Consider the following 144,179-nt stretch of genomic DNA (forward strand, 5'->3'; position numbering starts at 1 on the left):
AGTAGGAGGAGGAGGAGGAGGAGAAGATACAGTCAAAGAACAAGAGAACAGAGGACCACTGTAGGAGAGCTAATGGCCCACGAAGACACAATCCCAGTGAGACAAAACTCCATAGAACAGAACTCACTTAGGCCGAAGACAGGAACGGCAATAAAAATATAGGAAAGGAGGAGAGGAGATGAAGATCAGGTCAAGTCACGAGTGTTCTGAAGTGTGGAACATTTGACAGTGTAATGACAAAGCCAGAACTAAGATTCATATTAGGAATGCTTCAACAAGACGGTGACTGTGGTGACTAGAAGGGTAGACAGTTTTAGCATGACAGAAAAGAGCATTATTGGTTTCTACAAGGTTAACACTTCTTTCGTGTTCTTCAAGTCTGTCAGGAAGAGAGCTGCCAGTTTCTCCAAAGTATTGGAGAGGACAAGAGAAGCAGGAAATGGAGTAGATTCCAGAAGCATCAATAGCAGGAGGAGAGGTACGAGCTAGATTACTGCGAAGTGTGTTAGTTTGGCGAAAAATAAGTTTGATATCTAAGGAACGGAGAGAATTGTTAAGATTTAGGAGACTGGAAATATAGGGAAGGTAAAGAACAGGAGATTTCACAATAGCAGAGTTCGGGAGAGAAGTATGTTTAGTAGGTGAGTAGGCAGAGTTTATGAAATTAGAATTACGAAGAGTGGAAATTTCCTAGTCAAGAAATTAAGGTCACAGATGCAAAGGGCACAGAGAGAGAGAGAGAAACAAGAACACTCTTCTTGAAAGAGGAAACTTGGTAAGAAAAGTAGTGAATGTACACACCATTGGCTTGCAATAAACTGAAAAGGAAAAAAAGCCTTTCGCCGAGCGATGGACATGAACATCAAAGAAATGAAACGAAGAGTTAAAATCCCATTCAGCTTTGAACTTGATAAAAGGAGCAAAATTGTTCAGTCCATCAAGAAAAGTCTGGAAGAAACTAGAGTCACGTGGCCAACGAGCAAAGACTTCTTTTGTATAGTAGAGCCAGAGGAAAGGGCGCGCACACCAACAGAAGGAAGAAGAAGAATTTCAAAATAGTACTCCATTTAAAGGTTAGCAAGAACGGGGGATAGAGAGCCCATAACGACACCAAAGGGTTGGAAATAAACTTTACCTTGAAAGGAAAGAGTTGGAATTCACACTTGCTTTCACTCTAAGAAAATTGAGGACGTCATCAAGAGAGACATTAATGAAGAGGGACTTAGCATCTTACAGGTCGGATGTGGCCGGACACGTTCGAGTGAAGCCTTGAGAGTGAGGGAGGTGAGCAGAAGAAATAATTCCAAGAACAGGAGTGTAAGTTTTGGCCAGCCAAGAGTCAAGAAAATAAGAGACAAAAGCCCTCTGGAGAGATTGATGAGCCGTAGAGATTCTTATTCTTATATTGTTTAATAATAATAATATCATCATTATTATTAGCATACGCTAAACATGTATGCCGTAAGTCATAAGTTGGCCTGTGATACTCCAATACTGAAATTATGTACTGTGCCAAAACAAAAGCATTCACATTGCTAAACTCACAAACTAGTATTTAGTCACTTAGCCATAATACCAACTTACCTCATAATTTGTAATATTTTAAATTTAAGAATTAATCTAAGTCTGCCCGAAATGCCTAGCCATGCTAGGTGTTCTAGTGGTACACTCTGTAATAGTATTTTACTACATGTAAAGCACACAATAACCAAATTCTGTAAACTCAGCATTGTAATCCTTATAGAAAATAAACTTTGAATTGAATTGAATTGAATTGAATACATAGTCCGTAGAAATACGGTAAGTTTTATTCAGAATTACTGCAAAGGTTTTAGAAATATAATTCTGAGCACACACAGAAGTTGTATATAACTGGTATATTACGGAGGATAAACTAACAAAGTCAAGAAGTGTGACTAAACTCCAGAGATCCTTCATTTAGTATATATGTTAAATATATTATACATAAGTCAAGTAATTGCATTAAGTGGGATGCTACACACGACTATAAAGCAGACACAGGAAATTGTTTTTGAATTAAAAAAAGAGACGCATTCTTTGATAAGGACCTCCAGCGGAAGTACGAGGCGGCGGCAGTGACCTAGTTTCCACGAGGCTTCGTGGTCAACCTGTAAGTTAAGTACAGGAAAGACTCTTTAGTGAATATCATACATAAGTGGTTGCATATCATGATAAATACCAGGATAAAGAGATGTTATATAGCTGGTCATTGAAGTATTTTGAGCAGGTGATGCCGGAGGTCCTGGCGCTTGTCCAGCAACTTCTTTGTTACATCCTCCACCCCAGGGTCTCTCAATATTATTTTCCCGAGGATGAACAGAGAACGCTACGCACTGCACAGTCTCCTATGATAATATACCGTTCTGTCTACATTTAGCAGTGTGTGTGTGTGTGTGTGTGTGTGTGTGTGTGTGTGTGTGTGTGTGTGTGTGTGTGTGTGTGTGTGTATGTGTGTGTGTGTGTGTGTGTGTATGAGTGTATGTGTGTATGTGTATATGTGTGTGTGTGTATGTGTGTGTGTGTGTGTGTGTGTGTGTGTGTGTGTTTGTGTGTGTGTGTGTATGTATGTGTGTATGTGTATATGTGTGTATGTGTGTGTGTATGTGTGTGTGTGTGTGTGTGTGTGTGTGTGTGTGTGTGTGTGTGTGTGTGTGTGTGTGTGTGTGTGTGTACTCACCTATTTGTACTCACCTATTTGTGGTTGCAGGGGTCGAGTCACAGCTCCTGGCCCCGCCTCTTCGCTGATTGCTACTAGGTCCTCTCTCTCCCTGCCCCATGAGCTTTATCATACCTCGCCTTAAAACTATGTATGGTTCCCGCCTCCACTACGTCACTTTCTAGGCTATTCCACGGCCTGACTACTCTATGACTAAAGAAATACTTCCTAACATCCCTTTGATTCATCTGAGTCTTCAACTTCCAATTGTGATCTCTTGTGTCTGTGTCCATTCTCTGGAACATCCCGTCTTTGTCCACCTTGTCTATTCCGCGCAGTATTTTATATGTCGTTATCATGTCTCCCCTGACCCTCCTGTCCTCCAGTGTCGTCAGGCCGATTTCCCTCAACCTTTCTTCGTAGGACAATCCCCGTAGCTCTGTGTGTATGTGTGTATGTGTGTGTGTGCTTGTATGTATGTGTGTATGTATGTGTTTATATATATATATATATATATATATATATATATATATATATATATATATATGTCGTGCCGAATAGGCAGAACTTGCGATCTTGGCTTAAATAGCAACGCTCATCTTGCCATATAGGACAAGTGAAAATTTGTGTATGCAGTAATTTCGCCAAAATCATTCTGAACCTAACGAAAAAAATATATTTCACTGTGTTTGTTTAGTATTAAATTATTGTAAACAAATCTAAAATATATATAGTTGGGTTAGGCTAAAATAAATTGTTCTTGTTATAATAAGGTTAGGTAAGTTTTCTAAGATTCTTTTGGTGCAAAATTAAAATTTTTTACAGTAACATCAATGAAAAAAATATATCTTTAAACGTATAAGAGAAAATTTTAAAAAGGACTTAATTTTAAATGAGTTCTTGCTAATTGACCAGTTTTACATATTCGGCACGACATATATATATATATATATATATATATATATATATATATATATATATATATATATATATATATATATATATATATATATAATATATATATATATATATATATATATATATATATATATATTATTATTATTATTATTATTAAAAAATCGTAGATCTGGATGGGTCATGACAGAGCAAAGGTCAGCTAAGGCATTTTTCATAACTACTGGAATGTCGTTGTTCATAGTGGGAAAAGCAGAGTTTGTTCTTCGTTGAGTGGTGCTGCTGGTCCCATGGGAACCGTGGTGGTGGGAAGCCCCGCGGGGTTCCTGCTCTTAGTGTGTGGGTGTGGTAGCCAGGTGGTGGGAGGGACCTGGCTGGTACAGGTGCTGGTTTGTGATGATGCTACACTCCTCTCCCACCCACCCCTCACTACTGTATTAATAATAATATACTTATTATTATTATTTCTTATATTTAGGGAATCACTGAACCCGTAAGTCATATCCAGAGCCTGGATCAAGAACCCCTCACCAGCCTGAAAAAAACCTCACTTCCAGAACCCTATTGTCTTCTTTTGGGGATTTCAACCTGTTTCTTGCTTTATTTCATGCAGTAGTCAGTTTACGAGTGCGTGTTTTTTGTGCCGGTGGTGTCCTGGGTGAATTATACTTACTGTGGAAACCTATAAAAGCTTCCCTGACGTGAGGTGGTTATTGGCCTCACAGACTGAGGTGATAATGTACAAGTATTCTCTTATGGATACAAACAAACACGACCATCGTCACACATGAACAACCAGGAACAAACTTAAGTACCTCCTTAGCTTTTGTTTACTTATATTCAGCAGAGATCGGATATATCAGCAATGATATGTTACTCATTCTATAAAATAGATACACAGTAACAAGATAGGGCTCATACAAGCTTTTGAAATCTGTCATCCAGAGCTGGGAGACTTCTGCAGGGCAGCGCTTATGTCGTCAGGTACTCCAGAGATGGTACAGCTACGGGACCATCAAACGTTTCCTTCCAGCTTAATAATAATAATAATAATAATAATAATAATAATAATAATAATAATAATAATAATAATAATATCTTTGTTACTACATGTACAAGGTACATTATTATAATCATGGGGGGCGCTAAACCCGTAGAATTATACAGCGCATGTGGGGGGGATGGAAGGTATTCAAGCTCAGTTCAGGGAACTGGAGCACAGATCCAGTTCCCTAGATCAAGAACCTTTAACCAGGGTCAAGGAACTTCCCTTGAGGGGAGGTACAAGGTACAGGTCTAGTTGATGTCAATGACATACTCCTGTACCTGAAGTTTACCTGCAGAGGGTTTCGGAGGTCAACGCTCCCGGGTCCCGGTCTATAACCAGGCCTCGCGGTGGATTAGGGACTGATCACCTAGGCTGTTACTGCTGGCCGCACGCAAACCAATGTACGAACTACAGCCCGGCTGGTCAGGTAGTGATTTTAGGTGTCCAGGGCCTTCTTGAAGACAGCCAGGGGTCTATTGGTAATCCCCCTTATGTATGCTGGGAGGTAGTTGAAGAGTCTTGGGCCCCTGACACTGTTGTCTCTTAGCGTACTCGTGGCGCCCCTGCTTTTCATTGGGAGGATGTTGCATATCCTGCCGAGTCTTCTGCCTTCGTTGGGAGTGATTTTCGTGTGCAAATTTGAGACTAGTCCCTCTAGGATTTTCCATATGTATATTATCATGTATCTTTCTCGCCTGCATTCCAGGGAATACAAATCAAGGGACTTCAACTGTTCCCAGTAATTTTGGTGCTTTATCGTACGTGTCGTGAAAGTTCTCTATACATTCTCCAGGTCTGCAATCTCGCCTGACTTGAAAGGGGCTGTTAGTGTACAGCAATATTCCAGCCTAGAGAGAACAAGCAATTTGAAGAGAATCATCATGGGCTTGGCATCCCTAGTTTTGAAGGTTCTCATTATCCCTCCTATCATTTTCCAAGCAGATGGTAGATACATTGTTGTGATCTTTGAAAGTGAGATCATCTGACATTATCACTCCCAGGTCATTCACATTACTTTTTCGCTCTATTGTGTGATTGAAATTTGCTTAATACTCCGATACAGTTTTAATTTCCTCGAGTTTTCCGTATGAGAGTAACTGAAATTTCTCTTCTCTGAACTTCATATTGTTTTCTGCGGCTCATTTAAAGATTTTTCTGATGTCCGCTTGGAGACTTGCAATGTCTTCGATAGATAACACTGTCATGCGTATTCAAGTGTCATCCACAAGGGAAGACACGGTGCAGTCTCTATGTCGGATATGAGGATGAGGAACAGGATGGGTGAGAGTACTGTGCCTTATAGAACACAGCTTTTCACTGTAGCTGCATAAGATTTTATTCTGTTTACTGTTACTCTTTGTGTTCTATTTGTTTGGAAGTTATAGATCCATTTATCAACTTTACCTGTTGTTCCTTTATCATACATTTGGTGCGCTATTACACCATGGTCGCAATGTCTGTGTATACTATATTTGCATTTTGTTTGTCCTCCAGTGCATCCAAGACCATGTCATAGTGGTCCAGTAGTTGTGAGAGGCAGGAGTGACCATCCAAGACCATGTCATAGTGGTCCAGTAGTTGTGAGAGGTAGGAGTGACCATCCAAGACCATGTCATAGTGGTCCAGTAGTTGTGAGAGGTAGGAGTGACCATCCAAGACCATGTCATAGTGGTCCAGTAGTTGTGAGAGGCAGGAGTGACCATCCAAGACCATGTCATAGTGGTCCAGTAGTTGTGAGAGGTAGGAGTGACCATCCAAGACCATGACATAGTGGTCCAGTAGTTGTGAGAGGTAGGAGTGACCATCCAAGACCATGTCATAGTGGTCCAGTAGTTGTGAGAGGTAGGAGTGACCATCCAAGACCATGTCATAGTGGTCCAGTAGTTGTGAGAGGTAGGAGTGGCCATCCAAGACCATGTCATAATGGTCCAGTAGTTGTGAGGTAGGAGTGACCATCCAAGACCATGTCATAGTGGTCCAGTAGTTGTGAGAGGTAGGAGTGACCATCCAAGACCATGTCATAGTGGTCCAGTAGTTGTGAGAGGTAGGAGTGACCATCCAAGACCATGTCATAGTGGTCCAGTAGTTGTGAGAGGTAGGAGTGACCATCCAAGACCATGTCATAGTGGTCCAGTAGTTGTGAGAGGCAGGAGTGACCATCCAAGACCATGTCATAGTGGTCCAGTAGTTGTGAGAGGTAGGAGTGACCATCCAAGACCATGTCATAGTGGTCCAGTAGTTGTGAGAGGTAAGAGTGACCATCCAAGACCATGTCATAATGGTCCAGTAGTTGTGAGAGGTAGGAGTGACCATCCAAGACCATGTCATAGTGGTCCAGTAGTTGTGAGAGGCAGGAGTGACCATCCAAGACCATGTCATAGTGGTCCAGTAGTTGTGAGAGGTAGGAGTGACCATCCAAGACCATGACATAGTGGTCCAGTAGTTGTGAGAGGTAGGAGTGACCATCCAAGACCATGTCATAGTGGTCCAGTAGTTGTGAGAGGTAGGAGTGACCATCCAAGACCATGTCATAGTGGTCCAGTAGTTGTGAGAGGTAGGAGTGGCCATCCAAGACCATGTCATAATGGTCCAGTAGTTGTGAGGTAGGAGTGACCATCCAAGACCATGTCATAGTGGTCCAGTAGTTGTGAGAGGTAGGAGTGACCATCCAAGACCATGTCATAGTGGTCCAGTAGTTGTGAGAGGTAGGAGTGACCATCCAAGACCATGTCATAGTGGTCCAGTAGTTGTGAGAGGTAGGAGTGACCATCCAAGACCATGTCATAGTGGTCCAGTAGTTGTGAGAGGTAGGAGTGACCATCCAAGACCATGTCATAGTGGTCCAGTAGTTGTGAGAGGTAGGAGTGACCATCCAAGACCATGTCATAGTGGTCCAGTAGTTGTGAGAGGTAAGAGTGACCATCCAAGATAGAGGTATGGGTGTGTGTGGGAAACAAGCAGGTTGCAACACTAGGGTTGGAAACAGTAAATGTATAAAAGGCATTCAGCATGAAGTTATAAATAAAGACAATAGAACAGGTCAGAAAACAAAGGGGGACAGCAGAGGGCAGCAAGGGACTAGCTCCCTTAAGGTTTACTATACTAATAGCAGGAGTGTTAGAAATAAGATAGATGAGCTAAGATTAATTGCAAGTGCAGGAAACATAGATATTATTGCTATAACAGAGACCTGGCTCAATCTGAAAGATAGAGAGATGCCATCTGAATGTCACATACAAGGCTATAAATTATTCCACACTGACAGGGTCAACAGGAAAGGTGGTGGAGTAGCGATGTATGTCAGAGACAATTTAAATTGTTGTGTTAGACAAGATATTAAATTAGAAGCGTCAGCCACTGAATCTGTTTGGTTACAGCTTCTCGAGGGCCGAGAAAAACTAATTTTGGGTGTGATTTACAGGGCCCCAAATCTTGATAGGGAGTGCAGTAAACTTCTATGGGACGAAATTCGTAAGGCATCTACATACGAAAATGTTGTGCTAATGGGAGACTTCAACTATAGACAGATTGACTGGAGCAATTTGACAGGAAATTTAGAGTCGGGTGACTTTCTTGATACGATCCAGGATTGTTTTTTAAAACAGTTTGTGACAGAGCCAACTAGGGGAAATAACCTCCTTGACTTGGTTCTTGCCAGTAGGGAAACACTAATTAATAATCTTGAGGTTAATGATGAGCTTGGGGAGAGTGATCACAAATCACTCAGTTTTAACATATCATGGAATTCCCCTAATAATGGCAATCAAGTCTCCGTCCCTGACTTTCGCTTGGCTGATTTCATAGGACTGAAAAATTACTTAGGTGGGCTGAACTGGAATGACCTGACTAGGGGTCAGGTAGGTGGTGATGGTTGCCGATATGATGCTTTCCAGGGCATAGTTCTAGCTGCTCAGTCAAATTATGTTCCAAATAGGGAAATCAGATCAAACAAAAATGATCCTAAATGGATGAACAATAGATTAAAATATCTGATTGGTCAAAAGAGAGGCATATATAGGCAAATCAAAAGAGGAGAGGGGCAATTAAGAAATCGATATATTCAGTTAAAGAGAGAAATAAAAAAGGGAATTAGAAAAGCAAAAAGAGATTATGAGGTTAAAGTTGCAAGAGAATCGAAGACTAACCCAAAAGGATTCTTTCAGGTATACAGAAGTAAGATCAGGGACAAGATAGGCCCACTCAAAAGTTCCTCGGGTCAGCTCACTGACAGTGATAAGGAAATGTGTAGAATTTTTAACACATACTTCCTCTCAGTTTTTACACAGGAGGATACCAGTGATATTCCAGTAATGATAAATTATGTAGAACAGGACGATAATAAACTGTGCACTATTAGGGTCACAAGTGACATGGTCCTTAGGCAAATAGATAAATTAAAACCTAACAAATCCCCAGGCCCTGATGAACTGTATGCAAGGGTTCTAAAGGAATGTAAAGAGGAGCTTAGCACACCTTTGGCTAATCTTTTCAACATATCACTACAAACTGGCATGGTGCCAGATAAGTGGAAAATGGCAAATGTGATACCTATTTTCAAAACAGGTGACAGGTCCTTAGCTTCGAACTATAGACCAATAAGCCTAACCTCCATAGTGGGAAAATTTATGGAATCAATAATTGCCGAGGCAGTTCGTAGCCACCTTGAAAAGCATAAATTAATCAACGAATCTCAGCATGGTTTTACAAAGGGACGTTCCTGCCTTACGAATTTATTAACTTTTTTCACTAAGGTATTTGAGGAGGTAGATCATGGTAACGAATATGATATTGTGTATATGGACTTCAGTAAGGCTTTTGACAGGGTCCCACATCAGAGACTATTGAGGAAAATTAAAGCACATGGAATAGGAGGAGAAATTTTTTCCTGGATAGAGGCATGGTTGACAAATAGGCAGCAGAGAGTTTGCATAAATGGGGAGAAATCAGAGTGGGGAAGCGTCACGAGCGGTGTTCCACAGGGGTCAGTGTTGGGCCCCCTGCTGTTCACAATCTACATAAACGACATAGATGAGGGCATAAAGAGCGACATCGGCAAGTTTGCCGATGACACCAAAATAGGCCGTCGAATTCATTCTGACGAGGACATTCGAGCACTCCAGGAAGATTTGAATAGACTGATGCAGTGGTCGGAGAAGTGGCAGATGCAGTTTAATATAGACAAATGCAAAGTTCTAAATGTTGGACAGGACAATAACCATGCCACATATAAACTAAATAATGTAGATCTTAATATTACGGATTGCGAAAAAGATTTAGGAGTTCTGGTTAGCAGTAATCTGAAACCAAGACAACAGTGCATAAGTGTTCGCAATAAAGCTAATAGAATCCTTGGCTTCATATCAAGAAGCATAAATAATAGGAGTCCTCAGGTTGTTCTTCAACTCTATACATCCTTGGTTAGGCCTCATTTAGATTATGCTGCACAGTTTTGGTCACCGTATTACAGAATGGATATAAATTCTCTGGAAAATGTACAAAGGAGGATGACAAAGATGATCCCATGTATCAGAAACCTTCCCTATGAGGATAGACTAAGGGCCCTGAAACTGCACTCTCTAGAAAGACGTAGAATTAGGGGGGATATGATTGAGGTTTATAAGTGGAAGACAGGAATAAATAAAGGGGATGTAAATAGTGTGCTGAAAATATCTAGCCTAGACAGGACTCGCAGCAATGGTTTTAAGTTGGAAAAATTCAGATTCAGGAGGGATATAGGAAAGTACTGGTTTGGTAATAGAGTTGTGGATGAGTGGAACAAACTCCCAAGTACCGTTATAGAGGCCAGAACGTTGTGTAGCTTTAAAAATAGGTTGGATAAATACATGAGTAGATGTGGGTGGGTGTGAGTTAGACCTGATAGCTTGTGCTAACAGGTCGGTTGCCGTGTTCCTCCCTTAAGTCAGTGTGACCTGACCTGACTAGGTTGGGTGCATTGGCTTAAGCCGGTAGGGACTTGGACCTGCCTCGCATGGGCCAGTAGGCCTTCTGCAGTGTTCCTTCGTTCTTATGTTCTTATGTTCTTATGTCATAATGGTCCAGTAGTTGTGAGAGGTAGGAGTGACCATCCAAGACCATGTCATAGTGGTCCAGTAGTTGTGAGAGGTAGGAGTGACCATCCAAGACCATGTCATAGTGGTCCAGTAGTTGTGAGAGGTAGGAGTGACCATCCAAGACCATGTCATAGTGGTCCAGTAGTTGTGAGAGGTAGGAGTGACCATACAAGACCATGTCATAGTGGTCCAGTAGTTGTGAGAGGTAGGAGTGACCATCCAAGACCATGTCATAGTGGTCCAGTAGTTGTGAGAGGTAGGAGTGACCATCCAAGACCATGTCATAGTGGTCCAGTAGTTGTGAGAGGTAGGAGTGACCATCCAAGACCATGTCATAGTGGTCCAATAGTTGTGAGAGGTAGGAGTGACCATCCAAGACCATGTCATAGTGGTCCAGTAGTTGTGAGAGGTAGGAGTGACCATCCAAGACCATGTCATAGTGGTCCAGTAGTTGTGAGAGGTAGGAGTGACCATCCAAGACCATGTCATAATGGTCCAGTAGTTGTGAGAGGTAGGAGTGACCATCCAAGACCATGTCATAGTGGTCCAGTAGTTGTGAGAGGCAGGAGCGACCATCCAAGACCGTGTCATAGTGGTCCAGTAGTTGTGAGAGGCAGGAGCGACCATCCAAGACCGTGTCATAGTGGTCCAGTAGTTGTGAGAGGCAGGAGCGACCATCCAAGACCGTGTCATAGTGGTCCAGTACATGTAGTTGTGAGAGGCAGGAGTGACCATCCAAGACCGTGTCATAGTAGTCCAGTAGTTGTGAGAGGCAGGAGTGACCATCCAAGACCATGTCATAGTGGTCCAGTAGTTGTGAGAGGTAGGAGTGACCATCCAAGACCATGTCATAGTGGTCCAGTAGTTGTGAGAGGTAGGAGTGACCATCCAAGACCATGTCATAGTGGTCCAGTAGTTGTGAGAGGTAGGAGTGACCAAGACCGTGTCATAGTGGTCCAGTAGTTGTGAGAGGTAGGAGTGACCATCCAAGACCGTGTCATAGTGGTCCAGTAGTTGTGAGAGGTAGGAGTGACCATCCAAGACCGTGTCATAGTGGTCCATTAGTTGTGAGAGGCAGGAGTGACCATCCAAGACCGTGTCATAGTGGTCCAGTAGTTGTGAGAGGTAGGAGTGACCATCCAAGACCGTGTCATAGTGGTCCAGTAGTTGTGAGAGGCAGGAGTGACCATCCAAGACCGTGTCATAGTGGTCCAGTAGTTGTGAGAGGCAGGAGTGACCATCCAAGACCGTGTCATAGTGGTCCAGTAGTTGTGAGAGGTAGGAGTGACCATCCAAGACCATGAGTGGTCAGTGGTCAGTCGTCAGTGGTCAGTGGTCAGTCGTCACGTGAGGTCACAGACCCTGAGCTGCTTTGGGGATTAGCGTGGACGGTTACAAAGCATGGCTTGCTTCTGCAGTGTTTTAAAAACTGAGTTTGGAGAGTTGAAGGAGGAGGTCTTGCTTCTCCAGGAGGAGATTAGGAGGCTGAAGGTCCACCTCAATGGGCCTGGGAGAGAGTGTGAGGTGGTTGGAGATGTGGGGAATGAGGCTTCTAGCAGTGAGGTGCAGTCTGTCTCTCACTGTGAGGAGGCTGTAGGTGGGGAGGTAGCAACGGGTACCAGCAGTGAGGTGCAGCCCAGCACCTGCTACAAGTGGCGAGTTGTTCACAGTAATGGGAGGCGCATCAGAGTAAGGAAAGTTAAGAGTGAAGATCTGAAGGTAGGAAATCGCTTCTCTGTTCTCCAGGATGAATGTACTTCAGTGGCCAGTGAAGGTAAGGGTACTACTGCCCCTGCTAATGAAGGTAAGCGCATTCTTGTGGTTGGTGACTCTCAGGTAAGATATGTTGACCGTGCTTTTTGTAATAGGAATAAGAAGATGAGAGATAGAGTGTGCTTCCCTGGAGCTGGTGTTGGGGACATTGTCAACAGACTGGATAATATCATGTCAGGTAATGGGAACAAGCCCATTATCTGTCTCAGTGCTGGTGGAAATGATATTGGGAAGGGTAGGAGAGAAGAGCTGCTAGATAAGTACAGGTCAGCTATAGATTTCATTAAGTCTAAGGGAGGGATCCCAATCATATGTAGCATCTTGCCTAGAAGGGGAGTAGGAAATGAATGGTTGTCTAGGGCAATTGGTGTAAATTGCTGGCTAGACAGATACTGCAAGGAACTTGCAATCCCATTCATTGACAACTGGAACAACTTTTATGGCAAACATGATATGTATGCAAGGGATGGGGTTCATCTCTCTGGGGCAGGGGTGGTAGCACTTGCAGACTCGATTGAGAAGGCCATTGGTGAAATGCCTATGATTTTAAACTGATGGAAGATAGAGGTATGGGTGTGTGTGGGAAACAAGCAGGTTGCAACACTAGGGTTGGAAACAGTAAATGTATAAAAGGCATTCAGCATGAAGTTATAAATAAAGACAATAGAACAGGTCAGAAAACAAAGGGGGACAGCAGAGGGCAGCAAGGGACTAGCTCCCTTAAGGTTTACTATACTAATAGCAGGAGTGTTAGAAATAAGATAGATGAGCTAAGATTAATTGCAAGTGCAGGAAACATAGATATTATTGCTATAACAGAGACCTGGCTCAATCTGAAAGATAGAGAGATGCCATCTGAATGTCACATACAAGGCTATAAATTATTCCACACTGACAGGGTCAACAGGAAAGGTGGTGGAGTAGCGATGTATGTCAGAGACAATTTAAATTGTTGTGTTAGACAAGATATTAAATTAGAAGCGTCAGCCACTGAATCTGTTTGGTTACAGCTTCTCGAGGGCCGAGAAAAACTAATACTGGGTGTGATTTACAGGGCCCCAAATCTTGATAGGGAGTGCAGTAAACTTCTATGGGACGAAATTCGTAAGGCATCTACATACGAAAATGTTGTGCTAATGGGAGATTTCAACTATAGACAGATTGACTGGAGCAATTTGACAGGAAATTTAGAGTCGGGTGACTTTCTTGATACGATCCAGGATTGTTTTTTAAAACAGTTTGTGACAGAGCCAACTAGGGGAAATAACCTCCTTGACTTGGTTCTTGCCAGTAGGGAAACACTAATTAATAATCTTGAGGTTAATGATGAGCTTGGGGAGAGTGATCACAAATCACTCAGTTTTAACATATCATGGAATTCCCCTAATAATGGCAATCAAGTCTCCGTCCCTGACTTTCGCTTGGCTGATTTCATAGGACTGAAAAATTACTTAGGTGGGCTGAACTGGAATGACCTGACTAGGGGTCAGGTAGGTGGTGATGGTTGCCGATATGATGCTTTCCAGGGCATAGTTCTAGCTGCTCAGTCAAATTATGTTCCAAATAGGGAAATCAGATCAAACAAAAATGATCCTAAATGGATGAACAATAGATTAAAATATCTGATTGGACAAAAGAGAGGCATATATAGGCAAATCAAAAGAGGAGAGGGGCAATTAAGAAATCGATATATTCAGTTAAAGAGAGAAATAAAAAAGGGAATTAGAAAAGCAAAAAGAGATTATGAGGTTAAAGTTGCAAGAGAATCGAAGACTAACCCAAAAGGATTCTTTCAGGTATACAGAAGTAAGATCAGGGACAAGATAGGCCCACTCAAAAGTTCCTCGGGTCAGCTCACTGACAGTGATAAGGAAATGTGTAGAATTTTTAACACATACTTCCTCTCAGTTTTTACACAGGAGGATACCAGTGATATTCCAGTAATGATAAATTATGTAGAACAGGACGATAATAAACTGTGCACTATTAGGGTCACAAGTGACATGGTCCTTAGGCAAATAGATAAATTAAAACCTAACAAATCCCCAGGCCCTGATGAACTGTATGCAAGGGTTCTAAAGGAATGTAAAGAGGAGCTTAGCACACCTTTGGCTAATCTTTTCAACATATCACTACAAACTGGCATGGTGCCAGATAAGTGGAAAATGGCAAATGTGATACCTATTTTCAAAACAGGTGACAGGTCCTTAGCTTCGAACTATAGACCAATAAGCCTAACCTCCATAGTGGGAAAATTTATGGAATCAATAATTGCCGAGGCAGTTCGTAGCCACCTTGAAAAGCATAAATTAATCAACGAATCTCAGCATGGTTTTACAAAGGGACGTTCCTGCCTTACGAATTTATTAACTTTTTTCACTAAGGTATTTGAGGAGGTAGATCATGGTAACGAATATGATATTGTGTATATGGACTTCAGTAAGGCTTTTGACAGGGTCCCACATCAGAGACTATTGAGGAAAATTAAAGCACATGGAATAGGAGGAGAAATTTTTTCCTGGATAGAGGCATGGTTGACAAATAGGCAGCAGAGAGTTTGCATAAATGGGGAGAAATCAGAGTGGGGAAGCGTCACGAGCGGTGTTCCACAGGGGTCAGTGTTGGGCCCCCTGCTGTTCACAATCTACATAAACGACATAGATGAGGGCATAAAGAGCGACATCGGCAAGTTTGCCGATGACACCAAAATAGGCCGTCGAATTCATTCTGACGAGGACATTCGAGCACTCCAGGAAGATTTGAATAGACTGATGCAGTGGTCGGAGAAGTGGCAGATGCAGTTTAATATAGACAAATGCAAAGTTCTAAATGTTGGACAGGACAATAACCATGCCACATATAAACTAAATAATGTAGATCTTAATATTACGGATTGCGAAAAAGATTTAGGAGTTCTGGTTAGCAGTAATCTGAAACCAAGACAACAGTGCATAAGTGTTCGCAATAAAGCTAATAGAATCCTTGGCTTCATATCAAGAAGCATAAATAATAGGAGTCCTCAGGTTGTTCTTCAACTCTATACATCCTTGGTTAGGCCTCATTTAGATTATGCTGCACAGTTTTGGTCACCGTATTACAGAATGGATATAAATTCTCTGGAAAATGTACAAAGGAGGATGACAAAGATGATCCCATGTATCAGAAACCTTCCCTATGAGGATAGACTAAGGGCCCTGAAACTGCACTCTCTAGAAAGACGTAGAATTAGGGGGGATATGATTGAGGTTTATAAGTGGAAGACAGGAATAAATAAAGGGGATGTAAATAGTGTGCTGATAATATCTAGCCTAGACAGGACTCGCAGCAATGGTTTTAAGTTGGAAAAATTCAGATTCAGGAGGGATATAGGAAAGTACTGGTTTGGTAATAGAGTTGTGGATGAGTGGAACAAACTCCCAAGTACCGTTATAGAGGCCAGAACGTTGTGTAGCTTTAAAAATAGGTTGGATAAATACATGAGTAGATGTGGGTGGGTGTGAGTTGGACCTGATAGCTTGTGCTAACGGGTCGGTTGCCGTGTTCCTCCCTTGAGTCAATGTGACCTGACCTGACTAGGTTGGGTGCATTGGCTTAAGCCGGTAGGGACTTGGACCTGCCTCGCATGGGCCAGTAGGCCTTCTGCAGTGTTCCTTCGTTCTTATGTTCTTATGTTCTTATGTCATAGTGGTCCAGTAGTTGTGAGAGGCAGGAGTGACCATCCAAGACCGTGTCATAGTGGTCCAGTAGTTGTGAGAGGCAGGAGTGACCTGCCTTTCACAACTACTGGACTGGCAATCTTGCTTCTTAGAACCCTTTCAAAGATTTTAGTATGTTAGTATACTTTTATTTATTTATTTATTTATTTATTTAGTAATTTAGCATTTGTAGATGAATGGTTCAGTAATTTAGCATACATACAGAGGTACAAAAAATACAGATAAGAGCAGCATGCCAAAGCCACTTATACTATGCACAGCATTACGGGCTGGCTTAAAATTAACTTAAGATTAACTAAGCAATGATGAAATCAGTGATAAAACATTATTGTAAACAGATAACTATAAAGCACAAGTGAGTATTACAAAGACAGGTCATATGGTTGCATGCATTGTTGTACATTCAGTCGTATGGAGTATTCTGTTAGGTAGTGTATTTAAAAAAATAACAAAGTTAGATTGGGTCCTAGGTTTAACATTTGTGTGATATAATTGTGAGTAACATATAGTATATACATTTTATAAGGTTCAGTTATTCAGTATTTATTTGGTTTTGGGTGAGTAAGTGAACTTTGAGAAGAGACTTGAATTTATAAACAGGTAGTGTTTCTTTTATATTTACAGGTAATGAATTCCAGATTTTAGGGCCTTTTATGTGCATTGAGTTTTTGCATAGTGTGAGATGGACACGAGGAACATCAAAGAGTGATCTGTGCCTTGTGTTATGGTCATGTGTTCTGTTGAGGTTGGCAAGGAGATGTTTGATGGGAGGGTTAATATCAGAGTTAAGTGTTCTATGTATGTAATAAGTGCAGTAATAAGTATGGATGTTTTGTATGGTGAGCAGGTTGAGTGTTTTGAATATTGGTGGAGTGTGCTGCCTGTAGTGAGAATTTGTTATCATTCTAACTGCAGCCTTTCGTTGGGTAATTAGTGGTCTGAGATGGTTAATTGTTGTTGAGCCCCATGCATAAATTCCAAGGTGAGATAGGGGTAAATAAGAGAGTGATATAGGGCCAGGAGGGCTGACTGTGGAACATAGTACCGTATCTTCGATAGTATGCCTACAGTCTTGGAAATTTTCTTAGAAATTTGTTGTATATGTGTATGAAATTTGAGTCTATTATCGAGGTGGATTCCTAAGAATTTTCCCTCTGTTAGCTTTGTGATAGGTGATCTGTTTATCGTAATGTTAAGAGGTACATCTGTAGCTCTGTTACCAAACTGAATGAAGTAGGTTTTGTCAATGTTTAGTGTAAGTTTGTTAGTCCTCATCCAGGTAGATATTTTCTGTAATTCGGTGTTTACAGTATTGCCTAGCGTGACTGGGCTCGGGTGGGAGAAGACGTATGTAGTGTCATCTGCAAAAAGTGTGGGTTTGAGTAATTGCGAAGCATTTGGTAGGTCATTTATGTATAGGAGAAAGAGAAGAGGGCCAAGGACACTTCCCTGTGGGACACCAACTGTAATTGGTTGAGCGGAAGAGCTTGCCCCATTTGCGTACACATATTGGCTTCTGTTGCTGAGGTAAGACTTGAGGTAGTTGAGGGAGCGCCCTCTTATACCATAGTGTGACAATTTTACGTGGAGCAAGTCATGGTCAACTGTATCAAAAGCTTTACGTAAGTCAATGAAGATCCCCAGTGGGACTTCTTTTTTCTCTATTGCAGTGTATATATGTTCTAGCATGTGTATAATAGCATCATTAGTATTTTTATTAGGCCTGAATCCAAATTGGCAGGGGTTGAGAATGTTTTGGGAAATGAGGTAGGAGTAGATTCGTTTATGAATTAATTTTTCGAAGATTTTTGAGAGAGGGTGTAAATTGGATATTGGCCTATAGTTATTCAACTCTGTTTGGTCTTCTCCTTTATGGATCGGGGTGACCCTTGCTATTTTGAGAGCTGTAGGGAAGGTGGAGGATTCAATGGATTTGTTAAAGAGTGTTGCAATGATCGGTGATAGTACTTGTGACACTTTTTTGTATATAAAGGGTGGTAAGGTATTTAAATCTCCTGCCTTGTTTTTTAGTGCGTTGATAATAAGGGAGACTTCGTATGGGTTAGTCGGAGCTAGGAACAGTGTGTTCGGGTAGTTGCCGTTGAGGTAGTCATTTGGTGGGGTATCTGAGCTTGGGATTTTATTGGCAAGGTTTTGTCCTATAGTGGAGAAGAAATCATTGAGTCTGTTTGCTGTTTCTGTTGGTGGGAGTTGGGGTTCATCTGATTTTGCTAATTTTATTTCGCTATTTCGTGATATCTTTTTTGTTCCCAGAATTTCTGATAGGGTCTGTAATTCTTTACAATTGCTTTACTGCCACCTTTGTGGAATGGGGCTATATCTGTTGTTTTTAGTGACCGTGATAATCCCTGTGTTTAGTCTCCCTCTCCACAGTATTAATACTGAAAGCTTGTGAAAGGGATTTCTTGCAGATCTTGATGAACACGAAGTTGATAAATTAGACACATGTGCAACTCTTGGGTATCTTTATTGAGGAAACGCTTCGCCACACAGTGGCTTCATCAGTCCATACGTAGGAGAAACTTGAAGAACAGGAGGAGAATGAGATAATCAGTCCCTCAACCTTGAGTCGATGTGTTCAGTCCATCAATCTTGAATAGAATACGGCATATCAGCGGAGAAGCAGCTTATAAACCGTATGGCAGGAGAGGTGCAGCAGTCATAGGTAGTGTCACATTTGTTCAATGTGGAAGTAGGTCGCGCCCAAGAATTAGGCAAGCGAAGAATTCCTAAGTATTAAGATCCCAAGAAGTTGCAGTGTCTGACAGTTGCACGAGTCTAGGCCTGGGGCAAAGTGGTTGAACATGTCATTTGCTGTTTTTTTTTTTTTCAAAGGCCTGTCGAGTTATATCAGAAATTCTTGAATTAACTAAATTTTGAGTCTCACTCATAAGTCATTGAGATTGTCAACCCTCAGTCTGATTAATGGCTCACTGAATGCTGAGTCATGTAGGGACTTTTAAGAATCTCACTCATTTTAGGTATTAAATTTAATTTCTCTGAGACGAAATTGTCATTACTAATTACGGCCAACCCCATGAGGCTTACAAAGAGGTAAAGAAAACATCAAATTTCTGTACACAAAACCGCTTTTACCCCCTCCCTCCATCCTTTCCTACCCCTCCTCCCCTCCGCTACAGACTTATACACCCTCCAAGTCAACCTATTTTGCCTCATCCTCTCTAAATGACCAAACCACCTCAAGAGCCCCTCTGAATAATATTTTTTGTAACTCTTCACCTACTCCTAATTTCCACATTACGAATTCTCTGCATAACATTTACACCAAACTTTGCCCATAGACACATCTCCACTGCCTCCAGCAGCCTCCTCGCATTTACAACCCAAGCTTCACACTCATATAAGAGTGTTGGTACCACTATACTCTCGTACATTCCCTTCTTTGCTTCCATGGATAACTTTTTTTTTTTGTCTCCACAGATACCTCGATGCACCACTCACCTTTTTTCCTTCATCAATTCTATGGTTAACCTTATCCTTCATAAACCCATCTGCTGACAAATCTACTCCCAATTATCTGATCATATTCACGTCTTCCATACTCCCTCTCTCCAATGTGATATCCAGTTTTTTCTTTTACCTAACTCGTTTGATACCCTCATCACCTTACTCTTATCTATGTTCACTTTCAACTTTTTTTTCACACACTCCCAAACTCGTCCACTAACCTTTGCAACTTCTCTTTAGAATCTACCATAATTATTATTATTATAATCAAAAAAAGAAGCGCTAAGCCACAAGGACTATACAGGAATCTACCATAAGCACAGTATCATCTGCAAAAAGTAAATTTCAACTCCCATTTTGTTTTTGATTCCCATAATTTAATCCCACCCCTCTCCCTAACACTCTAGCATTTACTTCATTTACAACAAGAGAGACTGGGTTAAAGGAGGGTCCAGGCCCTGTAGCCCGGTGGCTAAAGCTCTTGCTTCACACGACGAGGGTCTGGATTCGATTCCCAGCAAGGGTAGAAGCATTGGGCATGTCTCTTTATACCGATTGTTTGTGTTCCCCATCAGAAAATGGGTACCTGGGAGTTAGTAGACTGGTGTGGGTCGCATCCTGGGACAAAACTGACCTAATTTGCCCGAAATGCTCTGCATAACAAGTGGCTTGCTATATAGTAGCTATATATGTCAGCTTGGGCTGTATACCTTGTACATGTACTTTTAGTAAATAATTATATTATTATTATTAAAGTAAGGGCAGTAGAGCGATGACGACGTTGGAGGTAAATTCTGCATGCTCGTTGATGGAGTGGGCAATCCAACAGAATATGGCTAACAGAAACAGGAACCTGATAATTCTCACAGAGTGGAACAGGGCACCTCTCCCCCTCCACAACAGTTTTACCCATTTTAGCATTTAGGTCCCCCACCATAAGGTTCAAAACTCCCCATGCACTCACTCAACCTATCTTAAAAATTTTCTCTCTCCTCTACACTTCTCTCTTCTCCAGGTGCATAAACACTTACTTTAACCCACTTTTCACATCCATCCCTTATTTTACTCAACATAATCCTTGAATTTATACATTTATATTACCTCTTTTCCTGCTATAACTGATGCTTCAACATTATTGCTACACCTTCCTTAGCTCTAACCTTATTAGAAACCCCTGACCCAATCCCATTTATTTCTCCCAACTGAAATGCTCTTACCCCCTGCAGCTTTGTTTCACTTAGAGCCAGGACATCCAGCTTTGTTTCATTCATAAAATCCATAATCATCTCTTTCATAATATCCGCACTACATCCACACATATTCAAACGTCCCAACTTATAGGTTTTTTTCTTTATATTTTTAGTAAGCTGTATGGGAAATGGGGTCATAAGCCCATTGTTCCCAGCATTTTAGTTGAGTTTTACAACACGAATGGCTTGCGGAGGAAAAATTCTTATTCCACTTCCTCGTGGATATAAAAGGAAAATAATAAGAACAAGAACTAAGAAAAACCAAACAAAACTCAGATGAGTGTGTATACATGTGTACATGCAAGTGTAGTGTGACCTAATTGTAAGTAAAAGTAGTAAATTATATCTGTTATATTGTGTGTTGATGAGACAGGAAAAAAGACACCCGCCCTCTTACCATTACGTAAAATAAATACAGGTTTCTGCCATATGTTTGCCTGTGGTTTTATGTTTGATAACATGAATACCAAAGCATTTGCATTTTGAGTGCTTTTTTTTGTGAATTGGAGAACAGTCCCAAGGTAGAATGTCTGATGTGCTGTTATTGGTAATGCTGGCTACAATTTCTTCATAATATTTATTAAAATCGAACTCATCAAATTCTTCAGTTCTTGTTACATCATGACTTTCTTCATCAGACTTAATACTGCTTTGTGCTGCTATCAAATCCAGCTGCACTCTCAAGAGTTCTCAAACTGCTGAATTTTCTCCTGAGTTTCTTTCAATTCATTCTCAATATTGTCAAAGTTTCTTTAACATGATTCTTCCACAGCATTAACACTGAAGAAGTTATTCTTATATTGGGGATTTGGAAATATGCTGAGTATCATGTTATAATCAAAACCAAATGCTAAACCCACTAGGGTTATACAGCCTGCAGGGGAGGGGGTGTTGCTGAATTATACAGTAGCAATGGTGGAGAGGATAACAGAGGTAAATACATAAAGGGCTGTGAGGAGTGCTGAAGAAAATATTATCAGAGTTTGTGTAATAAATTAGTTGCAGTCAGAAAGTCAAAGAGAGAGTCTGAGTCAAAGGTGGGTCCATCAGCAAGGAGGTAAATTTTACATGCTCCTTGAAAGACAGAACAGTTCAGTTGAATAGGGCAAACTGAAATTGGAACCTGACAAATCTCACAGAGTGGGGCAGAGACCTCTCCATGAGATACCCATGAGTAAGATGGGTGTGTCCAATGCAAAGATGGGAGAATGTAGTCTCTCAACCTCAGCATCGATGGTAAGAATGCCAGAAACCTAAACTTGGTTTGATAGAATGTAATTTGTTTGAGTCATATTGGACCAATGTTGTTGCCAACAGTTGCGAAGATTGCTAGAGATTACAGCAAAATAGTCTGAGAATGGAAGACCTCTATATGAAACTGGGAGGTCACATACTATGGACCGTGCAGCAGAGTCTGCCTGCTCATTGCCCTGAACATCAACATGACTAGGGACCCAACAGAAAATAATATCTCTTTTTTTGCTAGAAATGCAGCATAACCAAAGTTGTATATCAAGAACTAGGGGATGAGGTGAATCAAATTTCTGAATAGCTTGCAAAGCACTAAGGGAGTCTGAGACTACTACAAATGCCGAGGTAGGCACAGATACGATACATATAACCGCAATGAGAATTGCGTACAATTCAGCTGTAAAAATGGTAGCCGAGTCTAATAAATGGCCTTGCACTACGCTGTCCGGGAACACTGCTTCAAACCTGACACCGTCAAAGGATTCAGAACCGCCAGTGTACACTGACAGCATGAGAATGAGACCAAAAGTGTTTAAGAAAAAGAGAGCAAAAAGCAACTGTAGGTAATTGGGTTTTCATGCATGACAGTGGGGAAGAACAGACATGAACTGTTGGAATCCCCCAGGGAGGAAGGGAAAAGCTAGATGCTAGATGAACATATAAAGGGGGCAACTTAAGAGAAGGCAAGAGCAAGTGAAGACGAAAAGAGAAGGGATGCTGTAAACAGGGTGGCGAACAAATAATGGACCTCTACTATTGTCCATTACTATCCTGTATGTAGAAGGACTATGAAGGTCATTAGAGAGGACAAAATAGTGAAGGCAATGAGCATTACGGCGATCGTTCAAGGATGGAATATTCACCTCTGCATATAGGCTCTTGAAGAGCACCTAGACATAAATTTAATCCTGGTCACCATACTCACGTTTCGATTAAATTAAGGCTGAATGCAGTCGAAGGAGAGTTTGATGATCCACCCCCCCCCCCCCATGAAAGATGAGCGAGGGTTTTAAGGAGGTTCGGCTGGCTATGGCACGTTGCTTTCACAGAGGTAATGTGAGATTTCCAGGATAACCAATGATCAAACAGAAGACCGAGAAACCTGACTATATTGTTCAGGGATATGTGAGCAATACAGGTAGAATGGAGTATCAGGGACAATAGAACATCTGGTGAAAATAATTTGGTGTGTTTTACCACTTGAAAATTGAAACCCATGAGTAGTGGCCCAATGGGAAACATGGTTGACAGCATTCTGGAGAGAGAGGCTGCTACTAGGTGACAGTGCCTGCACAAGCTATAGCTAAATCATCAACATAGAGTGATGATCAAATATTAAATAGGAAAACAGAGGCAATGAGAAAGAGTGGTGTTAAGGACACATCCCTGAGGGTCACACTCAGCCTGGACAAAGTCCTGGGAATTATTAACACGAACAAAGGTCTCTCGGATAAGACGTTTTTAAGGAAAAAGGGCAGAATGCCTCAGAGGCCTAAGGAGTGAGCTTGGGTCAAGATATTATATCTCCAAGAAGCGTCATATGCTTTCTCAAGATCAAAAAAGATGGTGATAACTGAGTGGCTACTAGCAAAGGTATTGCAAACGTATGTATCTAAGTGGAGTAAGGGGATCAATAGTAGAGTAGCCCTTACAAGAGCCATGTTGACTAGTTGAGAAACTACTGCGTCTCTCTAAATATTCCATCAGACATCTATTTACCAGACATTCCATTGCCTCGCAAACTACACTGGTAAGAGCGATGGGATGATAGTGTGAGATATCATGAAAAGGCAAATGTACTACACGAGCAGGAGACCACCCAGGCACGCACTTCTGAGAATGCTTGCTCGAGGTAAGAGGTATAGAATGTGAAGCCGTGCTTAAAATTGAAGTCAAAAATAGGTGTAACAATTCATCACTAGAGGATGAAGAAGGGCCCACACTAAAAGTAGTTTAACGTGAGTACTGGTCCCAATTTGTTCATTCAAATTACCAATGAATGTGGGCTACGAGGAAGCTGAGAGTATGAATGGAAAGTAAGGAGGGTAGGAAAATAATTGCTGTCATGTAGATCTGGAAGCACAGACCAGGTAAAGTCAAGTGGAGAGATCATTATTATAATCATTATTATAATAATCAAAGAAAGCACTAAACCGACAAGGGTAACACAGAGAGATTAATGCAAGAGAGAGATTGAGTGTGAGGGTCAAAATGGGTGGGAGTACCCATATTTAAAACATGGAGGGGAAAAGAAATGAGAAGAGCCTTTAACTGATTGCCGCGAGTCACTGTGAGACCCCCCAGAGGAAATGATGAGCATTAAAATCACCTAATAACAGAAGAGGTGGCAATAAGGGAGAAACCAGAAATACAACATCTGGGATAGATAATGCTCAAGAAGGAAAGAGATGCAAAGAACAGACCGTATACCACTTTTCAAGTAGATGCGGGCTGAAGGGTGCTGCAGCAAAGTATGAAAAAAGATCTGATAGCATGGTATAGTTGTTCATACAAGGAGTGCACTTTCATTAAAAGTTCCATTGGAAAAAGAATCTGATAAATGCAATAAAACATAGCCCTAGACAGGATGGATAACAGTGGAGCACAATTTAGGTTCTAGTAAATAGACACAAATAGGGGAAAACTGGGAGAGCAACACCTGAAGCTCACCTCAATTACCCGAGGCCTCGAATATTCCACTGTAAACAAGTCATGATTTACGAAGAAAAGTATACTGATAACATGAAGCAATAGGTGTTTATGGACTAGGAGGTTTAAGAAGATGAGTTAGCAGCAAAGGATTGGAACACTGCGAAGAAATAAGTCGTGTAGATGGTTTAGAAAAGTGAGGAAGAAGAGTAATGGGAGGTGGATCAGTGTCCATCAGTGGCTTTGTCTCCTTAACCCTTAAACTGTCCACACGTAGATCTACATTTTTTCAACATTTGAAAGTATGTAAAAAAACAGAGCTTCTTTTTTTTTTTTTACATTTGAAAACGTGTAAAAAAAACTTTGATCTACGTTTTTTTTTGTTACATTTGAAAATATGTAAAAAAAATGTAGATCTACTTTTGGAGCACTACTCATGTTAATGTAGATCTGTTTGGACAGTTTAAGGGTTAATACAGTGGACCCCCGCATAACGATTACCTCCAAATGCGACCAATTATGTAAGTGTATTTATGTAAGTGCGTTTGTACGTGTATGTTTGGGGGTCTGAAAGGAATAATCTACTTCACAATATTCCTTATGGGAATAAATTCAGTCAGTACTGGCACCTGAACATACTTATGGAGTGAAAAAATATCGTTAACCGGGGGTCCACTGTATATTTGGAGACAGCTTCCGGCATTTCAGAGGACAAGGAAGTTGCAGATAGTACAGGAGGAGTAGGAGGGCTAGTAAAGATCAGAGAGACTATGGAAGTTACCAAAGAGGGGGAAGATGAGAGGTTAGGGTTAACTTGGGAGGGGACAGGAGAGGAGGGAACTGTATGAGGGGGAGGATGAACCTCCACCCCGTAACAGAGTCAGTAAGAGGTAAAGTACTAGGCACAGAAACTGGAAAGGTAAAATGTTTGGGAAGGAGAAGTGAAGGAGAGGCTAAAAGAGATTTGAACTGGAGAATATTTGGACTGAAGAAGTAGAAAGGTGAAGGGAAGATGTAGTCATGGGAGGTCTTGTAGACATAGATACATTTAAATGAAAAGACGACTGAAGGACAGTTTGAGGCAACGAGGTGAGGACCTTGGAGGCTAGGGCTGCAAAAAGAGTTAGAAACAGAGGTAACTGGAAGTTATGACCACAGAGGAGAGTGTGGGAGTAGGTACCACCAAGGTTGCATGTCGATTAGTAACTTGAGAACAAGAAAAGTGTAGAAGTTTCCCTTGGAGGCAAAGATAAGAAACTGCCATTGCATAAGTGAAGCCCTCTGCCTCTTTGAGATAACACATTTCTCATTCTTTCAAGTAAACTTGGCAATGATGAGAATATTCTGGGTGAGCCTCATTACAATTAAGGCAAGAGGGAGGTAGGCTGCAGGATGTACTGGTAAGGTCAGCAGCACCACAGATGGAGCATTCTGCCATGAACCTACAATATTTCACTGGATGGCCAAAACACCGGCAATTTCTACACATTTATTTTGTAGGGAACACCTCTTGGATTTGTAAATGGTGTCCTGCAATATAAACTGAGGACGGAAGCTCACGGCAGCCAAAAGTTAAGTGAGCTACATTGCAGGAGAAGCGTCTCTGCCCGTGGGCAGGTAGTACAGAAGTGTCCACTTTGACAATAGGAAGGTCTTGCAGCTCAAGTTGCTCCAGAATGTCATTACATGTCTGGAAATCACCTCAAACAATAGTATTAGGCAGAATGACGGTACCACTACAAGAATTGAGAGAAATGTGTTTTTGGACTGTTACAGGAATAACATCTATGGAGGCAAGAAGAGAAAGATTGTGAGTCTGGCCAGCATTTCATACTGTGACAATGCATGCACCACTCTTAAGAGTATGAAATGAAATGTTTTGACCAACATGGCACGGGAGTGCCTTGCCGATACAATAGTCAAACTATAGTCATTGGGGGGTTGTCGGTTGCAGAGCAAAACGCTTAATCCATTGTGTACTTTGAAATGTAGTGTGCAAGGGGAGCATGTATTGTGCTGGCCTTTTCTGGGAAAAGTGAGAGGTAATCGTAGCAGAGTCATCCGTTAATGACCGTGGTCGTTTTGGTGTGGGACCAGAAGAGGTCTGTCCTGAGATGGATGGGTGATCTGAAAATCGTTGCAGAAGCCTGAAGCACAGTCAAAGACATGTGGAGGCCAGGTGTATTAAAGGAGTCAGGCAGAGCCTCGGCACGAGGAGCGTGCGACACAATGTCACCCACAGAAGGTACCAGGGCATTAGATAGGTCCAAAGAATGGTCCAATAATGAAGCAGGGTCATAAGAGGGTGCTGCAGCAGAGAGAGGCCTGGGAGGAGCAGTTTCATGGAACTGGGACTCCATGGTTATGTCACTTTTTTCTTTTTCCCAAAAAAAGAAAAAAGAAAACAGTAAAAAAATGGGGGGAAGGATGTGGAGGGGTAGTTCCTAGGAGGAAAGAAAGGGCCATAAATCCCCCTCTGTGCCCAAGAACAGATGCAGTATAGAACCCATGCTATACCCTACCATTCATGCGAGTAAACCAACAATCCAAGATAATAACCTTACATCTACCGAGCCACCTTGGTGGACAAAAGGAGGGCGGTCAGATATCCGCCACGAGGCATACCTCCTTCGGCTACCACCTCCCAGAATCTGACAGGTAGCCTCCAGAGATACACCTGTCACCTGAAAGACACCTGAAGCCTCCCTCCAACAGACAGGAGAGGGATTGGGACATCCCCAGATGATCCAGCTTCCATGGCAAACTACACTGCCCCCCAAGGACCTCAACAGAATGGGATGGACCATGGTACCCTTTCCCCTAGCTAGGAACCAGAATGTCTGAGAGGAGGACCCCAAAGGCTGAAAACAGGAAAGGGAGAGGAGAAGGATGGAAAAAGGAGGAAGAATGAGAAAGGAGGGATAGAGAGGAGGGATAGGGAAGGGGGGATTGGGGGGTAATTAGGTTCAGTCTGAGGAAGATCAAAAAGTCCAATTCCTCAGATCAAAAGCCTCTTCAGCACACCAAGGAGCCCCCCTTGAAGAGGTGAAGAGGAGTATCATGTTGTAATCTGTGGTGCAACTCTTGAACCTAGTTAACAGTGACACTATGAGAGCTGATAGTGTGTCAGCTAAACCTGAGAATATTGGCTTACTCACACCATTGTTGGGGAAATGTTTCAAATATTATGCTTGACTCAATATTTCTGAGCACAGATAATTTCTTTCACCAAGACTTATGGCTGTTTTGTGTAATATTTTCAACAAAAACAGATAACTTGGCAATAACATTCTTTTTACTTCCATCAAATGATGGTAGGTGTGTGTTATCTAAGCCATGTTTTGCAGCAGTTTTTTGTCATTCACAGATACGATTAAACATTAAATGCTATTACGTGAGGTAGGTACACTGTGAATGAGCTTGTGCTTTGGTAATTAAGTGTGTTCTTCAAGAGCCTTTGGATTACTGCAAGCTAAAGTGACAGAAATGGCTCACAATGATGTCTTGTATTACTCTCTGCTTATCTGGCAAATCTTAGATCTGCCAGATGAGCACTGGCTGCCAAAGTTATTCAGTTGATGTGTGCCTCCAGTGATATGCCTGGCATTGTGCTCATCCCTAAATCAGTGTCAGTTAAGAAATCAATGAGGGAATGATTTTATTTTAATCTGTCAGTAGTGTTACTATGTACTTGTGTAGTATACTTAGATAATCCCAGCTACTTTATAGATAGGCTTCCTTACTAGCTATGATGTCACGAAACACATCACATGTGAGCCGTAGGCCAGTGTTCCCTCTCAGTTCAATGCTAGGCTTAGACTCGGCAGGCAGGCCTGGGTTTTCTCCTCAAAACTCTCAATTATAAGCCTCCAAGACATCCAAAGTGTGTATTTCTTACTCCAATATCTCCTCTCGAACCTCCACGACAAATCAGTAGGAAGCACTAAACCTGTAGGGGTCCTATAGCACCTGGTGAGCAGGGGGTATTCAGGTTCGATTTATGAAAAAGGACAGGCCCAGTTCCTTCAATCAAGAGCCCCCTCACCAGCATTTATGACAGCAGTCTATCAGCCTTGGCATAACCAGAGTTTTGGTTAAGACCACTTAATGACAGTTTCATTATTGGCCCAAAATATTTTTAATCCTTATCAAAATTCAAATTCTGGTACAACCAAGAAAGACTAGAAGTGGCCTTTTTATTATAACTTTATAATACTTCATAATATCTCTACAGTATATTTTAAACTGAGCTTGACTGTATGTCATTGAATTTAACTAGTCTAAATGGAAAGTATCTGGCATACAAGCAGTATCAATAAGAGACAATCAACAAACCCTGAGACTAGACTTCTTACAACCAGAAACTATTTAGAGTATTTTTCAAATTAAATTTTTGATAAAACACTTATGCTGTACATTATATTCATTGTCTAAAAAAATAAGTAATCTTTTAAAATATAAAATTTTTTTTACACAAAACTGAAACATGGATAGTATATTTGACACGCTGTTTTTTATCTAGATATCACAGTCAGCTAAATTGTCACTTGATCTGTTTATTATATTAAAAATATCTTCACACAACATTCATTCTGAGCACATACAATCTCTCACTCTCTCAAGTCAACAACAGCCTTACCAGAAATCAATCTCAATCCCTAATTATTTTATATAACATACTGATAATTTTTTTTTACATGTTAGCCATTTTCCACCGAGCCTAGGTGACCCGATAACAATTATCATCTATAAACATAAATATCTTGTACATTCATTGATGTATAATTTTAAATAAAATTGTATAGTGTGTTTTCCTTCTAACTCCAAACAATTTTAACTCATATGCTGATAAAGGAAAGTGACATAGTACAAGATATTTACCATCTTGCAAACTAACATGCCAGATGATCATGCATTTCTCCTCATTGCACTGCAAGGTAACCATATAAGCTCATGAGTCACCAAAACCACAGGAAGCTCAGAATAATTTTTTCCAGTGTTACAATATAAAGTTTAGAAGTATGAAATGCTACTGTCTACGGAGGGTTTGATGACCCACTAATAAGAATAACCTGTTGGTATAACCTCTCTAGCAGAAGTACTAGACTATTCAATCATATGTTGCCTAATATGTTATCAATCTGCTTTCTACTATACACCTATGCTTCCTCTTGCTCTATCACAGTGCAGATCTTTAGCTTATATTCTGGGGAAAACAGACTGGTTAAAAACAGCAAGCAAGGGGATTTGGTGGACACCATAATTCAAGAAACCTTCCCACAGAAAGATTTTTTTTTCATATTTCAAAACTCTATAAACTGCATTTAGGTTCCATGTGCCACTACTGCAAATGAAATTCAACCAAAAATCCAAAATCATGGAGGTAGCAGCAGAAGACCTTAAGGAAGAAGCTGAAAGTGCAGAGCAATAAGAGAATAAATTCTCAACATGTGACATTAGGTTACTTATATAAATAAACTGCTAGATAGATACATTCGTGTGGAATGTAGAGGATCTATATAAGTCCTGGGCAAAGAAATGTATGCAAACATAAATAGCAGATATATCACATGCAACTTCTTATAATGTGACTTTTCTCATGTGACAGATATCCAGTATTTGCCAATGAGAACTACCAAAATCAGGATTTATTGATTTACTGAATGATTCTCTTCGTAAGTTATTTCTTATCTTAGCACTAGCATGAGCCATAACATATACATAATTAAAATGCTATGTCAAAGCATTTGTCATGTTTAGCTACTAGTTTATGACTTAGGTCTGGCCAGGTCCAATGCCCATAGGCCACATGTGAAGCTTTGTTTTTCATCCTATGATATTACTAACCCATCAAAGAGTAAATGAATATAATCATCCTTAATAAATGTATGATAATTAAAGTGTGTCAAGAACTCAGACCGTAGTTAACAATAAAGATTCCCTGGTGAAAAACTGGGGTGGTAAATCACCAGAGGATCTAGCAATAAAACATGAGTCTAGTATGTATCTCAGTTGGTCACATATTGATGGCCCAAGAAAATGACATTAGAAAATAGATGGAGTAGTGAACTGGAATGGAGGGAGAAGGCTGATGCACTCATAATATTCATGCACTCCATGATGAGTGCCAGATAAATGCAAGTTACCAACTACCCATATACTTCTCTACTGTCATAGGTATTCAGTTGTAGTGTAAGAAGATCGCATGAACGGGTAGGTTTGGTGAATGTTAATCAATAACTGCTGAAACTTCTGTACTGGAAGTAATATTAGAATTTTGAAGGGGGGCTAATGCATATTTGTCTATAACTACAATCCCATTTAACATTGACCTGAATCACATTGTCCCATGATATGCTGGAACTTGGCATAGGTGACTGCCTCTATTCCAGCTTGTGGCTGGGTAGGTGGCAGCAAGTGAGAACTATTACTAGGCACTGATACTGTCAGACAGCTATCATCCATGAGTTGAAAAGAAGTGAATGACTGAAATAGAAGAATAATGCAAAGCAATGAGGGTATGACTAGCCCTCTACTGAATAACTATGTCAGTTAGCAGCATCTTAAACAATGAAATGTCAGCAGCACTTATGCCAATGCTGGGAGAGTAAGTCCCCAATTAAATTCACTGTAGAATCAGCTAAACACACTGAACAAGTCATCCTATTTGTACAAGATCTATGTGCCAAGCAAGAATAATTCTGATCACTGTCCACCAGGATGGAGAAGCAAGCTAAATGGTGCTAGAGGCCTCTGAGAGTCAAAAAAAAGGGAACATAGGTATGCTGGAGTGTAAACAAATGATTTACAGAATGAAAATTGATCTGAGAGTCTATTACTGGCATTACAGAAGCTATAAGAACAGGTTGTCAGTCCTAATAATGATCCATGGAACTCCCCACACAAAGAAAATGAACCACCACCTTATTGCTGAATAGTCAACTTTGACAACATTTAAACCCTGAACCATTTAATGAAGTATACCTCCAGCTTTCCTTGTTTTAGCATTACCAGTGTTAATTTATCCAGAAAAAATCCTAAAATATATGAAAGGAGTGTAACAGTACTGTAATTTTATAATACAAGGAACACTTGAGCATTTTACATGTACTGTTCAGGCATAAACCAATAAAAATTTCATCAATCACTAGAAATAAATTTAAGATTTGTTCTCCTCTTTGATCCATTCCAGTATGGCCGGTGTAAAATATGAGATGATCACATCCGCTCCTGTGTAAAGAAAAATGTGGCTTAAAAGAGTGGAAATATCTTTAATTCAGTGTCTCTAATCCAATTCAATATGATGCCCCTGTGATTCAGTAAAGCACCATATTGTATTTAGAAGCATATAATGAAACTTCATTAAAGTAACATAAATTCTTGCTTTTATCTGTGTATGATAATCTAAGAAAAAAATTTCAGCTTTATTTATCACAGTAGAATTAAAGAGTCAAAGAATTTGAGAATTAGCTTTTTGAGTGTCAAGACCCTCTGCTTGGAAACTTGCTCATAATGCCATTTAAAAAAAAATCTTATGAAATGATAGAGAATCTTTTTCCTTTTATTCTATCGACTGACTACAAGAAACCGCTCATTTACCTATTTCAACTACCAAATAAAGTGATCTGAAATTACTAAATTGGCCAATTTCACCCAAAATTCCAAAAGTCCTATTTCCAAATAGGGGCCAGAATAAACAAAGAAGACATTCCTGACACTAAAATAGCATTTCTCTGTTCACTAGTCATGTCTCTAAGCTCCTCTTATATTATGCTTGCTTTTCAATTTGAATTTTTATTCACAAAAAAATAGATGATTTACTTTTATTCAAACTACTGCATAACTGTAATAATTGTATAAATAATATCAACACAATGATGAATGCATATTAGATTCACCAGTTGATGTGTACGGGACGTGTGATGTGATTTGTTCGCTCTTGAAAATCCTCAAAAATCTAATTCTTCTGCTATTTTGAGCTAAATTTCAAGCTACTTTTATTAGGCAAACCATTCAAAATCACCTCTATTTCTGTAATATATCTTCCATTCTATCAAATGAGACCAAGAAAACGAGAATACAACCATCAATACAATATGAAAATACAGTGGAACCCCGAGTTTCAGCTGTAATCTGTTCCAGGAGTTAGGCCTAAACTCGAAATGGCTGAAAATCGAAGCACTATTGTAAGCACAATTAATCTGTTCCAGACCCACAAAAATATTAAAAAAAAAAATACATTTTTTAAAGAATAACTATAGTTTAACATACATATAGTACTTAAAACATACATATAGTATTAAATGAATAATACAATACATAAATAAACATTTAAATGAACATTTAAAATCACATTTACATACCTTTATTGAAGACTCTTGTTGGCATTTGGAAGATAAGGAGGAGAGAGGGAGGACTTATTACTACCTCCACCACTGCCTGCACCACTGCCTCAACCACTGCCTTAACCACTGCCTCCACCACTGCCTCAACCACTACCTCCACCACTGCCTGCACCACTGCCTCAACCACTGCCTCACTGCCACTATAAAGTTTCTTTGGGCCCATGGTGGCTTATTTCACAGTCACAATCAATAAACAAGCACTAAACACAATGAATTTATTGTGAAATGTTCAGATGAGCGTGCAGGGTAATGTTCACTGGCTCACGACGCCTGCGTGGGGAGGCACGCAGGTGTGGGCAGGCGAACAGGTCTGGTATGCCGGCTGAAACATGGAGCAATGGCCAAAACTTGGGACAAAATTTAGCCGAAAAAAGCGGTCGAAACCTGAAGCGGCTGTTACACAGGGCAGCCGAAACTTGGGGTTCCACTGTACACTGCAAAGTCACTGTTTTAAATCAAAAACATGGTTGCAGTTTTTTCTAGTATGCACTGCTTGCTACAGGATTTTTTTATACTGTGTGCGCTTGTTCAACCTCTGGACAAAGACCTACTTACACTAGCGAATGGTTCCACTGTGATCCCACCACCTCCTGCTTCGACTCACTTGACTGCAGTATATAAGCCACCTCTCTGGCCCTATGCTGTACTTCCTACAAGAGTGACGGACTGAACACATCGATTTCAGGCTGATGGACTGATTACCTCAAACTCCTCTCCGTTCCTTCCTGCTTTGTACTGGACTGATGAAGCCACTGTGTGGCGAAACGTTTCTTCAATAAAGATTCCAGTATGTTGCATAAGTGTCTCAATTTTTCACACATGCATGTACAAGCATATATATACACACCCCTCTGGGTTTTCTTCAATTTTCTTACTAGTTCTTATTCTTATTTATTTCCTTTTATCTCCATGAGGAAGTGGAGCAGAATTCTTCCTCCATGAGCCGTGCATGTCGTAAGAGGCGATTAACAAGCTGGGAGCAAGGGGATAGTAACCCCTTCTCCTGTATACAGTACTAAAGTTAAAAAGAGAAACTTTTTTCTCTTTAGGCCACCCTGCCTCAGTGGGATATGGTCAGTTTATTGAAAGAGGTTTACTGAGTATACCAGGTAAAGTGTACGGTAGGGTAATTATTGAAAGAATTAGAGGTAAGACAGAGAGCAGAATTGCAGATGAACAAGGAGGCTTTAGAATGGGTAGGGAATGTATAGGTCAAGTATCTACATTGAAGCATATACAGTATATGAACAGTATTTAGATAAAGGAAGGGAAGTTTTCACTGCATTTATGGATTTAGAAAAGGTATACGATAAGGTGGTTAGGGGAGCAATGTGGCAGATGTTGCAAGTATATGGAAGAGGTAATAAGTGTGTATGCACCTGGAGAAGAGAGGAATGCAGAGGAGAGAGAGAGATTTTGGGAGATGTTAAGTGAATGTATAGGAGCCTTTGAACCAAGTGAGAGAGTAATTGTGGTAGGGGACCTGAATGCTAAAGTAGGAGAAACTTTTAGAGAGGGTGTGGTAGGTAAGTTTGGGGTGCCAGGTGTAAATGATAATGGGAGCCCTTTGATTGAACTTTGTATAGAAAGGGGTTTAGTTATAGGTAATACATATTTTAAGAAAAAGAGGATAAATAAGTATACAAGATATGATGTAGGGCGAAATGACAGTAGTTTGTTGGATTATGTATTGGTAGATAAAAGACTGTTGAGTAGACTTCAGGATGTACATGTTTATAGAGGGGCCACAGATATATCAGATCACTTTCTAGTTGTAGCTACACTGAGAGTAAAAGGTAGATGGGATACAAGGAGAATAGAAGCATCAGGGAAGAGAGAGGTGAAGGTTTATAAACTAAAAGAGGAGGCAGTTAGGGTAAGATATAAACAGCTATTGGAGGATAGATGGGCTAATGAGAGCATAGGCAATGGGGTCGAAGAGGTATGGGGTAGGTTTAAAAATGTAGTGTTAGAGTGTTCAGCAGAAGTTTGTGGTTACAGGAAAGTGGGTGCGGGAGGGAAGAGGAGCGATTGGTGGAATGATGATGTAAAGAGAGTAGTAAGGGAGAAAAAGTTAGCATATGAGAAGTTTTTACAAAGTAGAAGTGATGCAAGGAGGGAAGAGTATATGGAGAAAAAGAGAGAGGTTAAAAGAGTGGTGAAGCAATGTAAAAAGAGAGCAAATGAGAGAGTGGGTGAGATGTTATCAACAAATTTTGTTGAAAATAAGAAAAAGTTTTGGAGTGAGATTAACAAGTTAAGAAAGCCTAGAGAACAAATGGATTTGTCAGTTAAAAATAGGAGAGGAGAGTTATTAAATGGAGAGTTAGAGGTATTGGGAAGATGGAGGGAATATTTTGAGGAATTGTTAAATGTTGATGAAGATAGGGAAGCTGTGATTTCGTGTATAGGGCAAGGAGGAATAACATCTTGTAGGAGTGAGGAAGAGCCAGTTGTGAGTGTGGGGGAAGTTCGTGAGGCAGTAGGTAAAATGAAAGAGGGTAAGGCAGCCGGGATTGATGGGATAAAGATAGAAATGTTAAAAGCAGGTGGGGATATAGTTTTGGAGTGGTTGGTGCAATTATTTAATAAATGTATGGAAGAGGGTAAGGTACCTAGGGATTGGCAGAGAGCATGCATAGTTCCTTTGTATAAAGGCAAAGGGGATAAAAGAGAGTGCAAAAATTATAGGGGGATAAGTCTGCTGAGTATACCTGGTAAAGTGTATGGTAGAGTTATTTTTATTTTTTTTATTATCACACTGGCCGATTCCCACCAAGGCAGGGTGGCCCGAAAAAGAAAAACTTTCACCATCATTCACTCCATCACTGTCTTGCCAGAAGGGTGCTTTACACTACAGTTTTTAAACTGCAACATTAACACCCCTCCTTCAGAGTGCAGGCACTGTACTTCCCATCTCCAGGACTCAAGTCCGGCCTGCCGGTTTCCCTGAATCCCTTCATAAATGTTACTTTGCTCACACTCCAACAGCACGTCAAGTATTAAAAACCATTTGTCTCCATTCACTCCTATCAAACACGCTCATGCATGCCTGCTGGAAGTCCAAGCCCCTCGCACACAAAACCTCCTTTACCCCCTCCCTCCAACCTTTCCTAGGCCGACCCCTACCCCGCCTTTCTTCCACTACAGAAAGAATTAAGAGTAAGACGGAGAATAGGATAGCAGATGAACAAGGAGGCTTTAGGAAAGGTAGGGGGTGTGTGGACCAGGTGTTTACAGTGAAACATATAAGTGAACAGTATTTAGATAAGGCTAAAGAGGTCTTTGTGGCATTTATGGATTTGGAAAAGGCGTATGACAGGGTGGATAGGGGGGCAATGTGGCAGATGTTGCAAGTGTATGGTGTAGGAGGTAGGTTACTGAAAGCAGTGAAGAGTTTTTACGAGGATAGTGAGGCTCAAGTTAGAGTATGTAGGAAAGAGGGAAATTATTTCCCAGTAAAAGTAGGCCTTAGACAAGGATGTGTGATGTCACCGTGGTTGTTTAATATATTTATAGATGGGGTTGTAAGAGAAGTAAATGCGAGGGTCTTGACAAGAGGCGTGGAGTTAAAAGATAAAGAATCACACACAAAATGGGAGTTGTCACAGCTGCTCTTTGCTGATGACACTGTGCTCTTGGGAGATTCTGAAGAGAAGTTGCAGAGATTGGTGGATGAATTTGGTAGGGTGTGCAAAAGAAGAAAATTAAAGGTGAATACAGGAAAGAGTAAGGTTATGAGGATAACAAAAAGATTAGGTGATGAAAGATTGAATATCAGATTGGAGGGAGAGAGTATGGAGGAGGTGAATGTATTCAGATATTTGGGAGTGGACGTGTCAGCGGATGGGTCTATGAAAGATGAGGTGAATCATAGAATTGATGAGGGAAAAAGAGTGAGTGGTGCACTTAGGAGTCTGTGGAGACAAAGAACTTTGTCCTTGGAGACAAAGAGGGGAATGTATGAGAGTATAGTTTTACCAACGCTCTTATATGGGTGTGAAGCATGGGTGATGAATGTTGCAGCGAGGAGAAGGCTGGAGGCAGTGGAGATGTCATGTCTGAGGGCAATGTGTGGTGTGAATATAATGCAGAGAATTCGTAGTTTGGAAGTTAGGAGGAGGTGCGGGATTACCAAAACTGTTGTCCAGAGGGCTGAGGAAGGGTTGTTGAGGTGGTTCGAACATGTAGAGAGAATGGAGCGAAACAGAATGACTTCAAGAGTGTATCAGTCTGTAGTGGAAGGAAGGCGGGGTAGGGGTCGGCCTAGGAAAGGTTGGAGAGAGGGGGTAAAGGAGGTTTTGTGTGCGAGGGGCTTGGACTTCCAGCAGGTATGCATGAGCGTGTTTGATAGGAGTGAATGGAGACAAATGGTTTTTAATACTTGACGTGCTGTTGGAGTGTGAGCAAGGTAACATTTATGAAGGGATTCAGGGAAACCGGCAGGCCGGACTTGAGTCCTGGAGATGGGAAGTACAGTGCCTGCACTCTGAAGGAGGGGTGTTAATGTTGCAGTTTAAAAACTGTAGTGTAAAGCACCCTTCTGGCAAGACAGTGATGGAGTGAATGATGGTGAAAGTTTTTCTTTTTCGGGCCACCCTGCCTTGGTGGGAATCGGCCAGTGTGATAATAAAAAATAAAAATAAGTTACTAAATGTTGTCAAGAGATTTTATGAGGATAGTGAGGCTCTGGTTATGATGTGAAGGAGAGAGGAAGATTACTTCCCAGTAAAAGAAGGTCTTAGACAAGTATGTGTAATGTCACCATGGTTTAACAAATTTATAGATTGGGTTGTAAAAGCAGTAAATGCTAGGGTGTTGGGGAGAGGGGTGGGATTAAATTATGGGGAATCAAACACAAAATGGGAGTTGACACAGTTACTTTTTGTTGATGATACTGTGCTTTTGGGAGATTCTAAAGAAAAGTTGCAAAGGTTAGTGGACGAGTTTGGGAGAGTGTGTAAAGGAAGAAAGTTGAAAGTGAATTTAGATAAGAGTAAGGTGATGAGGGTATCAAACAAGATAGGTAAAGAAAAACTGTATATCACAATGAAGGGAGGGAGTATGGAAGAAGTGAATGTGTTCAGATGTTTGGGAGTAGATATGTCAGCAGATGGGTTTATGAAGGATGAGGTTAACCATAGGTGAGTGGTGCACCTAGGTGTCTATGGAGACAAAAAAAAAATTATCCATTGGAGGCAAAGAAGGGAATGTACAAAAGTATAGTGGTACCAACACTCTTACATGGGTGTGAAGCATGGGTTGTGAATGCTGCAGCTAGGAGAAGGCTGAAGGCAGTGAAGATGTTGTGTCTAAGGGTAATGTTTGGTGTAAATGTTGTGCAGAGAATTCGCAGTGTGGAGTTACTAAAAGTATTATTCAGAGGACTGAAGAGGGGTTGTTGAGGCAGTCTGGTCATTAGAAAGGATGGAGCACAATAGAATGACTTGGAGAGTATATAAATCTGTAGTGGAGGGGAGGAGTGATAAAAATAAAGGATAGAGGGAGGGGGGTAAAAGAGGTTTTGTGTGTAAGGTGCTTGGATATGCAGCAGGCATGTGTGTGTGTGTGTTAGATAGGAGTGAATGGAGATGAATGGCTTTTGGGACCTGACGAACTGATGGAGTGTGAGCAGGGTAATATTTTATGAAGGGATTCAGGGAAACCAGTTAACAAGACTTGAGTCCTAAAGGTGAAAAGTACAATGCTGACACTTTAACCCTTTCAGGGTCCGTGCCATAGTTCTATGGTTTTGAGTTGAGGGTCTAAACCGTAGATCTACGCCATGAGCTCAGTCACCCTGACAAGCTAAGTGGTAAATTTGGGCATACATATGAGAAAATACATCTATGTGGTATGTGTGTACCACATAAAACAAATCCTGCAGGACACAGTGAATAATGAGAGAAAAAAAACTGAGACCGTAATTTTCGATTAAAACAGCGACTTTGCAGTGGTTTTTGTATGTTTTTCATAGTTGTATTTGCAATTTCTTGGTCTCATTTGATAGAATGGAAGACATATTACAGAAGTAGAGATGGAAATGGCTTGAAACTGAGCTCAAAGTAGAGGAAATGTTAAATTTTTCCCGATGTTCAAGAGTAAACAAATGACCTCGCACATCTAAGACACGCCAGCTGGTGGGTCTAATATACGTTCACAAATGTTTACCTGGAGAGAGTTCCGGGGGTCAACGCCCCCGCGGCCCGGTCTGTGACCAGGCCTCATGGTGGATCAGGGCCTGATCAACCTGGCTGTTACCCCTGGCTGCACGCAACCCAACATACGAACCACAGCCCAGCTGGTCAGGTGATATTATTTATACAATTACAGTGGACCCTCAACTAGCGCTATTAATCCGTTCCTGAGAGCTCATCGTTAGTCAAAATAATCGTTAGTCAAGTTAATTTTCCCCATAAGAAATAATGGAAATCAAATTAATCCGTGCAAGACACCCAAAAGTATTGAAAAAAAAAATTTTACAACATGAAATATTAATTTTAGTACACACAAACTGAAGAAGACATGCACAGTTACATGACACTTACCTTTATTGAAGATCTGGTGATGATTGATGGGATGGGAAGAGGGGAGTGGGGAATCCCCTTCCATTAGGACTTGAGGTGGCAAGTCCTTTTTCGGGGTTACTTCCCTTCTTCTTTTAATGCCACTAGGACTAGCTTGAGAGTCACTGGACCTCTGTCGCACAACATATCTGCCCATAGAGGCCTGTACCTCCCGTTCCTTTATGACATTCCTAAAGTATTTCACAACATTGTCAGTGTCACCATTAAACACTTGTTCAGATTTCAGTCCTTCACTGTCGATGTACTCCTTGAATTCCTGCACATATTTTTCAGCTGCTTTTTGGTCCAAACTGGCAGCCTCACCATGCCTTATCACACTATGTATGCCACTACGATTCTTAAATCTCTCAAACCAACCTTTGCTGGCCTTAAATTCACTCACATCACCACTAGTTGCTGGCATTTTTCTAATTAAATCGTCATGCAACTTCCTAGCCTTTTCACATATGATTGCTTGAGATCATATGTGCTATCTGTTTTTCGTTTATCCATACCAATAACAGTCTCTCAACATCTTCTATCACTTGCGATCTCAGTTTCGAAAACATAGTTGCACCTTTGGCAAGAACAGCTTCCTTGATTGCCGTTTTCTTGCCCACAATAGTAGCGATGGTTGATTGGGGTTTTGTGTACAGCCTGGCCAGCTCGGAGACATGCACTCCACTTTCATACTTAGCAATGATCTCTTTCTTCATATCCATAGTAATTCTCACCCTTTTTGCTGTAGGGTTGGCACTAGAAGTTTTCTTGGGGCCCATGGTGACTTATTTTGCAGGTGCAATCACTAAAAAGGCTGTGATAATATGAAATGTTCCGATTGTATGCTTGGAAGTGACCGCGGTGGCTGGCTGGCTTGTAAACACTGGCCGGAAGTGGACGCGTCTCAGACAGAACGAATAGTGTTGGTCGAGTTTTTTAGCGCTAATCGAGGCAAAATTTTTGTGATAAAATGTATTGCTAGTCAGATTTATCGTTAATTGATGCCATCGCTGGTCAAGGGTCCACTGTATTACAATACTGCATAACAGTAAATCTTCTCTTTTTTGGTTTTAATAAAAATTCATTATGTGAATAAAAAATCAAAATGGAATTCATTTGTAAAGCCTGAAAATGTAACTAATAAACAGAGAAAATGTTAGTTTAGTACCAGGAATGCCTGCATTGTTTATTCTGGACCCAATTTTGAAATTGGAATAGTATTTTGAATTTTTCATTAAATTGGCCAAATTATCAATTTCTGATCAGTTTATTTTGTAGTTGAAACAGTTGACTTGGCAATTTCTTGTGCTCAATTGATAGAATAGAAGTAATACTAGTGAAATAGCTAAGACTTTGGTTGACTGGAATAATGTAATTGGCCTAAAATAGGAGCCAAAGTCGGCAAAATCGCTGATACACAAATATCGCTAACATATCAAAATTCGCTAGAGCATAATTTCATCAATTTTCCATCAAATTTCGTACTTTTTGTTTTATTACCTTCAGAAAAAGATTCTCTACCATTTCATAAGAAAAAAATAACAAAATTTTTACACTTTGAAATTTGGCCTCTGGACCCTGAAAGGGTTAAACCTTTCAGGGTCCGTGATGTAGTTCCATGGCTTTGAAGCCAATGTCATTGCCATAGTTCTACGCCATGAGCTCAGCCTAATCAGATAAGCTGTGAGTGGTAAATTTGATCCTAGATATGAGAGACTGGGTCTATGTGGTAAGTGTGCACCATATAAAAAAAATCCTGCAACATGAAGTGTATAACGAGAAAAAACTGAGACTGTGTTTTTGGTTTAAAAGAGCGAATTTACAGTGTATTTTCATTGTATTCACAATTTCCTGGTCTCAAATTTGATAGAATGGAAGATATATTACAGAAGTAGAGATGATTTTGATTGGTTTTAAAAGTTAAAATAGCACGAAATTGAGCTCAAAGTATTGGAAATGTTCGATTTTTACCAATGTTCAAGACAAAAACAAATCACATCACACGTCCAATACACCTCAACTGGTGGGTCCAATATGCATTCTCTAATGCACTGATATTATTTATATAATTATTATTGTAATTGGCGTAAAGCAGGTGTCAAAATGGGCAAAATAGCCGAGGCATAAATATTGCTGACAACAAAATTCGTGATAGCATAATTTCATCAGTTTTCCATCAAATTTTATACTTTTTGTTTTATTACCTTCAGAAAATAAAGATTCTCTATCATTTCACAAGAAAAAATATTTTTTTTTTTTAAAGTTGTTGGACCCTGTGGACAAGTTTCAGATCAAGGGTCTGGACCCTGAAAGGGTTAACCCTTTCAGGGTTTCTGACGTACTAGTACGTCTTATGCACCAGGGTTATTGACCTACTAGTATGCCTAAATTCTAGCATCTTCAAATCTAGAGAGAGAAAACTGGTAGGCCTACATATGAAAGAATGGGTCTATGTGGTCAGTGTGCATAGTACAAAAAAATCCTGCAGCACACAGTGAGTAATGAGAAAAAAAAACAGTGACTTTGCACTGTATTTTCGTATGGTATTTATTGTTGTATTCTAGTTTTCCTGGTCTCATTTTATAGAATTGAAGACATATTACAGAAATTGAGATGATTTTGATTGGTTTCACAATGAAAAGTACCTTGAAATTGAGCTCAAAGTAGCAGAAATGTTCGATTTTTGCCAAAGTTCAGAAGTAAACAAATCATGCCACCCGTCCAATACACGTCACCTGGTGAGTCTAATATTCTTTCACAAGTGCTCTGATATTATTTATACCATTTCTACACTAATGCAGTAGTCTGCATAACAGTAAATCTTCTATTTTTTAAGAGAATAAAAATTCAAAGTGGAAAGCAAAAGAAATGTAAGAGAGGCCTGAGGATGTGACTAATGAACAGAGGAAATGTTATTTTAGTGCCAGGAATGTGTCTCTTGTTTATTTTGGACCCTATTTGGAAACTGGCATCTTTTGAAATTTGTGTGAAATTGGCAAAAGTGCAAATTTCTGACCGCTTTATTGGATAGTTGAGATCAGTAAATGGGTGGTTTCTTGTACTCATTCGATAGAAAAAATGGAGTTCTAGTGAAATAGTTATGATTTTTGTTGACTAGTACACTGGAATTGGCCGAAAATAGGGCTCAAAGTGGGTGAAATCGCCGATGCGTAAACATCGCCGAGACTGCTAAGTTCGTGAGAGCATGATTCCGTAAGTTTTCCATCAAATTTCATACTTTTGGTGTCATTATGATCGGGAAAAGATTCTCTTTCATTTCATGAGAATTTTTTTTTTTTTTTTTTCAAAAAATTTTCAACCCTGAGAACAAGTTTAGGAGAGGGCCTCTCAACCCTGAAAGGGTTTAAGGAGGGGTTTAGGATATTGGATGTTTGGATTGAGACCTAAACTGTCGTATCTGAGTGCTTGTGTAAAGACAGTGATTATATGTGAATGATGGTGATTTTTTTTTTTTTTTTGGGGGGGGGGAGGGGGGGGTCACCCTGCCTCAGTAGGAGACAGTCAGTGTGTTAGCCACTCTGGCATGATTGCTGAGTGGCTAACCTGTACAGTAGGCCTCTCAGAAAAACTCAATAAAGTTAGTGCAGCATTAAGGAGTGTCTGTATTATGTCCATTGGGATCCTTTAATCTTGTTCCCAAGGATGCAAGCCACAGGATGGAGGTATAAGTGGCTTAAGGTTTAGGCACTCAAATATGAGATTTTTTTTTTTTCAACAAACCGGCCGTATCCCACCAAGGCAGGGTGGCCCAAAAAGAAAAACAAAAGTTTATCTTTTCAAATTTAGTAATTTATACAGGAGAAGGGGTTACTAGCCCCTTGCTCTCGGCAATTTAGTCACCTCTTACAACACGCATGGCTTACGGAGGAAGAATTCTGTTTCACTTCCCCATGGAGATAAGAGGAAATAAACAAGAACAAGAACTAGAAAGAAAACAGAAGAAAACCCAGAGGGGTGTGTGTATATGTGCTTGTACATGTATGTGTAGTGTGACCTAAGTGCAAGTAGAAGTAGCAAGACGTACCTGAAACCCTGCATGTTCATGAAACAGAAAAATGGACACCAGCAATCCTACCATCGTGTAAAACAATTACAGGCTTTCGTTTTACACTCACTTGGCAGGACGGTAGTGTCTCCCTGGGTGGTTGCTGTCTACCAGCCTACTACCTATTACAAATATGAGATATATAGTATATGAATATTATGAAAGGGAGTGTAGTAAAAAGACTTCATGCAAACATTAAAGAAAACCTAACTTATTAACATATGGTGAATGAGATTATGTGGCAGACTATCCAATAAGAGTAACGTAGTTGATGAGGAGGGAGACAAAAACCACCACTTTCAAAATGTGCTGCTCATTTTTTTTTTTCAACAAGTCGGCCGTCTCCCACCAAGGCAGGGTGACCCAAAAAAGAAAGAAAATCCCCAAAAAGAAAATACTTACATCATCATTCAACACTTTCACCACACTCACTTTTTGCTCAGAATACAACAGTTTAGAAGCATATACGTATAAAGATACACAACATATCCCCCAAACTGCCAATATCCCAAACCCGTCCTTTAAAGTGCAGGCATTGTACTTCCCTCATATTACTGGTAATTATAAAGATGTACCTGCTCGTCGCATGCTGGTAAGAACTTCTGTAAGTGTAACACGAAGGTTGAAAGCTCCAGCTTTGGCACCATGATGCAGCATAGCATATTCTCCAGACACCTAAAATAATAATCTGATTAGTAAATCAACATAAGAATTGAAATTTCTACTGTACATAGTAAGAGAGAAGTGAGGCACTATAAATACTAAAGTTTCAAATAAAGCAAAATAAAATAGTAGTATATGGATCATCAAATTCCTAATTTATACTTTTAAAATACAGTACAACGATCTGACTGAGGATAATCCACACTTGACTCACGAAATCGTAATGACACGATTGCATGGGGTGAATATTATCCAGAGAATCTGTAGCTTAGAGATGAGGAATGATGCAAGGGTTAATAACAGTATTATCCAGAGGCCTGAAGAGGGGTTATTGAGGTGGTTAGAACATTTAGAGAGGTTGGAACAAAATAGAATGACTTGGAGGGTGTATAAATCTGTAGTAGAAGGAAGGTAGGGTAGGAGTTATCCTAGGAAAGGTTAGAGGGAGGGGTAAAGGAGGCTTTGTGAGTGAGGGGCTTAGACTTTCAGCAAGAGTGTGTGTTAGACAGGAATGAGTAGAAGCAAATGGTTTTTATGACTTTATGTGCTGTTGGACTGTGAGTAGAGTAACATTGATGAAGGGATTCTGGGAAACCGGTTAGCTGGACTTGAGTCCTGGAGACAGGAAGTACAGTGCATGTGCTTTATAGGAGAGGTGGAGATATGTTGCAGTTTTTCAACTGTAGTGTGAGCGTGCCTCTGGCAAGACAGTGAGAGAGTGAGTGATGATGAAAGTGTTTCTTCTTTTTCGGATCACCCAACCTCAGCAGGAAACGGCCAATGTGTTAATAACTAAAATAATAATAATTTAAGAAATCAGAATACAGAAATCAGAAAGACTCCTCCTTAGAGGGCTGAGGAAGGGACATTGAGGAGTCTGGTTCACTTGGAGAGGATGGAGCAAAATAGGATGAAAGGGAGTAAAGAAAGAAGCAAGAGGTCATCCCAAGAAGGGTTGTAGGGATGGGGTAAGACTGGGTGCCAGGGGACTGGATACTGAACAGGTTTGTGAGAGTATCTGAAGACTGGAGTAAAGAAAAGTGGTTTTAGTGACTTGATGTGCTGTTGAGTGTAATTAAGAAAGACGAAGAGATTTAGTGGATGCACTCTGAGGCAGGGGTAGGAATATTGCAGTTCCGATGGCCATCTGAACTGTGATGTCAGCATGCTTCTAGAAAGATAGCAAATGAATGCCAGTGAATGTGTTGTCTCTTTTCCTGAATCACTGTACCTCAGTGGCAAACAGCTGGTGTGTTAAAAAACAAATAATAATTATGCTCATAAAAATGTGTACAGTAGGGCAGCACTTATATGGCAGGTTAGGGTCCAGGCTACCACAGTAAAGTGGAATGCCCTTTTATTCCACTTATTAATGCATATAAATGCTAGACAAGTTTACACTAACATATACATATATTAAGTTAGCAATAAAACTAGGTATTAAAAAACAATAAAAAAGTAAAATATACATATAGTACACTCATTACTTACCTTAAAATATTTGTAGTCTTAGTGTAGGGTGAGATGAGCAGTATTTATTTAAAGAAATCAGGTGTGGTAGGTATGGTAGGTATGGTAGGTATGGTAGCCAGGCCAGGCCAGCCCACCCACACATAATATACTGAGACAATTAAAGCATCCTAGAGCAATAAAATGCATACATCCCAATGCGACCAATTATGTAAGTGTATTTATGTAAGTGCGTTTGTACATGTATGTTTGGGGGTCTGAAATGGACTAATCTACTCACAATATTCCTTATGGGAACAAATTCCGTCAGTACTGGTACCTGAACATACTTCTGGAATGAAAAAATATCGTTAACCAGGGGTCCACTGTATTTGTAATCTTAATGTAGGGTGAGAGGTGAGTAAATGAGATAAAATGAATAAACGAAAGAGAGAGGACAGAGATGTGGAGTATGTAAACTAACAGACAAACGTGTCTGGTTTTGGTTCATACACGTTTGTGTTATACCATAATACAAACACTTTACACTGTGTACAGTAGAATCAATAAATAGCAACACTCTCATTCGCATGTAACACCATTTTTAGATGATATGACACTCTGAGTAAAGGCATACGAAAGTAATAATTTTCTATAGTAAAACTCAGTAATACTATTGTGTACACATTTTCTTTGGTGCTGAACTATAGAAAACGTTATTCTTTCTGACACTCCAACAAGATGACTAGAAAAACATCTCGTTTTCTACTGTTTATATGTTACATAGTGTGTTTATTATATAAGTTTGAAAAAATACAGATGGAGTAATGAAAATGTGTATATTAATGTAATATACGACATTTAACCCTTTCAGGGTTTCAGTCGTACTAGTACGACTTACACGCCAGGGTTTTTGACGTACTAGTACGCCTAAATTCTAGCACCCTCAAATCTAGTGAGAGAAAGCTGGTAGGCCTACATATGAAAGAATGGGTCTATGTGGTCAGTGTGTGCGGTATAAAAAAAAAATCCTGCAGCACACAGTGAGTAATTAGAAAAAAAACTTTGACCATGTTTTTGGATTAAAACAGCGACTTTGCACTATATTTTCGTATGGGATTTATTGTTGTATTCTAGTTTTCCTGGTCTCATTTTATAGAATGGAAGACATATTACAGAAATTGAGATGATTTTCACTGGTTTTACAAAGAAAAGTACCTTGAAATTGAGCTCAAAGTAGCAGAAATGTTCGATTTTTACCAAAATTCAGAAGTAAACAAATCATGCTATGTGTCCAATACACGTCAACTGGTGAGTCTAATATTCTTTTACAAATGCGCTGATATTATTTATACCATTTCTACACTAATGCAGTAGTCTGCATAACAGTAAATCTTCTATTTTTTTGTGAGAATAAAAATTCAAAGTGGAAAGCAAAAGAATGTAAGAGGGGCGTGGGGACGTGACTAATGAACAGAGGAAATGTTATTTTAGTGCCAGGAATGTGTCTCTTGTTTATTCTGGACCCTATACGGAAATTGGCATCTTTTGAAATTTGTGTGAAATTGGCAAAATTTCTAAATTCTGACCACTGTATTGGATAGTTGAAATTGGTAAATGGGTGGTTTCTTGTATTCATTCGATAGAAAAAATGGAGTTCTAGCGCAGTAGTTATGATTTTTGTTGACAAGTACAGTGGAATTAGCCGAAAATAGGGCTCAAAGTGGGCAAAATCGCCAATGCATAAACATCGTCGAGACCGCTAACCTCACGAGAGCATAATTCCATAAGTTTTCCATCAAATTTCATACTTTTGGTGTCATTATGATCGGGAAAATATTCTCTATCTTTTCATAAGAAAAAAAATAATTTTTTTTTGAAATTTGGCCGACCCTGAGAACAAGTCTCTGAGAGGGACTTTCGACCCTGAAGGGGTTAATGTGCCTCAGAGTGATAATTATCAAGTATTATTTTTTTATAGGTAGCAGGTTGGTAGACAGCAACCACCCAGGGAGGTACTACCGTCCTGCCAAGTGAGTGTAAAACGAAAGCCTGTAATTGTTTTACATGATGGTAAGATTGCTGGTGTCTCTTGTCTGTCTCATAAATATGCAAGATTACAGGCATGTCTTGCTACTTCTACTTACACTTAGGTCACACTACACATACTGTACATGTACACATTTATTTATACACACTCATCTGAGTTTTCTTTGATTTTATCTTAATAGTTCTTGGTCTTATTACTTTTCCTTTTATATCCATGGGGAAGTGGAATAAGAATCTTTCCTCCGTAAGCCATGCGTGTTGTAAAAGTCAACTAAAATGCCGGGAACAATGGGCTAGTAACCCCTTTTCCTGTAAAGATTACTAAAAAGAATAAGAAGAAGAAAATTGTCAAAGTGGGAAGTCTGAATGTGCATGGATGTTGTGCAAATGATAAGAAAGAGATGATTGTGGATGTTATGAATGAGAAGAAACTGGATGTCCTGGCTTTAAGTGAAACAAAGCTGAAGGGGGTGGGAGAGTTTCAATGGAGAGGAATAAATGGGATTAGGTCAGGGGTTTCAAATAGAGTTAGAGCTAAAGAAGGAGTAGCAATAATGTTGAAGGATAAGCTATGGCAGGAAAAGAGGGACTACAAATGTATAAATTCAAGGATTATGTGGAGTAAAATAAAGATTGGATGTGAAAAGTGGGTTATAGTAAGCGTGTATGCACCTGGAGAAGAGAGAAGTGTAGAGGAGAGAGATTCTGGGAAATGTTGAGTGAATGCGTGGGGAGTTTTGAATCAAGTGTGAGAGTAATGGTGGTTGGGGATTTCAATGCTAAAGTGGGTAAAAATGTTATGGAGGGAGTAGTAGGTAAATTTGGGGTGCCAGGGGTAAATGTAAATGGGGAGCCTTTAATTGAGCTATGTGTAGAAAGAAATTTGGTAATAAGAATGGTTCTCTGAACCATTCATCTACAAAAAGAGGATAAATAAATATACAAGGTATGATGTAGCACGTAATGAAAGTACATGTAGTTTGTTAGATTATGTATTGGTGGATAAAAGGTTGATGGGTAGGCTCCAGGATGTACATGTTTATAGAGGGGCAACTGATATATCGGATCATTATTTAGTTGTAGCTACAGTTAGAGTAAGAGGTAGATGGGAAAAGAGGAAGGTGGCAACAACAAGTAAGAGGGAGGTGAAAGTGTATAAACTAAGGGAGGAGGAAGTTCGGGCGAGATAAAAGCGACTATTGGCAGAAAGGTGGGCTAGTGCAAAGATGAGTAGTGGGGGGGTTGAAGAGGGTTGGAATAGTTTTAAAAATGCAGTATTAGAATGTGGGGCAGAAGTTTGTGGTTATAGGAGGGTGGGGGCAGGAGGAAAGAGGAGTGATTGGTGGAATGATGAAGTAAAGGGTGTAATAAAAGAGAAAAAGGTAGCTCACGAGAGGTTTTTACAAAGCAGAAGTGTTATAAGAAGAGCAGAGTATATGGAGAGTAAAAGAAAGGTGAAGAGAGTGGTGAGAGAGTGCAAAAGGAGAGCAGATGAAAGAGTAGGAGAGGCACTGTCAAGAAATTTTAATGAAAAGAAAAAATTTTGGAGTTAAACAAGTTAAGAAAGCCTAGGGAAAGTATGGATTTGTCAGTTAAAAACAGAGTAGGGGAGTTAGTAGATGGGGAGAGGGAGGTATTAGGTAGATGGCGAGAATATTTTGAGGAACTTTTAAATGTTGAGGAAGAAAGGGAGGCGGTAATTTCATGCACTGGCCAGGGAGGTATACCATCTTTTAGGAGTGAAGGAGTGAAGAATGTAAGTGTGGTGGAGGTACGTGAGGCATTACGTAGAATGAAAAGGGGTAAAGCAGCTGGAACTGATGGGATCATGACAGAAATGTTAAAAGCAGGGGGGGATATAGTGTTGGAGTGGTTGGTACTTTTGTTTAATAAACGTATGAAAGAGGGGAAGGTACCTAGGGATTGGCAGAGAGCATGTATAGTCCCTTTATATAAAGGGAAGGGGGACAAAAGAGATTGTAAAAATTATAGAGGAATAAGTTTACTGAGTATACCAGGAAAAGTATACGGTAGGGTTATAATTGAAAGAATTAGAGGTAAGACAGAATGTAGGATTGCGGATGAGCAAGGAGGCTTCAGAGTGGGTAGGGGATGTGTAGATCAAGTGTTTACATTGAAGCATATATGTGAACAGTATTTAGATAAAGGTAGGGAAGTTTTTATTGCATTTATGGATTTAGAAAAGGCATATGACAGAGTGGATAGAGGAGCAATGTGGCAGATGTTGCAAGTATATGGAATAGGTGGTAAGTTACTAAATGCTGTAAAGAGCTTTTATGAGGATAGTGAGGCTCAGGTTAGGGTATGTAGAAGAGAGGGAGAATACTTCCCGGTAAAAGTAGGTCTTAGACAGGGATGTGTAATGTCACCATGGTTCTTTAATATATTTATAGATGGGGTTGTAAAAGAAGTAAATGCTAGGGTGTTCGGGAGAGGGGTTGGATTAAATTATGGGGAATCAAATTCAAAATGGGAATTGACACAGTTACTTTTTGCTGATGATACTGTGCTTATGGGAGATTCTAAAGAAAAATTGCAAAGGTTAGTGGATGAGTTTGAGAATGTGTGTAAAGGTAGAAAGTTGAAAGTGAACATAGAAAAGAGTAAGGTGATGAGGGTATCAAATGATTTAGATAAAGAAAAATTGGATATCAAATTGGGGAGGAGGAGTATGGAAGAAGTGAATGTTTTCAGATACTTGGGAGTTGACGTGTCGGCGGATGGATTTATGAAGGATGAGGTTAATCATAGAATTGATGAGGGAAAAAAGGTGAGTGGTGCGTTGAGGTATATGTGGAGTCAAAAAACGTTATCTATGGAGGCAAAGAAGGGAATGTATGAAAGTATAGTAGTACCAACACTCTTATATGGATGTGAAGCTTGGGTAGTAAATGCAGCAGCGAGGAGACGGTTGGAGACAGTGAAGATGTCCTGTCTAAGGGCAACGTGTGGTGTAAATATTATGCAGAAAGTTCGGAGTGTGGAAATAAGGAGAAGGTGTGGAGTTAATAAAAGCATTAGTCAGAGGGCAGAAGAGGGGTTGTTGAGGTGGTTTGGTCATTTAGAGAGAATGGATCAAAGTAGAATGACATGGAAAGCATATAAATCTATAGGGGAAGGAAAGAGGGGTAGGGGTCGTCCTCGAAAGGGTTGGAAAGAGGGGGTAAAGGAGGTTTTGTGGGCGAGGGGCTTGGACTTCCAGCAAGTGTGCGTGAGCGTGTTAGATAAGGAGTGAATGGAGACGAATTGTATTTGGGACCTTACGATCTGTTGGAGTGTGAGCAGGGTAATATTTAGTGAAGGGATTCAGGGAAACCGGTTATTTTTATATAGCCGGACATGAGTCCTGGAAATGGGAAGTACAATGCCTGCACTCTAAAGGAGGGGTTCGAGATATTAGCAGTTTGGAGGGATATGTTGTGTATCTTTATACGTATATGCTTCTAAACTGTTGTGTTCTGAGCACCTCTGCAAAAACAGTGATTACGTGTGAGTGAGGTGAAAGTGTTGAATGATGATGAAAGTATTATCTTTTTGGGGATTTTCTTTCTTTTTTGGGTCACCCTGCCTGGGTGGGAGACGGCCGACTTGTTTAAAAAAAAAAAAAAAAATATATAGAATATGACAACTTTAAAACACTTGAAATTTTGGAAAGTTTCCAGACATAATGGAGAGTCATGGAGCTCATGGAGAATGTAAACAAACCAGGTGGGGCATGGTGACCGCATTAGAAAGTTAGGTGGGGGGACCCGTATACCGAGTTTTGATCATAATTTGAGATGTCCATATTAGTGGAACGCAGTAAAGCCAAATGCCGTAAAGCGGGGTCCTACTGTATTACTGAGAATGATTTTGAGAGAAGTTCATCATGTGCATAACATTTCAGGCAGATCTGAACTAAGAATAAAAATACTCAACATACAATACATGATTGTTGAGCTGTTTCATCTTGTGAGTTTAACACAAGATATTAGCAGGTAAGATCTGGTCACATGATTGTTGCTCACTGCATCAATCAGTAATAATATTTTAATAAAATAATGATACAGTGGAATAAAAGCAATAGTAGTAATACTGATGAAATAGTATTAATACTTATGTAATAGTAATAATACTGATGTAATAGTAGTAATACTGATGTAATAGTAGTAATACTTTTTTTTTACACATCAGCTGTTTCCCACTGAGGTAGGGTGACCCAAAGAGAAAGAAAAACACAAAAAGAAAGAAAAAACTTTCATCATCATTCAACACTTTCACCATTTATTTCCACTTTCACCATCACTCATACATAATCACTGTCTTTGCAGAGGCGCTCAGATATGACAGTTTAGATGTCTCTCCAAACTGCCAATATCCCAAACTTCTCCTTTAAAGTGCAGGCATTCTACTTAACATTTCCAGGACTCAAGTCCGACTAACCGGTTTCCCTGAATCCCTTCACAAAATATTACCCTGCTCACACTCCAACAGCTTGTCAGGTCCCAAAAATCATTTGTCTCAATTCAGTCCTGTCTAATATGCTCACGCACACTTGCTGGAAGTCCAAGCCCCTGATCTAAGAGCATATACAGCAGGACCTCTGCGTATCTGCGAGGGATACATTCCAAGGACCTGCCATGGATACCAAAACCGTGGATAGCAGCCAGCCCTATATCTAAGCCTTATACATACGTATTATAAAGTTTGATAAATTATGCACAGTAAGTGGAGAATTATCACTTTTTCACTGATGGGAAGCACTTCAAAGCTTCTCTTAGGCATTGAAGAACTGCCAGCTTTTCTACTTTTGTGCTTTGGGGCCATTATTATGCAAAAGTAAGATGTATTTTTGGGTCACAATAAACCATAATTAACTGAAACCACAGATACTGAATCAGTGGATACGAGGGTTCTATTATACAGCATCTGCGCACATATGGTAGCCTGCACACAAGGAGCCTCTTTCCTGAACGGCTTGTACATGCACAATTCTAAAAGAACATATAAAGATATTAATGAATGCATAATATAATCCAATTACCTGGTAGATGAACAGCGGATAATGAGGATATCTATCCTTAGTTTGACGCACAACATCAAGATAGGCTAAGCCAGGTTTTACCATCAGCATATCCGCACCTTCTTCCACATCACGATCCTGGCAGGAAAAAAAAAATATAAAGCGTACAAGTAAATTAACAAATAAATGTTAAACATATTCCAGGCATGTGTGAGGCTGTTAGATAGGAGTTAGTGGAGTCAATTGCTTCTTGAGATTTGATGTGCTGTTGGAGAATAAGCAAGGTAACATTTATGAAGGAATACAGGGAAACTGGTTAGTTGAACTCAAAGTTCTGAAAATGGGAGTTACAGAGCCTGCACTCTGAAGTACGAGTTGGAGATTTTGCAGTCCAGAGAGCCATCTGATTTGTGATGTTCTTCTCTTCTGGCAAGGCACCTACTGAATGAGTGGTAATGAATGTCTTACCTTCTTTGAGTCACACTACCTTTGTGGGAAGTTGGCAATTTGGTGAAGAAAAAGATTCGAGAATCTAGAATAAGCAACAGGAGCCACCAATCGGGCACTGACTAATTTTGGCCTTATGATAACATAGTACACACAACAAAAAATTTAATGATCTCATGTGTGTCTTCTCCAGCCTTTCAGCGCAACATGACATCCCATTTCTTATGTAGCACACAAAGGTCCCAACTTATGAGCAAACTGTGTTTATGGAGTTTCATCTTGCGAGTGAGTCATTTATCAAATAAATATTACATGTTCACAACTGCAGACTGGCATTCATAAAATACATATTTTCTCAAGAATGTCTTTTGGAGCTTGTTCATAAGTACTGGACATCATAACTTTGGTATTCCTAAGCCCCTGTAAAGATCTTCCTCTTAAACTGTGCACCCTGAGAACTTGAGAGGCTTTTCAGAGCTTAACATGGATGAGATAGAATGTAGCGTAACATTATACTGAGGGCAGAAATAAGCCAACCACGTTCTGTGGTTCAGCCAACATGAAGTTGGTGGCGACATTTGAGCCCAGGTGAAAAGCAGTTTTGCTAAATCATATTGTTTTTCTCTATTGTAATACAGTGCCCTACAATAACTTAATACAAATTTCTGTTAGATAGGTAGTGTCAATATTTGTCTTTCCTGCTATAAACAGTTTAGTATACAGTACTGAACAACACAAAATTCAGTTACTTTCTTAAGGTTGGAGGGAGGGGGGTAAAGGTGGTTTTGTGTGCAAGGGGCTTGGACTTCCAGCAAGCATGCACAAGCGTGTTAGATAAGAGCAAATGGAGACAAATGGTTTTTAGGACTTGATGTGCTGTTGGAGTGTGAGCAGGGAAATATTTATGAAGGAATTCAGGGAAACTAGCAGGCTGGACTTGAGTCCTGGAGATGGGAAGCACAGTGCCTGCACTCTGAAGGAGGGGTGTTAATGTAGCAGTTTTATAAGTGTAGTGTAAGCGCACCTCTGGCAAGACAGTGATGCAAAGAATGATGGTGAAAGTTTTTCTTTTTCGGGCCACCCTGTCTTGGTGGAAAATGGTAGATGTGTTAATAAAAAAAAATATTAACTTTCAATTGCCACAAACCAATTATGCGACACTGAAAATATAACCAACAAAACTAGTAAGTCTCTATGGAAAGTGGAAAATAATATTTACTCCATAGGCCATGCATGTCACATGAGGCACCTAAATTGCTGGGAGCAATGGGTTAGTAATCCTTTCTTCTGTGTAAATTACTGAAATTAAGAAAAACTTTTTAAAGCTGGGAGTGAGGGGATCAAGACAGAAATGTTAAAAGCAAGTGGGGATATAGTTTTGGAATAGTTGGTGCTTTTATTTTAATATATGTATGGAAGAAGGAAGGTACCTAGAGATTGGCCGAGAACATGCATAATTCTTTTGTATAAAGGCAAAGGGAACAAAAGTGTGTGTAATAATTATAGGGGAATAAGCCTGTCGAGTCGAGAGCAAGGGGCTAGTAACACCCTTCTCCTGTATAAAATGCTAAATTTAAAAAGAAAAACTTTCATTTTTCTTTTTAGGTCACTGCCTCGGTGAGATATGGTCGGTTTGTTGAAAAAAAAAATTAGATAAGGGTTGAGAAGCTTTTGTTGCATTTATGGATTTGAAAAAGGCACATGATAAGGTAGATTGGGGAGCAATATGGCAGATGCTGCAAATGTATGGAATAGGTGGTATGTTACTGAAAGTAGTTACGAGTTTTTACAAGGATACTGAGGCTCAAGTTAGAGTATGTAGGAGAGAGGGAGATTATCTCCCAGTAAAAGTAGGCCTTAGACAGGAATGTGATGTCACCATTCTTGTTCAATATATTTATAGATAGGGTTGTAAGAGAAATGAATGGTCAAGTGTTGGGGAAATGTGTGAGATTAAAAGATAAAGAATCTAACACAAAGTGGGAGTTGTCACAGTTGCACTTTGCTAATGACACTGTGCTTTTGCGAGATTCTGAAGAGAAGCTGCAAAGGTTGGTGGACGAATTTGAGAAGGTATGTGGTATGAAGGCATGACGAGGCCTCAATAAGGAAGTTCACAGCAGACCTAGAGACTGTTGACTGGCCTACAGAATTCTCCAAGGCCAATGGTATTGACGATTGGACAGACATTTTTCTTAACAAATTAGACTATACAACAAACATTGTCCTAAAAAAACGAAACAGATCACGAATAAACGGCTCGGTTGCTCATGGCTAACCAGCAGCATTCTGAAATCCATTGATAAGAAACACCAATATGAAAAGCAATACAGACAGGGCTTAATACATAAAGATATTCTTAAACACTATTCATCAGTTTTCACCAAAGTAATAAAGCAAGCCAAACAGCTGTACTACTCCAGCAGATTCACTGACACAAGAGGAGACATAAAAAAGACCTGGAAAACACTCTCTCAGATTCTAGGGACCCACAAATTGAAAAAAACAAGAATATTGTCCTAACTAAACCTAATGAAACACCACTGCATCCCACTGAAACAGCTAACAAGATAAACGACTTCTTCTCAATCATAGGATCTAATCTTGCCAGTAAAATCCCATGTACCAATGTTCATGCCGGGGACTATCTAGATGGAAATTTCCCAAATTCCTTCTATCTTGTTCCAACTGAGCCCACCGAAGTCACTGAGAATATAAAGTCACTTAAAAATAACTCGGGGAACCTGTCTCATGTCCCACCATTATTGTACAAGCGAGTGGCCCATGTCCTTTCGCATGCTATTTCATTACTTTTTAACCCTTAAATGGTCTAAACAGATCAACGTTCAAATTCGTAGTGCTACAAAAGTAGATCTACTGTTTTTTACATATTTTCAAATATAACAAAAAACAAAGAAGATAAAAGTTTTTTTACACGTTTTCAAATGTAAAACAAAAAGAAGATCTACATTTTTTTACATACTTTCAGATGTTGAAAAAACGTATACAGTGGACCCCCGCATACCGTTGGCATCACATAACGTTTAATCCGCATACCGCTCGCTTTTATCGCAAAAATTTTGCCTCGCATACCGCTCAAAAACCCGCTCACCGCTGTTCATCCGACACGCGTCCAATGTGCGCCCTTAGCCAGCCTCACATGTGCCGCTGGTGGCATTGTTTACCAGCCAGCCTCCGCGGTAACATCCAAGCATACAATCGGAACATTTCGTATTACAGTGGACCCCCGCATAACGATGGCATCGCATAGCGATTTTTCCGCATAACGATTACTTTTATCGCAAAATTTTTGCCCCGCATACCGATTAAAAACCCGCATACCGATTTTCGTCCGAGACGCGTCCAATGTGCCCTCACATGTGCCGGCCGTCCCATTGTTTACCAGCCAGCCTCCGCGGTAACATCCAAGCATACACTCGGAATATTTCGTATTATTACAGTGTTTTCGGTGGTGTTTCTGGAAAATAAGTGACCATGGGCCCCAAGAAAGCTTCTAGTGCCAACCCTGTGGTAAAAAGGGTGAGAATTAGTATGGAAATTAAGAAAGATTTTGAAGGGTTTGGGGCTAACCCTGAGAAGCCTATGCCAGTTGTGGAATCCATTGTGCCTACTTCAAAGATTAAGGAAATGTGTGCAGAGTGGTTTGAACTGCAAACCTTTATAGATGAAAATCACCCTGACACAGCTGTTGCAAGCCGTGCTTGTGACTATTTCAATGACAATGTTATGGCCCATTTTAGGAAAGTCTTGAAGAAACGGGAGGTACAGAGCTCTATGGACAGATTTGTTGTGCGACAGAGGTCCAGTGACTCTGAAGCTGGTCCTAGTGGCATTAAAAGAAGAAGGGAAGTAACCCCAGAAAAGGACTTGCTACCTCAAGTCCTAATGGAAGGGGATTCCCCTTCTAAACAGTAAGAAGATAATGCTCTCCCCTCCTCCCATCCCATCAATCATCACCAGATCTTCAATAAAAGTAAGTGTCATGTAATTGTGCATGCCTTTTTCAGTTTGTGTGTATTAAAATTAACATTTCATGTGGTAAAAAAAATTTTTTTTCATACTTTTGGGCGTCTTGCACGGATTAATTTTATTTCCATTATTTCTTATGGGGAAAATTAATTCGCATAACGATTATTTCGCATAACGATGAGCCCTCTTGCACGGATTAAAATCGTTAACCGGGGGTCCACTGTATTACAGTGTTTTTGGTGATTTTATCTGCAAAATAAGTGACCATGGGCCCCAAGAAAGCTTCTAGTGCCAACCCTACAGCAATAAGGGTGAGAATTACTATAGAGATGAAGAAAGAGATCACTGATAAGCATGAAAGTGGAGTGCGTGTCGCCGACCTGGCCAGGTTGTACAAGAAACCCAAATCAACCATCGCTACTATTGTGGGCAACAGAAAGGCAATCAAGGAAGCTGTTCTTGCCAAAGGTTTAACTGTGTTTTCGAAACAGAGATCGCAAGTAATGGAAGATGTTGAGAGACTCTTATTGGTGTGGATAAATGAAAAACAGCTAGCAGGAGATAGCGTCTCTCAAGCGATCATAAGCGAAAAGGCTAGGAAGTTGCATGAGGATTTAATTAAAAAAATGCCTGCAACTAGTGATGATGTGAGTGAATTTAAGGCCAGCAAAGGTTGGTTTGAGAGATTTAAGAAGCGTAGTGGCATACATAGTGTGATAAGGCATGGTGAGGCTGCCAGTTCGGACCACAAAGCAGCTGAAAAATATGTGCAGGAATTTAAGGAGTACATAGACAGTGAAGGACTGAAACCTGAACAAGTGTTTAATTGTGATGAAACAGGCCTGTTTTGGAAGAAAATGCCAAGCAGGACCTACATTACTTAGGAGGAAAAGGCACTCCCAGGACATAAGCCTATGAAAGACAGGCTTACTTTGTTGATGTGTTCCAATGCTACTGGTGATTGCAAAGTGAAGCCTTTATTAGTGTATCACTCTGAAACTCCCAGACCGTTCAGGCAAAAGAATGTCCTCAAGGAAAATTTGTGTGTGCTGTGGAGGGCAAACAGTAAGGCATGGGTCACTAGGGACTTTTTCTATGACTGGTTACACCATGCATTTGCCCCCAATGTGAAAGATTACCTAACTGAAAAGAAATTAGAACTTAAGTGCCTCCTGGTGTTAGACAATGCCCCTGGTCATCCTACAGACGTGGCAGAGCGACTTTATGGGGACATGAAATTCATTAAGGTGAAGTTTTTGCCTCCTAATACCACTCCTCTCCTGCAGCCCATGGACCAGCAGGTTATTGCAAACTTCAAAAAACTGTACACAAAAGCTCTGTTTGAAAGGTGCTTTGTAGTGACCTCAGAAACTCAACTGACTCTAAGAGAGTTTTGGAGAGAGCACTTTAGTATCCTCAATTGTGTAAACCTTATAGGTAAGGCTTGGGAGGGAGTGACTAAGAAGACCTTGAACTCTGCTTGGAAGAAACTGTGGCCAGAATGTGTAGACAAAAGGGATTTTGAAGGGTTTGAGGCTAACTCTGAGAGGATTATGCCAGTTGAGGAATCCATTGTGGCATTGGGAAAGTCCTTGGGGTTGGAGGTTAGTGGGGATGATGTGGAAGAGTTGGTGGAGGAGGACAATGAAGAACTAACCACTGATGAGCTGCTAGCTAGATCAACTTCAACAGCAAGAGGCCATACCTGAGGAAACTGGTTCAGAGGAGGGGAGAGAGAAATTGAAGAAGTTGCCTACTACAAAGATTAAGGAAATCTGTGCAATGTGGCTGAAAGTGCAAACCTTTATGGATGAGAATCACCCTCATACAGCTATTGCAAGCCGTGCTGGTGATTATTACACTGACAATGTTGTGAAACACTTTAGGGAAGTCATAAAGGAACGAGAGGTACAGGCCACTATGGACAGATATGTTGTGCGAAAGAAGTCCAGTGACTCTGAAGCTAGTCCTAGTGGCATTAAAAGAAGAAGGGAAGTAACCCCAGAAAAGGACTCGACACCTCAAGTCTTAATGGAAGGGGATTCCCCTTCTAAACACTAACACTCTCTCTCCCCTCCTCCCATCCCATCAATCATCACCAGATCTTCAATAAAAGTAAGTGTCATGTAATTGTGCATGCCTTTTTCAGTTTGTGTGTATTAAAATTAACATTTCATGTGGTAAAAATTTTTTTTTTCATACTTTTGGGTGTCTTGCACGGATTAATTTGATTTCCATTATTTCTTATGGGGAAAATTCATTCGCATACCGATCATTTCGCATAACAATGAGCCCTCTTGCACGGATTAAAATCGCTATGCGGGGGTCCACTGTATATACGTTTGGACTAGAAACTAGCACCTTCCCGAAACTACTCAAGACAGCAAGAGTTACACCAATACATAAAGGTGGTGACCCTACAGATGTAAACAACTATAGGCCAATATCAAACTTACCATTGCTATCCAAAATCTTCGAGAAACTCATGCACAGGAGACTGTATTCATTTATAATGGCACAAAACATACTCAACCCCTGCCAATTTGGATTCAGGAAAAATAAAAGCACTAATGATGCAATTGTAAAAATGCTAGATCTGCTTTACACAGCATTGGAAAATAAGGAATATCTGCTAGGAATTTTTATTGACCTAAGAAAAGCTTTTGACGTAGTAGACCACGGCATCCTACTCCACAAACTTGACCATTATGGTATAAGAGGCCATGCGCTTGCATATTTCAAATCCTACCTTACTAATAGGTATCAGTATGTCACCATTAAAGACACAGCATCATCAACACGGCCACTTGATACTGGAGTTCTGCAGGGAAGTGTCCTTGGACCCCTGCTCTTCCTGCTATCCACTAGGAATTTTTATTGACCTAAGAAAAGCTTTTGACACAGTAAACCATGGCATCCTACTCCACAAACTTGACCATTATGGTATAAGAGGCCATGCGCTTGCATATTTCAAACCTTACCTTACTAATAGGTATCAGTATGTCACCATTAACCCTTTGAGGGTTTCGGCCGTACTAGTACGGTTTACGACCCAGGGTTTTTGACGTACTAGTACGCCTAAATTCTAGCGCCCTCAAATCTAGTGGGAGAAAGCTGGTAGGCCTACATATGAAAGAATGGGTCTTTGTGGTCAGTGTGCACAGTATAAAAAACGTCCTGCAGCACACAGTGCATAATGAGAAAAAAAAAAACTTTGTTTTTTTGGAATAAAACAGCGACTTTGCACTATATTTTCGTATGGTATTTATTGTTGTATTCTAGTTTTCTTGGTCTCATTTTATAGAATGGAAGACATATTACAGAAATTCAGATGATTTTGACTGGTTTTACAATAAAAAGTACCTTGAAATTGAGCTCAAAGTAGCAGAAATGTTCGATTTTTACCAAAGTTCAAAAGTAAACAAATCATGCAAAGCGTCCAATACAGGTCAACTGGTGAGTCTAATATTCTTTTGCAAGTGTGCCAATATTATTTATACCATATTTTACACTAATGTAGTAGTCTGCATAACAGTAAATCTTCTATTTTTTGTGAAAATAAAAATTCAAAGTGGAAAGCAAAAGAATATAAGAGGAAATGCCATTTTAGTGCCAGGAATGTCTTTCTTGTTTATTCTGGACCCTATTCGGAAATTGGCATCTTTTGAAATTTGTGTGAAATTGGCAAAATTGCTAAATTCTGACCACTGTACTGAATAGTTGAAATTGATAAATGGGTGGTTTCTTGAGCTCATTCGATAGAAAAAGTGGAGTTCTAGCGAAATATTCATGATTTTTGTCGACTAGTACAGTGGAATTGGCCGAAAATGGGGCTCAAAGTGGGCAAAATCGGTGATGTGTAAACATCGCCAAGACCGCTAACTTCGCAAGAGCATAATTCCGTAAGTTTTCCATCAAATTTCAAACTTTTGGTGTCATTATGATCGGGAAAAGATTCTCTATCTTTTCATAAGAGAAAATTATTTTTTTTTTTTTAAATTTGGCCGACCCTGAGAACGAGTCTCGGAGAGGGCCTGTCGACCCTCAAAGGGTTAAAGGCACAGCATCAACAACACAGCCACTTGATACTGGAGTTCCGCAGGGACGTGTCCTTGGTCCCCTGCTCATATACATCAATGATCTTCCAAACGTATCCCAACACTAGAACCCCATTCTCTTTGCTGACGACACGACTTATGTCATCTCTCACCCTAATCTTGCCACCCTCAACACCATTGTTAATGAGGAGCTGATCAAAATATCGACTTGGATGACAGCCAATAAACTTACGCTTAACACTGACAAAACCTACTATATTATGTTTGGTAGCAGAGCAGGAGTTGCGCAAATTAACATTAAGATCGACAACACTCTAACTGCCAGACATAATGAAGGCAAATTCCTAGGTCTATACCGTGACAATAACCTGAATTTCAGCACCCATATCCAACACATAATCAAAAAAGTATCCAAAACGGTTGGGATCCTCTCCAAGATACGATACTACGTGCTGCAAAATGCCCTTCTCACACTATACCACTCACTTATTTATCCATACCTCACCTATGCTATTTGTGCTTGGGGATCAACTGCAGCAACACACCTAAAGCCAATAATAATCCAACAAAAAGCTGAAGTAAGAATAATCACTAAATCCCATCCCTGGCAACACACCCCCCCACTCTTCATAGATCTAAACTTACTCCCTGTTCAGTACATCCACACTTACTACTGTGCAATCTACATCTACAGGACCTTAAATTCCAATATTAACCTTGACCTAAAATGCTTTCTTGATAGTTGTGACAGGACCCACAGGCATAACACGAGACACAAACATCTCTACGACATTCCCCGTGTCCGACTAAACCTTTACAAAAATTCAATGTATGTCAAAATCTGGAACACTCTATCTGAAAACTCTCGAACAGCAGACACATTCATCACCTTCAAAACTACTTTTAGAAAACATCTTATCTCCCCGATACACCCCATCAACTAACTACATAAAAACCACCTGGTGGCCCACATTTACACTAACTCACTCACCCATTTGATTATAAGCACAGAAATACATATCCTAATCTTAAAATAATGATTCCTAACTAGTCATAAGTTTGCCTGTGATACTCCAATATAGAAACTATGTATTGTGCCAAAACAAAAGCATTCACATTGCTAAACTCACAAACTAGTATTTGTCACTTAGTATTTAGTCACTTAGTATTTAGTCAACTTACTCCACAATTTGTTATAATCTAGGGTTAAGAATTAACCCTTTCAGGATCGACAGGCCCTCTCAGAAACTTGTTCTCAGGGTCGCCCAAATTTCAAAAAAAAAAAATTATTTTTTTCTTATGAAATGAAAGAGAATCTTTTCCCGATCATAATGACACTAAAAGTATGAAATTTGATGGAAAACTTACGGAATTATGCTCTTGCGAAGTTAGCGGTCTCGACGATGTTTACGCATCGGCAATTTTGTCCATTTTGAGCCCTATATTCAGCCAATTCCACTGTACTAGTCGACAAAAATCATGAATGTTTCGCTAGAACTCCATTTTTTCTATCGACTGAGTACAAGAAACCACCCATTTACCGATTTCAACTATCCAATACAGTGGTCAGAGTTTAGCAATTTTGCCAATTTCACACAAATTTCAAAAGATGCCAATTTCCAAATGGGGTCCAGAATAAACAAGAAAGACATTACTGGCACTAAAATAACATTTCCTCTGTTCATTAGTCACATCCCAATGCCCCTCTTACATTCTTTTGCTTTCCACTTTGAATTTTTATTCTCACAAAAAATAGAAGATTTACTGTTATGCAGACTACTGCATTAGTGTAAAAAATGGTATAAATAATATCGGCACACTTGTGAAAGAATATTAGACTCACCAGTTGACGAGTACTGGACGCTTAGCATGATTTGTTTACTTTTGAACTCTGGTAAAAATCGAACATTTCTGCTATTTGAGCTCAATTTCAAGATATTTTTCATTGTAAAATCTCAATTTCTGTAATATGTCTTCCATTCTATAGAATGAGACCAGGAAAACTAGAATACAACAATAAATAAAATACAAAAATACAGTGCAAAGTCGTTGTTTTAATCCAAAAACAGTGTGTAAGTTTTTTTTTTCTCATTACGCACTGTGTGCTGCAGGATTTTTTTATACTGTGCACACTGACCACATAGACCCATTCTTTTATATGTAGGCCTACCAGCTTTCTCTCACTAGATTTGAGGGCGCTAGAATTTAGGCGTACTAGTACGTCAAAAACCCTGGTGCATAAGCCGTACTAGTATGGCCGAAACCCTGAAAGGGTTAATCTAAGTTTGCCCGAAATGCCTAGCCATGCTAGGTGTTCTAGTGGCCCCCTCTGTAATTAGTATTTTACTACATGTAAACCACACGATAACCAATATCTGTAAATCCTGCATTGTAATCCATATAGAGAATAAACTTCGATTTGATTTGAAAAGTGAACACAGGAAAGAGCACGGTGATGAGGGTAAAAGGAAATTAGGCAATGAAAGATTGGATATCAGACTAGAGGGAGGGAGTATGGAGGAAATGAATGTACGTATTCATATATTTGAGAGTGAACTTGTCAGCAGATGGGTCTATGAAAGACAAGGTGAACCATAGAAATGATTCAGAGAAAAATGTGAGTGATTTACTGAGGAGTCTGTGGAGACAAATAATGTTATCCATTGAAACAAAGAAGGAAATGTATGAGAGTATAGTGGTAACAACGCTCTTATATGGGTATGCAGCATGGGTGGTGAATGTTGCAGCAGGGAGGAGGCTGGAAGCAATAAGCAGTGTGAATATTATGTAGAGAATCCATACCTTAGAGAGTAGGTGCAGTTACTAAAAGTATTTCTTTCTTTCAACAAACTGGCCATGTCCCACCAAGGCAGGGTAGCCCAAAAAGAAAAACAAGTTTCTCATTTTAACTTTAGCAATGTATACAGGAGAAGGGGTTACTAGCCCATTGCTCCCAGAATGTTAGTTGCCTCTTATGACACGCAGGTTATGGAGGAAGAATTCTGCTCCACTTCCCCCATGGAGATAAAAGGAAATAAACAAGAACTAGTAAGGAAATAGAAGAAAACCCAGAGGGGTGTGTATAATATACGCTTGTACATGCATGATTGGTGTGACCTAAGAGTAAGTAGAAGTAGGAAGACGACATGAAATCTTTCATGTTTATGAGAAAGAAAAAAGACACCAGCCTTTCTACCAACATAAGAACATTAGAAAGAAGGAACACTGCAGCAGGCCTATTGTCCCATGCGAGGCAGGTCCAATTCTCCTACCGGCTTAAGCCAATGCTTTAACCTAGTCAGGTCAGGTAACATTCACTTAAAGAAGGAGTACAGCATCTGACCTAGTAGCACAAGCTAGTTAGCTCAAACTCACACCCACTCATGTATTTATCTAACCTATTCTTATAGGTAGTAGGTTGGTAGACAGCAACCACCCAGGGGGGTACTACCGTCCTGCCAAATGAGTGTGAAACGAAAGCCTGTAATTGTTTTACATGATGGTAGGATTGCTGGTGTCCTTTTTTCTGTCTCATAAACATGCAAGATTTCAGGTATGTCTTGCTACTTCTACTTACACTTAGGTCACACTACACATACATGTACATGTTTATTTATACACACTCATCTGAGTTTTCTTTGATTTTATCTTAATAGTTCTTGGTCTTATTACTTTTCCTTTTATATCCATGGGGAAGTGGAATAAGAATCTTTCCTCCATACGCCATGCGTGTTGTAAAAGTCAACTAAAATGCCAGGAACAATGAGATAGTAACACCTTTTCCTGTAATAATTAATAAAAAGAATAAGAAGAAGAAAATTGTCAAAGTGGGAAGTCTGAATGTGCATGGATGTTGTGCAAATGATAAGAAAGAGATGAATGTGGATGTTATGAATGAGAAGAAGCTGGATGTACTGGCTTTCAGTGAAACAAAGCTGAAGGGGGTGGGAGAGTTTCAGTGGAGAGGAATAAATGTGATTAGGTCAAAGGTTTCAAATAGAGTTAGAGCTAAAGAAGGAGTAGCAATAATGTTGAAGGATAAGTTATGACAGGAAAAGAGGGACTATAAATGTATTAATTCAAGGATTATGTGGAGTAAAATAAAGGTTGGATGTGAAAAGTGGGTTATAGTAAGCGTATATGCACCTGGAGAAGAGAGAAGTGTAGAGGAGAGAGAGAGATTTTGGGAAATGTTGAGTGAATGCATGGGGAGTTTTGAACCAAGTGTGAGAGTAATGGTAGTTGGGGATTTCAATGCTAAAGTGGGCAAAAATGTTGTGGAGGGAGTAGTAGGTAAATTTGGGGTGCCGGGGGTAAATGAAAATGGGGAGCCTTTAATTGAGCTATGTGTAGAAAGAGGTTTGGTAATAAGTAATACATATTTTATGAATAAAGGTAGTAGGTTGGTAGACAGCAACCACCCAGGGAGGTACTACTGTCCTGCAAAGTGAGCGTAAAACAAAAGCCTGTAATTGTTTTACATGATGGTAGGATTAGTGGTGTCCATTTTTCTGTCTCATGAACATGCAAGGTTACAGGTACGTCTTGCTACTTCTACTTACACTTAGGTCACACTACAGCATATATATATACACACACCCCTCTGGGTTTTCTTCTATTTTCTCACTAGTTCTTGTTCTTGTTTATTTCCTCTTATCTCCATGGGGAAGTGGAACAGAATTCTTCCTCCGTAAGCTATGCGTGTTGTAAGAGGCGACTAAAATGCCAGGAGCAAGGGGCTAGTAACCCATTCTTCTGTATTAATTACTAAATTTAAAAAGAGAATCTTTCGTTTTTCTTTTTGGGCCGCCCTGCCTTGGTGGGATACGGCAGGTTTGTTGAAAAAAAAAAAAAATTATGAAGAGGAGGATAAATAAATATACAAGGTATGATATAGCACGTAATGAAAGTAGTTTGTTAGATTATGTATTGGTGGATAAAAGGTTGATGGGTATGCTCCAGGATGTACACGTTTATAGAGGGGCAACTGATATATCGGATCATTATTTAGTTGTAGCTACAGTTAGAGTAAGAGGTAGATGGGAAAAGAGGAAAATGGCAACAACAAGCAAGAGGGAGGTGAAAGTGTATAAACTAAGGGAGGAGGAAGTTCAGGTGAGATATAAGCAACTATTGGCAGAAAGGTGGGCTGGTGCAAGCATGAGTAGTGGGGGGGTTGAAGAAGGTTGGAATAGTTTTAAAAATGCAGTACACGTATTAGAATGTCGGGCAGAAGTTTGTGGTTATAGGAGGGTGCAGGAGGAAAGAGGAGTGATTGGTGGAATGATGAAGTAAAGGGTGTGAAAAAAGAGAAAAAGTTAGCATATGAGAGGTTTTTACAAAGTAGAAGTGTTATAAGAAGAGTAGAGTATATGGAGAGTACAAGAAAGGTGAAGAGAGTGGTGAGAGAGTGCAAAAGGAGAGCAAATTATAGAATGGGAGAGGCACTGTCAAGAAATTTTAATGAAAATAAGAAAAATTTTTGGAGTGAGTTAAACAAGTTAACCCCTTGGATGTCGCAACCCCCAATCCTGAGGTGTCTCCAGGTGTCGCAAAGTTTCAAAAAAAAAAAAAAAATTTTTCTTTTGAAATGATAATCTTTTCCCGATTGTAATGATACCAAAAAAAAAAACAAAATTTGATGGAAAACTGACGGAATTACGCTCTCGCGAAGTTAGCGACCTCAGCGATATTTACAAATCGGCGATTTTGCCCACTTTGAGCCCTATTTTCGGATAATTCCATAGTTCCAGTCGACCAAACTCATAGCTATTTCTTTAGAACTCCATTTTTTTTATATCGACTGAGTACAAGAAACTGCCCATTTACGGATTTCAACTACCCAATAACGTGGTCAGAAATTTGCAATTTCGCCAATTTCATGAAAATTAAAAAATATGACAATTTCAAAATAAGATCCAGAATAACAATGCAGACATTCCTGGCTCTAAAATAACATTTTCTTTGTTTAACAGTCACATCTCCAGGCCCCTCTGATATTACTCTTGCTTTCTATTTTGAATTTTTATTCAAACAAAAAATAGAAGATTTACTGTTATGCAGACTACTGCAATACTGTAATAAGTGTACAGATAATGTCAACCCATTTATGATTGCATATTAGAATGGCTAGTTAGACATTTATTGGACAATGACATCATTTGTTTACTTCTGAACATCGGCAAAAATCAAGCATTTCCCCTACTTTGAGCTCCATTTCCAGGTTCTTTTTATAGTAAAACCAATCAAAATTACCTCTATTTCTATAATATGTTTTCCATTCTATCAAATGAGACCAAGAAAACGAGGATACAACCATAAATACTATACTAAAATAGATCACAAATTCGGCATTTTAATTAAAAAAAACGGTCGGAGTTTTTTTTTTTCTCATTATGCACTGCGTGCTCCAGGATTTTTTTTTATATGGCGCACACTGACCACACAGACCCATTCTCTCACATGTGGGCCTACCAGCTTTCTCCTGCTTGATTTGAAGCCGCTAAAATTTATGAATATATATACGTCAAACACGGTACCTCGTAAGACGTATATGTACGACCGAAACAGTCAAAGGGTTAAGAAAGCCTAGAGAACGAATGGATTTGTCAGTTAAAAACAGAGTAGGGGAGTTAGTAGATGGGGAGATGGAGGTTTTGGGTAGATGGGGAGAATATTTTGAGGAACTTTTAAGAGTTGACGAAGAAAGGGAAGTGGTAATTTCATGCACTGGCCAGGGAGGTATACAATCTTTTAGGAGTGAAGAAGAACAGGATGTGAGTGTGGGGGAGGTGCGTGAGGCATTATGTAGAATGAAAGGTGGTAAAGCAGCTGGAACTGATGGGATCATGACAGAAATGTTAAAAGCAGGGGGGGATATAGTGTTGGAGTGGTTGGTACATCTACCATCCAACTTACGACCTGCCCGACATACGTCCACTCAACTTACGACCATGCATCTGGCAGCTGGGCTGGGCCGGCTGATGCACACCACTGTACAATATTTGACAATACAGTGGACCCCCGCATAACGATCACCTCCCAATGCGACCAATTATGTAAGTGTATTTATGTAAGTGCGTTTGTACGTGTATGTTTGGGGGTCTGAAATGGACTAATCTACTTCACAATATTCCTTATGGGAAGAAATTCGGTCAGTACTGGCATCTGAACATACTTCTGGAATGAAAAAATATCGTTAACCGGGGGTCCACTGTACTTGCGGCGGCAATGCGTCATGCAGGCAGCATCAGTCTGAGTAACCCTGCCCTATCAGCAGCATCATACTGTATTAACTGTACTAACTGGACAGTAAATTTCACCATGGCCCCTAAGATGAAGTCTGAATATTGCACTGGAGATTGTGGCAAGAAAGGCTCTTACTCTCGAACTCTCTATTTGTTTTCACTGTTGCACATAAACCTGTCTGTATCTGTCTGCCTGTATATCTGTGTGTCTGTTTATCTGTCTGTCTACCTGTGTGTCTTTCTGTCTACCTGTGTCTGTCTTAATGTCTACCTGTGTGTCTGTCTTTGTCTACCTGTGTCTGTCTACCTGTGTGTCTGTCTACTTATGTGTCTGTCTTTATGTCTACCTGTGTGTGTCTTTGTTTACCTGTGTGTCTGTCTACCTGTGTGTGTCTTTCTGTCTACCTGTGTCTTTATGTCTACCTGTGTCTGTCTGTCTTTCTGTCTACCTGTGTGTCTGTCTTTCTGTCTACCTGTGTGTGTCTTTCTGTCTACCTGTGTCTTTCTGTCTACCTGTGTCTGTCTGTCTTTCTGTCTGCTTGTCAGTCTCAGAGCCACTCATTAAGAGTGTAATTGGTCTTGAAGATGCCATATTAATAATGATAACACAATAATAATCACTTAGGCGCATTAAATGTGTATAAAACGTTGATATAGACATTTTGCTTAATCCATCCATGATTTCTTTTTCAAAATTACAAGTCTCCCTCAACATTCACGTTTTCAGCTTTCGCGGGCTTCACACATTCGCGAATTCCCAACCGCCAAATTCCCAGCCGCCAAATCATATTCAAGTTTCCCGCCACCTGCGAGTCCCTACTACCCTCCCTCCGACCCCTGCAACTGGCAGCCAGCCCTCCCACCACTCAGTGTGGTGAGTGTTTTGTTTGTTCATTATTTGCTATTAAACTACAGTATAAATAATGTAAACACATTCATGACTGCATATTGGAATGGCTATTTGGACAGGTATTGGACGGTGACATCATGTGTTTACTCTTGAACACAGCAAAGAATCAAACATTTCTGCTACTGCTAATAATAACAATAGTAATAATAATAATAATAATAATAATAATAATAATAATAATAATAATAATAAGACGATATAATTGAAGAAGGAAATTGTACAAAAATACGAGGGAGTGGTTGACACATCGTCAGTGTGGCTTTGTTTATGCTGGAGTGAACATTAGTCTCCCTGCTCTTCCAAACATTTCACAATAATTCATTGTTTGGTGCTTGTAGATTGAGTGTGACTGGAGTGGTTGAGGCAGTGGTAGAGGTGATAGAGGCAGTGGTAGAGGCAGTGGTAGAGGCAGTGGTAGAGGCAGTGATAGAGGCAGTGATAGAGGCAGTGATATTTACTAACATATATGTTATAAATAATAATAGTACATTATGAATAATATTTATTATTATTATTATAAATGTTATTGATATTAACATGTACTATTATTATTTATAACATACGTATATGTTAGTAAATACCACTGCCTCACCCACTGCCTCTATCACTGCCTCTATCACTGTCTCTATCACTGCCTCTACCACTGCCTCAACCGCTGAATTATTGTGAAATGTTTGGAAGAGCAGGGAGACTAATGTTCACTCCAGCATAAACAAAGCCACACTGACGATGTGTCAACCACTCCCTCGTATTTTTGTACAATTTCCTTCTTCAATTATATCGTATTATTATTATTATTATTATTATTATTATTATTATTATTATTATTATTATTAGCAGTAGCAGAAATGTTTGATTCTTTGCTGTGTTCAAGAGTAAACACATGATGTCACCGTCCAATACCTGTTCAAATAGCCATTCCAATGTGCAGTCATGAATGTGTTTACATTATTTATACTGTAGTTTAATAGCAAATAATGAACAAACAAACACTCACCACACTGAGTGGTGGGAGGGCTGGCTGCCAGTTGCGGGGGTCGGAGGGAGGGTAGTAGGGACTCGCAGTGGTTGAGGAAGTGGTGGAGGCAGTGGTGGAGTCTGTGGTATTTAATAACATACATGTTATTAAAGCATAACATGTATATATTTAGTACAACTTACGATGTTTTCATGTATTTTATGATTGTTCATGGTTCAACAAGTTAAGCAGTATTGTATTATATTTCCCTACAATATATTGGGGCACCAAACATTCACGGTTTTTCAACATTCACGAGGCTCTTGATCCCCTAACCCTCGCGAATGTTGAGGGACACCTGTATATAATAAACATGCTACATAACATATAAACATATAAATTAAAAAATATGAGATGTTTTTCTGGTCGGCTTGACAGAGTGAACAAAAACCATTCGTGTCCAGGCTGGTAATAACAACAACAACAACAACAATAACGTTTGTTTACATTACTCGCCAACTTTTTACACTGTCATTCGTTTATTCATTTAATCTTGTTTACTAACCTCTCACTCTACATTAATACTATAAATGTATGAAAGAGGGGAAAGTACCTAGGGATTGGCAAGGAGCATGTATAGTCCCTTTATATAAAGGGAAGGGGGACAAAAAAAAAATTGTAAAAATTATAGAGGAATAAGTTTACTGAGTATACCAGGAAAAGTGTATGGTAGGGTTATAATTGAAAGAATTAGAGGTAAGACAGAATGTAGGATTGCAGATGAGCAAGGAGGTTTCAGAGTGGGTAGGGGATGTGTAGATCAAGTGTTTACATTGAAGCATATATGTGAACAGTATTTAGATAAAGGTAGGGAAGTTTTTATTGCATTTATGGATTTAGAAAAGGCATATGATAGAGAGGATAGGGGAGCAATGTGGCAGATGTTGCAAGTACATGGAATAGGTGGAAAGTTATTAAATGCTGTAAAGAGTTTTTATGAGGATAGTGAGGCACAGGTTAGGGTGTGTAGAAAAGAGGGAGAATACTTCCCAGTAAAAGTAGGTCTCAGACAGGGATGTGTAATGTCACCATGGTTCTTTAATATATTTATAGATGGGGTTGTAAAAGAAGTAAATGCTAGGGCATTCGGGAGAGGGATGGGATTAAATTATGGGGAATCAAATACAAAATGGGAATTGACACTTGTTTTTTTCTGATGATACTGTGCTCATGGAAGATTCTAAAGAAAAATTGCAAAAGTTAGTGGATGAGTTTGGGAGTGTGTGTAAAGGTAGAAAGTTGAAAGTGAACACAGAAAACAGTAAGGTGATGAGGGTATCAAATGATTTAGATAAAGAAAAATTGGATATCAAATTGGGGAGGAGGAGTATGGAAGAAGTGAATGTTTTCAGATACACCTACCATCCGACTTATGACCTGCTCGACTTACGACCACTCGACTTACGATCGTGTTTTTTATGCCAAATTTCTGGGAAATAAACAACTATTTGTGTTGTACACAGTGTTTATCCTAAACCTTACAGTATAAAATACAGTACTAACAGCATAAAAAGTAAAGTAAAACATGAAATACCAAAATAAAACAATAAAATAAAGTCATTACAAAAATGTTTTGTTGATATTCAGTAGTAAAGTTTGACTTACGACCATTTCGACTTACAACCGGTTTCTCGGAACCGAACTCAGTCGTAAGTCAGATGGTAGGTGTACTTGGGAGTTGACGTGTCGGCGGATGGATTTATGAAGGATGAGGTTAATCATAAAACTGATGAGGGAAAAAAGGCGAGTGGTGCATTGAGGTATATGTGGAGACAAAAAACGTTATCTATGGAGGCAAAGAAGGGAATGTATGAAAGTATAGTAGTACCAACACTCTTATATGGGTGTGAAGCTTGGGTTGTGAATGCAGCAGCAAAGAGGTGGTTAGAGGCAGTGGAGATGTCCTGTCTAAGGGCAATGTGTGGTGCTAATATTATGCAGAAAATTCGGAGTGTAGAAATTAGGAGAAGGTGTGGAGTTAATAAAAGTATTAGTCAGAGGGCTGAAGAGGGGTTGTTGAGGTGGTTTGGTCATTTAGAGAGAATGGATCAAAGTAGAATGACATGGAGAGTGTATAAATCTGTAGGGGAAGGAAGGCGAGGTAGGGGTCGTCCTCGAAAAGGTTGGAAGGAAGGGGTAAGGGAGATTTCATGGGCGAGGGGCTTGGACTTCCAGCAGGTGTGCATGAGCGTGTTCGATAGAACTGAATGGAAACGTATGGTATTTGGGACCTGACGAGCTGTTGGAGTGTGAGCAGGGTAGTATTTAGTGAAGGGATTCAGGGAAACTGGTTATTTTTATATAGCCAGACTTGAGTCCTGGAAATGGGAAGTACAATGCCTGCACTCTAAAGGAGGGGTTCGGGATATTAGCAGTTTGGAGGGATATGTTGTGTATCTTCATACGTATATGCTTCTAAACTGTTGTGTTCTGAGCACCTCTGCAAAAACAGTGATTATGTGTGAGTGAGGTGAAAGTGTTGAATGATGATGAAAGTATTTTCTTTTTGGAGATTTTCTTTCTTTTTTGGGTCACCCTGCCTCGGTGGGAGACGGCCGACTTGTTAAAAAAAAAAAAAAAATTCTTAGCTTCTATGACAGTACTCGGGATTTTGTTCCACTCATCCACAACTCTATTACCAAACCAGTGCTCTCCTGTATCCTTCCTGAATCTGAATTTTTCCAACTTAAATCCATTGCTGTGAGTCCTGTCTAGGCCAGATATTTTTAGCATGCTATTTACACCCCCTTCATTCAATCCTATTTTCCGTTTATACACCTCAGTCATATCCCCCCAATTCTAAGCCTATCTAGAGAGTACAGATTGAGGGCCCTCAGTCTATGCTCATTTTGAAGATTTCTGATACATGGGATAAACTTTGTCATCCTCCTTTGTATGTTTTGCAGCGCATTTATATCCATTCTGTATTATGGTGACCAGAACTGTGCAGCATAATCTAAATGAGGCCTAACCAAATATATATAGAGTTGAAGAACAAATTGAGGACTTCTATTATTTATACTTCTTGATATGATGCCAAGGATTCTGTTAGCTTTACTGCACACACTTATGTACTGTTGTCTTAGTTTCAGATTACTGCTAACCAGAACTCCTGTATCCTTTTTGCAATCAGTAAGATTAAGATTTACATCATTTAATTTATATGTGGCATGATTATTTTCCTGTCCAACATTTAGAACTTTGCATTTGTCCATATTAAACTGCATCTGCCACTTCTTTGACCACTGCATCAGTCTATTCAAATCGCCCTGGAGTGCACTAATGTCCTCATTAGAATGAACCGGATGGCCTATTTTGGTGTCATCAGCAAATTTGCTTATGTTGCTATTTAATCCCTAATCTGTGTCATTTATATAGATTGTGAACAACGAGCAGCCCAACACTGACCTCTGTGGAACACCGCTTGTGATGTCCCCCCATTCTGATTTCTCCCCATTTATGCAAACTCTCTGCTACCTATTTGTCAACCATACCTCTACCCAGGAAAAAGTTTTTCCTCTTATTCCATGTGCCTTAAGTTTCCTCAATAGCCTCTGATGTGGAACTCTATTGAAAGTCTTACTGAAATCCATATACCCAATATTATATTCAATACCATAATCTACTTCCTCAAATGCCTTAGCGAAGAAAGTTAGTAAAACAATTACAGGTTTCTGTTTTACACTCACTTGGCAGGACTGTAGTACCTCCCTGGGAGGTTGCTGTCTACCAACCTACTACCTATATGAAATCCTTTTATCAACCATAAAATAACTTTGCAACAATGCTAAACAAAGAGCACATATTACTGTACATTAAAAAATACTATAAAATCATAATGTTTCAGTAAGAACTCACTGCTGCTCTAGCTGCTAATCCAGATGATCCTGGGGGCAGTTGATAACATTTCCGATCACCAAAAGCTGGGGCAGACTTTGCAGCATCCCTGAATGGACCATAAAAAGATGAGGCAAACTTCACAGCATAGGAGAGCACTGAGACCCGATTAGCTAAGCCAGCGTCATGAAGTGAAGCTTTTATAGCACCAACTCTGCCATCCATCATGTCAGAGGGGGCTATAATTTGAGCACCTGAAACATGAAACAAGTATCAAGATTCTTCTTCTTCTTCTTTCAACAAACCAGCCATATCCCACCAAGGCAGGGTGGTTGAAAAAGAAAAACAAAAGTTTCTCTTTTTAACTTTAACAACATTCGTGTTTTCTACTTTCGCAAGCTTCGAACATTCGCGAATTACCAGCCGCTTAATCATATTTAAAATATGTCATTACATTCATTTATTTTTTTATTAGCACACTGGCCGATTCCCACCAAGGCAGGGTGGCCCGAAAAAGAAAAACTTTCACCATCATTCACTCCATCACTGTCTTGCCAGAAGGGCGCTTTACACTACAGTTTAAACTGCAACATTAACATCCCTCCTTCAGAGTGCAGGCACTGTACTTCCCATCTCCAGGACTCAAGTCCGGCCTGCCGGTTTCCCTGAACCCCTTCATAAATGTTGCTTTGCTCACACTCCAAAAGCAAGTCAAGTATTAAAAACCATTTGTCTCCATTCACTCCTATCAAACATGCTCACGCATGCCCGCTGGAAGTCCAAGCCCCTCGCACACAAAACCTCCTTTACCCCCTCCCTCCAACCTTTCCTAGGCCGACCCCTACCCCGCCTTCCTTCCACTACAGACTGATACACTCTTGAAGTCATTCTGTTTTGCTCCATTCTCTCTACATGTCCGAACCACCTTAACAACCCTTCCTCAGCCCTCTGGACAACAGTTCTGGCAATCCCGCACCTCCTCCTAACTTCCAAACTACGAATTCTCTGCATTATATTCACACCACACATTGCCCTCAGACATGACATCTCCACTGCCTCCAGCCTTCTCCTCGCTGCAACATTCATCACCCATGCTTCACAACCATATAAGAGTGTTGGTAAAACTATACTCTCACACATTCCCCTCTTTGCCTCCAAGGACAAAGTTCTTTGTCTCCACAGACTCCTAAGTGCACCGCTCACCCTTTTCCCCTCATCAATTCTATGATTCACCTCATCTTTCCTAGACCCATCTGCTGACACATCCACTCCCAAATATCTGAATACATTCACCTCCTCCATACTCTCTCCCTGCAATCTGATATTCAATCTTTCATCACCTAATCTTTTTGTTATCCTCATAACCTTACTCTTTCCTATATTCACTTTCAATTTTCTTTTTTTACATACCCTACCAAATTCATCCACCAACCTCTGCAACTTCTCTTCAGAATCTCCCAAGAGCACAGTGTCATCAGCAAAGAGCAACTGTGACAACTTCCACTTTATGTGTGATTCTTTATCTTTTAACTCCATGCCTCTTGCCAAGATCCTCGCATTTACTTCTCTTACAACTCCATCTATAAATATATTAAACAACCACGGTGACATCACACATCCTTGTCTAAGGCCTACTTTTACTGGGAAATAATCTCCCTCTCTCCTACATACTCTAACTTGAGCCTCACTATCCTCATAAAAACTCTTCACTGCTTTCAGTAACCTACCTCCTATAGTGTACACCTGCAACATCTGCCACATTACCCCCCTATCCACCCTGTCATACGCCTTTTCCAAATCCATAAATGCCACAAAAACCTCTTTAGCCTTATCTAAACACTGTTCACTTATATGTTTCACTGTAAACACCTGGTCCACACACCCCCTACCTTTGCTGAAGCCTCCTTGTTCATCTGTTATCCTATTCTCCATCTTACTCTTAATTTTTTCAATAACAACTCTACCATACACTTTACCAGGTATACTCAACAGATTTACCCCCCTATAATTTTTGCACTCTCTTTTGTCCCCTTTGCCTTTATACAAAGGAACTATGCATGCTCTCTGCCAATCCATAGGTACCTTACCCTCTTCCATACATTTATTAAATAATAGCACCAACCACTCCAAAACTATATCCCCACCTGCTTTTAACATTTCTATCTTTATCCCATCAATCCCATTAAATCTGGAGTATCTGAGAGAGTCAGAGCAAAGGAAGGGGTAGCAGTAATGTTGAAGGATCAGTTATTGAAGGAGAAAAGAGAATATGAATGTGTAAATTCAAGAATTATGTGGATTAAAGTAAAGGTTGGATGCGAAAAGTGGGTCATAATAAGCGTGTATGCACCTGGAGAAGAGAGGAATGTAGAGGAGAGAGAAAGATTTTGGGAGATGTTAAGTGAATGTATAGGAGCCTTTGAACCAAGTGAGAGAGTAATTGTGGTAGGGGACCTGAATGCTAAAGTAAGAGAAACTTTTAGAGAGGGTGTGGTAGGTAAGTTTGGGGTGCCAGGTGTAAATGATAATAGGAGCCCTTTGATTGAACTTTGTATAGAAAGGGGTTTAGTTATAGGTAATACATATTTTAAGAAAAAGAGGATAAATAAGTATACAAGATATGATGTAGGCCGAAATGACAGTAGTTTGTTGGATTATGTATTGGTAGATAAAAGACTGTTGAGTAGACTTAAGGATGTACATGTTTATAGAGGGGCCACAGATATATCAGATCACTTTCTAGTTGTAGCTACACTGAGAGTAAAAGGTAGATGGGATACAAGGAGAATAGAAGCATCAGGTAAGAGAGAGGCGAAGGTTTATAAACTAAAAGAGGAGGCAGTTAGGGTAAGATATAAACAGCTATTGGAGGATAGATGGGCTAATGAGAGCATAGGCAATGGGGTCGAAGAGGTATGGGGTAGGTTTAAAAATGTAATGTTAGAGTGTTCAGCAGAAGTTTGTGGTTACAGGAAAGTGGGTGCGGGAGGGAAGAGGAGCGATTGGTGGAATGATGATGTAAAGAGAGTAGTAAGGGAGAAAAAGTTTGCATATGAGAAGTTTTTACAAAGTAGAAGTGATGCAAGGAGGGAAGAGTATATGGAGAAAAAGAGAGAGGTTAAGAGAGTGGTGAAGCAATGTAAAAAGAGAGCAAATGAGAGAGCGGGTGAGATGTTATCAACAAATTTTGTTGAAAATAAGAAAAAGTTTTGGAGTGAGATTAACAAGTTAAGGAAGCCTAGAGAACAAATGGATTTGTCAGTTAAAAATAGGAAAGGAGAGTTATTAAATGGAGAGTTAGAGGTATTGGGAAGATGGAGGGAATATTTTGAGGAATTGTTAAATGTTGATTAAGATAGGGAAGCTGTGATTTCGTGAATAGGGCAAGGAGGAATAACATCTTGTAGGAGTGAGGAAGAGCCAGTTGTGAGTGTGGGGGAAGTTCGTGAGGCGGTAGGTAAAATGAAAGGGGGTAAGGCAGCCGGGATTGATGGGATAAAGATAGAAATGTTAAAAGCAGGTGGGGATATAGTTTTGGAGTGGTTGGTGCAATTATTTAATAAATGTATGGAAGAGGGTAAGGTACCTAGGGACTGGCAGAGAGTATGCATAGTTCCTTTGTATAAAGGCAAAGGGGACAAAAGAGAGTGCAAAAATTATAGGGGGATAAGTCTGTTGAGTATACCTGGTAAAGTGTATGGTAGAGTTATTATTGAAAGAATTAAGAGTAAGACGGAGAATAGGATAGCAGATGAACAAGGAGGCTTTAGGAAAGGTAGGGGGTGTGTGGACCAGGTGTTTACAGTGAAACATATAAGTGAACAGTATTTACATAAGGCTAAAGAGATGAAGATAGGGAAGCTGTGATTTTGTGTATAGGGCAAGGAGGAACACCATCATGTAGGAGTGAGGAAGAGCCAGTTGTGAGTGTGGGGTAAGTTCGTGAGGCAGTAGGTAAAATGAAAGGGGGTAAGGCAGCCGGGATTGATGGGATAAAGATAGAAATGTTAAAAGCAGGTGGGGATATAGTTTTGGAGTGGTTGGTGCAATTATTTAATAAATGTATGGAAGAGGGTAAGGTACCTAGGGATTGGCAGAGAGCATGCATAGTTCCTTTGTAGAAAGGCAAAGGGGATAAAAGAGAGTGCAAAAATTATAGGGGGATAAGTCTGTTGAGTATACCTGGTAAAGTGTATGGTAGTTATTATTGAAAGAATTAAGAGTAAGACGGAGAATAGGATAGCAGATGAACAAGGAGGCTTTAGGAAAGGTAGGGGGTGTGTGGACCAGGTGTTTACAGTGAAACATATAAGTGAACAGTATTCAGATAAGGCTAAAGAGGTCTTTGTGGCATTTATGGATTTGGAAAAGGCATATGACAGGGTGGATAGGGGGGCAATGTGGCAGATGTTGCAGGTGTATGGTGTAGGAGGTAGGTTACTGAAAGCAGTGAAGAGTTTTTTACGAGGATAGTGAGGCTCAAGTTAGAGTATGTAGGAAAGAGGGAAATTATTTCCCAGTAAAAGTAGGCCTTAGACAAGGATGTGTGATGTCACCATGGTTGTTTAATATATTTATAGATGGGGTTGTAAGAGAAGTAAATGCGAGGGTCTTGGCAAGAGGCGTGGAGTTAAAAGATAAAGAATCACACATAAAGTGGGAGTTGTCACAGTTGCTCTTTGCTGATGACACTGTGCTCTTGGGAGATTCTGAAGAGAAGTTGCAGAGATTGGTGGATGAATTTGGTAGGGTGTGCAAAAGAAGAAAATTGAAAGTGAATACAGGAAAGAGTAAGGTTATGAGGATAACAAAAAGATTAGGTGATGAAAGATTGGATATCAGATTGGAGGGAGAGAGTATGGAGGAGGTGAATGTATTCAGATATTTGGGAGTGGACGTGTCAGCGGATGGGTCTATGAAAGATGAGGTGAATCATAGAATTGATGAGGGGAAAAGGGTGAGTGGTGCACTTAGGAGTCTCTGGAGACAAAGAACTTTGTCCTTGGAGGCAAAGAGGGGAATGTATGAGAGTATAGTTTTACCAACGCTCTTATATGGGTGTGAAGCATGGGTGATGAATGTTGCAGCGAGGAGAAGGCTGGAGGCAGTGGAGATGTCATGTCTGAGAGCAATGTGTGGTGTTAATATAATGCAGAGAATTCGTAGATTGGAAGTTAGGAGGAGGTGCGGGATTACCAAAACTGTTGTCCAGAGGGCTGAAGAAGGGTTGTTGAGGTGGTTCGGACATGTGGAGAGAATGGAGCGAAACAGAATAACTTCAAGAGTGTATCAGTCTGTAGTGGAAGGAAGGAGGGGTAGGGGTCGGCCTAGGAAAGGTTGGAGGGAGGGGGTAAAGGAGGTTTTGTGTGCGAGGGGCTTGGACTTCCAGCAGGCATGCGTGAGCGTGTTTGATAGGAGTGAATGGAGACAAATGGTTTTTAATACTTGATGTGCTGTTGGAGTGTGAGCAAAGTAACATTTATGAAGGGGTTCAGGGAAACCGGCAGGCCGGACTTGAGTCCTGGAGATGGGAAGTACAGTGCCTGCACTCTGAAGGAGGGGTGTTAATGTTGCAGTTTAAAAACTGTAGTGTAAAGCACCCTTCTTACAAGACAGTGATGGAGTGAATGATGGTGAAAGTTTTTCTTTTTCGGGCCACCCTGCCTTGGTGGGAATCGGCCAGTGTGATAATAAAAAAAAAAAAATCCCGGCTGCCTTACCCCCTTTCATTTTACCTACCGCCTCACGAACTTCCCCCACACTCACAACTGACTCTTCCTCACTCCTACAAGATGTTATTCCTCCTTGCCCTATACATGAAATCACAGCTTCCCTATCTTCATCAACATTTAACAATTCCTCAAAATATTCCCTCCATCTTCCCAATGCCTCTAACTCTCCATTTAATAACTCTCCTGTCCTATTTTTAACTGATAAATCCATTTGTTCTCTAGGTTTCCTTAACTTGTTAATCTCACTCCAAAACTTTTTCTTATTTTCAACAAAATTTGTTGATAACATCTCACCCACTCTCTCATTTGCTCTCTTTTTACATTGCTTCACCACTCTCTTAACCTCTCTCTTTTTCTCCATATACTCTTCCCTCCTTGCATCACTTCTGCTTTGTAAAAACTTCTCATATGCTAACTTTTTCTCCCTTACTACTCTCTTTACATCATCATTCCACCAATCGCTCCTCTTCCCTCCCGCACCCAGGCAGACTACATACGTACATTATTATTATAAATGATAATTACACGTATGTGTACCTGTACCTAAGTACGCCTTCATCAAGGCGTCATTTCTTCTAAAAATAATGTTAGATGAGAATGGGTGTGTTTCTCTTTATCAATGTGGAGACAACTTGTACACAATGTAAAGTGACGAAAACCAGACGCGTTCGTCACGTGTGGGTGGGGTGAGGAGAGCTTCCCTGGCTGGCTGCCCATACTTCCCAAACCTGTCTTCCTACAAATAAAACTCACCTCTCACCCTACATTAAGACTACAAATATTTTAAGATAATTACTGAATGTACTGTATATATATTTTATCTCTCTGGGGAGACTTAATTAAATGTAGTACATTACGTGTGGGTGGGGTGGGGTGGGTTGCCCTGACTGGCTACCATACCATGAGCCAGATCAGCTCACCCCACCCCACCCACACGTAATATACTACAACATTTAAAGTGCCCCAGAGCAATAAAATACATATACAGTACATTCATTAATTACCTTAAAATATTTGTAGTCTTCATGTATGGTGAGAGGTGAGTCATATTTATTTGTAGGAAGTCAGGTGTGGGAAGTATGGTAGCCAGCCAGGGCAGCCCACCCCACCCCACCCACATGTAATGTAAACAAACAGACGCATCAGGTTTTGGATGATACACGTTCATTCCCGTGTCTGTGAACCTTATATCATAGTACAAACACTTTACATTGTGTACAAGTTGTCTCCACATTGATTTTTTTTTTTTTCAACAAGTCAGCCGTCTCCCACCGAGGCAGGGTGACCCAAGAAAGAAAGAAAATCCCCAAAAAGAAAATACTTTCATCATCATTCAACACTTTCACCACACTCACACATTATCACTGCTTTTGCAGAGGTGCTCAGAATACAACAGCTTAGAAGCATATACAGGTCTCCCTCAACATTCACGTTTTCAGCTATCGCGGGCTTCACACATTCGCGAATTCCCAACCGCCAAATTCACAGCCACCAAATTCCCAGCCGCCAAATCATATTCAAGTTTCCCGCCACCTGCGAGTCCCTACTACCCTCCCTCCGACCCCCGCAACTGGCAGCCAGCCCTCCCACCACTCGGTGTGGTGAGCGTTTTGTTTGTTCATTATTTGCTATTAAACTACAGTATAAATAATGTAAACCCATTCATGACTGCATATTGGAATGGCTATTCAGACAGGTATTGGACGGTGACATCATGTGTTTACTCTTGAACACAGCAAAGAATCAAACATTTCTGCTACTGCTAATAATAACAATAGTAATAATAATAATAATAATAATAATAATAATAATAATAAATACGATATAATTGAAGAAGGAAGTTGTACAAAAATACGAGGGAGTGGTTGACACATCTTCAGTGTGGCTTTGTTTATGCTGGAGTGAACATTAGTCTCCCTGCTCTTCCAAACATTTCACAATAATTCATTGTGTTTGGTGCTTGTAGATTGAGTGCGACTGGAGTGGTTGAGGCAGTGGTTGAGGCAGCGATTGAGGCAGCAATTGAGGCAGTGGGTGAGGCAGTGGGTGAGGCAGCTGTCGAGGCAGCTGTTGAGGCAGCTGTTGAGGCAGCTGTTGAGGCAGCTGTTGAGGCAGTGATTGAGGCAGCGATTGAGGCAGTGGGTGAGGCAGCTGTTGAGGCAGCGATTGAGGCAGCGATTGAGACAGCTGTTGAGGCAGCTGTTGAGACAGCTGTTGAGGCAGCTGTTGAGGCAGCTATTGTGTCAGTGGGTGAGGCAGCGATTGAGGCAGTGGGTGAGGCAGCTGTTGAGGCAGCGATTGAGGCAGCGATTGAGGCAGCGATTGAGGCAGTGGGTGAGGCAGCTGTTGAGGCAGCGATTGAGGCAGCAATTGAGGCAGCTGTTGAGGCAGCGATTGAGGCAGCTGTTGAGGCAGTGATTGAGGCAGTGGGTGAGGCAGCTGTTGAGGCAGCGATTGAGGCAGCTGTTGAGGCAGGGATTGAGGCAGTGGGTGAGGCAGCTGTTGAGGCAGCGATTGAGGCAGTGGGTGAGGCAGCTGTTGAGGCAGCGATTGAGGCAGCTGTTGAGGCAGCGATTGAGGCAGTGGTATTTAATAACATACATGTTATTAATAATAATAATACATGTTATTAATAATATGTACTAATATTATTTATAACATATATGTTATTAAATACCACTGCCTCAACCGCTGAATTATTGTGAAATGTTTGGAAGAGCAGGGAGACTAATGTTCACTCAAGCATAAACAAAGCCACACTGACGATGTGTCAACTACTCCCTCATATTTGTGTACAATTTCCTTCTTCAATTATATCGTATTTTTTTTTTTTTTTTTTCAACAAGTCGGCCGTCTCCCACCGAGGCAGGGTTACCCAAAAAAGAAAGAAAATCCCCAAAAAGAAAATACTTTCATCATCATTCAACACTTTCACCACACTCGCACACTATCACTGTTTTTGCAGAGGTGCTCAGAATACAACAGTCTAGAAGCATACACATATAAAGATACACAACATATCCCTCCAAACTGCCAATATCGTATTATTATTATTATTATTATTATTATTATTATTATTATTATTATTATTATTATTATTACTACTATTGTTATTATTAGCAGTAGCAGAAATGTTTGATTCTTTGCTGTGTTCAAGAGTAAACACATGATGTCACCGTCCAATACCTGTCCGAATAGTCATTCCAATATGTAGTCATGAATGGGTTTACATTATTTATACTGTAGTTTAATAGCAAATAATGAACAAACAAAACACTCACACCGAGTGGTGGGAAGGCTGGCTGCCAGTTGCGGGGGTCGGAGGGAGGGTAGTAGGGACTCTCAGTGGTTGAGGAAGTGGTGGAGGCATTGGTGGAGTCTGGTATTTAATAAAATACATGTTATTAAAGCATAACATGTATATACTTAGTACAATTTACGACGTTTTCATGTATTTTATGATTGTTCATGGTTCAACAAGTTAAGGAAGCAGTTTACCTGGAGTTTACCTGGAGAGAGTTCCGGGGGTCAACGCCCCCGCGGCCCGGTCTGTGACCAGGCCTCCTGGTGGATCAGAGCCTGATCAACCAGGCTGTTGCTGCTGGCTGCACGCAAACCAATGTACGAGCCACAGCCCAGCTGATCAGGAACTGACTTTAGGTGCTTGTCCAGTGCCAGCTTGAAGACTGCCAGGGGTCTGTTGGTAATCCCCCTTATGTGTGCTGGGAGGCAGTTGAACAGTCTCGGGCTCCTGACACTTATTGTATGGTCTCTTAACGTGCTAGTGACACCCCTGCTTTTCATTGGGGGGATGGTGCATCGTCTGCCAAGTCTTTTGCTTTCGTAGTGAGTGATTTTCGTGTGCAAGTTCGGTACTAGTCCCTCTAGGATTTTCCAGGTGTATATAATCATGTATCTCTCCCTCCTGCGTTCCAGGGAATACAGGTTTAGGAACCTCAAGCGCTCCCAGTAATTGAGGTGTTTTATCTCCGTTATGCGCACCGTGAAAGTTCTCTGTACATTTTCTAGGTCGGCAAATTCACCTGCCTTGAAAGGTGCTGTTAGTGTGCAGCAATATTCCAGCCTAGATAGAACAAGTGACCTGAAGAGTGTCATCATGGGCTTGGCCTCCCCAGTTTTGAAGGTTCTCATTATCCATCCTGTCATTTTTCTAGCAGATGTGATTGATACAATGTTATGGTCCTTGAAGGTGAGATCCTCCGACATGATCACTCCCAGGTCTTTGACGTTGGTGTTTCGCTCTATTTTGTGGCCAGAATTTGTTTTGTACTCTGATGAAGATTTAATTTCCTCATGTTTACCATATCTGAGTAATTGAAATTTCTCATCGTTGAACTTCATATTGTTTTCTGCAGCCCACTGAAAGATTTGGTTGATGTCCGCCTGGAGCCTTGCAGTGTCTGCAATGGAAGACACTGTCATGCAGATTCAGGTGTCATCTGCAAAGGAAGACACGGTGCTGTGGCTGACATCCTTGTCTATGTCGGATATGAGGATGAGGAACAAGATGGGAGCGAGTACTGTGCCTTGTGGAACAGAGCTTTTCACCGTAGCTGCCTCGGACTTTACTCTGTTGACGACTACTCTCTGTGTTCTGTTAGTGAGGAAATTATAGATCCATCGACTGACTTTTCCTGTTATTCCTTTAGCACGCATTTTGTGCGCTATTACGCCATGGTCACACTTGTCGAAGGCTTTTGCAAAGTCTGTATATATTACATCTGCATTCTTTTTGTCTTCTAGTGCATTTAGGACCTTGTCGTAGTGATCCAATAGTTGAGACAGACAGGAGCGACCTGTTCTAAACCCATGTTGCCCTGGGTTGTGTAACTGATGGGTTTCTAGATGGGTGGTGATCTTGCTTCTTAGGACCCTTTCAAAGATTTTTATGATATGGGATGTTAGTGCTATTGGTCTGTAGTTCTTTGCTGTTCTTTGCTTTGCTGTTGTATTATATTTCCCTGCAATATATTGGGGCACCAAACATTCACGGTTTTTCAACATTCGCGAGGCTCTTGATCCCCTAACCCTCGCGAATGTTGAGGGAGACCTGTACGTATAAAGATACACAATATATCCCTCCAAACTGCCAATATCCCAAACCCCTCCTTTAAAGTGCAGGCATTGTACTCCACATTGATACAGTAGAATAATTTAAGAGGAACACTCCCATTCTCATGTAACACCATTTATAGACTAAATGATGCTCTAAGTGAAGGCATATGAAAGGAATAATTTTCTAGTTACCCACAGTAATATTATAGTGTATACATTTTCTCTGATGTTGGACTTGAGAAAATGTTATTCTTGCTGTCACTCCTACAAGTCGCCTGGCTAACACATCTCTTATTTATGTTAATTTATTCTACTGTGGGGTGTATTTATCATGTTTATATGTTACATAGTGTGTTTATTATATAATTTTGAAAAAAATATCATAGATGGATTAATAGAAATGCCCATTTTAACATAATATACAACATTTAATGCACCCAAAGATGATTATTATTAATATGGCAGCAAGAGTAGAGAGACTCTTAGTGATTTAAACCCTCTGACTATCGCAAGCCCCTTTCTAAAACTGTCATTCTATGTCAAAAAATTTTTGGAAAAAAAAAAAAAAAAAAAATCTTATGAAATGATAGAGAATCTTTTCCCGATGGTAGTGACACCAAAAGTATGAAATTTGGTCAAAAACTCATGGAGTTACGCTCCCGCGAAGTTAGCGGTCTCGGTGACATATACACAGCGGCGATTTCGCCGACTTTGAGTCCTGTTTTTGGCCAATTCCGTTATTCCAGTTGACCAAACTCATAGCTATTTCTTTAGAACCCCACTTTTTCTATCAATTGAGTACAAGAAACCACCCATTTACCAATTTGAACTACCCAATAAGGTGGTCAGAAATTGGCAATTTGGCCACTTTCACGCAAATTAAAAAATACGCCAATTTCAAAATAGGGTCCAGAATAAACAATGTAGACATTCTTGGCACTAAAATAACATATCCTCTGTTCATTAGTCATGTTTCCAGGCCCCTCTTATATTACTATTGCTTTCTATTTTGATGTTTTATTCATACAAAAAATAGATTTCCTGTTATGCAGACTACTGCATTATTGTAAAAATGGTATAAATAATATCAGTGCACTAGAGAAAGAATATTAGACTCCCCAGTTGACGTGTATTGGACGTGTGGTGTGATCTGCTTACTCTTGAACATTGGTAAAAATTGAACATTTCCGCTACTCTGAGCTCAATTTCAAGGTCATTTTCATCGTGAAACTAATCAAAATCATCCCTATTTCTGCAATATGTTTTCCATTTTATCACGTGAGATCATGAAAACGAGACTACAACGATAATTACTACACGAAAATACACCTCAAAGTCGGCGTTTTAATCCAAAAAAAGTCTTTTTTTTTTTTCCTCATTATGCACTGTGTGCTGCAGGATTTTTTTTATGTGGTGCACACTGACCACACAGACCCATTCTCTCACATGTGGGCCTACCAGCTTTTGCCTGCTTGATTTGAAGCGGCTAGAATTATTGAGTATATATACGTCTGAAACACTGGCTCGTAAGACATATATATACGAGCAAAACAGTCAAAGGGTTAATTTGCGTGAAATTAGCCAAACTGCCAATTTCTGACCACTTTATTGGGTAGTTGAAATCAGTAAATGGGCAGTTTCTTGTACTTAATCGATAAAACAAATGGAGTTCTAAAGAAATAGCTATGAGTTTGGTCGACAGGAACAATGGAATTAGTCAAAACTAGGGCTCAAAGTGGGCGAAATCACTGATTCGTAAATATTGCCGAGGTCACTAACTTCACGAGAGCATAATTCCATAAGTTTTCCACCAAATTTCATACTTTTGGTGTCATTACCATTGGGAAAAGATTCTCTATCATTTCATAAGAAAAAATAATTTGTTTTTCAAATATTTTGTGACACCAGGAGACACCTCAGGATTTGGGGATGCAACAGTCAAAGGAAAATTGGTTAGTCGGACATAAGTACTGGAGATGGGAACAACAGAACCTTCACCCTGAAGGAGGGTGAGGATGTCGCAGTTTGGAGAATCACCTAAACGATGGTGAAAATATTTTTTCAGTGAGAGATGGCAAATATGATTAAAAAACTTACACTAATATTTTTTTTCAGTTTTATTTTCCTCCTGTTTTCTAATGTGTGCTTGCTGAAAGAGGACTCACAAACTTTTACAAACATTAGTTTCCTAATACAAACAAGTGGAAATGTTTATCATACATATGATGCTCTAACAACTGTTTCCAGTATTTCACATTTTCAACACCTGAAGGTACTTTCAAATGTTAGGGAAAAAGTCTACATAAAACCATCTACAGGAATGCTGAGAACCTGAGATTAATAAGATATTGAAGAAATGGATCAAACATATTTCTCACCTGCTTTAGCATAAGCAGTAGCTTGTTCAGCCAAGCGCTTGATGCTGAGGGTGTTATCAATTGTTCCATCTTCTTTCAGGATACCACAGTGACCATGAGTAGTGTAAGCACACAAACACACCTATCAAACCAATACCATTAGTAATATCATTTCTTTATTAATATATCTTAGGACACAGTTATATATGTTAAAGTGTATAATCAGCTCCTTAAGCCAGTCTCAGACCAGGCATGCAAATTTCCCATTAACATTATTTCTTTACTAACATACTGCAGCCCACAGAGACCTTTCAAATTTTAACTCTTTCAAATATATGTACCATTTTTCAATTAATTTATTATCTCTTTTTAACCCCTTTTTACCAACATAATATGAAAAGTAACTAGTCAGGCTGAATTCAGATTTTTTTTTCTATTTTGGCATTATCAAACTGCATCAACTAAATATACCTGGAGTGTACCTGGAGAGGACTTTGGGGACTTTGGGGGTCAATGCCCCTGTGGCCCAGTCTGTGACCAGGCCTCATGGTGGCCGCACGTAAACCAACGTACGAACCACAGCCTGGCTGGTCAGGTACTGACTTTAGGTGCCTGTCCAGAGCCTTCTTGAAGACAGCCAGGTGTCTATTAGCAATCCCCCTTATGTATGCTGGGAGGTAGTTGAACAGTCTTGGGCACTTGACACTAACTGTGTTGTCTCTTCATCGTGCAAGTGGCACCCCTGCTTTTCATTGGAGGATGTTGCATCACCTGCTGAGTCTTTTGCTTTCATAGGGAGTGATTTTCGTGTGAAAATTTGGTACTAATCCTTCTGCGATTTTCCAAGTGTATATAATCATGTATCTTTCTTGCTTGCATTCCAGGGAATACAAGTCGAGGAACTTCAACCGTTTCCAGTAATTTAGGTGCTTTATCGTACTTATGTGTGCCATTCTTGCCGTCACTGATGAACATGAGAATCCTACAATATACCTGCATTCACTGATGAGCTTGAGAATCCTAAAATATCGGTTAATTTTTATTTTAAACTAGAAAACAATAAGCCCATTTACGATATATGTATTTACTTTATCAATGAGAGATTTAGTATTTGGTCAAAACTGGAAATGCCCAGACAGATAACGTATACAGTAAACCCTCTCATAACTTACACGATACATTCCTGAAAAATGGTTTATGAGAAATAGCAATACATAAAGTGAAGAACAAAGGGGGAAGGTAATGTTATGTACCAAATGCCACTAGATTTGCCAATGAACTTTTTCAACTAGTGAACTAGGTAAAAATTACTTGGGTATAATTTACCTTACTCAAAAGTGTGGGGTTAACATGACCTACTGGGCCAAGCTGAGCATAAAAGGACACAGCTGCAACTAATATGACATTTTATTGTCAAGCAGTTACAAAGCCCCAGGTGAGCAAAACGTTGCCACAATAAAATGTCACATTAGTTACAATTGTGTCCTTTTACCTAACATTGTCGGTAATTCTACCAACATTAATACAAGGAGGTGAACGTATTCAGATATTTGGGAGTGGACGTGTCAGCGGATGGGTCTATGAAAGATGAGGTGAATCATAGAATTGATGAGGGAAAAAGAGTGAGTGGTGCACTTAGGAGTCTGTGGAGACAAAGAACTTTGTCCTTGGAGGCAAAGAGGGGAATGTATGAGAGTATAGTTTTACCAACGCTCTTATATGGGTGTGAAGCGTGGGTGATGAATGTTGCAGCGAGGAGAAGGCTGGAGGCAGTGGAGATGTCATGTCTGAGGGCAATGTGTGGTGTGAATATAATGCAGAGAATTCGTAGTTTGGAAGTTAGGAGGAGGTGCGGGATTACCAAAACTGTTGTCCAGAGGGCTGAGGAAGGGTTGTTGAGGTGGTTCGGACATGTAGAGAGAATGGAGCGAAACAGAATGACTTCAAGAGTGTATCAGTCTGTAGTGGAAGGAAGGCGGGGTAGGGGTCGGCCTAGGAAGGGTTGGAGGGAGGGGGTAAAGGAGGTTTTGTGTGCGAGGGGCTTGGACTTCCAGCAGGCATGCGTGAGCGTGTTTGATAGGAGTGAATGGAGACAAATGGTTTTTAATACTTGACGTGCTGTTGGAGTGTGAGCAAAGTAACATTTATGAAGGGATTCAGGGAAACCGGCAGGCCGGACTTGAGTCCTGGAGATGGGAAGTACAGTGCCTGCACTCTGAAGGAGGGGTGTTAATGTTGCAGTTTAAAAACTGTAGTGTAAAGCACCCTTCTGGCAAGACAGTGATGGAGTGAATGATGGTGAAAGTTTTTCTTTTTCGGGCCACCCTGCCTTGGTGGGAATCGGCCGGTGTGATAATAAAAATAAATAAAATTAATACAAGTTGAATGTAGGCTGATCAGCTGACACACACTACGTACTGTACACGTCAACATTGTAAAAATAAAAATCCCTTTTCCTTACCAACTGCAATAAATATACAAGAACTCACCAAATCTAGACCAAATATATACTAAAGACGAATGCATTTGAAAAAGTAATAACCAAGAAAAATAAAGTAAAAATACAATAAAATGTTTTGGGAGGCTGTGTCTGAAGATGTAGGGAAAGCTGCTAACTCTGGCTTTGGTTCCAGGAATATTGTGAGCTCTCAAATTTCTATATAATGGATGAGATAGTAAGAAGTTTGTTAAACCACAGCACTTTTGCCAAACTGAAGCCAGAGTCAGTAGGTAATTAGCACACCACCTATCAAAATACAATTGATAGTGATAATACAACAAGAGCAGCAGCTTGCACACTAACACACTACGTATTAGCTCTCAAAGTGTCAATGTTAATCCTCTTAGTGGCCATCACACAGAACTATGTCAGTGAGGCCAGGATCCCTCATCTACTTCCATGTCATGAGCTCAGCTTACTCAGATAAGCTGTAAGCAATAAATTTTGGTCTAGATCTAAGAGAATAGATCTGTGCGGTGAGTATGCAGTATAAAAAAAATATTACCTCAATTGGTGCATGATGGGAAAAGCAAAACTGTGACCACACGCATGGTTTAAAATAGCAATTTTGAGGTGTTTTCTTGGATGTTTTTTATGGTTTTATTCTCACTACTCTGAGCTCAGTTTCAAGCTATTTCCATTTCCAGAACCAACCAATATAATCTCTATTTCAGTAGTACATCTTCAGTTCTATGAAATAATACCAAATAACTGCCAATAAATCCAAGAAAACACAGCAACGTCACTATTTTAAACCATTCAAATGGTCAGAATTTTGCTTTCCCATCATGCACTGCAAAGGGCAAGATTTTCTTGTGCACACTCACTGCACAGCTCAATTCTATCAGATCTAGGCAAAAATTTACCACTCACAGCTTATATGAGTGAGCTGAGCTTATGACATAGAACTAAGTGGGGGATTCTGGTCTCATGGACGTAGTTTTATGTGACGGCCACTGAAAGGGTTAATTTGGGGGGTCTGGACAGTAAAAGGATTAAAATTAACAGCTTTAAATGTTGACAGAATTTTAATTAAATTTGAACCTGAATGGGGAGCTAATACAGGTCATTCTTAACCTACTAATTCTATGACAACAAATGAAAACTTCATAATGTCATGATGCCAACACGAAGATGGATTACTTTTGAGAACTTGCTTTTCACACACTTCTAACAGACACAAACATAGTAATTAGTTGCAAAATGATTATTACAAAAACCCAGGACAACTTACATCACATGCCACAAGGAGATCAGGGAATGCTTGCCGTAGGAGCTTCACTGCTACAATGACTGGTGTGTTGGCTGCATCGGCACTAGAGCCACGTTCATCCTTCGGCATATTTGAGGGAACACCAAATAATAAGACCTGTATGAAGTACCAAGTAAAATAAAAAGTAAAATATATTTGAGAATAATCTGAAAAATGTTACACATTTTCCCCAGCCTCTCTGAATCTTGGCTGTTTGTCCTTTCTTGTTTCCTTCCCTCTGTGCCTCTCCCTTTCCCCACTCCTTATCTCCCCTTTTCTCCCTCTCATTTTCTTCCCTCTTCCTATCTCCCTCTCCCTCCTTTCCCCACAATACCTCTTCCTTGTTCCCTCCCTCTCTGACTTACTCCCCTCCCTCCCAACACACTCTCAACCATCACTCCAGTTATAACCTTTACATTATACCTTTGATGAGTTTCAAGAGTTTAACTATTCTCGGAGCCCAGCCATGGGCCAGGCTCATAACAGTACCCAGTACAGTGGTACCTCAAAACTCAAACAATTACACCTACCATCCAACTTACGACCTGCTCGACATATGTCCGCTCGACTTACGACCGTGCATCTGGCAGTTGGGCTGGGCCGGCTGATGCACACTGCTGTACAATATTTGACAATACTCACAGCGGCAATGCGTCATGCAGGCAGCATCAGTTTGAGTAACCCTGCCCTATCAGCAGCCTCATGCTGTATGAACTGTACTAACTGGACAGTAAATTTCACCATGATCCCTAAGATGAAGTTTGAATCTTGCACTGGAGATTGTGGCAAGAAAGGCTCTTACTCTCAAACTCTCTATTTGTTTTCACTGTTGCACATAAACCTGTCTGTATCTGTCTGCCTGTATATGTCTGTATCTCTGTGTGTCTGTTTATCTGTCTGTTAACCTGTGTGTCTGTCTTTATCTACCTATGTGTCTTTCTACCTGTGTGTCTGCCTTTCTGTCTACCTGTGTGTCTGTCTACCTGTGTCTGTCTACTTGTGTGTCTGTCTACCTGTGTCTGTCTACTTGTGTGTCTGTCTTTATGTCTACCTGTGTGTGTCTTTCTGTCTACCTGTGTGTCTGTCTTTCTGTCTACCTGTGTGTCTGTCTTTCTGTCTACCTGTGTGTCTGTCTTTCTGTCTACCTGTGTCTGTCTTTCTGTCTGCTTGTCTGTCTCAGAGCCACTCATTAAGAGTGTAATTGGTCTTGAAGATGCCATATTAATAATGATAATGACACAATAATAATCACTGAGCCACATTAAATGTGTATAAAACATTAATATAGACATTTTGCTTAATCCATCCATAATTTTTTCAAAATTATATAATAAACATACTACATAACATACAAACATATAAATTAACAAATATGAGATGTTTTTCTGGTCGGCTTGACAGAGTGAACAAAAACCATTCGTGTCCGGGCTGGTAACAACAACAACGACGACGACGACGACAACGACGACGACGATGACGACGTTTGTTTACATAACTCGTGAACCTTCTACACTCATTCTCTCTCTCGTTTATTCATTTAATCTTGTTTACTCACCTCTCACTCTACACTAAGACTACAGATATTTTAAGGTAAGTAATGAGTGAACACGATTATTATATCATAGTTTAATAATAATATTATTATTATTAATATTAGTACATATGTAATATTGTAATGATAATAATAATAATAATTATTATTAATATTATTATTAACCCCTTGACTGTCGCAACCCCCAATCCTGAGGTGTCTCCTGGTGTCGCAAAATTTCAAAAAAAAAAAAAAATTATTTTTTCTTGTGAAATGATAGAGAATCTTTTCACGATTGTAATGACACCAAAAAAACGAAATTTGATGGAAAACTGACGGAATTACGCTCTCGCGAAGTTAGCGACCTTGGTGATACTTACAAATTGGCGATTTTGCCCACTTTGAGCCCTATTTTCGGCTAATTCCATTGTTCCAGTTGATCAAACTCATAGCTATTTCTTTAGAACTCCGGTTTTTCTATCGATTGAGTACAAGAAACTGCCCATTTACCAATTTCCACTACCCAATAATGTGGTCAGAAATTTGCAATTTGGTCAATTTCACGAAAATTAAAAAAATATGACAATTTCAAAATAAGGTCCAGAATGATCAATGCAGACATTCCTGGCTCTAAAATAACATTTTCTTTGTTCATCAGTCATGCCTCCAGGCCCCTCTGATATTACTCTTGCTTTCTATTTTTAATTTTTATTCAAACATAAAACAGAAGATTTACTATTATGCAGACTACTCCAATACTGTAATAACTGTATAAATAACATCAACCCATTCATGACTGCATATTAGAATGGCTAGTTGGACATTTATTGGACAATGATGTCATTTGTTTGCTTTTGAACATCGGCAAAAATCAAACATTTCCAGGTTTTTTTATAGTAAAATCTATCAAAATCATCTCTTTTTCTATAATATGTTTTCCATTCTATCAAAGGAGACCAAGAAAAAGAGAATACAGCCATAAATACTATATGAAAATAGACCACAAAGTCAGCATTTTAATTAAAAAAAACAGTCGGAGTTTTTTTTTCTCATTATGCACTGCGTGCTCCAGGATTTTTTTTATGTGGTGCACACTGACCACACAGACCCATTCACTCACATGTGGGTCTACCAGCTTTCTCCTTCTTGATTTGAAGCCGCTAGAATTTATGAGTATATATACGTCAAACACAGTACCTCGTAAGACGTATATATACGGCCGCGACAGTCAAAGGGTTAATATTATCATTAATTTAGGGAACTGGAGCACAGATCCACTGTATAGCACTTTGTTTGGATTTTTTGGGTTATCCTAGGTAATTTATACTATGTTTGATAACTTCACTTATGTGTACCTGAGAGAGAGAGAGAGAGAGAGAGAGAGATACAGAGAGAGAGAGAGATACAGAGAGAGAGAGATATACAGAGAGATAGAGATACAGAGAGAGATAGAGATACAGAGAGATACACACACAGAGAGAGAGAGACAGCCACATTCAGTCATCCAACCAACCAACCAACCAACCAACCACCCACCCACCCACCCAGCCACCCACCCACCCAGCCACCCACCCACCCACCCACCTGGCCATTCAGCCAGCCAGCCAGATACGTATTACACATGTTCCAGAGTTGTTTCTCTTTACTTAGGGTATAGGTTACACTACATTCTAGCAGGATGACACTACCAGTAGTATTCTCCCATTCCACTGTGTCGACAATACATAAAGATAACAGTAACATATGATACTGTATGCGATGTAAAATTTACAATACAGTTCACTACCATGTATACATTATATCCAGTACATAAATAATTAAAATATAACAATAGAAGTAAATTATGGTAAAAAGAATGAAATAATGATTGTACATTACATTACAGTACTATGTAGGTAGTTTATATAGGAAAGTTTTGACACTATGCCCTACCCAATATGTCGGCAATTTTCAAAGGTTCGATTTACGTCCATTTTGACTTGCAAACGGTTGGTCGGAACCAAGCTTGGTCATAAGTCGGATGGTAGGTGTATGTAACTGTGTTTAGTAAGTGCTTTTGTAAGTGTATTTTTGGGGGTCTGAAATGGATTAATCTAGTTTACATTAATCCTTATGGGAACAAATTCGTTCGGCATTGGCACTCAAACAGCCTTCTGGAATGAATTAACCTTTGACTGTTGCAAACCCAAATCCTAAAGCGTCTCCTTGTGTCGAAAAATTTTTGAAAAAAAAAAAAAAAAAAAAAATTATTTTTTTATGAAATGATAAAGAATCTTTTCCTGATGGTAATGGCACCAAAAGTACGAAATTTGATTGAAAACTTACGGAATTACACTCCTGTGAAGTTACTGATCTCGCATCAGCGATTTCACCGAATTTGAGCCCTATTTTTGGCCAATTCCATTGTTGCAGTCAACCAAACTCATAGCTATTTCCATTTTTTCTATAGAGTGCAAGAAACTGCCCATTTACCAATTTCAACCACCCAATAAAGTGGTCAGAAATTGGCAATTTGGCCAATTTCACGCAAATTAAAAAAGATGCCAATTTCAAAATAGGGTCCAAAATAAACAATGCAGACATTCTTGGCACTAAAATAACATCCTCTGTTCATTAGTCACGTCTCCAGGCTCCTCTTATATTACTCTTGCTTTCTATTTTGATTTTTTATTCACACAAAAAATAGAAGATTTACTGTTATGCAGATTACTGCATTATAAAAATGGTATAAATAATATCAGTGCACTAGTGAAAGAATATTCGACTTCCAAGTTGACGTGTATTGGACGTGTGGTGTGATATGCTTACTTTTGAACAATGGTAAAAATCGAACATTTCTGCTACTTTGAGCTCAATTTCAAGGTCGTTTTCATCGTGAAACTAATCAAAATCATCTCTATTTCTGTAACATGTTTTCCATTCTATCACATGAGACCAAGAAAACGAGAATACAACCATAAATACTATAGGAAAATACACCTCAAAGTTGGCGTTTTAATCCAAAAACACGGTCGAAGTTTTTTCCTCTCATTATGCACTGCGTAATCCAGGATATTTTTATACAGTGCGCACTGACCACACAGACCCATTCTCTCACATGTGGGCCTACCAGCTTTCTCCTGCTTAATTTGAAGCCGCTAGAATTATTGAGTATATATATGTCTGAAACACTGGCTCGTTAGATGTATATATACAGCCGAAACAGTCAAAGGATTAAGTTCGTATCCCAAGGTACCACTGTACTTGTCTCTGGATATTAACCATGGCACAGTAAAGAATATACAGTATACAGTAGGTATACTAAGAAGAGGAACAAGAATAAGTGTTTCAAAAAGAGGAGAAAACTGTGGTGAAATTATAATAGTCCTTGATATTTTCTGGAAGGAGCATGCTGCCCATTTTCTATTGAAGCAATAAATGGTAACTATGTCAGACACACTTCCTTTAAGCCTTACTACGGCAAGCCTTTATATTTAGTGCCCTCTTGTAATTTTGCCAGGACTAAAAGAGGTACCAGACCATCTGTTGCTAGAAAATCAATGTTGTACCTATATGACATTCACAGTACTTGTCCAATTTCTACCGCACACTTGTATACCTGCAGACAAGCAAGAATAGGTTGGGTCTGCAATATTGTGGAGCAGCGTCAAGAACACACTGAATGCATTAGAACATATTTATGTTATCTATAGTGAATCACTGGCAGAAATAAGATCATCACACAAAAGTGAATTTGCATGAAGATATGGACACCTGCACTGTAAATATACGTGTACTATTAATTTTGTCACTCTTGTTATTACAACAATTAAAAATAATGTCAGTTTCAATTAAACAATGAATTTATTATTTTCACAAACTTTCATGGCATCAAATACAGTAATTTACATTATTATTATAGGAAAAAGTAAGGCTATGAGGATAACAAAAAGATTAGGTGAAGAAAGATTGGATATCAGATTGGAGGGAGAGAGTATGGAGGAGGTGAATGTACTCAGATATTTGGGAGTGGACGTGTCAGTAGTTGACTCTATGAAAGATGAGGTGAAAAGGGTGAGCGATATACTTAGGAGTCTGTGGAGACAAAGAACTTTGTCCTTGTAAACAAAGAGGGGAATGTACGAGAGCATAGTTTTACCAACGCTCTTATATGGGTGTGAAGCATGGGTGATGAATGTTGCAGCAAGGAGAAGGCTGGAGGCAGTGGAGATGTCATGTCTGAGGGCAATGTGTGGTGTGAATACATATAATGCAGAGAGTTCGTAGTTTGGAAGTTAGGAGGAGATGCGGGATTGCCAAAACTGTTGTCCAGAGGGCTGAGGAAGGGTTGTTGAGGTAGTTTGGACATGTAGAGAGAAAGGAACGAAACAGAATGACTTCGAGAGTGTATAAATCTGTAGTGGAGGGAAGGCAGGGTAGGGGTCAGCCTAGGAAAGGTTGGAGGGAGTGAGTAAAGGAGGTTTTGTGTGCGAGGGGTTTGGACTTCCAGCAAGCATGCGTGAGTGTATTTGATAGGAGCGAATGGAGACAAATGGTTTTTAGTACTTGACATGCTGTTGGAGTGAGAGCAAAGAAACATTTATGAAGGAATTTACGGAAACCGGCAAGCTGGACTTGATCAAGTCCTGGAGATGGGAAGTACAGTGACTGCACTCTGAAGGAGAGGTGTTAACGTTGCAGTTTTATAAACTGTAGTGTAAAGCACCCCTCTGGCAAGACAGTGATGGAGTGAATAATGATATAAGTTTTTCTTTTTCGGGCCACCCTGCCTTGGTGGGAATCAGCCGATGTGTTAATAAAAAAATAAAAAAGTAATATCATTTGAAAGCACATAATCCATTGGGGTTATAAAGCATGTGGGGAATGTAAGGAAATCATGTTTAATACAAGGGCAGGGCAGAAACACTTCCTTGGATCACGAGCCCCCGCCTGCATCAATGCACCTTTCTTGATGGATGTTTATACATAAAATCTGTAATTAATGATAAACTGAATGATCAGGTAAGATCTTAAGTGAATAATATGTTTCATTTTTAAATTTTATGGATAATTTACTGTTTTCTAATTCAAGCTAATAGTAATGAGTAGAGGAGAGAACTTACAGAGGAAAGACCATTCAGTATAAGTGGCTTAAGAGCAGCCTCAAGTTTGTTGACTCCGTATCTGTTGACCCCTGGCAGGCTAGCCACTGGCTGCTCTGCATCATCATCATCTCTGAAACAAAACATTACAACTCTAACCAAACCTTCAGCATCAATAAGGAAACTTGACTGACTGAAATAATCACTAAAGGGGCATAAACCCCAATTTTTTTTTATATTTTTTTTTTGTACAATTTCATTAATTTATTTCTTTGTTAGAATCAGCATACAGAGTGCTATAAAAAAAAGTTTTATTAAGATCGGCTAACAAATAAATGAATTAGAAAAATAAAAAAATATGATTTGGCAAGTTTTGATCGCTGTGACATACTGGAATTGCCAAAAGAGTTTTGCACACTGTGAACAGATAAAGCAATGCCAAATTGAGCTTTCAAAGGTGGAAAATATTGCAATATGCCTTATTTTCACTCCCCAAATAAATAAAGTTGGAAAGTTGTGGACATTTTTACCCCCCCCCCCACTAATGCAAAAAAAATTAGGGGCTACATTATGAAAATCATACCATCGGATTATAGAACATTCATTGTTAAATGATTAATGTGAAAATCATTTCAAACCATTCATTTTTAATAGCACATCAGTAGTAAATAGGTAAATAAATTACTCTCAAGATATTCAAGACAATGCACCTACCTTAAGTAATGATTGTCTGCTTATTTGTTGTCCTTGTAATTCATAAATTTATTGTTTATATACCCTTAATGTCCTTAAACATAAGCAATTAATTAGTTATTGCCATTGTGGTCTTAATTGTTCTGCATGCACAATTGTCACTCATCTCAGAACAAATATTGTATAAAAAATAGAAGTCCACAGGTTGTTCTTCAACGCTATATATCCTTAGTTAGGCCTCATTTAGACTATGCTGCTCAGTTCTGGTCATTGTGTTACAGAATGGATATAAATGTTCTGGAAAACGTACAGAAGAGGATGACAAAGATGACCCATGTATCAGAAATCTTCCCTATCAGGACAGACTGAGGGCCATGAATCTGCACTCTCTAGAAAGGCGTAGAATTAGGGGGGATATGATTGAGATGTATAAATGGAAAACAGGAATAAATAAAGGGGATGTAAATAGTGTGCTGAAAATTTCCAGCCAAGACAAGACATGCAGCAATGGTTTCAAGTTGGAAAAATTCAGATTCAGGAAGGATATAGGAAAGCACTGGTTTGGTAATAGAGTTGTGGATGAGTGGAACAAACTCCCGAGTACAGTTATAGAGGCTAAAATGTTGTGTAGGTTTAAAAATAGGTTAGATAAATACATGAGTGGGTGTGGGTGGGTGTGGGCTGGACCTGATTAGCTTGTGCTACTGGGTCTGGTGCCGTGCTCCTTCCTTGAGTGAAGGTGACCACACTGGGTGGGTCATTGGGCTAATCTGGGGAGGGTGGGGGGGGGATATATGGACCTGCTCCACATGGGTCAGTAGGCCTGTTGCAGTGTTCCTTCTTTCTTATGTTCTTACATTCATTTTATTTATTTTTTATTTTATTAACACCCTGGCCGATTCCCACCAAGGCAGGGTGGCCAGAAAAAGAAAAACTTTCACCATCATTCACTCCATCACTGTCTTGCCAAAAGGGTGCTTTACACTACAGTTTTTAAACTGCAACATTAACACCCCTCCTTCAGAGTGCAGGCACTGTACTTCCCATCTCAAGGACTCAAGTCCGGCCTGCCGGTTTCCCTGAAGTCAAGTATTAAAAACCATTGGTCTCCATTCACTCCTATCAAACACGCTCACTCTTGCCCACTGGAAGTCCAAGCCCCTCGCACACAAAACCTCCTTTATCCCCTCCCCCCAACCTTTCCTAGGCTGACCCCTACCCCGCCTTCCTTCCACTACAGACTGATACACTCTTTAAGTCATTCTGTTTAGCTCCATTCTCTCTACATGTCCGAACCACCTCAACAACCCTTCCTCAGTCCTCTGGACAACAGTTTTGGCAATCCCACACCTCCTCCTAACTTCCAAACTACGAATTCTCTGCATTATATTCACGCCACACATTGCCCTCAGACATGACATCTCCACTGCCTCCAGCCTTCTCCTCGCTGCAACATTCATCACCCATGCTTCACACCCATACAGGAGCATTGGTAAAACTATACTCTCATACATTCCCCTCTTTGCTTCCAAGGACAAAGTTCTTTGTCTCCACAGACTCCTAAGTGCACCACTCACCCTTTTCCCCTCATCAATTCTATGATTCACCTCATCTTCCATAGACCCATCCGCTGACACGTCCACTCCCAAATATCTGAATACATTCACTTCCTGCATGCTCTCTCCCTCCAATCTGATATCCAATCTTTCATCACCTAATCTTTTTGTTATCCTCATAACCTTACTCTTTCCTATGTTCACTTTCAATTTTCTTCTTTTACATGCCCTACCAAATTCATCCACCAACCTCTGCAACTTCTCTTCAGAATCACCCAAGAGCACAGTGTCATCAGCAAAAAGCAACTGTGACAACTCCCACTTTATGTGTGATTCTTTATCTTTTAACTCCACACCTCTTGCCAAGACCCTCGCATTTACTTCTCTTGCAACCCCATCTATAAATATATTGAACAACCACGGTGACATCACACATCCTTGTCTAAGGCCTACTTTTACTGGGAAATAATCTCCCTTTTTCCTACATACTCTAACTTGAGCATCACTATCCTCGTAAAAACTCTTCACTGCTTTCAGTAACCTACCTCCTATACCATACACCTGCAACATCTGCCACATTGCCCCCCTATCCACCCTGTCATATGCCTTTTCCAAATCCATAAATGCCACAAAAACCTCTTTAGCCTTATCTAAATACTGTTCACTTATATATTTCACTGTAAACACCTGGTCCACACACCCCCTACCTTTCCTAAAGCCTCCTTGTTCATCTGCTATCCTATTCTCTGTCTTACTCTTAATTCTTTCAATAATAACTCTACCATACACTTTACCAGGTATACTCAACAGACTTATCCCCCTATAATTTTTGCACTCTCTTTTGTCCCCTTTGCCTTTATACAAAGGAACTATGCATGCTCTCTGCCAATCCCTAGGTACCTTACCCTCTTCCATACATTTATTAAATAATAGCACCAACCGCTCCAAAACTATATCCCCACCTGCTTTTAACATTTCTATCTTTATCCCATCAATCCCGGCTGCCTTACCCCCTTTCATTTTACCTACTGCCTCACGAACTTCCCCCACACTCACAACTGGCTCTTCCTCACTCCTACAAGATGTTATTCCTCCTTGCCCTATACACAAAATCACAGCTTCCCTATCTTCATCAACATTCAACAATTCCTCAAAATATTCCCTCAATCTTCCCAATACCTCTAACTCTCCATTTAATAACTCTCCAATCCTACTTTTAACTGACAAATCCATTTGTTCTCTAGGCTTCCTTAACTTGTTAATCTCACTCCAAAACTTTTTCTTGTTTTCAACAAAATTTGTTGATAACATCTCACCCACTCTCTCATTTGCTCTCTTTTTACATTGCTTCACCACTCTTTTAACCTCTCTCTTTTTCTCCATATACTCTTCCCTCCTTGCATCACTTCTACTTTGTAAAAACTTCTCATATGCTAACTTTTTCTCCCTTACTACTCTCTTTACATCATCATTCCACCAATCGCTCCTCTTCCTTCCCACACCCACTTTCCTGTAACCACAAACTTCTGCTGAACACTCTAACACTACATTTTTAAACCTACCCCATACCTCTTCGACCCCATTGCCTATGCTCTCATTTGCCCATCTATCCTCCAATAGTTGTTTATATCTTACCCTAACTGCCTCCTCTTTTAGTTTATAAACCTTCACCGCTCTCTTACCTGATGCTTCTATTCTCCTTGTATCCCATCTACCTTTTACTCTCAGTGTAGCTACAACTAAAAAGTGATCTGATATATCTGTGGCCCCTCTATAAACATGTACATCCTGAAGTCTACTCAACAGTCTTTTATCTACCAATACATAATCCAACAAACTACTGTCATTTCGCCCTACATTATATCTTGTATACTTATTTATCCTCTTTTTCTTAAAATATGTATTACCTATAACTAAACCCCTTTCTATACAAAGTTCAATCAAAGGGCTCCCATTATCATTTACACCTGGCACCCCAAACTTACCTACCACACCCTCTCTAAAAGTTTCTCCTACTTTAGCATTCAGGTCCCCTACCACAATTACTCTCTCACTTGATTCAAAGGTTCCTATATATTCACTTAACATCTCTCAAAATCTCTCTCTCTCCTCTACATTCCTCTCTTCTCCAGGTGCATACACACTTATTATGACCCACTTTTTGCATCCACCCTTTACTTTAATCCACATAATCCTTGAATTTACACATTCATATTCTCTTTTCTCCTTCCATAACTGATCCTTCAACATTATTGCTAACCCTTCCTTAGCTCTAACTCTCTCAGATACTCCAGATTTAATCCCATTTATTTCTCCTCACCGAAACTCCCCTACCCCCTTCAGCTTTGTTTCGCTTAGGGCCAGGACATCCAACTTCTTTTCATTCATAACATCAGCAATCATCTGTTTCTTGTCATCCGCACTACATCCACGCACATTCAAGCATCCCAGTTTTATATTCTTATCACATCAAATGTTGTTACAAAAATCTGCTGTAGAACATCATAGGAAAATTATATTTACACCAAAATGTTGCCAGGTTTTAGAACTAATTTTTGGTAAGCTTAACTCATTTTCAGAATTTTTTGACGATAAATAAAAGCTTGTCCACTAATACAGCCTCTCCTTACTGAATGACGGAGCTCAATTCCTAAGACCACGTTGGTAAAAGAATTCGTCGCTAAATGAGGAGCATACAGTAGGGCCCCACTTATACGGCAGGTTCCAGGCTACTGCCGGAAAGCAGACATCGCCAGAAAGCAGAACGCCATTTTTTCCACTTATAAGTGCATATAAATGCCAGACAGCAAGTTTACACAAACATATATTAAGTTAGCAATAGAATTAGGCATTAAACAATAAAAAAGTAAAATACACACACAGTACACTCATTATTTACTGCAAAATATTCATAGTCTTAACCCTTTCAGGGTTTGTCCCGTAGATCTACGGCTTTACGTTCAGGGTCCAAACCGTAGATCTACGTCATGAGCTCAGCTCACTCTGATAAACTGTGAGTGGTAAATTTGGGCCTAGATATGAGAAAATACATCTATGTGGTATGTGTGCACCACATAAAACAAATCCTGCAGCACACTGTGTATAATGAGAGAAAAAAAACTGAGACCGTGATTTTCGATTAAAACAGCGACTTTGCAGTGTTTTTTCGTATGTTTTTTATAGTTGTATTTATGATTTCTTGGTCTCATTTGATAGAATGGAAGACATATCACAGAAATAGAGATAATTTTGATTGGTGTTAGCACTGGAAATGGCTTGAAACTGAGCTCAAAGTGGCGGAAATGTTAAATTTTTGCCGATGTTCAAGAGTAAACAAACGACCTCACACGTCTTATACACACCAGCTGGTGGGTCTAATATACATTCACAAATGTGGTGATGATATTTATACAATTATTACAATATTGCATAACAGTAAATCTTCTATTTTTTGGTGTGAATAAAAATTCATTATGTGAATAAAAATTCAAAATGGAATTTATTTGTAAAGCCTCAAAACATAACTAATGAACAGAGGAAATGTTAGTTTAGTGCCAGGAATACCTACATTGTTTATTCTGGACCCTATTTTGAAATTGGAATATTTTGAACTTTGTGTTAAATTGGCCAAATTACCAATTTCCGGTCACTTTATTTTGTAGTTGAAATGGTTGACTTGGCGATTTCTTGTGCTCAATCGATAGAATAGAAGTAATACTAGTGAAATAGCTAAGAATTTGGTCGACTGGAATAATGTAATTGGCCTAAAATGGGAGTCAAAGTCGGCAAAATCACCGATTCGTAAATATCGCTGACACATCAAAATTCACGAGAGCATAATTTCGTCAATTTTCCATCAAATTTCGTACTTTTTGTTTTATTACCTTCACAAAAAGATTCTCTACCATTTCATAAGAAAAAATAACAATTTTTTTTTTTTGAAAATTCTTGGATACTGGGGCACCACTTCAGATTTGGGCCTTGGACCCTGAAAGGGTTAATGTAGGGCAAAAGGCGAGTAGTATTTACTGTAAGAAGTTAGGTGTGGTAGCCCTCCTGGCCACCCCACCCACATGTAATATACTACGATGATGCTTAAAGCTCCAGAGAGTGATAAAATGCATATACAGTACACTCATTACTTATTAAAATATTTGTAGTGTTAATGTAGGGTGAAAGGTGAAAAGTATTTATTTGTAGAAAGTGGTGTGGTAGGTAGGGTAGTGTAGGGAAGCCAGCCTGGCCACCTCACCCACTATGTACACAAACAGACGATGTGTCTGGTTATGGTTCATAAGCATTCATACAAACACCTTACATTGTGTACAAGTTGTCTCCACAGTGGTACAGTAGAAAAAATAAAGACCAACACTTCCATTCTCATGTAATTTTTAGAAGGAATGATGCTCTATCAAATTATTATTATCATTATTACAAATTATTATTGTGCATTACAAATTATTATTATTATAAGTTATAATTATTACAAGTTATTATTATAATCATAATAAAAAAGAAGCACTAAACCCACAAGGGTCATGAACTGCTATATATAGAGTGAGGGCATATGAAAGGAATATTTACCTACAATTATCCCCCAGTGTTTCACTAGAGAAAATGTAATTCTTCCGACACTCCTACAAAGCCGCTTTGTAAACAAATCTCATATTTACGTCAATTTTTATTCTGTGCGTGCATGTATAATGTTTATATGCTATGTAACGTGTTTCTTATATAATTTTGAAGAAAATATCATAGATGGATTAATGAAAATGTCTATATTAACCCTTTCAGTGTCGGTGTCGTACTAGTACGGCTTGCACCCCAGGGTTGGTGCCATACTAGCACGGGTAAATTCTAGCGCCTTCAAATCTAGCAAGAGAAAGCTGGTAGGCCTACATATGAAAGAATGGGTCTGCATGGTCAGTGTGCACAGTATAAAAAAAATCCTGCAGCACATAGTGCATAATGAGAAATGAAAGAAAACTCTGACCATGTTTTTCATATAAAACAACGAATTTGCAATGTATTTTCATATGGTATTTATGGTTTTATTCTCGTTTTCTTGGTCTCATTTTATAGAATGGAAGACATATTACAGAAACTGAGACTATTTTGATTGGTTTCACAAAGAAAAGTACCTTGAAATTGAGCTCAAAGTAACAGAAATGTTTGATTTTTGCCAATTTTCAAAAGTAAACAAATAATGCAACGTGTCCAATACACGTCAACTGGTGAGTCTAATATTCTTTCACAAGTGCGCTGATATTATTTATACCATTTTTACTTTAAACCAGTAGTCTGCGTACCAGTAAATCTTTTATTTTTTGTGAGAATAAAAGTTCAAAGTGGAAAGCAAAAGAAATGTAAGAGAGGCCTGGAGACATGACTAATAAACAGAGAAAATGTTAGTTTAGTGCCAGGAATGTCTGTCTTGTTTATTCTGGACCCTATTTTGAAATTGGCATCTTTTGAAATTTGTGTGAAATTGGCAAAATTGCCAATTTCTGACCACTTTATTGGATAATTGAAATTGGTAATTGGCTGGTTTCTTGTACTCCTTTGATAGAACAAATGGAGTTCTAATGAAATAACTATGATTTTTGTTGACTGGTACATTGGAATTGGCCGAAAATAGGGCTCAAAGCGAGTAAAATTGCCGATGCGTAAACATCGTTGAGACTAACTTCACGAGAGAATAATTCTGTAAGTTTTCCATCAAATTTCATACTTTTGGTGTCATGATCAGGAAAAGATTCTCTATCATTTCACAAGAAAAAATAATTTTTACTGTTTTTGAAAAATTTTCGACCCTGAGAACAAGTTTAGGAGAGGGCCTCTCGACCTTGAAAGGGTTAACGTATAATAAGACATTTAATGTGCCCAAAAGAGATTATTATTACATAGTACATATTGCTATGTACTAGAGAGACTCTTAGTGATTTTAATGTGTACTTGCACGCCAGCACAGTGTGTAAGTATATTTAGGCATAGGCACACATAAGCATAATTATCAGAGTACATATAAAATACGCAATAACTTTAAAACACTTGAAATTCTGGAAAGTTTCCAGACATAATAGGTGGGGCGCGCCATATTGGAAAGACCGCTTGCCATATAGCAAATTTTGGTCATAGTTTGAAATTGCCGTATTAGCGGAATGCCATAAGGTGAAATGCTGTAAAGCGGGGCCCTACTGTACTATAATACCTTTAAAGAGTTTTGAGAGTATCACTACTCTCAGAGCACGGCCATGGGCCAGGCTTGTGGGCCAGGTAGTAGTGGGTTTGCGTCAACCATCTTTGATATTGTTTTAATGTCACCTTTGCACCATTTATAACATTTCTGGTATATTTTTAATGCTTATACAGTAGTGTACTGTATATCATAATAAACAGAATAGAGAAAATCAGCTCTAATATACGGCCTCTCCTCACCTAGCGACGTACTCATTTGAAAACTCCTCGGATTTACAATAGGCTCTCTGACTAGTATGCATACCTAAATAATGTACTATATTAGAGCTGATTTTCTCTATTCTGATTATAACAATATACAGTACAGCCTCACCTCACTTAACAATGGAGTTCCACTCCTAAGACTAAGTCAGTAAACGAATTCATGGTTAATTGAGGAGCATACTATAATGGCAGTGGGTTTGTGTCAACCATCTCTGATGTTGTTTTAATGTCACATTTGCTCCATTTATAACATTTCTGGTACATTTTTAAATGTTTATACAGCAGTGTATCGTATATTGCAATAAAAAGAATGGAGGAAATTAGCTCTAATATACATTATTTAGGTAAGCATACTGGTCAGAGAGCCCATCGTAAGTCCAAGTCGTCGGTAAATGAGTACGTCACTAAGTGAGGAGAGGCTGTACATTATTTAGGTATGAATACTGGTCCGAGAGCCCATTGTAGGTCCTAGTCATCGGTAAATGAGTACATTGCTAAGTGAAGAGAGGCTGTATACCTTTGAAACCTTTACCTTTGACAAGTTCTGAGAGTCTTTCTACTTCTGCAGCCCAGTCATGGACCAGGGTTGTCTAGTGCTGGCCTAGTCAACCAGGCTGTTGCTGCTGGAAGCCCATTGCTCCACATACCCATTATAGCCTGGTTAATCTGGCACCTGGTAAAGATACTTGTCCAGTTTCATCTTAAAGATTTGCACATTTGTCCAAGTAGCACTTCTGGTATCTTCTTGTAAAATATTAAACAATCTGAGCCCCTGGGTGTTGATACAGTGTTCCGTCATTGTGCAGAGTGAACCCCTGCTTTTCACTGGGTTTATTTTGCACTTCCTCCCATATCACTTGCTCTCATACATCATAGCAGTGTACAGATTTGGGACAAGGCCCTCAAAGTACTTTCCAGGATATCAACAAGGAATAAGCCACAGGGGGTGAAAAACATTACTCAAGGCCTTTGACACTTTTCATGCTTCGTCAGAAGCTATGCAGTCTTGCAAGACTTACACTAGATATGTTGAGGGGAAAATTCTCTCAGAAGCAAGGTAGTGTGTGTAATGTTGACATGTCCAGTAAGAGAGAGAGTCAGGCACCAGCCACCCACACACATCCTGTAGGTGTCTATGTGCACAGACATAACATCTCTTCTGAGCCCATTTCTTTCTTGTAACAGGATGCATTGTTAGGAAGTGATCACCAAACTTCAACTGAGAAGGTATTCAGTGATCATGTCGCAGCAATATTTCTGGAGTCCTGAGCATCACTTTCTGTTACTGTTCAAAAAAACAGGAAATCATTGCCTGTTCCAATATTCTTGTTGCTGGAGCTGTCAGTGGGGATGAAACTCATTCAATTTGCCTGGGAGTGAGGCTTTTGTGTCCGTGCAGCATAATGAACAAAGTGTACCAAATATGGCATTCCCACAATGCATTGCAGGGGGCCCTGATATTTTTATGTTCTGTACTATGCAAACTGATCAAAAAGATCCATTCTCTTATGTGTAGGCCTACCTGGCCTCTCGCTCCAAATTTGAAGCTGCTAGAATTAATGTGATTGACCCTGGCATCAATAATGTATATCTACATGACTGACCCTGGCATCAGTATGTAGATCTATCTGATGGCCCCTGAAAGAATTAATCAACAAAAAACATCCAAGGGCAGGGTAGGTGTGTTCTGATGTTGCAACAAGAAGATCTGGGTAACAAGACAATTCTTAGGTGAATGGGTCCAAGAAGCATTTTATCTGTCAATCAAGAGCTACATGCAGTTCAACAAACTTCCTCTAAATGCCTTGTTACTATTCGGTAATGCATCAGGAAATGATCCTGAGTTTGCCCAGTCTCTGTAGGCAGAATTTGACTGTAACAAGGTTACAGTTAACCTGAATATAACATTTAAACTGTAGAATACCGTGAGAAAAAATTTCTATGTCGGAAGATTAAAAAAAAAAATCTGACAGATCAATCGAGTTCATTTTTCTAAAGTGAATAACACTAAAATGAGTTGAATCTGATATAACCTTGCAATTTTATGGTGTGATGAAGTTCGTGAAAAATGATCACTTATCAAAAACAGCAGTGTAAAAACACTTGCGATATTTACATTTAAGAATTTACCGACACCAAGATATGATTGCTTTTAAGTTTTTTAATTGCTTTCAATGTTTAACACTCTTTACACTAGTTTCTTATGATATTAAATGTGTTTAAAGGTGTTTTAGCACTTAAAACATGGGAAAATAGTTAGCCCTACATTTCTCCTCTTGGAATATATGGTATAATTGTTTTTTATTTCTCATTGTTTACCATTTTGGTCTTTTAAGGCTATGTACAAGAAATACTTATAATATGACAATTGATGTCCTGAAAAATTAATATAAGCCTACAGTACAATATTTGTTTGACCTTAGTGGGTTATCCTCCGAAGTTAAATATACAGTGTGCTTTGTGACTGAATTTCACTGTTAATATCCTGAAATTGTGCTACCTGCACATCCTGTGTGCTGGAAGGGAAGCTGGTGGTGGAACAACAGCTGGTTCATTGTTTACTTTTGCTACTTAGGCATACTAGCACCACAAACAGTCATCACCTGAGTAGCTAACCATGATACATTGTGTGGATCCTGCTGGCCTTACATTTTTCCCAAATGTATGAATAGATGGAGAAAGATCTGAAGAGTTGTGCTGAGGTTAAAAAATAATGGAAGGTGGCAGATTTGTGGGTACAAAAAAATTGTGTGCTAGTATGCTGCACACAGTTCAATGGTTAACTGTAATAAAGTTGATGAATGAGACACTGTTGCAACACTTAGGTATCTTTGTGGAAACATTTTGCCAGCCAGTGGTTTATCAGAGGAAATCAGTCCCTCAACCTGGAGTCAATGTGATCAGTCCATCAATCTTGGAGGCAGGCACAGAAAAAAGCAGAGAAAGAGAGAGAGAGAGAAGGAGGGAGAGAGAGAAGCAGGCAAGCAGACTGGTGAAGAACTCCAAACATAATATTTATACACTGATTGCTATCTCATACCATCTGCATTTAGTACATGTGTCTTGCACACATCTCTCTCCCTGTGCCTTCGTTCCTCCCTTCCACTCTCCACACCCCCTCCTACTCACCTCCAGCGCATACTCCACCATCACTCCATTTAAGATCTTTTCATTACCCTGTCTTGTCTCTTAGAAGAGGCCCATCCACTGTAATTCAAACCCATTGTAACCTAAGGAACCACTGCATTATATTGTCACATTCTCAATAACCAATTCTTATATAAAACATAACTATAAAGCTATTAAAATCCTGTCAGCATCAATAAATCTAAAATTATACATCTACTGAATTGCTAAATGACAGTGAATACAGCCTCTCCTCACTTAATGAAGAGTTCCGTTCGTAAGACCACACTGGTAAACGAATTCGTCGCTAAGTGAGGAGCATACAAAAATGGTAGCGGGCTTGTGTCAGCCATCTTTGATACTGTTTTAATGTCATCTTTGTGCCATTTATAACATTTCTGGTATATTTTTAGATGTTTATAGAGTATTGTGTATATTGTAATAAACAGTAGAGGAAATCAGCTCTAATATACATTATTTAGGTTTGCATACTGGTCAAAGAGCCCGTACGTCGCTAAGTGAGGAGAGGCTGTACAGTAGAATCCCGTATCCATGAGGGATACATTTCACGGACTTGCTGTGGATACTGAAACTACGGATAGTAGCGAACTCTACATATAAAGTCCTGTACATACCTATTATAAAGTTTAATTGATAAATTATACATAATAAATAAGTGAAGAATTCTCACTTTTTCACTGATGGGAAGCTCTTCACAATTTCTCTTAGGCTTTGAAGAACTTCCACCATCACTACTTCTGCACTTTGAGGCCGCTTTTAATTAAGCAAAATTAAGATTTATTTTTGGGCCACGGCAAACAGCAGATAACTGAAACCATTGATACAAGGGTCCTACTGTATTACCTACATTATCCACTCCCGAAATTTCAGCAAATGAAATTATACTTACACTACGAATATAGGGTACATTAAGTTCCAAGGATGAATTTCAGTATTTGATGTCTGCCAGTGTCTTAGAGTGGGGTTAAAGTAGCCACTGTGAAGAATGCGCTTTGCAGGAGGTTCGTAAGAAGCCATGATGTCCTGAAAGATTAATATAAGCCTACAGTACAATATTTAAATGTGATGATCAAGAGTCTAGATATAAGCTATCAGATCTAAATGATTTTTTAAGTCTCGGAAAATTACTATATATAAGTTACTGGTTGTGGGTATTATCACACACGTCCTGATTTCTCTTAAATAAGGAAAATATTGCAGGAATGAGAACTATTAAGAAATACACAGGAAAGTAAAGTGAATAATAAATAAAGGGTGCAGGATTACCAAAACTATTAAGCAGAGGGCTGAGGAGGGTTTGTTGAGGTGGTTCAGAGATGTAAAGAGGATGGAACAAAATAGAATGACTTTGAAAGTGAATAAATCTGTAGTGGAGGGAAGGCAGGGTAGGGGTCGGCCTAGAAAAGGTTGGAGGGAGGGGGTAAAGGAGGTTTTTGTGAGCGAGCATGGTGAGTGTGTTAGATAGGAGCGAATGGAGACAAATGGTTTTTAGGACTTGATGTGCTGTTGGAGTGTGAGCAAGGAGTCAGGGAAACCAGAAGACCGGACTTGAGTCCTGGAGATGGGAAGTACACTGCCTGCACTCTGAAAGAGGGGTGTTAATGCTGCAGTTTTATAATTGTAGTGTAAGGGTGCCTCTGGTATGACAGTTATGGAGTGAATGATGAAAGTTTTTCTTTTTCGGGCCACCTTGCCTTAGTGGGAGACAGCCAATGAGTTAATAAAAAAAATACAAGAAGTTTGCAATATTAACCATTTTTTTTTTCAATGAACCAGCTGTATCCCACTGAGACATGGTGACCTGAAAAGAAAAAAAAGTTTTTATTAATTAATTTAGTAATTTACACAGGAGAAGGGGTTACTAATCCCTTGCTTCAGGCATTTTAGTCACCTTTTATGACACAAAGAAGAGAATATCCAAGTTGCAAAACGCTGAATTAACAAGTTCCTATTTTATGCTCCAATGACAAAATAGTAGCAGCTCTCCAGATAGATGCATCTGCCAGTCTACTACCAATTAATGTCAGGAATCTTTTAGAATAGTACTTATATTTCAAAGGAAATAAGGAGTAACAAATGACAAGCTCTCAAACAAAAACAAAACAAAAAAAACGAAATGAAATTATTCCAGTACAAGACCCACTTAACGAATGTTCTCAGAACATGATTTCAAACGAATGAAAAAACTCTGACCCCCTCAACTTAATGATCATATCCCACTCACATGACATACCAGGCAGCGACCATCACCATTAAATGGGATGCATGCATACACCTGTTGCTAGTTGGATAGAATATGTCAGTATACTATTTTCATACCATACATCAAAAATAACTAAATGAAAAAAGTAAATAAAAATACCTGTGTGTGTCTTTCTGTCTACCTGTGTGTCTGTCTTTCTATCTACCTGTGTGTCTGTCTTTCTGTCTACCTGTGTGTCTGTCTTTCTGTCTACCTGTGCATCTGTATTTCTGTCTACCTGTGTCTGTCTTTCTGTCTGCTTGTCTGTCTCAGAGCCACTCATTAAGAGTGTAATTGGCCTTGAAGATGCCATATTAATAATGATAACACAATAATAATCACTGAGCCACATTAAATGTGTATAAAACATTAATATAGACATTTTGCTTAATCCATCCATAATTTTTTCAAAATTATATAATAAACATGCTACATAACATATAAACATATAAATTAGCAAATATGGGATGTTTTTCTGGTCGCCTTGACAGAGTGAACAAAAACCATTCGTGTCCGGGCTGGTAACAACAACAACGTTTGTTTACATAACTCGTGAACCTTCTACACTCATTCTCTCTCTCGTTTATTCATTTAATCTTGTTTACTCACCTCTCACTCTACACTAAGACTACAGATATTTTAAGGTAAGTAATGAGTGGACATGATTATTATATCATAGTTTAATAATAATATTATTATTAATATTAGTACATATGTATTATTGTAATAATAATAATTATTAATATTATTATTAATTTAGGGCACTGGAGCACAGATCCACTGTATAGCACTTTGTCTGGATTTTTTGGGTTATCCTAGGTAATTTATACTATGTATGATAACTTCACTTACGTGTACCTGTGAGAGAGAGAGATACAGAGAGAGATACAGAGAGAGATACAGAGAGAGATACAGAGAGAGATACAGAGAGCGATACAGAGAGATACAGAGAGAGAGATACAGAGAGAGATACAGAGAGATACAGAGAGAGAGATACAGACAGAGATACAGAGAGATACAGAGAGAGAGAGAGATACAGAGAGAGAGACAGCCACATTCAGTCAGCCAGTCAGCCACCCACCAGGCCACCCACCCGGCCATTCAGCCAGCCAGCCGGATACGTATTACACATGTTCCAGAGTTGTTTCTCTTTACTTAGGGTATAGGTTACACTACATTCTGGCAGGATGACACTACCAGTGGTATTCTCCCATTCCACTGTGTCGACAATACATAAAGATAACAGTAACATATGATACTGTATGCAATGTAAAATTTACAATACAGTTCACTACCATGTATACATTATATCCAGTACATAAATAATTAAAATATAACAATAGAAGTAAATTATGGTAAAAAGAATGAAATAATGACTGTACATTACATTACAGTACTATGTAGGTAGTTTATATGGGAAAGGTTTGACATTATGCCCTACCCAATATGTCGGCAATTTTCAAAGGTTCGGCTTATGTCCATTTTGACTTACGACCGGTTGGTCGGAACCAAGTTGGTTGTAAGTCATATGGTACCTGTAATTGTATGTACAGTATCTCCTTGATCAATCTTGATCATAATATAAAAAGTCACATTTATTGATCAAATTGTAAAAAAATATGAATATATTGTGAAGAAAGGGTGAGGATATTTGCACTTTTGAACTGTAGTATCAGTACCCCTCTGGCAAAATAGTGATGGAGTGATGGTGAAAGTGTTTTTTTTTTTTTTTTTTTTTTTTTGGGGGGGGGGGGTTACCCTACCTCGGTGGGAGAAGGCTGGTGGCAAAATATAAATGAATGTATTACACCTACGCCAAGTGAGCAAATACAAGGGATGGGAATAGGGGAGTATCCTAATCTTCCTAAAGAAAATAGCCAAATATCAAATTTTTTTTTTCAACAAACCGACTGTATCCCACCAAGGCAGAGTGACCTAAAGAGAAAATGAAAGTTTCTCATTTTAAATTTAGTAATTTAAAAGGAGGAGGAATTACTAAACCCTTGCTCCTAGCATTTGAGTCGCCTCTCAGGACATGAATGGTTTACGGAGGAAGAATTCCGTTTCACTTCCCCATGGAGATAAGAGGAAATAAACAAGAACAAGAACTAGTAAGGAAACAGAAGAAAACCCAGATGGGTGCGTATGTATGACCTAAGTGTAAGTAGAAGTAGCAAGATGTACCTGAAATCTTGCATGTTTATAAAACAGAAAAAAAGACACCTGGAATCCTACCATCATGCAAATAATTACAGGCTTCTGTCACACACTCACTTGGCAGGACGGTAGAGCGGGGCGGTCGCTGTCTACCAACCTACCACCTTCATCAAAATACAAATAATTCCTCCAATTTAAAATATTTCAGGCCAAGAAACAGCAAACAAAACCATAAAAAACACCCTAGAAAATGCTCCAATGGACTCACTTTAACTAAGAAAAAAATATCTGAAGTTAGAAGCTGTTCTCATCATGCAACGTACATAGAATAATTTTTTTTAACCTGTGCAACCCATCACACAGACCCACACTCATGTCTAGGTCAAAATTTATTGCTTACATCATGTCTGAGGATGCTGTGGTTCACACATATATACACACGTAAACTTTAATAATGTATATATACTTAGAAGACAGTGAAAGTGTAAGGTTAGACAACAGCTCCTGTCACCATGACATAACTTCTTAACTATGCTCCTAATAATCATGAACAACCCTCATGTAAATATAAATAACACATTTAACCTTATTCCTATTATATCTCCTTTATAATATAATAATAAAGTAATAAAAGGCCGTCAGTGGTAATATGTCACTGAGTTATTTTAGGTTATCCTGGGTAATTTACATATATCCTGCCATGTATGATAATCTGTGTAACTATTTATATGTACTTGTACCTGAATGTTGTTATTATTAAACAAAAAGAAGCGCTAAACCTACAAGGGTTATACAGCGCTGTGAATATTATAATCTAAACATGTGCTAAACCCACGAGGGTCATACTTACCACCACCAATATGGAGTTAAAAGAAAACCTCACCTTGAGTTTTGTAGGTTTATCAGGTTTTATTTTACGAGTTTATTATGTTGTAAGGTTCCTCCTGCCACTGATGATGTCTCCAACACTTACAATATGTTGGATGTTATTAATTATCACTTGAGAAAGTTATTTTTTTTTTGTTGGGTTTATAAGGGCCTCTGGCACCTTGAGCCGTATTGAACCCGACTTCTGGCGGACACCGGGAAGATTTGTTGCCCAAAGTTGAGTTATCAGAATTAGATTTTGCCACCAAAGTGGCTAGTTTATTGTGCCCCCCCATGTCCATCCTGTGGATGGCAGCGCAAGAGCATATGGATACACAGTAGGTCCAGGAACTAGGCCTTAAAAGGGTTAACACGTGCACAACTTTGTAGTACCCACAGTCAGTGGACAGGCTTCAAACACCTTTGATTGAACAGCAATAATATCTTTATTTACTACAAGTACATGTACAAGGTGTACAGACCTAGCTGACATCAATAATATACTGCTATAAAGAAAGCCGCTTGTTATGCTGAACGTTTCGGGCAAATTAGGTCAGTGTCCCAGAATGCGACTTTCACCAGTCGACTAACATCCAGGTACCTATTTTACTGATGGGGAACATAGACAACAGGTGGAAAGAAACACGCCCAACGTTTCTACTCTGGCTGGGAATCAAACCCAGGCCCTAGCTGTGTGAAGCGAGAGGTTTAGCCACCAGAGCCACTAAAAGAATGAAACAGATTGTCTGTACATTATGAGACAATACAGTAAGTGTCAGGGGCCCGAGACTGTTCAACTGTCTCCCAGCATACATAAGGGGGATTACCAATAGACCCCTGGCTGTCTTCAAGCTGGCACTGGACAAGCACCTAAAGTCGGTACCTGACCAGCCGGGCTGTGGCTCGTACGTTGGATTGCGTGCAGCCAGCAGTAACAGCCTGGTTGATCAGGCTCAGATCCACGAGGAGGCCTGGTCACAGACCGGGCCGCGGGGGCGTTTACCTCCGGAGCTCTCTCCAGGTAATCTCCAGGTAAACATGTCAAAGCCAGTCATAGCATGAACCAGTTCGAGAAGACAGCCAAAAGGTACCTAATGAATGTATTGATAGAAAGGGAGGAGAATGTTTTTTTTTAATCTTTTAGCTAACACACGTGTAAATGTAAATAACTCATTTTACCTTATTCCTAGTATATATCATTTATAGTATAATAATAAGGTATTAAAAGGACCCCAAAGGAAATAAGTCACTCTGTCTAACTTTTTTTGGGGGGTTATCCCAGGTTCTCTACACATATAAGATATTAACAAGCAAACGACATCCCCCACCCATCTATTTGCAGGGTGAAAACATTAGTTAAGTTAAAACTTACAGATATCTTCATGTAGTTGTACCCTTTAACATTCCACTATACCACAACTAAATAAGAAATGCGAAGATAGGCTAAATATTCTCAAAGCTGTTGTTGGCTACAACCCCAACTATGGTGCTAATGTTGCTGGCTACAACCCCAACTATGGTGCTAATGTTGCTGGCTACAACCCCAACTATGGTGCTAATGTTGCTGGCTACAACCCCAACTATGGTGCTAATGTTGCTGGCTACAACCCCAACTATGGTGCTAATGTTGCTGGCTACAACCCCAACTATGGTGCTAATGTTGTTGGCTACAACCCCCAACTATGGTGCTAATGTTGCTGGCTACAACCCCAACTATGGTGCTAACGGGAGAATCGTGAGATTGATGTACATAGCCTATGTTAGGTCCTTAATTGATTATGCTGCTCCCATGTTGATATTAGCTAGAGAAAGTTCTCTCCGACCCTTGGAGTTAATGCAAAATGAAGCTCTCAGAATTATTCTTGGTTGTCCCAAATCTACAAAGGTTCTTAACATGAGGAAGGAGCTTGGTATTTCTAGTATCAGTGATAGGATTGTTGAGATTAACACTGTACTCGGTATTAGAATGTTAAGAAATGAACCAGACACTGTCACTAAGAATCTTACTAAGTGTCTAGAAGTAAGTACGCAGAGATCTAAATGGATTGTAAAAACGTGCAATTGCATTAAGTTTTATAATCTGCATGAACTGTATCACTGTAGACAACAAGATCATTTCGCCCCTCCGTGGAAGATGTGTTCATTTAATATCACATACCTGCAAGTCCCTCCCAAGAAGCTCATTGCTAGTAATCCCTTCCTTAAATCACTTGTTAAAGCAATTGCTCAAGAAGAAATTTCTCGCCTAGCTGGTAGTAATAAGGTATCACAAGTTATATACACTGATGGATCTAAACAGGAGTCTTCTGTCAGGGCTGCATCTGCTCTTGTTCCACCTCCCTAGTTAAGAACCATAATAAACTTTTTTTTCTTTTTTATTTTTTACACAGGGTTTGACAAGGTTAAGGATCCCTAGCTTTATTGACAAGCTATTTACAGGTTAAGGATTCCTAACTTTATTGGCAAGCTAAGAGCTGTTACCTACATCAGCTCATTTGAAAGCATTTTTATTGTTATGAGACATACAAGTAGGGAACAGGATGAAGTTGGAGCCATCTGTGGGCCAGCATTTTCATTTGATCAACTGACTTTATCTCGTTGACATTATTATGCTGTACGAATGTGTTCTATACTCGAGTCATCCTGGGTATATATGATCTCAGATGCAGTGATGTTCTGGAGAAGGGTACAGCCAGAGTGAAGTTGCTGCTTTCTGTCCGTCTTGTGGCATAAAAGCTTGTTTCACGCTGTCCTCGAAGTGGATCCAAGTGTGGTACTTTGGCAATATTGGCCTTGTACATAACAGTAAGGCCACCCACATCCCTCCTGTGTTGAAGGCTCTGCTGAAATGACAGATCTATCCAGGATGGGTCCAGGCGAGAGATGAGACGTCTTGCTCTGTTCTCTACTCTGCCAAGCAGTCGCAGATGAGAACTAGGCATAAGAATTAACAACTGGGCGTCTACATTGCAAACTGACACAGTCTCGGCTGAGTGGTTGAGGGGAGTAGACGTGTGCTGGGGATCTGGACCTACTAATTCACAGGCCTACCCATTTCTCCCGACTGATAAGTCATCATTAAAACTCCTACTGTTGGAAGACAGCTTCAGTGTTGTGAGAACTCTTATGTGCGAGCTGTGACTAAGGATATACCTAGTCAAACACTGGAAATAGTTTTCCTTTTTGCAAAGGCCCTCACAGGCCTCTGCTTCCCCTCTGCCTTTCATTTGACCTCAGCCTTTCGCCTCTATCAACATAGAGTGTAGAGGCGAATTTTGCTAGTCCACTGCTACTCGTGCCTCTCAAAATGCTCACAACTCATCGCTTTACCAATCTGAGGAATAACGACGAGCAGGCTGAGTTGGTAACCCAGGTGTCCACACACTGAAAATTCGTCTTTCACTCCAAGACAGGTGTGCTAGAAGTTCTGCAAGCTTGGAGTGAGTAACAATCTCTACGAGTATTGCAGTGTGTGGTAACTCTTGAGAAGTCTGCCTCAGCCTGTGACCTTGAGCGAGGCACTGCATCACCTGCCTGAGACTTTCGCCCATATTGACTATGAGAAGAAAGGCGAATGTGCGTGCTCAGTTACCTCTGCTGTTCTCCTGTGTCCCCAACTCTCGTCCTTTAAACTCAGCCGTTCGCCTCTATCAACGACGTGCAGTGTAGAGGTGTATTTTGCTGCCCCGCTGGTACTCGAATATGTGAGTTCCGCAAGTGCTGCAGATTTGTTGTAACTATTTACATGAGTGGATTACGCTGACTTAGGACATTGTGCTACCATCAGTACCTACGTAGGCTTAAAATGAGTGAGGAATGTCTGGCCTACTGGGTGACCTTGAAAATGGCACTATAAGACCCGCATGCCACTTACACCCATACTGCGTGTGTCTAGTGAGGTGAATGTCCCTTCCTCGACTTTCCTATTCACCGGTATCCCTTAACTCGTCGCCATTATCTACATATGGGATAAGGGCGAGTTTAGCTGATCCAGGCCAAACAGCGCTCCAAGCCAGCCAGTGAAGGCCAAGGCTACATCTGTTCTGAATCCCAGAATGCCTTTGTGAACGTTCTACAGTGTTCCGGCCGTACCTTCGGTGTTGTGAGAACTAGTTCTTATGTAGTGAAAATTTGTGTCATTCCAAGACACGTGTGCTAGATGTGTTAAGTGCTGCAGGTTTGGAGTTAACAAGCAGTACAGGGTTGGTAACTCTCGAGACGACTGTGGGCCCAGTGAATGACCTTGAAAATTGCACTGCGACCTGCAGGCCACTACACCCTGTGTCTAGCGAGGTGAATATCCTTTCCTTGTCCCTTCTCCTTCCTCGATTTGGAACTCAGCCGTTCGCCTCTATTTGCTTGTGGTCTAGAGGCGGTTTTTTGCCAGACCACATGGGTGCTTGAGTGCCCGTGTCCTCTGTGCCGCACTCCGCTCATCTTGCGAGTGTCTCCTGTGTGCCTGCCTGCCTGCCTGCTGTAAGCAGGTGTCCGGGTGGTTGGCGCGGGCTTGGTGAGCACAGTCAAGCAAGCTTGAGGGCAGCACTAAAAGCTAGCCAGAACAAGCTAAGGCAGCCTGCAATAATAGCTGTCCTAGGGCCCAGCATGTCTGTATACGTTCTGCAGTGCTGCTGGCATACCAGTGTTTCCTGTAGTGGCTTGAGAACAATTTGACGAGCATTGCAGTGCTGACATTTTGAGTGGGACATGCCAGAGGTTCACTTATAAACATAGTAAGCTTGTGGTGATTGGCTTGTACACAGTGAACATTCATCTGTCATACGTGTGCTAGAAGTGTTAAGTGCTGCTTTCCCCAACAGTTAATTGTCACTTGTAAGCCTGTATTAAGACTTTAAAAGGCTCAGAGTGTACTTCAGTGTAGTGACTCCTTACATTTGATAAATCAGTGTAATACATGCTCTGCTCAGTGTAACTGAACTATTAAATACGGTTACATAATTAAATTGCTTGTCCTAGTGTCATTGCTGTGTTTTCTAATACATTTTCTCGTTCAGACTGAAACTTTACTGCTAAATTCCCAGTAATATTTCAAATTGCAGTGTTCATCTGTGGTGTGAGTGTGTAACTTATGCTTTGTATTTTTACTGTGAACAAGCTTACTCCTGCATAATGTTCAGCTTCATGAATACTTTCTTACTTGAGTAATTCGGTTACCTTTCAACTGTGTTAAGCAAGAGTCAGCCTGTTAACATCTATGTTCCTTGCCATCGCATCTAGTGGGTCTAGCGCCTAGTTAAAATTGTAATAGTAACAATTTGCAATCATTATACTTCTAGTTATACATTGTGTAAATTGTTTTAGACTATTTGATCAACTGGATTGTAGTGTTTAACTTCTGATACACCAATTTAATGACTGCAGACACGCACTGACACATAATAAACACATTAAAACGCTGGTAACTCCAGAAGCTGGGCCTAGTGTGTGACCTTGAGAAGTTCAGTGTGTTTATTACGACCAGCGGTGTACCACTCTCACCTATATTTACATCAACAAAAGTGTATTCTAAGTGATAAAGTGTACACTTGGTGTACTTGGTAACACTTGTCATACATAGTAATGCGTGTGTAAGTGAGATTGTTTAGGTACTGGTTCATCTATCTACAGCTGCACACTTATGCTTGCATACATGTATAACATAGTAACGTGTGAGTTACCCAGGATGGACCAAGGAAGTCAACCAGAGTGATTTATCTCATTGTCATTGTAACATCACCTAGTTTTTTTTTTTTTTTTTTTTTTTTTTTTTTTTTTTTTTTTTTTTTTTTTTTTTTTTTTTTTTTTTTGGTAATTCTGTTTACAATCTATGGTTGGGGTAAGAGGTTGTCTTCAGCATTCATTGTGATGTCTGCTATATTATTATTTCAGTGAGGTACATTAGGTGGCAGTAGCCTGAACTATCTCAAGTGGAAGTTATCATTTGAACCTCATGTTTAATGTGATGTATGTCAGAATTCTAATTTTATGCTCAATATTACCTACTTTCTCTCTCTCTCTCTCTCTCTCTCTCTCTCTCTCTCTCTCTCTCTCTCTCTCTCTCTCTGTTCATCTTTGTAATTTGTGATATGGTATAAGACCTCGCCTGTACCATCCATTATATCATTATATGTACCATATTATTAACACACATACAAGAGGTCTCTGAGTGTGTTTTTGGTGGGGTGTGTGTCGTATTGAGTGGTGGTGGTCTGGGTTGAGTATGGTTGGAGGTGTTCATTGAATTTGAGCACTTGTGTCTTGTGATCTATTTTGGACTTCTGACTTTGTAGTGAATATTTGCTCTTGCATAAGCTATAAGGGAAAGATAAGCGAGGAATTCTTGTGTTGTGAGTCTTACACCAGATATCATCACTGGCAAACATGGCAACTGTCATAGAGGAACCTATTTCTGCAGGTGATGGAAATGATGATAGCTTCCAGACCTTTAAAAGTAAACAAAAGAGAAAAAGTGAGAAAGGGCTAGAGCGTCGACGTAGTCAGACTCACTTGACTCGTACACAATGTGATACTAAACGTCCTTGGTGCACAGAGGCTGCAAGAAGTCTTTCTTCAAAGGAAGAATGTGTTAAGCTGAACTTCCCTGACAACACCCCGCTGCCTGCTAAGTGTGCATGGCTAATGGAAGCTGTAAACAAGCATCCTAACTCAAGGATCCAATTTAGGAAAAACACACACAACTTTGTGTTTGTGGAACAGAATAAAGAGCTGATCAATGATCTACTTAGTACACCTTATGGGGATATTAAGCTGCTCCGACCTCAATCAGACACTCACCACTTTAAAAAATGGGTCAGTATCATAATCTTTGGATACCCTCTCTGCATGGACCCATCCCATCTGACTCTAAGTGAGCATATCATCAAGCCTAAAAGACTTAAAGGAAAATCCCAAATTATTGCCAGTTGGGTGGGTCCTGTGCCCCTCCCCCGGAATATCTGGGTGCATGGTTTACGTTTCCTAAACATCGAAGTGTACCTACCCCCTAAACGTAGGTGTTACAAATGCCAGCACTATGGCCATGTTGCAGTAGACTGTGGAATACTACATTCTTGGTGTGGTAAGTGTGCTGGGAAACATTCCACTAGAGAATGCACAGTAGGCCCTGACAGCCAAAAATTTAAATGTATTAACTGTAAAGAAGTTGGGGTTACAGTTTCCCACAAGGACTGCAGTCAGAACCCAAACAACCTTCGAGGTAAACCTGATAACAGTCCTTTAATGGTAACTGAGGATGGGGCCATCCAGTCTACCACAGCCAGATCTGAGACTGAACCTCTGCAAAGTGTGCAAGAACCCCACCTCACTGCAAACAATTCTGGTGATACCAGAATGCCATCACACACACCAGCTGTGGAGGAGCTAGCCATCCCTGCTAGCACATATGGAACTACTGGTCTGCCACTACAGATACCTATGGCTACACCTGAATATGGGGATGAGTTTGTCATTTCTCCCAATACACACAACTACAACAGTCAGACGGACACCACACAGGTAACCCCCCTGGAAATTGGAGATGAGTCAGATGCACAGGACCTACCTGCAATGAATGATGAAACAGAGAACACTAATGTAACCATGGTACCTGTTAAGGTGATAGGTGTTAAAGGAAGCTCTAACCCAGAAGTGCAATCCTCCGGAGAGGCATTGGATTCGCCTGACCTTCCTCATATTATAACAAATTTCCAGAAAAAAATTGAGCATCTTGAACAGATCCTGACAAGTTTAATAAATATATGTAATCAGGATGATGCTCTTGAGTATGGTGATGATGTCAAAAGTGCAGCAATCTCCGTTCAGCTTCCAGCAATTTGTGAGAAAGAAGCCCATAACTCTTGCCTTCAAAAATTGCCTTATAACTGGCTGCCAAAATGCCGAAAAATGCTTAAAAATAAAGGTTCTGAAGATAAAGACGTACAAACTATGCTATTTGCTCTTAAGTGTCTGCACACTGCAGTCAAAGCATAATAGTTTTACCATCTTATGAGCAAGAGATTGTAATAACTCACTACAATGGATACATTACAAATCTTTTCATGGAACATTGCTTCCATCAGGAAGCGGTTGCCTGACTTACATCATATTAGTGCAACCAAGAATATTGATGTCATCTGTTTGCAGGAATGTAGATTGAAAGATGGAGCACCTCCACCAAACTTGCCTGGATATGCAGCTTATACCCTAAGGTCAACCAACTGTTGTGTGATGTATGTCAGAAAGAACTTGCCACATTCACTCCTTTCCTTGCAGAGTCGAGTTAACATGCAGTATCATGGTGTCAAAGTATATGCAGGCGATTTTTCCATAAACATTTTTAATCTCTATGCCCCAGCGAACCAGCTTCGACCTGATGCTTTACCAGATCGCATCAATAGTGAACCTACCATCATTCTTGGAGATTTTAATGCCAGACATAAGAATATTGGTGGGTCTATTACAAACACCAATGGAACTAAACTAGTGAGATTGCTGAATGAGCATGATAATGTTCGAATTGTGGGCACTACTGAGCCTACTCACATATATGGTGGCATACTAGATCTGTGTCTTGGATTTAATACATCATATACGATGCATGACTCTGTCATAGTTGATGATCTTCTATCTGATCACTTCCCAAGACTAACAACTGTCAATCTTGATCACATCTCCAGCAATCAAGGAGCTAAATACAGAAGGAGGAAACTTATTCTCAAACCAGAACACAGAGACAACTTTATTAACCACTTGGATCAATGGTATAAGAATTACGAGCCCACTGGCACACAAAAATTTAATGATGATTTAATTACCACTATTGAGAGTGTTCTCACAGATCAAGTGGGCAGGAATAGGAAACAAAGACCCTCCACTATAAATAACAATAAAAACCAATGTAAATACTATAATGATCCACAGCTGCGCAATCTAACACATGCAGCTAGGAGGATTGGTAAAGCATACCGTGAATGTAGAACCCCAGACCTGCTCAGAACGTTCCAAGCTGCACTAACAAATGCAAGGAATAGAAAGGAAGAACTTAGGCAACAGGAATGGGAACAGTTTGTTAGTGGATTAAATAGGTCCACCCCTTTGAGTTTGGCTTGGAAAGGTATAAATAAAATAACCAGGAAAAAGACTGGCAATGTTGCTCATCCCTTTCCTCTTGAAAAAGCAAATGACCTCATAAATGACTGGTCCAAAACATCCAGGCATGAAAGCCTTCCATCTCATATTAGAAAAAATTTAGAGAGTACTTCTGAAGAAATGTTGAAACTGATTAATTTTATGAGCCAAAATATTGATGAGAGTGATTGCCTCTTTACCGAGTATGAATTAGATAATGCATTAACCAAAGGTCGATCAACTGCTCCTGGAGAGGATGGTATAACCTATGATATTCTCAGAACTCTAAGGCACGTGCCTGATAACCCTTTGTTGGCACTGTATAATCTCAGTTACATTGAGGGCGTTCTTCCTACTTCTTGGACCAATAGTCTCATTGTGCCTATCCCTAAGCCCCAACAGCCTGATACATTTAGGCCGATCTCCTTAACTAGTTGTCTTTGCAAAACTTTTGAAAGAATGATGCTTAACAGATTGTACTACAGAATCAGACATCAACTTTCCCCCTACCTCTATGGGTTCATGAAAGGTAAAAGTGTGCAGAACTGTATTTCCACCTTTCTCACTGCACACACCTCTACTAGTTTTACCACTTTTCTTGATCTAAAATCTGCATTTGATATTGCGAACAGAACCGTTATACTACATGAACTAGCCAAAATGAATATTGGTGGTAGCTTACTCTGCTGGATAATAGGATACCTGTCAAATAGAGTATCCTCTGTCCTTTACCAAGGCTTCAGAAGTGATTCTAAAGAAATGTCTTTAGGTACACCGCAGGGAGGAGTTCTTAGTCCCATGCTATTTAATATTCTGATTAATGCTCTCCTAAATGCTCTACCTGCCTCACCTAAACATATAGCTATAAGCTATGCTGATGATATCATGATCCATACAACAGGGCATAAGAAGATGAATACCATTCTTAATGAAGTTCAAGCAATTTGTAATCGACTAGGCCTTATAATATCTTCCTCTAAAACAAAGATATTAACAAGCAAACGACATCCCCCACCCATCTATTTGCAGGGTGAAATCATTAGCTACGTTAAAACTTACAGATATCTTGGTGTAGATGTACCCTTTAACAAATCCACTATACCACAACTAAACAAGAAATGCAAAGCTAGGCTAAATGCTCTCAAAGCTGTTGCTGGTTACAATCCCAACTATGGTGCTAATGTGAGAATCGTGAGAATGATGTACATAGCCTATGTTAGGTCCTTAATTGATTATGCTGCTCCCATGTTGATATTAGCTAGAGAAAGTTCCCTCCGACCCTTGGAGTTAATGCAAAATGAAGCTCTCAGGATTATTCTTGGCTGTCCCAGATCTACAAAAGTTCTTAACATGAGGAAGGAGCTTGGTATTTCTAGTATCAGTGATAGGATTGTTGAAATTAACACTGTACTCGGTATTAGAATGTTGAGAAACGAACCAGACACTGTCACAGTGAATCTTACCAAGTGTCTAGAGGTAAATACACACAGATCTAAATGGATTGTGAAAACGTGCAATTGCATTAAGTTTTATAACCTGCATGAACTGTATCACTGTAGGCAACAAGAGCATTTCACCCCTCCATGGAAGATGTGTTCATTTAATATCACATACCTACAAGTCCCTCCCAAGAAGCTCATTGCTAGTAATCCCTTCCTTAAATCTCTTGTTAGAGCAACTGCTCAAGAAGAAATTTTTCGCCTAGCTGGTAGTAATAAGTTATCACAAGTTATATACACTGATGGATCTAAACAGGAGTCTTCTGGCAGGGCTGCATCTGCTCTTATTGCCACCTCCCTAGTTAAGAACGATAATAAATTTGTTGAGTTAGGCATAAGAATTAACAACTGGGCGTCTACACTGCAAACTGAATTGTTTGCAATCCTAATGGCGCTAAAGCTAACCTATGACACTGAGCTTGACTCTATCATCATTACTGATTCTATGTCATCATTGAAGGCTCTTGGCTCATATAATGACTCCAACAACATGCTCATTGGGGAAGCCAGGTATAGATACTCAAAAATTAGGGACAAAGGAATTAATGTACAATTGCTATGGATCCCATCACACATTGGATTACTCCTTCATGATAAAGTTGATATGTTAGCCAAGAAGAGTATCCAGAAGGAGAACGTAGAATATAACTTTGGTATAACTGTGTCTAGCATTAGGAATAATATTAGGAGAGAAGTAAATAATGAAGATGATTGTTATAGGAATGCAGTTAGAAGCCTGAGTAGATCTATAACCCACTATGATAACATGAACGTAGATAAGTATGTTTATGGAGCAACTTGCAATGTGAACAGACTGACTGATGTTGTAGTGGCCAGGCTTAGGCTTGGTTACAAGTACTTCTGGCAGTTTGGGAGACACACAGATGATGATCAAACTAAATGTAAATTATGTGATCAGGCATATGGTCACTGTCTTGAACACTATGTGCTTAATTGTCCACTTATTGAGGAATACAGAGACAGACAGTATAATAACCTATGTGACATGTCAAGATATCTTATTAATGAAAATAAGATACCAGATATACTAAGCAAATTTCCTAAATTTGCTTGTAACAGATAAGTGAACTATAGATATGTAGATATAAATCCATATGTATTCCTGTTAACCCTTTGGGGCCTAGTTCCTAGGCCTTTTGTGTATCCACATGCTCTCGCGCTACCGTCCACAGGATGGATATGGGGTGCACAATAAACTAGCCACTTCGGTGGCAAAATCTAATTGCAAACTGAACTGTGATGACATGGAATAATTACTGATGTTATGTCATCATTGAAGGCTCTTAAGGTGGCAGCTTCTGTTTGAAGTTTTCTGAGTTCAAGCAGATATATGAAAGACTATTTGAAGATCTGGGTGTTCGTGAAGAGACCAACAAGGTTTGTTCTAAGGAACATTTTGCAGGGCTTCCCATAAGTCCCAGAGCAGTATGGATGTACTCTGGTGTTTGAGCAAGCAATGTAGCAAGCATTGAAGTGTCACTATGAGGGAAGCACTCTGGCTGGTGTTTGACCAGACAAAGTAACAAGCACTGAAGTGTGACTATGAGGGAGGTACTCTGGCTCTGGTGTTTGACCAGGCAATGCAGCAAGCACTGAAGTGTGACTATAAGGGAGGTACTCTAGCTCTGGTGTTTGACCAGGCAATGCAGCAAGCACTGAAGTGTGACTATAAGGGAGGTGCTCTGATGATTGACCAGGCAATGCAGCAAGCACTGAAATGTGACTATAATGGAGATACTCTGGTTCTGGTGTTTGACCAGGCAATGCAACAAGCACTGAAGTGTGACTATAAGGGAGATACTCTGGTGTTTGACCAGGCAATGCAGCAAGCACTGAAGTGTGACCATAAGGGAGGCACTCTGGCTCTGGTGTTTGACCAGGCAATGCAGCAAGTACTGAAGTGTGACCATAAGGGAGGTACTCTGGTTCTGGTGTTTGACCAGGCAATGCAACAAGCACTGAAGTGTGACTATAAGGGAGATACTCTGGTTCTAGTGCTTGACCAGGCAATGCAACAAGCACTGAAGTGTGACTATGAGGGAGGTACTCTGGCTCTGGAGTGAAGCTGTGTCTTTTGTTCTGAGTAAGATGACTTTCACTTCAATGGATTAAAATTATATCTTTGTGCACTGAAATGCTCATCCATACTTTAAATTTATATTTAAATTTAATTGTGGATATAGCTTCGAGTAAATACAGTCACAGGAGAATTCTTCTTGATTGGCTCATTTGATTCTGGTTGCCAAGAATATTCCTCACCCACTACCTTAAAGTCAATCTTATTGACTCTGCTGCTGTATAGAACTTACACTTCAATGTTCAGTGGTATCCTAGAAGTGCCTCATTATCTCCCAGACTATCCTTTTAAGTTGCAAGATGAGACTATCAACTGCAGCCAAAAGTCACCACTCAGAAGACCATGATCCACAGTTGTTAATATTCATGTGTTTGAGCACCCATACACAAACCAGGTCCAGGAATATGCTCAGAAAACTCTTCAGCTTGTATTTCACACGTTTATTGTAAATACAGGTGCTCTTCGACTTAATATGGGGTTATGTTTCAACAAACCCATCATAAGTCGACAATATTGTAAGTTGAATATGAATACATGATAAATAAGTAAATAAATAACTACTGTGACTTAACAAGTAAATAAATAATTACTGTAACTAACTTGCCACCTTCATGCTGGTAATTATCTTAAATTTCATCTCCGAAGTAATTGCTTTTGCACATCGTAAAATTGAAATGTTGAAATTCTAGCAATCGTAAGTTGAGGAGCACCTGTATAATGAATTCTGCTGATTAAAAATCAGTTGTTAATTGTTGTTTGTCAGCACCAAGAAGCCACGTGTTGTATGTCCTCTCTTCAACTAGAACAACTATTCTTCACACTGGGTGTTCCAGTTGACCATCACCAAAGTACATCAGGCAACACTCTCAAGGATTCCTTCCATAAAACAAGAAACAATTGGTTTCAGTTCCCGATCAAGTACAATATGAAAATCTAACAAGAGTCCTAGATATCAAATTTTATGGACTCCGGTATAATATTTAATACATAATTATCACAAATTGTTTCAGAAAAATTGGTGTTTTTTATCAAGAATGTCCTCGTTTTTTAAGAATACAGGAATTTAGTGCTTCCCCTTAGCCCTTAACCCTTTCAGGGTTGGTGCCGTACTAGTACGGCTTGCACACCAGGGTTGGTGCTGAACTAGTATGCATAAATTCCAGCACCTTCAAATCTGGTGAGAGAAAGCTGGTAGGCCTACATATGAAAGAATGGGTCTGTGTGGTCAGTGTGCACAGTATAAAAAAATTCCTGCAGCACACAGTGCATAATGAGAAAAAAAAACTCCGACCGTGTTTCTGGTTTAAAACAGCAACTTTGCAGTGTATTTTCGTATGGTATTTATGGTTGTATTCTAGTTTTCCTGGTCTCATTTTATAGAATGGAAGACATATTAAGGAAATTGAGATGATTCTGATTGGTTTCACAATGAAAAGTACCTTGAAATTGGGTTCGAAGTATCAGAAATCCGATTTTTACCAAAGTTCAGAAGTAAACAAATGCCATGCGTCCAATACACGTCACCTGGTGAGTCTAATATTCTTTCACAAATGTGCTGATATTATTTATACCATTTCTACACTAATGCAGTAGTCTGCATAGCAGTAAATCTTCTATTTTTTGTGAGAATAAAAATTCAAAGTAGAAAGCAAAAGAAATATAACAGAGGCCTGGGGAGGTGACTAATGAACAGAGAAAATGTTATTTTAGTGCCAGGAATGTCTGTCTTGTTTATTCTTGACCCTATTTGGAAATTGGCATCTTTTGAAATTTGTGTGAAATTGGCAAAATTGCCAATTTCTGACCACTTTATTGGATAGTTGAAATCGGTATATGGGTAGTTTCTTGTACTCATTCGATAGAAAAAATGAAGGTCTAACAAAATAGGTATGATTTTTATCGACTGGTACATTGGAATTGGCCGAAAATAGGGCTCAAAGTGGATGAAATCACAGATGCGTAAACATCGTCGAGACCACTAACTTCGCGAGAGCATAATTCCGTAAGTTTTCCAGCAAATTTCATACTTTTGGTGTCATTATGATCGGGAAAAGATTCTCTATCATTTCATAAGAAAAAATAATTTTTTTTTCGAAAAATTTCCGACCCTGAGAACAAGTTTAGGAGAGGGCCTGCCAACCCAAAAGGGTTAAACTGTCCAAACGTAGATCTCTGTCCACGTGCGGGGGGCTACAAACGTAGATCTACTATTTTTTTACGTGCTTTCAAAAGGGAAAAATCAAGGTCAGAGCGCTAAGCACGTGAACGTAGATCTACGTTTGAACAGTTTAAGGGTTAATTATAATAATTATCTTTCATTAGTTAAGTGGTATATGACCCCTACTGGTGTAGAGCTTTACAGTATCTATGATAATTATCATCTCGTGTTCCTCAACAGACACACACAAGATGATAATTATTTTTTCATTAGTTAGGTGGTGTATGACCCTTACCGGCGTAGAGCTTTATAATAGCTACAATAATTATCATCTTGTGTTCCTCGACAGAGACACATCCTAGATGTTCAGTACTTCGACCCTCTGTTTACGAATAGAGAGGCAGCCATCACTCCGTTAGATGAGAGCATCCTGGTCACTATGGATCAGACAGCCTTCAAGGACTTCTCCTACACCAACCCCAACATTATTGACTGATCTTGGCCCTCCTCAGGAAAAGTAGGGTAGCTCCAGTACCTTAAATCAAGAACCTTTCGGCAGTAACAAGCGGTCATCACCACACTAGACGAGAGTATCGTTTCTAACGTGGATCGAATGGCCTTCAAGGATCCTCCTTCACTAACCCCAATGGAAATAAGTCACTCTGTCTGACTTTTTTGGGTTATCCTAGGTTCTCTACACATATGCTGCTATGTATGATAATTCTATGTAACTGTATTGTGTATACCTGAATAAATTTACTTACTTACTTACTTACTTACTTACTTACTTACTGGCTGATCCTGCTACTCCTCACAAAGGGTAGGGAAGATCCATCATCTGAGACAAAGAACAAATAGAGACCTAAAGGAGTTTAGAGGAGTCCTACTAGAAATTATCTAGATTCTAGACCTCATTCTGGCACTACTAATAACTCAATAGTACAAGTGGGAAATATCCACTAGTCTTATAACAGCCTAGAGAAGTCTAGAGTACATTAGTACATTATTTAGTAGGGAAGACACTGAGGCTCCTTTCTCACTGATATAGGTAACTAGCAATGAAATGCTGTTCTAATTTAATTACCAAAGTTGAGAGTTCCTCAGGTCTATCTTGGGTTATTGAGAATTGATGCTCACAATCTGGTAGTTAGCCAGCACAACTCTCAAAGAATTGCAGGAGATACATAAGAATTCAGAGCACCTTTCAAGGCAGGTAAATTGCTGACCTAGAAAATGAACAGAGAACCTTCACGGTGCGCATAACGGAGATAAAACACCTCAATTACTGGGAATGCTTGAGGTTCCTGAACCTGTATTCCCTGGAACGCAGGCGGGAGAGATACATGATTATATACACCTGGAAAATCCTAGAGGGACTAGTACCGAACTTGCACACGAAAATCACTCACTACGAAAGCAAAAGACTTGGCAGACGCTCCTGTCTGTCTCAACTATTGGATCACTATGACAAGGTCCTAGATGCACTAGAAGACAAAAAGAATGCAGATGTAATATATACAGACTTTGCAAAAGCCTTCGACAAGTGTGACCATGACGTAATAGTGCACAAAATGCGTGCTAAAGGAATAACAGGAAAAGTCGGTCGATGGATCTATAATTTCCTCACTAACAGAACACAGAGAGTAGTCGTCAACAGAGTAAAGTCCGAGGCAGCTACGGTGAAAAGCTCTGTTCCACAAGGCACAGTACTGGCTCCCATCTTGCTCATCATCCTCATATCCGACATAGACAAGGATATCAGCCACAGCACCGTGTCTTCCTTTGCAGATGACACCCAAATCTGCATGACAGTGTCCTCCATTGCAGACACTGCAAGGCTCCAGGCGGACATCAACCAAATCTTTCAGTTTTCAGTGGGCTGCAGAAAACAATATGAAGTTCAACGATGAGAAATTTCAATTACTCAGATATGGTAAACACGAGGAAATTAAATCTTCATCAGAGTACAAAACAAATTCTGGCCACAAAATAGAGCGAAACACCAACGTCAAAGACCTGGGAGTGATCATGTCGGAGGATCTCACCTTCAAGGACCATAACATTGTATCAATCGCATCTGCTAGAAAAATTACAGGATGGATAATGAGAACCTTCAAAACTAGGGAGGCCAAGCCCATGATGACACTCTTCAGGTCACTTGTCCTATCTAGGCTGGAATATTGCTGCACACTAACAGCACCTTTCAAGGCAGGTGAAATTGCTGACCTAGAAAATGTACAGAGAACCTTCACGGCGGCATAACGGAGATAAAACACCTCAATTACTGGGAGCGCTTGAGGTTCCTAAACCTGTATTCGCTGGAACGCAGGCAGGAGAGATACATGATTATATACACCTGGAAAATCCTAGAGGGACTAGTACCGAACTTGCACACGAAAATCACTCACTACGAAAGCAAAAGAATTGGCAGACGATGCACCATCCCCCCATTGAAAAGCAGGGGTGTCACTAGCACGTTAAGAAACCATACAATAAGTGTCAGGGGCCCGAGACTGTTCAACTGCCTCTCAGCATACATAAGGGGGATTACCAACAGACCCCTGGCAGTCTTCAAGCTGGCACTGGACAAGCACCTAAATTCGGTTCCTGACCTGCCGGGCTGTGGCTCGTACGTTGGTTTGCGTGCAGCCAGCAGTAACAGCCTGGTTTATCAGGCTCTGATCCACCAGGAGGCCTGGTCACAGACCGGGCCGCGAGGGCGTTGACCCCCGGAACTCTCTCCAGGTAAACTCCAGGTAGTGCATCTAGGACCTTGTCGTTGTGATCCAGTAGCTGAGACAGACAGGAGCGACCTGCTCTAAACCCATGTTGCCCTGGGTTGTGTAATTGATGGGTTTCTAGATGGGTGGTGATCTTGCTTCTTAGGACCCTTTCAAAGATTTTTATGATATGGGATGTTAGTGCTATCGGTCTGTAGTTCTTTGCTATTGCTTTACTGCCCTCTTTGTGGAGTGGGGCTATGTCTGTTGTTTTTAGTAACTGTGGGACGACCCCCGTGTTAATGCTCTCTCTCCATAGGATGGTAAAAGCTCGTGATAGGGGCTTCTTGCAGTTCTTGATGAACACGGAGTTCCATGAGTCTGGCCCTGGGACAGAGTGCATGGGCATGTCATTTATCGCCTGATAAACACAAACAAAAACTGTAATCTCTATTCAAGACGATGTTTCACTTGCACAAGCATATGTGGTAGATTATACCTCTCCCACCACCAGGTATGTTCCATCAAACTTGAAAAACTCTGCTGTGCAGGCAAAACATTGTCTTATGAATTGGAACTGACTTTACAGGAATCCTGGATTGAGAAGCCAAGCGAGGTCTTGGTATCAGTGGATGATCCAACTAGGCTGGCTTTAATACACACAGCACATTAAGTCAGTGGAACAGACAGCAGCTACACTCACATTAATAGATATAAACAGAGAGACTATATTTCTACTGTTCTTAGTAGAGATTTGTATTAGTACTAATTATGCATATAAAAAAGTGAGATTGAAGATATAGGTAGTTATTGCAAATGCTTAAAAGATCTGACTCTATAGACAGGCAGGAGGGCACTGACCTAGAAACTCAACATAGGTATTATCAACATATAACAGAAGGTTGTAAATGGTGTGGTGCCAACAATAGTGATGAAAAGACAGGGTGCAGAATAAGCCATTATCAAGATAACGTTTTACTTTATGTAGAGGTTCTTCATGTTTCACTGTGTAAAGCCTTATCATGTCATAGTTCATTGTGTAGACCTTTATCATGTCATATTTCATTGTAGAGCATTATCATGTTATGTTTCATTTTGTAGAGCTCTATCATGCCTTGTTTTAATCTGTGTAGAGCTTTATCATGTCTCACTTTATGTAGAGCTTTATCTGTAATACAGAGGTTTTAGTTAGCACACAATTATACACTCGAAGGAAAAGTAGAAGTGAGTTTCCACCTTAAGTTCAAGAAGTATATATATTAACTGGAGTCTCTGTATGACACGATGAACCTCCACAAACACCAAAACGTTATCACAATAAATGCTTCTCTTGCCAATTGTCTTTTTTTCACTAAGTTTTTAATGTATGTTCTTGTCGCTTGAGAGGCATTCTGTGGGACTTAACATTGCCCTCTCTGTTCTGAAGGGGACTCTCAGGGGATCTTTTTACTTCCATAGGAAGAAGTTCCCAGAAGTAGGTCCCACTCCTTTTGTGGGAGAGTGGGAATTTATTGGGATTTTTTCAGGGAGACTCCAAAGATGATCTACAACTATTTAATAGTGATCCCTTTCTCCTGCCTCGTGGAAGCCACTGAGAATTCCGCATTGGAACTAAAGGAGGAATCTATGGTCCTTACTTGTGGGGAAAATTGGGAGTGCCTCCCCACTGGGACAAGGAAGATCCCCATTACAGGCAGCTTGGAAACTTATGCACAGAGGCCAGATGACTGTAGAGGTTTCTATGAAAACTTGGCCTCACTGTAGCAAGGCTTCGTGAATGAGTTGTACTGCACCACAACACAGCTGTCACCCCACAACCATTCTCCCTCAGATGCTACTAGCTAGGTGTCTGTCTTAGCTGTGGCCTTGTTGGGTGCTGGTCAACACCAGACAACAAAGATTCTCTTCCCTTCAGACACTTCTATAGGTTTTCCAATCAACATTTCAATAGGTATGTGTCCATTTACCAATATTTATGTCAGTGGAGCAATGAGTCTCAATCAGCGGTTTTCAGACTGACAATAATGGACGTCATGGAGTCCAGGGCAACATTTTAACAGGTCCTCTGTGTATTATAAAAAAATAAGAAATTTGCTAGAAATTTTCAGGATTTAAACATAAATAATGAGGCACTGAACAATGTTTTGTTGCTATTTTAATGCTTTGTGAGTAAAAAAAGGGGATTAACTGTGACTTTAATGGTTCCTCAAGGGAAATATAATTAAAATAGTAGGAGAACCACTAGACTAAACACAGTTCTGACAGCAAGTCCTCTGTGTAAAGATGAAGCTAAACCACATGTCAATCCTTCCTTCACCATTATAATATTGTCACTCAGCACTGGTACAGTAAAGAGAGTATGAAGAGTGACTCAGCACTGGTACAGTAAAGAGAGTAAGAAGAGTGACTCAGCACTGGTACAGTAAAGAGAGTAAGAAGAGTGACTCAGCACTGGTACAGTAAAGAGAGTAAGAAGAGTGACTCAGCACTGGTACAGTAAAGAGAGTATGAAGAGTGACTCAGCACTGGTACAGTAAAGAGAGTATGAAGAGTGACTCAGCACTGGTACAGTAAAGAGAGTATGAAGAGTGACTCAGCACTGGTACAGTAAAGAGAGTATGAAGAGTGACTCAGCACTGGTACAGTAAAGAGAGTATGAAGAGTGACTCAGCACTGGTACAGTAAAGAGAGTAAGAAGAGTGACTCAGCACTGGTACAGTAAAGAGAGTATGAAGAGTGACTCAGCACTGGTACAGTAAAGAGAGTATGAAGAGTGACTCAGCACTGGTACAGTAAAGAGAGTATGAAGAGTGACTCAGCACTGGTACAGTAAAGAGAGTATGAAGAGTGACTCAGCACTGGTATAGTAAAGAGAGTATGAAGAGTGACTCAGCACTGGTACAGTAAAGAGAGTAAGAAGAGTGACTCAGCACTGGTACAGTAAAGAGAGTATGAAGAGTGACTCAGCACTGGTACAGTAAAGAGAGTATGAAGAGTGACTCAGCACTGGTACAGTAAAGAGAGTATGAAGAGTGACTCAGCACTGGTACAGTAAAGAGAGTATGAAGAGTGACTCAGCACTGGTACAGTAAAGAGAGTAAGAAGAGTAACTATATTATGATGAGTTTTCTTCACTCAGAGTTCTTGAAGATATTATAGAGCTCAAAACACTACCATACTAGTAGACACCATACTTTATCTACCCTACTAGTAGACACCATACTGTATCTATCAGTAGACACTATATTGTCTCTTCAATACTAGTAGACACAAAGTCACTACTGTCACCTTACTGTCTGACTGATACTAGGAGTGTCTGGTGCCTTTCATTCTAGTAAGCACCAGTCAACCCATGATAATCCAAGAATGACTGAAACATTCTTTAGCTTTATCTACGGTGGGTTGTCTTAGTTATGTTCTTGGGGCTTTTCTTCACACCATGACTCCTGCCATTGGTTATGAAGCCTTTGACATATTTCTAACATTTGTCATTCTCAGTGTCTTCACACCAAGTGAGACCTATTTTGTTGTTTGATATAAGCAAGACAGCAGCTGGCTGCACACAACATGAATCTGTCTTGGCACTTAAGCTTTTCTCAAATTATAGGTTGTATGAAGTCAATGTTTGGAGGTAGTGATGTGACCTGTAGTATTTAATGATTACCTGAGAGTAATGTTGGACGACTGTGTCGTCCTAAACTCGGCTGCGCTCTCTCTCTCACTTTCCTCGTGTATAAATGTAGCTTAGCTTTAAATTGTAGAAATACACTTTCATAAATGCATTTCTGTTTTATTTGACCTAATTCCCTCAAGTGTTGTAGAGTTACTGAGTGGGATCTCTCATACATTATCTTGGAGTGGGATCTACAATCACTGCCAATTATTTACACTCATCTCCAGGCCCTGTCTATTCAGGGGGCCTCCAATTTCCAATTTGCTCTTCCTGTCTATTTGGGGGCCTCCAATTTGCTCTTCCTGTCTATTCGGGGGCCTCCAATTTGCTCTTCCTGTCTATTCGGGGCCTCCAATTTGATCTTCCTGTCTATTCAGGGGCCTCCAATTTGCTCTTCCTGTCTATTCGGGGGCTGCCAATTTGCTCTTCATGGGGGCCTGCCCAATTTGCTTTTCCTGTTTATTGGGGTCCCTCTAATTGCTCTTCATGGGGAGGTCCCCTAGATGCTTCCATAGGTTAACCTGGACTGGTCCATGACATGGGTTTTCTTAGGAGGCTGGTAGGAATTACACAGCTGTGTATGACCCTAGTAGGTTCAGCGCTTGGTATTGTTATAATAATAATAATAATAATAATAATAATAATAATAATAATAATAATAATAATAATAATAATAATAATAATAATGGTAAGTATTACGTCTGCAAGCATTATCATGAAACTGTTTGTGACTGACCTTAATACCAGCAGGGATAGGTTTATTTAGGCCTGTTTCTGCTGGCTCAGAGCTTTCCATGGTAACCCATTCATTATTATTACAATCAAAGTCAGTGGTAAACCCACAAGGGTTGTAGTGATACTGGTCCTGTGGGGAGCAGCAGCAGGATAATACTGCACCACCTCTAGGGGCCCTTAACAACAACAACAGTTTGGTGTGTGTCATGGGCACCAACACATGGTGTGTGATTCTCTCCTACTTTATCCATTTATCAGCGATGCAGATTACATGGTGAGTTTAAATATGTGGCCTGTAGTTATAACTTTTCTCTTGACATATGCAAGACATCACCATCCCTGTAGAAGCCATTATTAGATGTACTAGTCATTATATTTTGTTGTTGCAGAAGTACTATGAAGATTCTATGTTCAATAAAGCCTAGAGATAAGGCCTGTGTTTCTATCACAACAATTTATTGAACATAGAATCCTGGGCTACCTGGTGGTGATCCTGCGCTAGACTACATCACAACATGGAGCGTTTACTGAAACCTGAGAGGCTAGACTGTGACCCCAGCTTATCAACGGCTGCTCAGGAATGGAAGCACTGGTTTAAGACTTTCGAAAACTTCTTGGGAGCCCTTCCTAAAGAAGATCTAGATAAACTAAGTCTGCTCATCAATTTTGTGTCACCTAAGATATATGAGGCTATTTCTGAGTGTAATACCTACGAAGATGCTATCAAAACCCTCAAGTCTCAGTATATTAAACCTACAAATGAAATCTTTGCACGCTATCGCCTTGCAACTCGCCGCCAGCAGATTGATGAGTCCTTAGAGGAATACTTTCAAGCACTGAAAATTTTAGGTAAGGACTGTCACTTCCAAGCAGTGACAGCTGCTCAGTATTGTGAAGAGTCCATCAGGGATGCTTTTATCAGTGGCCTGCAATCACCAATAATAAGGCAGCGTTTATTGGAGAATAAAACTCTCGACTTAGCCGCTGCCTTTGACCAGGCAAGAGCTCTAGATTCAGCCCAGAAGAATTCTGAAGTATACAGTACCACTCAGCCTTCTCGAGTGGTAAGTGCTGCAATTCCTGACCAAGACTCTTGCAATGAAGTTACTGGGGAACCTGCCTCAGTGACAGCAGCAGCAGGTACGGTGTGTTTCTTTTGTGGTTTTTCAAGACATCCACGTCCAAAGTGTCCTGCTCGTGAAGCAATGTGCCATAAATGCCACAAGAAAGGTCACTTTGCTAAAGTATGTCGTGCTAATGCATCAACAAGAGCTAGTGCCTCCACACATTCCAGTGATCATGCGACTCTAGCAACAGTGACTTCTGCGGCTACTCCAAATTCACTGTCAAAGGCAGTTGTGAAAGTATTCATCAAAGGAACAGAAGTAGATGGTCTTATTGATAGTGGCAGCTCAGAGAGTTTCATCAACCTTGACTTAGTTAAACGGCTCTCCTTGACTCTACATCACTCATCAGGTACCGTTTCCATGGCATCAACATCTCTCTCTATTCAGACCTTAGGGTTTTGTAAGGTAAATCTCAGAGTTAATGGAAAGGATTATCAAGATGTACATTTAGCTATTCTGCCACAACTGTGCTCTGATGTTATCCTTGGTCAGGACTTTCAGAAGCTGCATGGTAGTGTCACCTTAACATATGGAGGTGAACTGCCTCCTCTTGTTGTCTGTGGACTTAGCACTTTAAGGGTAGACCCACCAAAGCTGTTTGCAAATCTTACCGCGGATTGCCATCCTATATCAGCTAAGTCAAACCGCTATTCTTATGAGGATCGGATGTTCATTGAGAAAGAAACTCAGAGGCTGCTGAAGGAGGGTATTATAGAACTGAGTGATTCCCCTTGGCGTGCACAGGTTGTTGTTGTTAAAGATGGTTATAGGAAACGGAGACTGGCTATCGATTACTCTGAGACAATCAACAAATTTACACTTCTTGATGGGTACCCTCTACCTCGAATTGACGATACAGTGAACAAAATTGCTCAGTACTACGTGTTTAGCACAATTGATCTGCGGAGTGCCTATCATCAAGTCCCTATAAGGAATGAAGATAAACCATACACAGCGTTTCAGGCTAGTGATGGCCTGTATCAGTTTACCAGAGTCCCTTTTGGAGTCACCAATGGGGTAGCCTGCTTCCAACGAATTATGGATTCACTCATTCAGGAAGAGCAACTCATGGGAACCTACGCGTATTTAGATAATGTTACCATTTGTGGCAAGACCCAGGAGGAACATGATGCAAACCTTGATAAGTTTTTGGAAGCCGCCAAGAAGAAAAATATCAGTTACAATGAGGAAAAGTGCACTTTTTCAACTAAAAGGCTTAGCATCCTTGGTTATGTAGTGGAAGGAGGTTCAATATTCCCAGACCCTGAACGACTACGACCTCTACGGGAACTTCCAATGCCTCAAGACAAAAAGTCACTCCGAAGAACTCTTGGTCTCTTTGCTTATTACTCACAATGGATCTACAACTATTCAAGTAAAGTCCGCCCATTGAGTGCTACCACATTTCCTGTGACAAAGGAAGCAGAAGCCGCTTTCCATACTCTCAAACAGGACATTGAAAACTCAGTAGTTCAAGCCATTGATGAGTCCCTACCATTCGAAGTGGAAACGGATGCATCTGACATTGCCATTGCTGCAGTCTTATCTCAGGCAGGACGACCAGTAGCCTTCTTTTCGAGAACTTTTCAAGGATCAGAGAAATGTTATGCTGCTGTAGAAAAGGAAGCCCAGGCCATCATAGAAGCAGTTCGCCACTGGAGGCATTATTTAACTGGTAGACATTTCACCATAAGGACTGACCAACGGTCCGTGATGTATATGTTCGACAAGAGGCACAAAAGTAGGATAAAGAATGACAAGATATTACGCTGGAGGATGGAACTATCGTGTTATGACTTTGATATTCTGTACCGACCGGGTCAAGAGAACATCTCACCTGATGCATTCTCTAGGTCCCACTGTGGAGCAGCATGTCATGATTTGCAATCACTCTCAGCTCTCCACAAGGCTTTGTGTCACCCAGGAGTTACACGCCTGTACCATTTTGTCAAATCAAAGAACATGCCCTACTCAGTGGAAGATGTGCGACAAGTGATCAGAGCATGCAGAGTATGTGCAGAGTGCAAGCCAAACTTTCATCAGCCAGAGAAGACTCATCTCATAAAATCCACCCAGCCTTTCGAAAGATTGAATATAGATTTCAAAGGACCTCTACCAAGCACAAATCAGAATAGGTATTTCCTTAACATAGTAGATGAATATTCAAGGTTTCCCTTTGTATTCCCCTGTGCAAATATGGCTGCTTCAACTGTTATTAGTTGTCTTTCACAGTTGTTCTCTATTTTTGGTATGCCAGCTTATATCCATTCAGACAGGGGATCCTCGTTCATGAGTAACGAACTTCAGGAGTTTTTGGCTAGCAAAGGTATTGCCTGCAGCAGAACAACAAGCTACAACCCTCAAGGCAATGGTCAAGTGGAGCGGTTCAATGGTACTATATGGAAGGCAGTTACAATGACATTAAAGTCGCGCAATCTACCTGTTCAACACTGGCAAACTGTCCTACCTGATGCTCTTCACTCTATTAGATCACTGCTGTGCACAGCTACTAATGCAACCCCTCATGAAAGACTCCTCAACTATTCACGTCGTTCCTCTACGGGAGCCTCCGTGCCCACTTGGTTATGTCATCCTGGACCCGTTCTCCTGAAGAGTCACCGTAGGATGAACAAGACAGATCCTTTAGTGGAAGAGGTAGAGCTCCTGCAAGCTAATCCACATTACGCCCACATTCGCTACCAAAATGGTGAAGAGACTACAGTATCTACAAGACATTTAGCCCCAGTTGAAATCCCTATTAGTGTGGAATCTCAAGATACACCAATAGATGTGAGAGATGCTTCGTTTTCTCCTGGAAAGCCCCTTGAGACTACCCCTATGGAAATAGAGGATTCTGCTCCAGCAGTTAATCAAACCCCGCTGGAAAATATCGAACCTGGTGAAGAGGCTCAAGGGCTACGAAGGTCGGGACGTGTACGTCGCCCACCTAACAGTTTGGGAGATTACTGTCTCTGATATTTTAGAAGGGGGAGATTGTAGTGATACTGGTCCTGTGGGGAGCAGCAGCAGGATAATACTGCACCACCTCTAGGGGCCCTTAACAACAACAACAGTTTGGTGTGTGTCATGGGCACCAACACATGGTGTGTGATTCTCTCCTACTTTATCCATTTATCAGCGATGCAGATTACATGGTGAGTTTAAATATGTGGCCTGTAGTTATAACTTTTCTCTTGACATATGCAAGACATCACCATCCCTGTAGAAGCCATTATTAGATGTACTAGTCATTATATTTTGTTGTTGCAGAAGTACTATGAAGATTCTATGTTCAATAAAGCCTAGAGATAAGGCCTGTGTTTCTATCACAACAAGGGTCTTACTGCGCTGTCTGGAAACCCAAGCTGGTTCTCTGAACTGTTTATATTCGCACCCATCTTATTCAGTCTCCCTCATGAAAGTAATGCTGACCCGTAGGCTAGCAGGAATACCTCTAAATAGACCTACCCCTACTGGATTATTAAATATCCCATATAAATTTAACACTGACCCATTGGCCAGCACAAACCGTTCTAAATAGGCCTATTCCTACTGCATTCAATCTCCCTATGAATATAATACTGTATATGATGAAATATAAGTATGACCCATATGCCAATTTGTTATTATGACCCGTGCGGGTTTAGCACTTCTCTGAATGTTAAAATAATCTGCCCTTAATGTAGAGCACTAGTGGTACAATAATCTGCCCATGATGTAGAGTACTAGTGGTACAATAATCTGCCCTTAATGTAGAGTGCTAGTGGTACAATAATTTGGCCTTGATGTAAAGTACTAGTGGTACAATAATCTGCCCTTAATGTAGAGCACTAGTGGTATAATAATCTGCCCTTAATATAGAATACTAGTGGTACAATAATCTGCCCATGATGTAGAGTACTAGTGGTATAATAATCTGCCCTTAATATAGAGTACTAGTGGTACAATAATCTGCCCTTGATGTAAATTACTAGTGGTACAATAATTTGGCCTTGATGTAGAGTACTAGTGGTAAAATAATCTGCCCTTAATGTAGAGTACTAGTGGTAAAATAATCTGCCCTTGATGTAAAGTACTAGTGGTACAATAATTTGGCCTTCAGGTAGAGTACTAGTGATATAATAATCTGCTCTTCATGTAGAGTACTAGTGGGACAATAATCTTTCCTTCATGTAGAGTACTAGTGGTACAATAACCTGCCCTTCATGTAGAGTACTAGTGGTACAATAATTTGGCCTTCAGGTAGAGTACTAGTGGTATAATAATCTGCCCTTCATGTAGAGTACTAGTGGTATAATAATCTGCCCTTCATGTAGAGTACAAGTGGTACAATAATCTGCCCTTAATGTAGAGTACTAGTGGTACAATAATCTTTCCTTCATGTAGAGTACTAGTGGTACAATAATCTACCCTTAATGTAGAGTACTAGTGGTACAATAATCTTTCCTTCATGTAGAGTACTAGTGGTACAATAATCTACCCTTAATGTAGAGTACTAGTGGTACAATAATCTGCCCTTAATGTAGAGTACTAGTGGTACAATAATTTGGCCTTCATGTAGAGTACTAGTGGCAAAATAGTACCACTAGTACTCCGGTGGTAGTGATGGTGTAGTAGGGCCATCTAGTGGTGGTAGTCAGAGTTAGTCAGGTTATCAGTGATGGTGTTATAGTGAAGGTCAGGACAGTGACCAACCTTAAGGTCACTAAATGTTAGTTAACCTTCAATGGTCATAGAGAGATGTGTTGCTCCTCCTCCTGCCGCCCCGCCGGCTTTACCGCTTCCTCAGCCTCTTAATACACCTAAATAATGTAAGTATTGTCTAGTGACGTATTTGTCAGTACAACAGCAAAGTTGAGCTGCAGCTCCTGGTCCCCGACACAGGTTTGGTCACTAAATTATTTTACTAGCCTGTTTTTTCTTTGGAGTATAATGTCTTGGAGGGGGGCGGGGGGAATGACCTTAGTGGAGGGGTTTTGATGTGAGGAACTGGAGCTACTCCTCTTCCTCGGATCAAACAATAACTCTCACGCTACATAACCCATAATTATCTATGTAGTTCTGGACTATTTTTTCATTATTGAATAATAAGTCCTTGAAGGTCTCTTGATCCAAGTAACTTGCGCCTTGTGATCCAGATATAGACTTCCATGTTAACATATTGTTAGTTATGTTAATGTGTAAGAAATATTAAAGAAAATAAAGATGGTTTTACTATGTTAAACGTAAATGTTTTTATTAGTAATGTTGTTAGTTTATATTACATGATTGTGTATATATGTTGATGGTTATAATGTTTGTGTATATATGTTGATGGTTATAATGTTTGTGTATATATGTTGATGGTTATAATGTTCTAGGTGTGGTAACTGCTGTGCCTGGCTGTGTCTGCTGTAACATTGATCAACAGCAACATTGAGCAGTCTGAGGAGTGGAGACAACCACACTAGTAAATGTTGTGGAGTGCAGCAGTTGTGGAAAATACTGTATATATTTTCCAGAAATTCAGTATTTATATGTATATAGATGGCCATACTGTAATAATATTTGTCATAGAAAACGGAAAGCCTGCGTCTGCGCACACGAGACTGGCCATCTTGGGTTTTGAATTTATATTAGAAACGTTGTAATGGGAATAATTTTTCGTGCTCTAGAGGTTAAAATTGGATTGACACCTCTCAAATAGGAGGCGAAATTGTTGGATGTGCATTCCTGCATAACTTGAGATATCAGCCTCTTCAAGGGGGGGCTCCTTGGCATGGTGAAGAGGCTCTTGGTCTGAGGAATTAGACCTGTTGGTCTCCTTCCTCAGACCGAACCTAATTA

General features: G+C 39.9%; 1 protein-coding gene across 1 annotated transcript; it reads right to left on the reverse strand.

Annotated features, from left to right (window-relative positions):
• Positions 1-31,590: 31,590 nt before the first annotated feature.
• On the reverse strand, positions 31,591-115,375 carry Pbgs (Porphobilinogen synthase). Its single transcript, XM_070083068.1, has 9 exons — positions 115,237-115,375; positions 110,844-110,977; positions 98,118-98,229; positions 91,467-91,601; positions 87,754-87,874; positions 74,589-74,821; positions 53,082-53,198; positions 44,452-44,551; positions 31,591-32,069 (listed from the first exon to the last, which is right to left on the reverse strand). Exons 2-9 carry the CDS (start codon positions 110,969-110,971, stop codon positions 31,999-32,001), a joined length of 1,017 nt encoding a protein of 338 aa, XP_069939169.1. The 5' UTR covers positions 110,972-110,977; positions 115,237-115,375; the 3' UTR covers positions 31,591-31,998.
• Positions 115,376-144,179: the final 28,804 nt, after the last annotated feature.

Source organism: Cherax quadricarinatus, chromosome 8, assembly GCF_038502225.1.
Source record: "Cherax quadricarinatus isolate ZL_2023a chromosome 8, ASM3850222v1, whole genome shotgun sequence".
NCBI lineage: Eukaryota > Metazoa > Arthropoda > Malacostraca > Decapoda > Parastacidae > Cherax > Cherax quadricarinatus.

Excerpts from the sequence above, each read along its gene's own strand:
- Pbgs (XM_070083068.1), bottom strand. The coding sequence starts at position 110,971 with ATGGCTTCTTACGAACCTCCTGCAAAGCGCATTCTTCACAGTGGCTAC. Across the intron at positions 74,822-87,753 it reads TACTGCTTATGCTAAAGCAG|GTGCTCAAATTATAGCCCCC; the intron begins GTGAGAAATATG and ends TTCATGTTTCAG. Across the intron at positions 44,552-53,081 it reads ATCCGCTGTTCATCTACCAG|GTGTCTGGAGAATATGCTAT; the intron begins GTAATTGGATTA and ends TTATTATTTTAG.